Source organism: Cherax quadricarinatus, chromosome 8, assembly GCF_038502225.1.
Source record: "Cherax quadricarinatus isolate ZL_2023a chromosome 8, ASM3850222v1, whole genome shotgun sequence".
Lineage (NCBI taxonomy): Eukaryota > Metazoa > Arthropoda > Malacostraca > Decapoda > Parastacidae > Cherax > Cherax quadricarinatus.
In genome coordinates this window covers 20,132,190-20,276,368 of record NC_091299.1, presented here as the reverse complement: position 1 = coordinate 20,276,368, position 144,179 = coordinate 20,132,190, and the positions used below count along the sequence as shown (strand labels likewise).

General features: G+C 44.3%; 3 protein-coding genes across 6 annotated transcripts in view; all 3 read right to left on the bottom strand.

Annotated features, from left to right (window-relative positions):
- Positions 1-80,372: 80,372 nt before the first annotated feature.
- Positions 80,373-87,437, bottom strand: LOC128685458 (uncharacterized). 3 transcript variants are annotated; one of them, XM_053771991.1, is made up of 5 exons: positions 87,304-87,437; positions 83,722-83,823; positions 82,224-82,438; positions 81,450-81,611; positions 80,373-81,346 (listed from the first exon to the last, which is right to left on the bottom strand). In XM_053771991.1, exons 3-5 carry the CDS (start codon positions 82,407-82,409, stop codon positions 80,468-80,470), a joined length of 1,227 nt encoding a protein of 408 aa, XP_053627966.1. In that variant the 5' UTR covers positions 82,410-82,438; positions 83,722-83,823; positions 87,304-87,437; the 3' UTR covers positions 80,373-80,467. The 3 variants fall into 3 exon arrangements, with proteins under 3 accessions (XP_053627966.1, XP_053627967.1, XP_053627968.1); XM_053771992.1 differs by lacking the exon at positions 83,722-83,823 and having other exon boundaries at positions 87,304-87,433; XM_053771993.2 differs by lacking the exons at positions 83,722-83,823; positions 87,304-87,437 and adding an exon at positions 86,920-87,072.
- Positions 87,438-87,717: 280 nt separating this feature from the next.
- On the bottom strand, positions 87,718-127,923 carry LOC128705649 (galactoside alpha-(1,2)-fucosyltransferase 2-like). Of its 2 annotated transcripts, XM_070082919.1 has the most exons (7): positions 127,373-127,911; positions 125,201-125,391; positions 124,969-125,049; positions 119,453-119,556; positions 94,592-95,067; positions 92,505-92,590; positions 87,718-89,250 (listed from the first exon to the last, which is right to left on the bottom strand). In XM_070082919.1, exons 1-7 carry the CDS (start codon positions 127,387-127,389, stop codon positions 89,060-89,062), a joined length of 1,146 nt encoding a protein of 381 aa, XP_069939020.1. In that variant the 5' UTR covers positions 127,390-127,911; the 3' UTR covers positions 87,718-89,059. The 2 variants fall into 2 exon arrangements, with proteins under 2 accessions (XP_069939020.1, XP_069939021.1); XM_070082920.1 differs by lacking the exons at positions 87,718-89,250; positions 92,505-92,590 and adding an exon at positions 92,653-92,921 and having other exon boundaries at positions 127,373-127,923.
- A 6,175-nt stretch (positions 127,924-134,098) lies between these two features.
- The window catches only part of LOC128685241 (uncharacterized), a 13,410-nt gene continuing 3,329 nt past the window's right edge, over positions 134,099-144,179 (bottom strand). Inside the window, exon 4 of the mRNA XM_070082916.1 lies at positions 134,099-134,566. Within this exon, the coding sequence (XP_069939017.1) occupies positions 134,206-134,566 (361 nt within the window). The 3' untranslated portion in view covers positions 134,099-134,205. The remainder of the gene's footprint in view (positions 134,567-144,179) is intronic.

The following is a 144,179-nucleotide window of genomic DNA, read 5'->3' as shown; positions in this document are numbered from 1 at the left end:
TGAAGTTACTACAGACAACACAACCCTGAAGTTACCACAGATAACAGAACCCAGAAGTTACTACAGCCAACAGTACCCTGAAGTTACTACAGACAACAGTACCCTGAAGTTACTAAAGACAACAGTACCCTGAAGTTACCACAGACAACAATACTCTGAAGTTAATACAGACAATACAACGCTGAGGTTACCACAGTCAACAGTATCCTGAAGTTACTACAAAGAACAGTACGCTGAATTTACCACAGACAACAGTACCCTGAAGTTACCACAGACAACAGTACCCTGAAGTTACTACAGACAACACAACCCTGAAGTTATCACAGATAACAGAACCCAGAAGCTAGTACAGACAACAGTACCCTGAAGTTACTACAGACAACAGTACCCTGCAGTGATTAAAGACAACAGTCCCCTGAAGTTACTACAGACAGCAGTACCCTGAAGTGACTAAAGACAACAGTACCCTGAAGTTACTACAGACAACATTACCCTGAAGTTATTATCCATAGCATTACCCTGAAGTTACCACAGACAATTGTACACTGATGTTACTACAGCCATCAGTACCCTGAAGATTGAGACACTTATGCAACATATGGGAATCTTTATTGAGGAAACGTTTCGCCACACAGTGGCTTCATCAGTCTAATACAAAGCAGAAGGTATAAGGAGAGGAGGAATTTGAGGTAATCAGTCCCTCAGCCTGGAGTCGATGTGTTCAGTCCATCAATCTTGTAGAATGTACAGTATAGGGCCGTAGACGTGGCTTATATACTGTAGCCAGGTGAGGCGAAGCAGGAGGAGGCTGGGTCATAGTGGTACCATCCACTAGTCGAAGTAGGTCTTGTCCAAAGGTTGGACAAGGTTGAAGAATTAATTTGTATCTAGATCCCATGATGATGCAGTGTCTGACAGTTATATTAGCCAAGTCTACGGCCCTATGCTACACATTCTACAAGATTGATGGGTTGAACACGTCGACTCCAGGCTGAGGGACTGATTATCTCAACTCCTCCTCTCCTTTCACCTTTCTCTTTTGTATTGGACTGATGAAGCCACTATGTGGCGAAACGTTTCCTCAACAAAGATTCCCATATGTTGCATAAGTGTCTCAATCTTCAGCATGCCGGTTTTCAAAACCATTCATCACAACTGTCAGACACTGCATCATCATGGGATCTTGATACAAGGAATTCTTCAACACTTGTCCAACCTTTGGACGAAGACCTACTTCAACTAGTGGATGGTACCACTATGACCCCGCCTCCTCCTGCTTCCTCACCTGACTACGGCCCTATGCTGTACATTCTACAAGAATGATGGACTGAACACATCGACTCCAGGCTGAGGGACTGATTATCTCAACTCCTCCTCTCCTTTCACCTTTCTGTTTTGTATTGGACTGATGAAGCCACTGTGTGGTGAAACGTTTCATGAATAAAGATTCCCATATGTAGCATAAGTGTCTCAATTCTCCAACTTCTTGGTTTTTCTTAAACAATTTACCAAAACAGTACCGTAAAATTACCACAGACATCAGTACTCTGAAGTTACCACAGACAACAGTGGAGGTGGCCTGGTGGCTAAAGCTCCCGCTTCACACACGGAGGGCCCGGGTTCGATTCCCGGCGGGTGGAAACATTTCGACACGTTTCCTTACACCTGTTGTCCTGTTCACCTAGCAGCAAATAGGTACCTGGGTGTTAGTCGACTGGTGTGGGTCGCATCCTGGGGGACAAGATTAAGGACCCCAATGGAAATAAGTTAGACAGTCCTCGATGACGCACTGACTTTCTTGGGTTATCCTGGGTGGCTAACCCTCCGAGGTTAAAAATCCGAACGAAATCTTATCTTATCTTAACAGTACCCTGAAGCTACTATAGGCAGCAGTACCCTGAATTTATCAGAGACAACAGTACCCTGAACTTACTACAGACAAGAGTATCCTGAAGTTATTAAAGACAAGAGTACCGTGAAATTACTACAAGCAACAGTACCCTGAAGTTACCACAGATATCAGTACCCTGAAATTACTACAGACAACAGTACCCTGAAGTTATTACAGACAACAGTACCCTGAAGTTACCACAGATATCAGTACCCTGAAATTACTACAGACAACAGTACCCTGAAGTTATTACAGACAACAGTACCCTGAAGTTACCACAGATATCAGTACCCTGAAGTTACTACAGACAACAGTACCCTGAAGTTATTACAGACAACAGTACCCTGAAGTTATCACAGACAATAGTACCCTTAAGTTGCTACAGACAACAGAACCCTGAAGTTACCACAGATACTAGTCTCCTCAAGTTACTACAGACAAGAGTACCCTGAAGTTACCACAGACAACAGAACCCTGAAGTTACTACAGAAAAAAGTATCCTGAAGTTACTACAGACAGCAGTACCCTGAAGTTGCCAAGGACAACAGTACCCTGATGTTACTACAGACAAGAGTATCCTGAAGTTACTACTGACAACAGTACACTTAAGTTACCACAGACAACAGAACCCTGAAGTTATCACAGATAACAGTACCCTGAAGTTGCTACGGACAACAGTACCCTGAAGTTATCACAGACAACAGTACTCTGAAATTACCATAGACAACATTATCCTGAAGTTACCAAACACAACACTACCCTGAAGTTACCACACACAACAATACCCTGAAGTTGCTTCAGCCAACAATACCCTGAAGTTACCACAAGCAATAGTACCCCGAAGTTACCACAGACAACAGTACCCTGAAGTTGCTTCAGACAACAGTACACTGAAGTTATCACAGACAACAGTACTCTGAAGTTGCTTCAGAGTACAGTACACTGAAGTTGCTACGGACAACCTTACTCTGAAGTTGCTACAGACAACAGTATCCTGAAGTTACCACAGACAACAGTACATTGAAGTTATCACAGACACCAGTACCCTGAAGTTACCACAGACAAAAGTATCTTGAAGTTGCTACAGACAACAGTACCCTAAAGTTGCTACAGACAACAGAACCCTGAAGTTGCTACAGACAACAGTACCCTGAAGTTGGTGCAGACAACAGTACCCTGAAGTTGCTACAGATAACTGTACCTTGAAGTTGCTACAGACAACAGAACCCTGAAGTTGCTACAGACAACAGTACCTTGAGGTTGCTACAGACAACAGTACCCTGGAGCTACTACAGACAACAGTATCCTGGAGCTGCTACAGACAACAGTACCCTGAAGTTGCTACAGATAACTGTACCCTGAAGTTGCTACAGACAACAGAACCCTGAAGTTGCTACTGACAACAGTACCTTGAGGTTGCTACAGACAACAGTACCCTGAAGTTGCTACAGACAACAGTACCCTGGAGCTACTACAGACAACAGTATCCTGGAGCTGCTACAGACAACAGTACCCTGAAGTTTCTATAGACAACAGTACCCTGAAGTTGCTACAGAAAACAGTACCCTGAAGTTGCTACAGACAACAGTACCCTGAAGTTGCTACAGACAACAGTACCCTGAAGTTGCTACAGACAACAGTACCCTGAAGTTGCTACAGACAACAGTACCCTGAAGTTGCTACAGACAACAGTACCCTGAAGTTGCTACAGACAACAGTACCCTGGAGCTGCTACAGACAACAGTACCCTGAATTTATCCTCGTCTACTGCTCACTGCTTTAAGAAACCCCATTTTTTGTCATGAAGGACTAGCTTAGCGTAATTTCAGGGCCTCCAAGAGAAATTTTGCATGGATGAAAAAGACTCCTTTCGGGCCCCTGGGAGCAGGCTGAGACCCCTGGGGGCCGGCTGAGGCCCCTGGGGGTAGACTGAATCTTTTGGGAGCAGGCTGAGACCTTGGTGGACAGGCTGCGGTCCCCACTCTAAGTGAATAAATGAAAAAAAAATCAAAATAAAACGTCAGTGGCTATTGGGCCCCTTCAATGGCCGGACCAATGTACCGGCTGAACCTCTCCTCTCACAAGTCTTGCACAGTAAGCCTGTGTTCAGCTTCTCCTCGACAATAACGTCGGAAATATTTATAAACAACCACAATTTTTTCTTAACTTTCGTTATATGTTCTGGAAAACTCGGTTGATACTTCTCTACGGAATTTTTTGTACAAACAGACGTATCGACTGTTTCTTTCTCGATCCAAAACTTCTTATACACATTTCTTCTCTCGTCTCTGTTGAGAGAATTCAGGGCTACGGGGACCCCGAGACTAAGGGGATCCCCCGCGCAAGAGTGTAATCTACTCTCAACTTGTCAAGTGCACACAACACGAAGTAAAAAAAAGGGCATCTAGAGAAAGGAGTTTTTCCAAAGTGAAACTGATCATCAGTTCAGCCAGAACAGTTTGACAATTATGTTCATTGAATTTGAAATTAGCAGGAGTTTGAACTTCGACAAATTTTGTTTGTTACTTGTGGACTTACATGTATGTATTTTTATGACTGACGAAATCGCAATGACTCTTGAGACTCTCTGATCGCGGGTTCTATCCCCGTCCGTGGTATGGTATGTATTTTTATATTAAAATGTAGCTTACATCTGTTTTTTCTATCAACTCGCAGCATTTTTTAAGCGCACAGTTTGATTTCCATACATGTGGCCCACCATAATTGTTCCCAGTTGGGAACAATTTTAGTGTCCCAAACTGTCCCAGAGTCGACCTCCTAAGGTCGACTCTGGGACAGATGGTATTCCCTACTTGATATATTCCATTAATTGTTATTTCTTTATTTAATAAAATATTTCGCAAACAAACGCCAGTTTTTCTTCCCGCGAAAAAAAGGGGCGCCATTTTTTTCCCCACTTTAACGACGCTGTTTCCGACATTTTCCCGCCAACGGTTATTGCCATGAAATTCCCCCCCATCACCACCGGAAGTATGATTGGAGAAACATCTTACCGGGGCGGACATGACGCCATAAAAATCTCATTCTCGAATGTCTGCATAAAGTTTTCAGCCAAATTGACACTTCTCGTATAAATTTTTTCACTCTTCATATATATATATATATATATATATATATATATATATATATATATATATATATATATATATATATATATATATATATATATATATATATATATATATATATATATATATATATATATATATATATATATATATATATATATATATATATATATATATATATATATATATATATATATATATATATATATATATATATATATATATATATATATATATATATATATATATATATATATATATATATATATATATATATATATATATATATATATATATATATATACATACCAGCACAGGTTAATTTGTTCGTTTACAAGAATCATGAGCTGAGATTCGAACCCCAAGACCACATGTAGGTGAGCACAAGGTGTCTCCCCCCTCCCCCCACCCCCTCCAGCACCACCCTCCCACTCCCCCACAACCTCCCTCACCCCCTCACTCACTCATTTACTCACTCACCCACTCACTAAGTGACTCACTTGCTCACTCACGCACTCACTCACTCACTCACTCACTCACTCACTCACTCACTCACGCACTCACTCACTCACTCTCTCACCCACTCACTCACTCACTTACTCACTCACCCACTCACGCACTCACTAACTCACTCACCCACTCACTCACCCACTCACTCACTCACTCACTCAATCACTAACCCACTCACTCACTCACCCACTCACTCACTCACTCACTCACTCACTCACTCACTCACTCAAGCACTCAAGCACTCACTCACTCATTCACTCACTCACTCAAGCACTCAAGTACTCACTCACTCACTCACGCACTCACTCACCCACTCACTCACTCACTCACTCACCCACTCACTCACTCATTCACTCACTCACTCAAGCACTCAAGCACTCACTCATTCACGCACTCACTCACTCACTCACCCACTCACTCAAGCACTCACTCACTCATTCACTCACTCACTCAAGCACTCAAGCACTCACTCACTCACTCACTCACTCACTCACTCACTCACTCACTCACCAACTCACTCACTCACTCACTCACCCACTCACTCACTCACTCACTCACTCACTCACTCACTCACTCAACCACTCACTCACTCACCCATTCACTCACTCACTCACTCACTCACTCACTCACTCACCCACTCACTCACCCAATCACTCACTCACTAACTCACTCAAGCACTCACTCACTCACTCACTCACTCACCCACTCACTCACTCACTCACTCAATCACTCACTCACTCACTCACTCACTCACTCACTCACTCACTCACCCACTCACTCACTAACTCATTCACTCACTCAAGCACTCACTCACTCACTCACTCACTCACTCACTTACTCAAGCACTCACTCACTCACTCAAGCACTCACTCACTCACTCACTCACTCACTCACTCACTCACTCAAGCACTCACTCACCCACTCACTCACTCACTCACTCACTCATCCAAGCACTCACACACTCACTCACTCAAGCACTCACTCACTCACTCACTCACTCACTCAAGCACTCACTCACCCACTCACTCACTCAAGCACTCACTCACTCACTCACTCACTCACGCACCCACTCACTCAATCACTCACTCAAGCACTCACTCACTCTCCCACTCACTCACTCACTCACTCACTCACTCACTCACCCACTCACTCACTCACTCACTCAAGCACTCACTCACTTACCCACTCACTCACTTACTCACTCACTCACTCACTCACCCACTCACTCACCCACTCACTCACTCACTAACTCACTCAAGCACTCACTCACTTACTCACTCACTCACCCACTCACTCAAGCACTCACTCAAGCACTCACTCACTCACTCACCCACTCACTCACTCACTCACTCACTCACCCACTCACTCACTAATTCACTCACTCACTCAAGCACTCACTCACTCACTCACTCAAGCACTCGCTCACTCACTCACTCAAGCACTCACACACTCACTCACTCACTCACTCACTCACTCACTCACTCACTCAAACACTCACTCACCCACTCACTCACTCACTCACTCAAGTACTCACTCACTCACTCACTCCCTCACTCACTCACCCACTCATCCACTCACTCACTCAAGCACTCACTCACTCACTCACTCACTCACCCACCCACTCACTCACTCAAGCATTCACTCACTCAAGCACTCACTCTCTCACCCACTCACTCACTCACTCCCTCACTCACTCACTCACTCACTCACTCACCCACTCACTCACTCACTCACTCACTCACTCAAGCACTCACTCACTCACCCACTCACTCACTCAAGCACTCACTCACTCACCCACTCACTCACTCACTCACTCACCCAGTCACTAACTCACCCACTCACTCACTCATTCACTCACTCACACACTCACTCACTCACCCACTCACTCACTCACTCACTCACTCAAGCACTCACTCACTCACTCACTCACTCACTCACCCACTCACTCACTCACTCAAGCACTAACTCACTCAGCCACTCACTAACTCACTAGCTCACTCACCCACTCACTCACCCACTCACTCACTCACTAACTCACTCAAGCACTCACTCACTCACTCACTCACCCACTCACTCACTCACTCACTCACTCAAGCACTCACTCACTCACTCACTCACTCACTCACTCACCCACTCACTCACTCAACCACTCACTCACTCACCCACTCACTCACTCACTCACTCACTCAAGCACTCACTCACTCACTCACTCACTCACTCACTCACTCACCCACTCACTCACTCAACCACTCACTCACTCACATACTCACTCACTCACTCACAATATCATCATCCTCTGATTCTTAAAAACAAGGAATTTTATTTTGATTTTTAATTTTGAAAACGACCCGTGTTTGTTTGTGTTTCCACGTGTGGACAACTCTCCTTATACCTGACTGACTCTCCTTATACCTGACTGACTCTCCTTATACCTGACTGACTCTCCTTATACCTGACTGACTCTCCTTATACCTGGCTGACTCTCCTTATACCTGACTGACTCTCCTTATACCTGACTGACTCTCCTTATTCCTGACTGACTCTCCTTATACCTGACTGACTCTCCTTATACCTGGCTGACTCTCCTTATACCTGACTGACTCTCCTTATACCTGACTGACTCTCCTTATACCTGGTTGACTCTCCTTATACCTGGCTGACTCTCCTTATACCTGACTGACTCTCCTTATACCTGACTGACTCTCCTTATACCTGACTGACTCTCCTTATACCTGACTGACTCTCCTTATACCTGGCTGACTCTCCTTATACCTGACTGACTCTCCTTATACCTGACTGACTCTCCTTATACCTGGTTGACTCTCCTTATACCTGACTGATTCTCCTTATACCTGACTGATTCTCCTTATACCTGACTGACTCTCCTTATACCTGACTGACTCTCCTTATACCTGACTGACTCTCCTTATACCTGACTGACTCTCCTTATACCTGCTGACTCTCATTATACCTGATTGACTCTCCTTATACCTGACTGACTCTCCTTATGCCTGACTGACTCTCCTTATACCTGACTGACTCTCCTTATACCTGACTGACTCTCCTTATACCTGACTGACTCTCCTTAAACATGACTGACTCTCCTTATACCTGACTGACTCCTTACACTTGACTGACTCTCCTTATACCTGACTGACTCCCCTTATACCTGACTGACTCTCCTTATGCCTGACTGACTCTCTTATACCTGATTGACTCTCCTTATACCTGACTGACTCTTTTTATACCTGACTGACTCTCCTTATACCTGACTGACTCTCCTTATACATGACTGACTCTACTTATACCTGACTGACTCTCCTTGTACCTGACTGACTCTCCTTATACGTGGCTGACTCTCCTTATACCTGACTGACTCTCCTTATACCTGGCTGACTCTCCTTATACTTGACTGAATCTCCTTATACCTGACTGACTCTCCTTATACCTGACTGACTCTCCTTATACCTGACTGACTCTCCTTATACCTGACTGACTCTTCTTATACATGGCTGACTCTCCTTATACCTGACTGACTCTCCTTATACGTGACTGACTCTCCTTATACCTGGCTGACTCTCCTTATACCTGACTGACTCTTCTTATACCTGGCTGACTATCCTTATACCTGAATGACTCTCCTTATACCTGGCTGACTCTCCTTATACCTGACTGATTCTCCTAATACCCGACTGACTCACCTTATACCTGCTGACTCTCCTTATACCTGGCTGACTCTCCTAATACCTGACTGACTCTCTTTATACCTGGCTGACCCTCCTTATACCTGACTGACTCTTCTTATACCTGACTGACTCTCCTTATACCTGACTTACTCTCCTTATACCTGACTGACTCTCCTTATACCTTACTGACTCTCCTTATACCTGACTGACTCTCATTATACATGACTGACTCTCCTTATACCAGACTGACTCTCCTTATACCTGACTGAAACTCCTTATACCTGACTGACTCTCCTTATACCTGACTGACTCTCCTTATACCTGACTGACTCTCCTTGTACCTGACTGACTCTCTTTATACCTGGCTGACTCTCCTTATACCTGGCTGACTCTTCTTATACCTGACTGACTCTCCTTATACCTGGCTGACTCTCCTTATACCTGACTGACTCTCCTTATACCTGACTGACTCTCCTTATACCTGACTGACTCTCCTTATACCTGGCTGACTCTCCTTATACCTGACTGACTCTCCTTATACCTGCCTGACTCTCCTTATACCTGACTGACTCTCCTTATACCTGCCTGACTCTCCTTATACCTGACAGACCCTCCTTATACCTGACTGACTCTACTTATACCTGACTGACTCTTCTTATACCTGGCTGACTCTCCTTATACCTGACTGACTCTCCTTATACCTGGCTTACTCTCCTTATACCTAACTGACTATCCTTACACCTGACTGACCCTCCTTATACCTGACTGACTTTCCTTATACCTGACTGACTCTTCTTATACCTGGCTGACTCTCCTTATACCTGACTGACTCTCCTTATACCTGGCTGACTCTCCTTATACCTGGCTGACTCTCCTTATACCTGACTGACTCTCCTTATACCTAACTGACTATCCTTATACCTGGCTGACTCTTTTTATACCTGACTGACTCTCCTTATACCTGACTGACTCTTCTTATACCTGGCTGACCCTCCTTATACCTGACTGACTCTCCTTATACCTGACTGACTCTCCTTATACCTGACTGACTCTCCTTATACCTGACTGACTCTCCTTATACCTGACTGACTCTCCTCATACTTGACTGGCTCTCCTTAAACCTGACAGACTCTCCTTATACCTGACTGACTCTCCTCATACCTGACTGACTCTCCTTATACCTGACTGACTCTCCTTATACCTGCTGACTTTCCTTATACCTGGCTGACTCTCCTTATACCTGACTGGCTCTCCTTAAACCTGACTCTCCTTATACCTGCTGACTCTCCTTATACCTGACTGACTCTCCTTATACCTGACTGACTCTTTTTATACCTGACTGACTCTCCTTATACCTGACTGACTCTCCTTATACCTGGTTTACTCTCCTTATACCTGGCTGACTCTCCTTACACCTGACTGACCCTCCTTATACCTGACTGACTCTCCTTATACCTGACTGACTCTTCTTATACCTGGATGACTCTCCTTATACCTGACTGACTCTCCTTATACCTGGCTGACTCTCCTTATACCTGGCTGACTCTCCTTATACCTGACTGACTCTCCTTATACCTAACTGACTATCCTTATACCTTGGCTGACTCTTTTTATACCTGACTGACTCTCCTTATACCTGACTGACTCTTCTTATACCTGGCTGACCTTCCTTATACCTGACTGACTCTCCTTATACCTGACTGACTCTCCTTATACCTGACTGACTCTCCTTATACCTGACTGACTCTCCTTATACCTGACTGACTCTCCTCATACCTGACTGGCTCTCCTTAAACCTGACTGACTCTCCTTATACCTGACTGACTCTCCTCATACCTGACTGACTCTCCTTATACCTGACTGACTCTCCTTATACCTGCTGACTTTCCTTATACCTGGCTGACTCTCCTTATACCTGACTGGCTCTCCTTAAACCTGACTGACTCTCCTTATACCTGCTGACTCTCCTTAAACATGGCTGACTCTCCTTATACCTGACTGACTCTCCTTATACCTGACTGACTCTTTTTATACCTGACTGACTCTCCTTATACCTGACTGACTCTCCTTATATCTGCCTCACTCTCCTTATACCTGACTGACTCTCCTTATACCTGACTGACTCTCCTTATACCTGCTGACTCTCCTTATACCAGATTGACTCTCCTTATACCTGACTGACTCTCCTTATGCCTGACTGACTCTCCTTATACCTGACCGACTCTCCTTATACCTGACTGACTCTCCTTATACCTGACTGACTCTCCTTAAACCTGACTGACTCTCCTTATACCTGACTGACTCCTTACACTTGACTGACTCTCCTTATACCTGACTGACTCCCCTTATACCTGACTGACTCTCCTTATGCCTGACTGACTCTCTTATACCTGATTGACTCTCCTTATACCTGACTGACTCTTTTTATACCTGACTGACTCTCCTTATACCTGACTGACTCTCCTTATACATGACTGACTCTCCTTATACCTGACTGACTCTCCTTGTACCTGACTGACTCTCCTTATACGTGGCTGACTCTCCTTATACCTGGCTGACTCTCCTTATACCTGGCTGACTCTCCTTATACCTGACTGACTCTCCTTATACCTGACTGACTCTCCTTATACCTGGCTGACTCTCCTTATACCTGACTGACTCTTCTTATACCTGGCTGACTCTCCTTATACCTGACTGACTCTCCTTATACCTGGCTAACTATCCTTATACCTGACTGACTCTTTTTATACTTGACTGACTCTCCTTATACCTGACTGACTCTCCTCATACCTGGCTGACTCTCCTTATACCTGACTGACTCTCCTTATACCTGGCGGACTCTCCTTATACCTGACTGACTCTCCCTATACCTGACTGACTCTCCTTATACCTGACTGACTCTCCTTATACCTGACTGACTCTCCTTGTACCTGACTGACTCTCCTTATACATGGCTGACTCTCCTTATACCTGACTGACTCTCCTTATACCTGACTGACTCTCCTTATACCTGCTGACTCTCCTTTTACCTGGGTGACTCTCCTTATACCTGACTGACTCTCTTTATACCTGGCCGACCCTCCTTATACCTGACTGACTCTCCTTATACCTGACTGACTCTCCTCATACCTGACTGACTCTTCTTATTCCTGACTGATTCTCCTTATACCTGACTGACTCTCCTTATAACTGCTGACTCTCCTTATACCTGACTGACTCCTTACACTTGACTGACTCTCCTTATACCTGACTGACTCCCCTTATACCTGACTGACTCTCCTTATGCCTGACTGACTCTCTTATACCTGATTGACTCTCCTTATACCTGACTGACTCTTTTTATACCTGACTGACTCTCCTTATACCTGACTGACTCTCCTTATACATGACTGACTCTCCTTATACCTGACTGACTCTCCTTGTACCTGACTGTCTCTCTTTATACCTGGCTGACCCTCCTTATACCTGACTGACTCTCCTTATACCTGACTGACTCTCCTTATACCTGACTGACTCTCCTTATACCTGACTCACTCTCCTCATACCTGACTGACTCTTCTTATACCTTACTGACTCTCCTTATACCTGACTGACTCTCCTTATACCTGCTGACGCTCCTTATACCTGACTGACTCTCCTTATACCTGCTGACTCTTCTTATACCTGGCTGACTCTTCTTTTACCTGACTGACTCTCCTTATACCTGCTGACTCTCCTTATACCTGACTGACTCTCTTCATACCTGACTGACTCTCCTCGTACCTGACTGACTCTCCTTATACCTGACTGACTCTCCTTATACCTGACTGACTCTCCTTATACCTGACTGACTCTCCTTATACCTGACTGACTCTCCTTATTCCTGACTGACTCTCCTTATACCTGACTGACTCTCCTTATACATGGCTGACTCTCCTTATACCTGACTGACTCCCCTTATACCTGACTGACTCTCCTTATACCTGGCTGACTCTCCTTATACCTGACTGACTCTTCTTATACCTGGCTGACTCTCCTTATACCTGACTGACTCTCCTTATACCTGGCTGACTCTCCTTATACTTGACTGACTCTCCTTATACCTGACTGACTGTCCTTATACCTGCTGACTCTCCTTATACCTGGCTGACTCTCCTTATACCTGACTGACTCTCTTTATACCTGGCTGACCCTCCTTATACCTGACTGACTCTCCTTATACCTGACTGACTCTCCTTATACCTGACTCACTCTCCTTATACCTGACTCACTCTTCTAATACCTGACTGACTATTCTTATACCTGACTGACTCTCCTTATACCTGACTGACTCTCCTTGTACCTGCTGACTCTCCTTATACCTGGCTGACTCTCCTTATACCTGACTGACTCTCTTTATACCTGGCTGACCCTCCTTATACCTGACTGACTCTCCTTATACCTGACTGACTCTTCTTATATCTGACCGACACTTCTTATACCTGACTCACTCTCCTCATACCTGACTGACTCTTCTTATACCTGACTGACTCTCCTTATACCTGACTGACTCTCCTTATACCTGCTGACGCTCCTTATACCTGACTGACTCTCCTTATACCTGCTGACTCTTCTTATACCTGGTTGACTCTCCTTTTACCTGACTGACTCTCCTTATACCTGCTGACTCTCCTTATACCTGGCTGACTCTCCTTTTACCTGACTGACTCTCCTTATACCTGACTGACTCTCCTTATACCTGACTGACTCTCCTTATCCCTGACTGACTCTCCTTATACCTGACTGACTCTCCTTATACCTGACTCACTCTCCTTATACCTGACTCACTCTCCTCATACCTGACTGACTCTCCTTATACCTGACTGACTCCCCTTATTCCTGACTGACTCTCCTTATACCTGACTGACTCTCCTTATACCTGACTGACTCTCCTTATACCTGACTGACCCTCCTTATACCTGACTGACTCTCCTTATACATGGCTGACTCTCCTTATACCTGACTGACTCTCCTTATACCTGACTGACTCTCCTTATACCTGGCTGACTCTCCTTATACCTGACTGACTCTTATTATACCTGGCTGACTCTCCTTATACCTGACTGACTCTCCTTATACCTGGCTGACTCTCCTTATACCTGACTGACTCTCCTTATACCTGACTGACTCTCCTTATACCTGCTGACTCTCCTTATACCTGGCTGACTCTCCTTATACCTGACTGACTATGTATACCTGGCTGACCCTCCTTATACCTGACTGACTCTCCTTATACCTGACTGACTCTCCTTATACCTGACTGACTCTCCTTATACCTGACTGACTCTCTTCATACCTGACTGACTCTCCTTATACCTGACTGACTCTCCTTATACCTGACTGACTCTCCTTATACCTGCTGACTTTCCTTATACCTGGCTGACTCTCCTTATACCTGACGGGCTCTCCTTATACCTGACTGACTCTCCTTATACCTGCTGACTCTCCTTATACCTGGCTGACTCTCCTTATACCTGACTGACTCTCCTTATACCTGACTGACTCTCCTTATACCTGACCGACTCTCCTTATACCTGACTGACTCTCCTTATACCTGACTGACTCTCCTTATACATGACTGACTCTCCTTATACCTGACTGACTCTCCTTATACCAGGCTGTCTCTCCATAACCTGACTGACTCTCCTTATACCTGGCTGACTATCCTTATACCTGGATGACTATCCTTATACCTGGCTGACTCTCCATATACCTGACTGACTCTCCTTATACCTGACTGACTCTCCTTATACCTGGCTGACTATCCTTATACCTGGCTGACTCTTTTTATACCTGACTGACTCTCCTTATACCTGACTGACTCTCCTTATACCTGGCTGACTCTCCTTTTACCTGACTGACTCTCCTTATACCTGGCTGACTCTCCTTATACCTGACTGACTCTCTTCATACCTGGCTGACCCTCCTTATACCTGACTGACTCTCCTTATACCTGACTGACTCTTCTTATATCTGACCGACTCTTCTTATACCTGAGTCACTCTCCTCATACCTGACTGACTCTTCTTATACCTGACTGACTCAACTTATACCTGACTGACTCTCCTTATACCTGCTGACGCTCCTTATACCTGACTGACTCTCCTTATACCTGCTGACTCTTCTTATACCTGGTTGACTCTCCTTTTACCTGACTGACTCTCCTTATACCTGCTGACTCTCCTTATACCTGGCTGACTCTCCTTTTACCTGACTGACTCTCCTTATACCTGACTGACTCTCCTTATACCTGACTGACTCTCCTTATCCCTGACTGACTCTCCTTATACCTGACTGACTCTCCTTATACCTGACTCACTCTCCTTATACCTGACTCACTCTCCTCATACCTGACTGACTCTCCTTATACCTGAGTGACTCCCCTTATACCTGACTGACTCTCCTTATACCTGACTGACCCTCCTTATACCTGACTGACTCTCCTTATACATGGCTGACTCTCCTTATACCTGACTGACTCTCCTTATACCTGACTGACTCTTATTATACCTGGCTGACTCTCCTTATACCTGGCTGACTATCCTTATACCTGGCTGACTCTTTTTATACCTGACTGACTCTCCTTATACCTGACTGACTCTCCTTATACCTGGCTGACTCTCCTTTTACCTGACTGACTCTCCTTATACCTGGCTGACTATCCTTATACCTGGCTGACTATCCTTATACCTGGCTGACTATCCTTACACCTGACTGTCTCTCCGTATACCTGGCTGACTCTCCTTATACCTGACTGACTCTCCTTATACCTGCTGACTCTCCTTATACCTGGCTGACTCTCCTTATACCTGACTGACTATTTATACCTGGCTGACCCTCCTTATACCTGACTGACTCTCCTTATACCTGACTGACTATTTATACCTGTCTGACCCTCCTTATACCTGACTGACTCTCCTTATACCTGACTGCCTCTCCTTATCCCTGACTAACTCTCCTTATACCTGACTGACTCTCCTTATACCTGTCTCACTCTCCTTATACCTGACTCACTCTCCTCATACCTGACTGACTCTCCTTATACCTGACTGACTCCCCTTATACCTGACTGACTCTCCTTATACCTGACTGACTCTCCTTATACCTGACTGACTCTCCTTATACCTGACTGACCCTCCTTATACCTGACTGACTCTCCTAATACATGGCTGACTCTCCTTATACCTGACTGACTCTCCTTATACCTGACTGACTCTCCTTATACCTGGCTGACTCTCCTTATACCTGACTGACTCTTATTATACCTGGCTGACTCTCCTTATACCTGACTGACTCTCCTTATACCTGGCTGACTCTCCTTATACCTGACTGACTCTCCTTATACCTGACTGACTCTCCTTATACCTGCTGACTCTCCTTATACCTGGCTGACTCTCCTTATACCTGACTGACTATTTATACCTGGCTGACCCTCCTTATACCTGACTGACTCTCCTTATACCTGACTGACTCTCCTTATACCTGACTGACTCTCCTTATACCTGACTGACTCTCTTCATACCTGACTGACTCTCCTTATACCTGACTGACTCTCCTTATACCTGACTGACTCTCCTTATACCTGCTGGTTTTCCTTATACCTGGCTGACTCTCCTTATACCTGACGGGCTCTCCTTAAACCTGACTGACTCTCCTTATACCTGCTGACTCTCCTTATACCTGGCTGACTCTCCTTATACCTGACTGACTCTCCTTATACCTGACTGACTCTCCTTATACCTGACCGACTCTCCTTATACCTGACTGACTCTCCTTATACCTGACTGACTCTCCTTATACATGACTGACTCTCCTTATACATGACTGACTCTCCTTATACCTGACTGACTCTCCTTATACCATGCTGTCTCTCCATAACCTGACTGACTCTCCTTATACCTGGCTGACTATCCTTATACCTGGATGACTATCCTTATACCTGGCTGACTCTCCATATACCTGACTGACTCTCCTTATACCTGACTGACTCTCCTTATACCTGGCTGACTATCCTTATACCTGGCTGACTCTTTTTATACCTGACTGACTCTCCTTATACCTGACTGACTCTCCTTATACCTGGCTGACTCTCCTTTTACCTGACTGACTCTCCTTATACCTGGCTGACTCTCCTTATACCTGACTGACTCTCTTTATACCTGGCTGACCCTCCTTATACCTGACTGACTCTCCTTATACCTGACTGACTCTTCTTATATCTGACCGACTCTTCTTATACCTGAGTCACTCTCCTCATACCTGACTGACTCTTCTTATACCTGACTGACTCTCCTTATACCTGACTGACTCTCCTTATACCTGCTGACGCTCCTTATACCTGACTGACTCTCCTTATACCTGCTGACTCTTCTTATACCTGGTTGACTCTCCTTTTACCTGACTGACTCTCCTTATACCTGCTGACTCTCCTTATACCTGGCTGACTCTCCTTTTACCTGACTGACTCTCCTTATACCTGACTGACTCTCCTTATACCTGACTGACTCTCCTTATCCCTGACTGACTCTCCTTATACCTGACTCACTCTCCTTATACCTGACTCACTCTCCTTATACCTGACTCACTCTCCTCATACCTGACTGACTCTCCTTATACCTGACTGACTCCCCTTATACCTGACTGACTCTCCTTATACCTGACTGACTCTCCTTATACCTGACTGACTCTCCTTATACCTGACTGACCCTCCTTATACCTGACTGACTCTCCTTATACATGGCTGACTCTCCTTATACCTGACTGACTCTCCTTATACTTGACTGACTCTCCTTATACCTGGCTGACTCTCCTTATACCTGACTGACTCTTATTATACCTGGCTGACTCTCCTTATACCTGGCTGACTATCCTTATACCTGGCTGACTCTTTTTATACCTGACTGACTCTCCTTATACCTGACTGACTCTCCTTATACCTGGCTGACTCTCCTTTTACCTGACTGACTCTCCTTATACCTGGCTGACTATCCTTATACCTGGCTGACTATCCTTATTGCTGGCTGACTATCCTTACACCTGACTGTCTCTCCGTATACCTGGCTGACTCTCCTTATACCTGACTGACTCTCCTTATACCTGCTGACTCTCCTTATACCTGGCTGACTCTCCTTATACCTGACTGACTATTTATACCTGGCTGACCCTCCTTATACCTGACTGACTCTCCTTATACCTGACTGACTCTCCTTATACCTGACTGACTCTCTTCATACCTGACTGAGTCTCCTTATACCTGACTGACTCTCCTTATACCTGACTGACTCTCCTTATACCTGCTGACTTTCCTTATACCTGACTGACTCTCCTTATACCTGAGTGACTCTCCTTATACATGACTGACTCTCCTTATACATGACTGACTCTCCTTATACCTGACTGACTCTCCTTATACCAGGCTGTCTCTCCATAACCTGACTGACTCTCCTTATACCTGGCTGACTATCCTTATACCTGGATGACTATCCTTATACCTGGCTGACTCTCCATATACCTGACTGACTCTCCTTATACCTGACTGACTCTCCTTATACCTGGATGACTATCCTTATACCTGGCTGACTCTTTTTATACCTGACTGACTCTCCTTATACCTGACTGACTCTCCTTATACCTGGCTGACTCTCCTTTTACCTGACTGACTCTCCTTATACCTGGCTGACTATCCTTATACCTGGCTGACTATCCTTATACCTGGCTGACTATCCTTACACCTGACTGTCTCTCCGTATACCTGGTTGACTCTCCTTGTATCTGGCTGACTCTCCTTATACTTTGCTGGCTCTCCTTATACCTGGCTGTCTCTCCTTATACCTGACTTACTCTCTTTATACCTGGCTGACTCTCCTTATACCTGAATGACTCTCCTTATACCTGACTGACTCTCCTTGTACCTGCTGACCCTCCTTATGCCTGACTGACTCTCCTTATACCTGACTGATTCTCCTTATACCTGACTGACTCTCCTTATACCTGACTGACTCTCCTTATACCTGGCTGACTCTCCTTATACCTGACTGACTCTCATTGTACCTGACTGACTCTCTTTATACCTGACTAACTCTCCATATACCTGACTGACTCTCCTTTTACCTGACTGACTCTCCTTATACCTGACTGACTCTCCTTATACCTGACTGACTCTCCTTATACCTGAGTGACCCTCCTTATACCTGACTGACTCTCCTTATACATGGCTGACTCTCCTTATACCTGACTGACTCTTCTTATACCTGACTGACTCTCCTTATACCTTGCTGACTCTCCTTATACCTGACTGACTCTTATTATACCTGGCTGACTCTCCTTATACCTGACTAACTCTCCTTATACCTGACTGACTCTCTTTATACCTGCTGACTCTCCTTATACCTGGCTGACTCTCCTTATACCTGACTGACTCTTTATACCTGGCTGACCCTCCTTATACCTGACTGACTCTCTTTATACCTGACTGACTCTCCTTATACCTGACTGACTCTCCTTATACCTGACTCACTCTCCTCATACCTGACTGACTCTTCTTATACCTGACTGACTCTCCTTATACCTGACTGACTCTCCTTATACCTGCTGACTATCCTTATACCTGGCTGACTCTCCTTTTACGTGACTGACTCTCCTTATACCTGACTGACTCTCCTTATACCCGACTGACTCTCCTTATACCTGACTGACTCTCCTTATACCTGACTGACTCTCCTTATACCTGGCTGACTCTCCTTACACCTGACTGACTCACCTTATACCTGACTGACTTTCCTTATACATGACTGACTCTCTTTATACATGACTGACTCTCCTTATACTTGACTGACTCTCCTTATACCTGGATGACTCTCCATGACCTGACTGACTCTCCTTATACCTGGCTGACTATCCTTATACCTGGCTGACTATCCTTATATCTGGCTGACTATCCCTATACCTGGCTGACTCTTTTTATACCTGACTCTCCTTATACCTGACTGACTCTCCTTATACCTGGCTGACTCTCCTTTTACCTGACTGACTCTCCTTATACCTGGCTGACTATCCTTATACCTGGCTGACTATCCTTATACCTGGCTGACTATCCTTATACCTGACTGTCTCTCCTTATACCTGGTTGACTCTCCTTGTACCTGGCTGACTCTCCTTATACTTGGCTGGCTCTCCTTATACCTGGCTGTCTCTCCTTATACCTGACTGACTCTCTTTATACCTGGCTCACTCTCCTTATACCTGGCTGGCTATCCATATACCTGGCAGACTATCCTCATACCTGTCTGACTATCCTTATTCCTGGCTGACTATCTTTATACCTGACAAACTCTTTTTATACCTGACTGATTATCCTTATACCTGATAGACTCTCCTTATACCTTGCTGACTATCCTTATACATGACGGACTCTCCTTATACCTGGCTGACTCTCCTTATACCTTGCTGACTATAATTATACCTGGCTAACTATCCTTATACGTGGCTAACTCTCCTTATACCTGGCTTACTCTCCTTATATCTGGCTGACTCTCCTTATACCTGGCTGACTCTCCTTGTACCTGACTGAGTCTCCTTATTCCTGGTTGAATCTCCTTGTACCTGGCTGACTCTCCTTATACTTGACTGGCTCTCCTTATACCTGGCTGACTCTCCTTATACCTGACTGACTCTCCTTATACCTGGCTGACTCTCCTTATACCTGGTTGACTGCCCTTATACCTGGCAAACTATCCTTATACCTGGCTGACTATCCTTATAACTGGCTGACTATCCTTGTGCCTGACAGACTCTCCTTATACATAGGTGACTATCCTTATACCTGACTGACTCTCCTTATACCTGACTGACTCTCCTTATGCCTGGCTGACTATCCTTATACGTGGCTGACTCTCCTTATACCTGGTTTACTCTCCTTATACCTGGCTGACTCTCCTTATACCTGGCTTACTCTCCTTATACCTGACTGACTCTCCTTGTACCTGACTGACTTTCCTTGTACCTGGATGACTATCCTGATACCTGGCGGACTGTCCTTATACCTAGCTGACTATCCTTATACCTTACTGACTCTCCTTATACCTGGATTGACTCTCCTTGTGCCTGGCAGACTCTCCTTATACTTGGCTGGCTCTCCTTATACCTGGCTGACTCTCCTTGTACCTGACTGACTCTCCTTATACCTAGCTTACTCTCCTTATACCTGACTGACTCTCCTTGTACCTGACTGACTTTCCTTGTACCTGGCTGACTATCCTGATACCTGGCGGACTGTCCTTATACCTAGCTGACTATCCTTATACCTTACTGACTCTCCTTATACCTGGATTGACTCTCCTTGTACCTGGCTGACTCTCCTTATACTTGGCTGGCTGTCCTTATACCTGGCTGACTCTCCTTGTACCTGACTGACTCTCCTTATACTTGGCTGACTATCTTTATACCTGTCTGACTATCCTTATACCTAGCAGACTATCCTTATACCTGGCTGACTATCCTTATACCTGGCTGACTATCCTTATACCTGACAGACTCTCCTTATACCTGACTGACTCTCCTTTTACCTGGCTGACTATAATTATACCTGGCTGACTATCCATATACCTGACTGACTCTCCTTATACCTAGCTAACTATCCTTATACCTGTCTGATTCTCCTTATATTTGCCTGACTCTTCTTATACCTGACTCTCCTTATGCCTGGCTGACTATCCTTATACCTCGATGACTCTCCTTATACCCGGCTGATTCTCCTTATACCTGACTGACTCTCCTTATACCTGACTGACTATCCTTTATACATCGCTGACTCTCCTTATACCTGACTGACTCTTCTTTTACTTGACTGACTTTACTTATACCTGCTGACTATCCTAATACCTGACTGACTCCCTTTATACCTGACTGACTCCTTATATCTGGCTGACTCTATACCAGAATGACTCTCTTTATACCTGGCTGACTATCCTTATGCCTGAATGACTCTCTTTGTACCAGACTGACTCTCCTTATACCTGGTGTACTCTTCTGATACCTGGCTGACTCTCCTTTTACCTGGCTGACTATCCTTATACCTGGAAGACTTTCCTTATACCTGGCTGACTATCCTTATACCTGGATGACTTTCTTTATACCTGTCTGACTCTCTTTATACCTGACTGACTCCCCTTATACCTGTCTAACTATCCTTATACCTGGACGACTCTCCTGATACCTGGTTGACTCTTCTTATACCTGACTGACTCTCCTTATGCCTGACTGACTATCCTTATACCTGGCTGACTCTACTTATACCTGGCTGACTCTCCTTATACCTGGCTGACTCTCCTTGTACCATGCTGACTCTCCTTATACCTAACTGACTCTTCTTATACCTGGCTGGCTCCCCTTATACCTGTCTGACTCTCCTTATACATGATTCTTCTAATACCTGGCTGACTCTCCTTATACCTGTCTGACTCTCCTTATACTGTTGAGAGGGTTCGTGGAGATATGATGCTTGGAGTTAAACACACTTGTTGGTTGGAACACTTATATTAGCAGAGTGTGAAGAGGAAGAGCGCAACCTGCCATGTTGCCTGTTCTTAGACCTAAGCGTGGAGTGAGAGAGAGGCTGGGAGCCCAGCGCTCACATGCAGCATCACGTGACATCACACATGCTAGTCACTGAGCTTAGCAATTGGTCAGCTATGTAAAACATATGGATGGTACTATATACTCAGATATATACATAATACAACGGATCAGCAACTATGCTGACAGCTCAGTCGTGTTACGTATGTCGTCTCGATATACAATATTATGCTATAGGATGAACAGGCAGGAATGCAACACATCAGTATATGCACAATACTATGATAATTTTCTTGCAATAAGGTCTTGTGCTGACAAAAATTGGAAATAATTGTCTTGCTTCAAACAAAATAATGGCACTATTGTCTGTGGAGATAGAACAAATTAGACACCGGCTAAATAAAAAGAATTAGCACAAAAGAATGTTCAACACATAGTAAAATGGGAAAGAAATAATACAAAATCAGCAAGACTACACAAATGCTGGGAGAAAAAATAATAATCGAGACAACACTGAGTTGTGATGCAGAATATAAAATAACAGTTACTGAATTACTTTACTTCATAACTTACTGGGCAAGGAACACAGTACTGTGAACACACGATAATTGTGAAGTGTAAACAAAAGTTTATACTGCTTATATATTGTACACAGCAGGGAAAAACGAAAAGTACTTACTTCAAGTATATAAAAAAAATGAACACAACACAACAGACATAAAAAATAAAGCACGAAAATTTAAACATTGAAGAGAGAAAAAAAATATTACAACAGAATGTAATCAAAATTCACTGAATGTCACTAAGAAATCACTGAAAAGAAATGTCACTAAGAAATCACTAAGAACAAAAAAAAAGTCTCAACACTCGCAAATATCTGCGTAAAAAGCTTATTATCACTGGAGCATGTCAGAGAAGAATGAGGGTAGTGCAGTCTCGTGACTGTCGGTGTCCTCTACGACTCTCAACACGTCGATGTCTCGAAGAATTTGCACTTAAACTCGAGGAACTCACATAGCAAGGCTTTTCTCGTTGGTCCACATGTACCATGAAACAATCTTGTGTCTTGACCCGCTATGTGAGCCGTAAAATAAGGTGCTAGGACCCGATATAAGGATGAAAACAACAGTGGTGGGAAGGTGTGGGTGAGTGAGGCAGCACGCTGGGACACTGCATGGTGGCTAGGCCTACTGGACAAGCGCCGTAACCCACGTGCTCTGGGTACACCCACACTAGGCATGAAAATATTCTAAGCCAGGCTGGCTTAAAAACCCACAAAATACCACAACACCACAGGGATGGTATAAGCACTCAGAATGGCTAGAACTGGGAGCATGAAGCGATGGTGAAGGCTGGAACTCACGTGGCTTGCTTGAGTACAGGGTTAGTCACTTGGGTTAGTTGGCCTGCCGGCTGGCTGGCTTAACCCATCACACAGACTGGCTTGAGAACTTGTAACCATGAGCACAGTAGGAGTGGAAAGCTGGCTAGCAGGCAAGGCTGGTACTTAAGACAGGCTGGATGTTGTAGGGCTTGACTCCCCCCAAAAGACTAGTTTGGCGGCTTGGCTTAATTTGCAAACCCAGGTCAACCCCTCGGAAGTAATGCAAATAAGCAAATAAAACACTAAGACACAAAGACTGACCAGGAAGCAGGAAGCAAACAGGCTGGTAGATGCTTGCTTGGGGTAGCTGGGTCCTAGGCTCCCATGCGGTCGACACACAATGGCCGTTGTCAGCTGACAGAAGTTAATCTCTGTACATCTGCATAAATATCAAATTTACCCACTCACCACTGCCACCATTTGTTGAGAGAGTTTGTGGAGATATGATGGTTGGAGTTAAACACACTTGTTGGTTGGAACACTTATATTAGCAGAGTGTGAAGAGGAGGAGCCCAGCCTGCCGTGTTGCCTGTTCTTAGACCGGGAGCCCAGCACTCACATGTGGCATCACGTGACATCACACATGCTAGTTACTGAGCCTAGCAAGGGGTCAGCTATGTAAAACATAAGGATGGTAATATATACTCAGATAACATGTACATATACAAGGGATCAGCAACTATGCTGACATGATTCTATACAATAGCAAGGACATATGTAACTTAGAACTAATGGATGGGATCGTAATGGGTGGTATAATACATTACGAATTATAAGAACAAATCATAGTATAATAAAAGATGGAATTGATCGATCAATCTGTATTCATGCACTCTACGGATTCTGAGGAAGAATATATATTTACAAAGGTGAAAGTAATTAACAGCAAAAGCAGACCAGGCACGCTCAGGTCATACTGCTAAATTCTCAGAATTTGGAGGGAACGTGAACACAAAAAAAAAATCTGAAAGCTGATCAGCTAATAACAAAACACACAGTTAACAACTTCATTCAACTTGAACATCTAATTATACAGGCTATGTACATTTAAACCCAACTCTGCGAGGGTAAGATTTACATATGCAGAATGGCTATCATCTTTGGGACGATCGAATTCTTTTGCAATGGCTAACACATGCCTTGACTGAGGGAGATCTGAACAAGTATCTACAAAACATACTTGGGGGTTTCTCATTACTTGTCATGTATGCAAAGAATAATGACATTCAGGTTGATCATCTGACTGAGTATTGAAGGGGGAGGGTAGAGTCAGGAAGATTGTCAGCATCTTTCACAATAGTCTGGGTAGAAATATCCTCGACATCGCATTCTAACTTCATATGATCTAAATCCGATTCTTTCCACTGACCAGTACTAATTTCTCTAACCTTATACTTATTGCCACTGATATGTTCAATTACTCGATAAGGACCAACAAACTTTTGATCGAGCTTAGGCATTGTGAATGTTTAGTTGAAGTAGTCAACATTACTCTCGAACCCACTTTAACTTTGGTTGGCTTAGCATGGCTATTAGTTACTCTTGTAAATTCAGCTGTTGACTTATGAAGTGTCTCACGGATTCTTCTAAAAACACTTTGAGCTAAGCTAGTACGAGTTGCTATGAAATCATCAGGGTTGTAATTGGGTTTCAGTGCAGAATATAACAACTCATAAGGCAAACGCTTGTCTACACCATACAACGCATAATGTGGAGTGTCACCTATCGAAGCATTGTAAGCAGAATTTATGGCACATTGAACATCAGATATAACTTCATCCCAGGTTTCACTGTTGGGATTGATAGTGGCTCTCAAGACATCAACCACTTTCTTATTGGTTCATTCCACTAACCCATTGCTGGCAGGATGATGAAAAACAATGGTGGATTTAGAGATCTTGTACAAGATACACAAATTTTCAAGAATCTCATTACAGAATTCACCTCCATTATCTGTTACCAGAGACTTAGGGGTGGTATGCCTACAGATTATACGCTCCTTGAAAGCTTTTGCTACAGTCTCGGCAGTCTTATCTGCAATAGGAACTAACTCACAATATCTGGTGAAATGATCTACAATAACACACAGATGTTTGTTATCTTGGAGGGAACATTGGAAATTGGTTAACAGATCTATGGCAATTCTTTCCCGTGGTTCACTCATGGTGGGATACAACTGGATAGGATTTGGACAGTTGACATTTCCTTAATGTTGCATACAAACACTACATTTCTTAACATACTCAGAAATATCAGTTACCATACGTGGCCAAAAGTATTTCATTTTGGCTTTTTTACTGAATGATCCATACCAGGGCGTGCAACACCTGGTGCATCATGAACTAGCTGTGGAGCTACATTCACTAGTGACTGTGGAATTACTAATTGGTATATCCTTCTGCTTGGGGTGCCCAACTCGGTTGTTCGATACAGTAATTCTTGGCTCATTACAAAGTCACTAATGGGTGCTGTTGGCTTCACAGTCAGAAGAAGATCTTCCTGGAGCAGGAATCTGATCACACCAAACCACAAGGGATCATTCGTGGAGATGTGATGGTTGTGAGTAAACACACCTGTTGGATGGGAACACTTATAATAGCAGAGTGTGAAGAGGAGGAGCCCAGCCTGCCGTGTTGCCTGTTCTTAGACCTAAGCGTGGAGTGAGAGAGAGGCTGGGAGCTCAGCACTCACATGCAGCATCACGTGACGTCACACATGCTAGTCACTGAGCCTAGCAAGGGGTCAGCTATGTAAAACATATGGATGGTACTATATACTCAGATAACATATACATATACAGGGGATCAGCAACTATGCTGACAATACCTGGCTGACTCTCCTTATACCTGACTGACTATCATTATACCTGACTCACTCTCCTTATTCCTGGTTGAATCTCCTTATACATGACTGACTCTTCTTATACATGGCTAACTCTCCTTATACCTGGTTGACTCTCCTTATACCTGACTGACTCTTCTTATACCTGGCTGACTCTTATACCTGAATGGCTCTCCTTATTCCTGGCTGACACTCCTTATACCTGGCTGACTCTCCTTATACCTGACTGACTCTCCTTATACCTGGCTGACTCTCCTTATACCTAGCTGACTCTTCTCATACCTGGCTGACTCTCCTTAAACCTGTCTATCCTTATACCTGACCGACTCTCCTTATACCTGACTGACTCTCCTTATACCTGGCTGACTCTCCTTATACCTAGCTGACTCTTCTCATACCTGGCTGACTCTCCTTAAACCTGTCTATCCTTATACCTGACTGACTCTCCTTATACCTGACTGACTCCTTATGCCTGGCTGACTCTCCTTTCACTTAGCTGACTATCCTTATACCTGGCTGACTCTCCTTATACCTGACTGACTCTCCTTATACATGACTGACTCCTTATATCTGGCTGACTGACTCTCCTTGTACCTGACTGACTGAATCTTCTTATACCTGGCTGACTGTCTTTATACCTGTCTGACTCTCCTTATACCTGACTGACTCACCTTATACCTGGCTGACTGTCCTTACAGCTGGCTGACTTTCCTTATACCTGACTGACTCTCCTCATACCTGGCTGACTCTCCTTATACCTGGCTGACTCTCTTTATACCTGACTGACTCCTTATACCTGGCTGACTCTCCTTACACCTGGCTGACTATCCTTATACCTGAATGACTCTCCTTATACCTGGCTGACTCTCCTTATACCTGACTGACTCTCCTTATACCTGACTGACTCCTTATACCTGGCTGACTCCCCTTACACCTGGCTGACTATCCTTATACCTGACTGACTCTCCTTATACCTGGCTGACTCTCCTTATACCTGACTGACTCTCCTTATACCTGGCTCACTCTCCTTACACCTGGCTGACTATCCTTATACCTGACTGACTCTCCTTATACCTGACTTACTTTCTTTATACCTGACTGGCTCTCTTTATACCTGGCTGACTCTCCTTATACATGGTTGACTCTATACCACAATGACTCTCCTTATACCTGGTTGACTCTCCTTATACCTGTCTGACTATCCATATACATGACTGACTCTCGTTATACCTGGTTGACTCTCCTCATGCCTGACTGACTCTCCTTATACCTGTCTGGCTATCCTTATACCTGGCTGACTGTCTTTATACATGGCTGACTCTCCTTATACCTGACTGACTCTCCTTATACCTGGTTGACTCTCCTTATACCTGGCTGGCTCAATTTATACCTGGCTAACTCTCCATATACCTGGCTGACTCTGCTTATACCTGGCTGACTATCCTTATACCTGACTGACTTTCCTTATACCTGGCTAACTCTCCTTATAACTTTCTGTCTCCTTATACCTGGATGACTTTCCTTATACCTGGCTGACTCTCCTTATATCTGACTGACTCCGTTTACCTGGTTGACTCTCCTTATACCTGACTGACTCTCCTCATACCTGACTGACTCTCCTTATATCTGGCTGACTATCCTTATACCTGGCTGACTATTTTTATACCTGGCTGACTCTCCTTATACCTGACTGACTCTCCTCATACTTGGTTGACTCTCCTTATACCTGGCTGACTCTCTTTATACCTGGCTGACTCTCTTTATGCCTGGCTGACTATCCTTATACCTGGCTGTTTTTATACCTGGCTGACTCTCCTTATACCTGGCTGACTATTTTTATACCTGGCTGACTCTCCTTCTACCTGACTGACTCTCCTCATACTTGGTTGACTCTCCTTATACCTGGATGACTCTCTTTATACCTGGCTGACTCCCCTTATACCTGTCTGACTATCCTCATACCTGGCTGACTCTCCTTATACCTGTTTGACTCTCCTTATACCTGTCTGACTATCCTTATACGTGACTGACTTTCCTTAAACCTGGCTGACTGTCCTTATACGTTTCTGTCTCTCCTTATACCTGGCTGACTCTCCTTATACCTGGTTGACTCTCATTATATCTGACTGACTCTTCTTGTACCTGACTGACTCTCCTTATACCTAGCTGACTCTCCTTATACCTGACTGACTCTCCTTATACCTGGCTGAATCTCCTTCCACCTAGCTAACTCTACATATAACTGGGTGACTCTTATTATATGGTGTGGGAGTCGTATTGACATCCATAAGCATTACGTGCACAGTACCACTTGAAACATGAGCATAAAGTGCACAGTATCACTTGAAACATGAGCATAAAGTGCACTGTACCACCTGAAACATGAGCATAATGCACAATACCACTTGAAACATGAGCATAAAGTGCACAGTACCACTTGAAACATGAGCATAAAGTGCACAGTACCACTTGAAACATGAGCATAAAGTGCACAGTACCACTTGAAACATAAGCATAAAGCGCACAGTACCACTTGAAACATGAGCATAAAGTGCACAGAAGCACTTGAAAAATGAGCATAAAGTGCACGGTTCCACTTGAAACATGAGCATAAAGTGCACAGTACCACTTCAAACATGAGCATAAAGTGCACAGTACCACTTCAAACATGAGCATAAAGTGCATAGTACCACTTCAAACAAGTGGTACACAGTACTACTTGCAGAATGCGCATGAAGTGCACAGTATCACTTGAAACATGAGCATAAAGTGCACAGAAGCACTTGAAACATGAGCATAAAATGCACAGTACCACTTGAAACATGAGCATAAAGTGCACAGAAGCACTTGAAACATGAGCATAAAGTGCACAGTACCACTTGAAACATGAGCATAAAGTGCACAGTACCACTTGAAACATGAGCATAAAGTGCACAGTACCACTTGAAACATGAGCATAAAGTGCACAGTACCACTTGAAACAAGTGGTACACAGTACCACTTGCAGAATGCGCATGAAGTGCACAGTACCACTTGAAACATGAGCATAAAGTGCACAGTACCACTTGAAACATGAGCATAAAGTGCACGGTACCACTTGAAACATGAGCATAAAGTGCACAGTACCACTTGAAACATGAGCATAAAGTGCACAGTACCACTTGAAACATGAGCATAAAGTGCACAGTACCACTTGAAACATGAGCATAAAGTGCACAGAAGCACTTGAAACATGAGCATAAAATGCACAGTACCACTTGAAACATGAGCATAAAGTGCACAGTACCACTTAAAACATGAGCATAAAGTGCACAGTACCACTTGAAACAAGTGGTACACAGTACCACTTGCAGAATGTGCATGAAGTACACAGTACCTCTTGCAGCATGAATTGCACAGTACCTCTTGCAGCATGAAGTGCACAGTATCTCTTGCAGCATGAATTGCACAGTACCTCTTGCAGCATGAAGTGCACAGTATCTCTTGCAGCATGAATTGCACAGTACCTCTTGCAGCATGAAGTACACAATACGCCTTGCAGCATGAAGTGCACATTACCTCTTGCAGCATGAAGTGCACAGTACCTGTTGCAGAATAAACTGCACAGTACCATTTGCAGCATGAACATGAAGTGCACAGTACTACTTGCAGCATGAACATTAAGTGATTATTGCCACTTGCAGCATGAGGTGCACATTACATCTTTCAGCATTAATTGCACAGTACCTCTTGCAGCATGAAGTGCACAGTACCTCTTGCAGCATGAATTGCACAGTACCTCTTGCAGCATGAAGTGCACAGTACCTCTTGCAGCATGAAGTGCACAGTACCTCTTGCATCATGAAGTGCACAGTACTTCTTGCATCATGAATTGCACAGTACCACTTGCAGGATGCCCATGAAGTGCACAGTACTACTTGCAACATGAGCATTAAGTGATTCGTGCCACATGCAGCACGAAGTGCATAGTACCTCTTGCAGGATGAAGTGCACAGTATCACTTGCAACATAAAGTGACACAGTACTACTTGCAACATGAAGTGCACAGTACCACTTGCAGCATAAAGTGCACAGTACCTCCTGCAGCTTGAAGTGCACAGTACCTCTTGCAGGATGAAGTGCACAGTACCACTTGCAACATGAAGTGCACAGTACCACTTGCAACATGAAGTGCACAGTACCACTTGCAGCACGAAGTGCACAGTACCTCTTGCGGGATGAAGTGCACAGTATCATTTGCAACATGAATTGCACAGTACTACTTGCAACATGAAGTGAACAGTACCACTTGCAGCATAAATTGCACAGTACCTCTTGCAGCATGAGGTGCACAGCACGTCTTGCAGTTTGAAGTGCACAGTACCTCTTGCAGCATGAAGTGCACAGTACGTTGCAGCATGAAGTACACAGTACCTCTTGCAGCATGAAGTGCACAGTACGTCTTGCAGCACGAAGTGCACAGTACCACATGCAACATGAAGTGCACAGTACCTCTTGCAACATGAAGTGCACAGTACCACATGCAACATGAAGTGCACAGTACGTCTTGCAACATGAAGTGCACAGTACCATTTGCAGCATGGAACGTACAGTACCTCTTTCAACATAAAGTGCACAGTACTACTTGCAACATGAAGTGAACAGTACCACTTGCAGCATAAATTGCACAGTACCTCTTGCAGCATGAGGTGCACAGCACGTCTTGCAGTTTGAAGTGCACAGTACCTCTTGCAGCATGAAGTGCACAGTACGTTGCAGCATGAAGTACACAGTACCTCTTGCAGCATGAAGTGCACAGTACGTCTTGCAGCACGAAGTGCACAGTACCACATGCAACATGAAGTGCACAGTACCTCTTGCAACATGAAGTGCACAGTACCACATGCAACATGAAGTGCACAGTACGTCTTGCAACATGAAGTGCACAGTACCATTTGCAGCATGGAACGTACAGTACCTCTTTCAACATAAAGTGCACAGTACCACTTGCAACATGAAGTGCACAGTGCCTCTTGCAACATGAAGTGCACAGTACCACATGCAACATGAAGTGCACAGTACGTCTTGCAACATGAAGTGCACAGTACCATTTGCAGCATGAAACCCACAGTAACTCTTGCAACATAAAGTGCACAGTACCACTTGCAACATAAATGGCACAGTACCACTTGCTACATGAATGGTACAGTACCACTTGCAGGATGAATGGCACAGTACCACTTGCAACATGAAGTGCACGGTAACACTTGCAACAAGAAGTGCACAGTACCACTTGCAACACTAATGGCACATTACCACTTACAACATGAAGTACACAGTGCCACTTGCAACTTGAATGGCACAGCACCACTTGCAACATGAATGGCACAATACCATTTGCAACATGAATGGCACAGTACCACTTGCAACATGGAGTCCACAGTACCACTTGCAACATGAAGTGCACAGTACCTCTTGCAGGATGAAGTGCACAGTACCACTTGGAGCACGACGTGCACAGTACCTCTTGCAGGATGAAGTGCACAGTATTACTTGCAACGTGAAATGCACAGTACTACTTGCAATATGAAGTGCACAGTACCACTTGCAGCATGAAGTGCACAGTACCTCTTGCAGCATCAAGTGCACAGTACGTCTTGCAGGATGAAGTACACAGTACCTCTTGCAGAATGGACTCCACAGTACCTCTTGCAACATGAAGTACACAGTACCTCTTGCAACAAGAAGTGCACAGTACTACTTGCAATATGAAGTGCACAGTACTACTCGCAGCATGAAGTGCACAGTACCTCTTGCAGCATGAAGTGCACAGTACCTCTTGCAGCATGAAGTGCACAGCATCTCTTGCAGCATGAAGTGCACAGTACCTCTTGCAACATGAAGTGCACAGTACGTCTTGGAGCATGAAGTACACAGTACCTCTTCCAGCATGAAGTGCACAGTACCTCTTGCAACATGAAGTACACAGTACCACTTGCAGCACGAAGTGCACAGTACCTTTTGCAGGATGAAGTGCACAGAATCACATGCAACATGAAGTGCACAGTACTACTTGCAACATGAATGGCACAGTACCACTTGCAGCATGAAGTGCACAGTACCTCTTGCAGCATGAAGTGCACAGTACCTCTTGCAACATAAAGTGCACAGTACGTCTTGCAGCATGAAATACACAGTACCTCTTGCAGAATGAACTGCACTGTACCTCTTGCATCATGAAGTACACAGTACCTCTTGCAACAAGAAGTGCACAGTACTACTTGCAACATGCAGTGCACAGTACTACTTGCAACACGAATGGCACAGTACCACTTGCAACATGAAGTGCACAGTGCCTCTTGCAGCATGAAGTGCACAGTACCTCTTGCAACATGAAGTGCACAGTACAACTTGCAACATGAAGTGCACAGTACGTCTTGTAGCATGAAGTGCACAGTACCTCTTGCAGCGTGAAGTGCACAGTGCCACTTGCAACATGAAGTGCACAGTACCACTTGCAACATGAAGTGCACGGTACCACTTGCAACATAAAATGCACAGTACCACTTGCCACATGAAGTGCACAGTACCACTTGCAACATGAATGGCACAGTACCACTTGCTACATGAATGGTACAGTACCACTTGCAACATGAAGAGCACAGTACCACTTGTAACATGAAGTGCACAGTACCACTTGCAACATGAAGTGCACAGTACGTCTTGCAGCATGAAGTACACAGTACCTCTTGCAGAATGAACTGCACTGTACCTCTTGCAACATGAAGTACACAGTATCTCTTGCAACAAGAAGTGCACAATACCACTTGCAACATGAAGTGCACAGTACCACTTGCAGCACGAAGTGAACAGTACCTCTTGCAGTATGAAGTGCACAGTATCACTTGCAACATGAAGTACACAGTACTACTTGCAACATGAAATGCACAGTACCTCTTCCAGCATGAAGTGCACAGTACCTCTTGCAACATGAAGTACACAGTACCTCTTGCAGCATGAAGTGGACAGTACCTCTTGCAACATGAAGTACACAGTACCACTTGCAGCATGAAGTGCACAGTACCTCTTGCAGCGTGAAGTGCACAGTACCATTTGCAACATGAAGTTCACAGTACCATTTGCTACATGAATGGTACAGTACCACTTGCAACATGAAGTGCACAGTACCACTTGCAACATGACGTGCACAGTACCACTTGGAACATGAGTGGCACAGTACCACTTGCAACATGAAGTGCACAGTACCACTTGCAACATGAAGTGCACATGGCCACTTGCAGAATGAAGTGCACAGTACCACGTTACAACATGAAGTGCACAGTACGTCTTGCAACATGAAGTGCACATTACCACTTGCAACATGAAGTGCACAATATCACTTGCAACATGAATGGCACAGTACCACCTGCAAGATGAAGGGCACAGTGTCACTTGCAACGTGAAGTGCACAGTACGTCTTGCTGCATGAAGTACACAGTACCTCTTGCAATATGAACTGCACTGTACCTCTTGCAACATGAAGTACACAGTCCCTCTTGCAACAAGAAGTGCACAATACCACTTGCAACATGAAGTGCACAGTACCACTTGCAGCATGAAGTGCACATTACCACTTGCAGCACGAAGTGCACAGTACCTCTTGCAGGATGAAGTGCACAGTATCACTTGCAACATGAAGTGCACAGTACTATTTGCAACATGAAGTGCACAGTACCACTTGCATCATGAAGTGCACTGTACCTCTTCCAGCATGAAGTGCACAGTACCTCTTGCAACATGAAGTACACAGTACCTCTTGCAACAAGAAGTGCACAGTACTACTTGCAAAATGAAGTGCACAGTATTACTCGCAGCATGAAGTGCACAATACCTCTTGCAGCATGAAGTGCACAGTACCTCTTGCAGCATGAAGTGCACAGTATCACATGCAACATGAAGTGCACAGTACTACTTGCAACACGAATGGCACAGTACCACTTGCAGCATGAAGTGCACAGTACCTCTTGCAGCATGAAGTGCACAGTACGTCTTGTAGCATGAAGTGCACAGTACCTCTTGCAGCGTGAAGTGCACAGTACCACTTGCAGCATAAAGTGCCCAGTACCTCTTGCAACATGAAGTGCGCAGTACCTCTTGCAGCATGAAGTGCACAGTACATCTTTCAACATGAAGTGCACAGTACCTCTTGCACCATGAAGTGCTCAATACCACTTGCAACATGAAGTACACAGTACCACTTGCAGCATGAAGTGCACAGTACCACTTGCAACATGAAGTGCACAGTACTACTTGCAGCATGAAGTGCACAGTACCACTTGCAACATGAAGTGCACGATACCACTTGCAACATGAAATGCACAGTACCACTTGCCGCATGAAGTGCACAGTACCACTTGCAACATGAATGGCACAGTACCACTTGCTATATGAATGGTACAGTACCACTTGCAACATGAAGTGCACAGTACCACTTGCAACATGAAGTGCACAGTACGTCTTGCAACATGAATGGCACAGGACCACTTACAACATGAAGTGCACAGTACCACTTGCAACATGAAGTACACAGTATCTCTTGCAACATGAAGTGCACAGTACCACTTGCAACATGAAGTGCACAGTACCACTTGCAGCATGAAGTGCACAGTACCACGTTACAACATGAAGTGCACATTACGTCTTGCAACATGAAGTGCACATTACCACTTGCAACATGAAGTGCACAGTATCACTTGCAACATGAATGGCACAGTACCACCTCCAATATGAAGTGCACAGTATCACTTGCAACATAAATGGCACATTACGACCTGCAACATGAAGTGCACAGTACGTCTTGCAGCATGAAGTACACAGTACCTCTTGTAGAATGAACTGCACTGTACCTCTTGCAACATGAAGTACACAGTACCTCTTGCAACAAGAAGTGCACAATACCACTTGCAACATGAAGTGAACAGTACCACTTGCAGCATGAAGTGCACAGTACCACTTGCAGCTCGAAGTGCACAGTACCTCTTGCAGCATGAAGTGCACAGTATCACTTGCAACATGAAGTGCACAGTACTACTGCAACATGAAGTGCGCAGTTTCACTTGTAGCATGAAGTGCACAGTACCTCTTCCAGCATGAAGTGCACAGTACCTCTTGCAACATGAAGTACACAATACCTCTTGCAACATGAAGTGCACAGTACGTCTTGCAACATGAAGTGCACAGTACCACTTGCACCATGAAGTACACAATACCTCTTGCAGCATGAAGTGCACAGTACCTCTTGCAACATGAAGTGCACAGTACCACTTGCAACATGAAGTGCACAGTACCTCTTGCAGCATGAAGTGCACAGTACCTCTTGCAACATGAAGTGCACAGTACCACTTGCAACATGAATGGCACAGTACCACTTGCAACATGAAGTGCACAGTACCACTTGCAACATGAAGTGCACAGTACCACTTGCAACATGAAGTGCACAGTACCTCTTGCAGAATGAAGTACACAGTACCTCTTGCAACATGAAGTGCATATTACCACTTGCAACATGAAGTGCACAGTATCACTTGCAACATGAATGGCACAGTACCACCTGCAACATGAAGTGCACAGTATCACTTGCAACATGAAGTGCACAGTACGTATTACTGCATGAAGTACACAGTACCTATTGCAGAATGAACTGCACTGTACCTCTTGCAACATGAAGTACACAGTGCCTCTTGCAACAAGAAGTGCACAATACCACTTGCAACATGAAGTGCACAGTATCACTTGCAACATGAAGTGCACAGTATCACTTGCAACATGAAGTGCACAGTATCACTTGCAACATGAAGTGCACAGTATCACTTGCAACATGAAGTGCACAGTATCACTTGCAACATGAAGTGCACAGTATCACTTGCAACATGAAGTGCACAGTATCACTTGCAACATGAAGTGCACAGTATCACTTGCAACATGAAGTGCACAGTATCACTTGCAACATGAAGTGCACAGTATCACTTGCAACATGAAGTGCACAGTATCACTTGCAACATGAAGTGCACAGTATCACTTGCAACATGAAGTGCACAGTATCACTTGCAACATGAAGTGCACAGTATCACTTGCAACATGAAGTGCACAGTATCACTTGCAACATGAAGTGCACAGTATCACTTGCAACATGAAGTGCACAGTACTACTGCAGCATGAAGTACACAGTACCTCTTGCAGCATGAAGTGCACAGTACCTCTTGCAACATGAAGTGCACAGTATCACTTGCAACATGAATGGCACAGTATCACTTGCAACATGAAGTGCACAGTACGTATTACTGCATGAAGTACACAGTACCTATTGCAGAATGAACTGCACTGTACCTCTTGCAACATGAAGTACACAGTACTACTGCAACATGAAGTGCGCACTTTCACTTGCAGCATGAAGTACACAGTACCTCTTGCAGCATGAAGTGCACAGTACCTCTTGCAACATGAAGTGCACAGTACCACTTGCAACATGAAGTGCACAGTATCTCTTGCAGCATGAAGTGCACAGTACCACTTTCAACATGAATGGCACAGTACCACTTGCAACATGAAGTGCACAGTACCACTTGCAACATGAAGTGCACAGTACCTCTTGCAACATGAAGTGCACAGTACCACTTGCAACATGAATGGCACAGTACCACTTGCAACATGAAGTGCACAGTACCTCTTGCAGCATGAAGTACACAGTACCTCTTGCAACATGAAGTGCACAGTACCTCTTGCAGCATGAAGTACACAGTACCTCTTGCAACATGAAGTGCACAGTACCACTTGCAACATGAAGTGTACAGTACCACTTGCAGCATGAAGTGCACAGTACGTCTTGCAACATGAAGTGCACATTACCACTTGCAACATGAAGTGCACAGTATCACTTGCAACACGAATGGCACAGTACCACCTGCAACATGAAGTGCACAGTATCACTTGCAACATGAAGTGCACAGTATCACTTGCAACATGAAGTGCACAGTATCACTTGCAACATGAAGTGCACAGTATCACTTGCAACATGAAGTGCACAGCACCACTTGCAACATGAAGTGCACAGTATCACTTGCAACATGAAGTGCACAGTATCACTTGCAACATGAAGTGCACAGTATCACTTGCAACATGAAGTGCACAGCACCACTTGCAACATGAAGTGCACAGTATCACTTGCAACATGAAGTGCACAGTATCACTTGCAACATGAAGTGCACAGTATCACTTGCAACATGAAGTGCACAGTATCACTTGCAACATGAAGTGCACAGTATCACTTGCAACATGAAGTGCACAGTATCACTTGCAACATGAAGTGCACAGTATCACTTGCAACATGAAGTGCACAGTATCACTTGCAACATGAAGTGCACATTACCACTTGCAACACGAAGTGCACAGCACCACTTGCAACATGAGCAACACACTACTGCTCAGGACGACATAATTAGAGCGGGACTGAGTGAAAGCTTTCATAGCGGCGATAATGACCCTTGTTTCACCCTTTCATTAAGGTTAGCTAAAATGTTTTGCTGCCAGTGGTGGATGGTGCCAGTGGTGGAGAGTGCCAGCGATGGATTGTGCCAGCGATGGATAGTGTCAGTGGTTGATAGCGACAGTGGTGGATAGTGCCAGTGGTGGATGGTGCCAGTGGTGGATAGTGCCAGAGATGGATTGTGCCAGTGATGGATAGTATCAGTGGTGGATAGCGACAGTGGTGGATAGTACCAGTGGTGGATGGTGCCAGTGGTGGATAGTGTAAGTGGTGGATGGTGCCAGTGGTGGATAGTGCCAGCGATGGATGGTGACAGTGTGGATAGTGACAGTGGTGGATAGTGCCAGTGTTGGATGGTGCCAGTGGTGGATAGTGCCAGCGATGGATTGTGCCAGTGATGGATAGTGTCAGTGGTGGATAGCGGTAGTGATGGATAGTGCCAGTGGTGGATGGTGCCAGTGGTGGATAGTGCCAGCGATGGATTGTGCCAGCGATGGATTGTGCCAGTGATGGATACTGTCAGTGGTGGATAGCGACAGTTGTGAATAGTGCCAGTGGCGGATGGTGCCTGTGGTGGATAGTGCCAGCGATGGATGGTGACAGTGTGGATAGTGACAGTGGTGGATAGTGCCAGTGTTGGATGGTGCCAGTGGTAGATAGTGCCAGCGATGGATTGTGCCAGTGATGGAGAGTGTCAGTGGTGGATGGCGACAGTGGTGGATAGTGACAGTGGTGAATAGCGTCGGTGGTGAATAGTGCCAGCGGTGGATAGTGCCAGTGGTGGATAATGCCAGCGGTGGATGGTGACAGTGGTGGATGGCGACAGCAGTAAATAGTGATAGTGGTGGACAGTGCCAGTGGTGGAGAGAGACAGTAGTGGATAGTGCCAGTAGTGCATTATGCCTGTGGTATATATTAACAGTAGACAGTGCCATTGATGGGCAGTGTCAGTGGTGAATAGTGCCAGTGGTGTGGATAGTGACAGTCATGGATAGTGACAGTGGTGGACAGTGCCAATGGTGAGTGGTGCTCCCTCACCATCACCAGCTTCCCCTCTCTCTCTGCCACCCCCATCCCCGTACTCACCCCCTCCCCTGCTCACCCCCTCCCCTGCTAACCCCCCCTGCTAACCCCTCCCCTGCTCACCCCCTCCCCTGCTCACCCCCCTCCCCTGCTAACCCCCTCCCACTGCTAACCCCCTCCCCTGCTCACTTCCCCCTCCCCGCGTACGTCTTCATCCCCAGATCTAAGTAAGTTTATTCAGGTATACACAAATACAGTTACATAGATTATCATACATAGCAGCATATGTGTAGAGAACCTGGGATAACCCAAAAAAGTCAGACAAAGTGACTTATTTCTGGTAGAATGTCTTCCTTTCGGCCCGTACTAGATACTTCGTCAGGAGCATCACGTCAGGTTACTGGAAGCTCTGGAAGAAGCAGCTGGACACGACTATATGCCAGTGGGAGAGACTATCAGAAAGTCATGTAAACGAGTCAGTAAGTTTATTTAGGCACAAGCACACATAAGTACAATTACCATACATAGTGTAAATTGTCTAGTGTGGAGAATTGCCTTCAATTTGGAAACGGGGGGGAAGAAATAATAACGCTCAGCCCCCTCAGCCCTCTGGGAAGGGGCTGGTGAACTCTTCCACTTCCTTGTTCTCATGACAGTTAGTAAACACATGCGTCAGAGCTGGGCTTCTCCTGCTGATGTCAGGGCGTCCTCCGCTCCTTACTAGAATCTCTGAGCAATTGTACATACGAGGTTAAGCCTGGGTCAATTGCTCTTTCCCTATGGCAGGAAAAATCCAAAAGAAAACACCTCTTAACTGATAACCAAGGTAGGGGTATTATGACTCTCAGACCACAGCTTGACCAAGACACAGCCCTCTTGTGTTACTCTGCTGCAAACGCTGGCAATAAATACCTATGAGCCTAGATCAGTAGTTAATGCCTGGAGGGGCTTGTGCGTAGCTGGGCACTGTCAGATTGTTTCAAGGAACGAGGGTGAACGTGTGTCATGGGACACCAAGACGTGGACAGTACCCGCCGCGTAACAAAGAAAGTGGCCACCAGTTCATAGACTCTTAATCAAGACAATCTCTAGAACACTGAGAAAGTCAATCTAGTGCAAAATACAAGTGACGTAATCCGCTGTAAATTCACGACAACGTGTGTTTAATGTGTTTTGCGGTGTGCACTTAAGTGTAATCGAACACTGGGGGAAACTTCTCCCTACCGTGGACAATACGAATGGTGGTAGTGAAAAGTGACTGTGCCAACGCTTTGCCAGTGATAGGACATTATTGTGACGTATCTGGAGACAGCAGCCTACTCAAGCCATCATTTTTGGGATCATGTTGGGTCAGTTACAATACCCAGGTAAGTCCAGTCAAACTCATGTTAGCTATTGTTAGCTGCAGCTAATAATATGGAATTTGACTGGGGTTACCAATAGTCCTCGTGATCTACGGGCGTTTCTCCCAACAAACGTGAGTAATTTATCACATTTCAAGGCAAATGTGAAATCCTTGACTTATATGTACGCTCTTTTGGGTCAAAGTTTACCTAGTTACTCCATCCACAACCCCTGTGGACAGAACTGCAGCAACCACGAAGGCGAATCCAGGGGGAGGCTGCTGGAATCCGTGCTGTTAAAAGATAAGTACTGCTCCTTGTTATGTTTTATACAAGAAAGTGTACTTATCTAACCACTTCCTCTAAACTAGGATAAACCCCCAAAGAAGTCTAAGTCCTTGATCATAATTACGCAGCCTAATCTGGCATCAGGAGAAACTCACACACCGGCTCCTTAGATTACCTTCCCCCTACTCAAAACTCGCAACAATAGTTTAAAATACAAAGAGGAAATACTATAGAACTGTTTTCATCATGACGTTCAACACCATCACTCAGAACCAAGACAGCTTCCTGAACCAGGTGTGCCACCACCAACAATCATCAACCACTATCACTACTACCACTACTACTAGAAGCACTGCTCAACACGGCACTTGGGTAACATTTCGGAATCTGTTCTGGAAACATTTCGCCACCCAATGACTTCTTCGGTTCAACACAGAGAAGAATGGTGGAAGATGTATTGGACTAAAGAAGCCACGGGCTGGCGAAACGTTTCCAGGATAAGGATTCCCAAATGTTGCCCAAATGTCTCAGTGATCAACTTGTCTCAGTGATCAACTTTTCTCAGTGATCAACTTGTCTCACTGATCAACTTGTCTCACTGATCAACTTGTCTCACTGATCAACTTGTCTCACTGATCAACTTGTCTCACTGATCAACTTGTCTCAGTGATCAACTTGCACCACAGTAGGTTCACTGGCTCATTAGCGTGATCCAGTGGACTTACTGCGGTGCATCTCAAATACTTGCTTATTGCCTCTGTTAACACCTGGCTAGATTTCCTCCCTCCTGCCTGTAAACTGTGCTACCGCCAGCTATCGTCTGCCACACTTGAGAAAGTCTGACTCGCAAAATCGTAATGACACGATTGCAAACAAACCATACCACGGCTTTGAGGGGATTTGGGCTACAGTTCGTCACGGCCATGCTAGCGGGAGATTCGTCTGTAAAAACTTGCATTTGTGGTCACAGTGGTGCCTATGCTAATCTTCCTATGGTGTAGAAATATACCTAGTTGGATGAATCTTTTTGAAGCTAGCTGGCCCAGTGGCTAACGCGACGGTCTAGAGTTTTGAGACTATCTGACCGCGGGTTCAAACCCCACCCGTGGTATGGTTTGAGAAAGTCTGTTGTGCAGGCGAGACGTTGTCTTGATAAAGTATCCAGATGTTGTGTGTCTTCGCCAACTACTGCAAGCACTCAGGTATCCTTGTTAGCCAATGTGAAGCCATGACAGCAGTGCTTAAATGTTCTTCAATAAGATACCCCTGGATCAGTATTGTCAGCAAATTTCAAATACTTGCTAGCCATGACGTTACACTCCCGTATGCCCGAGCATTCACTATTATTTCAGTATCAGGAAATACAAGGAACAGAGGTCGAAAAGTTATTTTACAGGTAAGGCCTCAGATTATACGCTCAGTTCACGTCTCCACAACAGCGATGGATATAAATACTCTGAAGAACATACAAGTTTAAAAAAATATACTCCATTTTATAAAGAACTTTACTGAGAGCCCTGAACCTGCATACTATTGAAAGACTTAAAACATTAGAAATGTGATAAGAAGGATTAGTTTATTTCAGCATGACACATGTTTGTACAGAGGGTATAACAACTGGGTATACATGATAAAAGTCCCTTTATATGCAGAGCATTTCGGGCAAACTTAATTAACCTAAGGTTAATAAGGCAATAACAGTGCAGTAACTTTGTACATATGGTCATTAGGTGAGTTTACAATGAATACAAGATAACTGAATATTCTATTAGTTCATGTTTACAATGAATACATGAGTTCATAGAGATTTTTGTGCCTAGTATTGTATCTCTGGGTCCCGTTGCAACTGTCAAGAAAGCGCTTCAGGTCGGGATTTATATTAAAATTGACTGTTCTGTAAATGTAGGTTGCACAGTAGTACGAGTGAATGTTTTGTATAGTGAGTAGGTTCAGGTCTTTGAAGTGGGTGTAGGGGAGGTGTTGTCTAGCAGTGAACTGTATGATCATTCGCACTGCAGCTTTCTGTTGGGTGATTTGTCGTTGTGGATCCCCAGGCACAAATAGCATAGGTGAGGTAGAGGTAGATCAGTGAATGATATAGTGTAAAGTAGTACTGTTTGTGGTACATAGTAACATCTTTGAGAGGATGCCAACTGTTTTAGATACTTTCTTTATGTGTTGGATATGGGTGTTGAATTTCAGGTTGCTGTCGAGGTGTAGACCCAGGAATTTTCCCTCATTATGTTTAGCAATAAGGATGTTACTATCATAATGTTTAGTTGAACCTCACTTGATCTATTCCCAAACATCATGTAGAAGGTTTTGTCTATATTAGTGTAAGTTGCTATTTCAGCTATTTTTGCTATTAAGAGTAAGGTTGCTATTTTTGCGAGTTCTTCATTAACAACAGTGTTGAGCGAGGCTAGCGTAGGATGGGAGATGACAAAAGTCGTGTCGTCAACAAGAATAGGCGTAACTTGTTGATTGACGTATAGGCAGAAAAAAACTATACGACAGCCTAGCATGGGCCAGGATGACTCTTACAGTGCTCCAACTGTTCTTGTGACATTTGTCATCAGCAAATGTATAGTAAAAAATAATAGGGTAGGGGAAAGAAAGTGATTTTCACACACTGCCCAGAATTTCTCTGGTGTCGTAAATTCTCTTGCTCGTCTGTATTTTGCCATGTTAACAGTATGGCCATCCGCCAGACCGTAGGGTATAGAGCGGGGGGCTTATGAGGGATTTGGTGCTAGCCTATCTCAATGAAGAACACGAGGCACACCGCCCGCCGCCGTTCATTCTGCCAGCTTCGCAAACCGCGACGTCATAGGCAACATACACACGCAGCAACCAATCATATCGCTAGGACGCTTCCCGCGAAAACTTCCGCGTCACGCTACTGACTAGAAAGTAATGACGTCACGGACTTGAGCTCGAAGACTAAACTATAATTGGAGGGACAGCCATGACGTCACGGAGGGAGAAAGCAGACTGGCCCGTGATTGGTGGAGCGGTGATGGTGGCAGCAGGGAATCAATATCCGCCTACCACGCTTGCTCTGGCATGGTCCACGCTAACCTTCCCTGCTCTCCTCTCTTCTCCATTGTTCAATATGTGAACTTGGACAGACACGAGAGATTGAAAGATGGACAAAAATTAGAGAAAAAGGCACTGGGCCAAACATCTGAACGTCTTGTTTTAAGCTACGAGGAAGGTCAGCGATGGTCACTCTAACTATATTGGCTTGTCATAGCTTCATTTCTAGATAATTACCTATATAAAGCCATTGCAAAAGTTGAAACTTGTACATTAGGCCTTAATAAACACTAACTTAATAATTACTTATTTAATTAATTACTTATTTAATTACCTACCTAATCACTTATTTCTGTATTGTTCTAATTACTGTATTGTGCCTTATTGTCACTTATTAAATAATTTTACTTACTCTACTTAATGATTTACTAACTGACTCACTCACCTACACACTTACTGGGTTGTACTGTTGTAACTTTGTTGTAGCTGTGATCTTGTAGTTGTTGAACAAAACATTTAGCACTGTGGTCCTGATGTACCAGCGGGAGTGTCGAGGCACAGCTCTTGGTCCCTGCCTCAGCTGAAGAGGAAGGTCGGGGGCCCACAACAGTAAACATAAAACACACACACACACACACACACACACACACACACACACACACACACACACACACACACACACACACACACACACACACACACACACACACACACACACACACACACGCAAAGGTTTGCAACAAGACTAGTCCCAGAGCTAAGAGGTATGTCCTACGAGGAGAGGTTAAGGGAGATCAACCTGACGACACTGGAGGACAGGAGAGATAGGGGGGACATGATAACGACATACAAAATACTGAGAGGAATTGACAAGGTGGACAAAGACAGGATGTTCCAGAGATGGGACCATGCAACAAGGGGACAAAGTTGGAAGTTGAAGACACAGATGACTCACAGAGATGTTAGGAAGTATTTCTTCAGCCACAGAGTAGTCAGGAAATGGAATAGTTTGGGAAGCGATGTAGTGGAGGCAGGATCCATACATAGCTTTAAGCAGAGGTACGATAAAGCTCATGGTTCAGGGAGAGTGACCTAGTAGCGACCAGTGAAGAGGCGGGGCCAGGAGCTCGGACTCGACCCCTGCAACCTCAACTAGGTGATTGCAACTAGATGAGTACACACACACACACACACACACACACACACACACACACACACACACACACAGGTATGAGGAACTTCCTGCAGGAGGTTCAGTGGGACAGAGAATCGTCAGGAAAGTCAGTAAATGAAATGATGGAATACGTAACAACAAAATGCAGGGAGGCAGAGGAAAGGTTTGTTCACAAGGGCAATAAAAATAATGGGAAGACCAAAGTGAGTCCTTGGTTTACCCGAAGGTGTAGGGAGGCAAAAACTAAGTGCATAGGACCCAGGAAAATAGAGAGACTAGTCGAAGAGCCAAAAACGAGTATGCACAGATAAGGAGGGAGGCCCAGCGACAGTACGAAAATGACATATCATCGAAAGCCAAGTCTGACCCGAAACTGCTGTATAGCCACATTAGGGGGAAGACAACAGTCAAAGACCAGGTGATCAGGCTGAGGAAAGAAGGTGGGGAACTCACCGGAAGCGATCAAGAGGTATGTGAGGAGCTCAACAAGAGATTTAAGGAAGTAGTTACAGTGGAGACAGGAAGGCCTCTGGGTGGACAGAACAGAGGGGGACGCCAACAAGGAATATACCAACAAGTGTTGGATGACATACACACAACTGAGGAAGAGGTGAAGAAGCTGCTAAGGGACCTTGATACCTCAAAGGTAATGGGACCAGACAACATCTCCTCGTGGGCCCTTAGAGAGGGAGCAGAAATGCTGTGTGTGCCACTAAACACAATCTTCAACACATCCCTTGAGACCGGGCAACTACCTGACATATGGAAGATGGCAAATGTAGTACCCATATTTAAAAAAGGAGACAGAAAAGAGGCACTAAACTATAGACCAGTGTCACTGACGTGTATAGTATGCAAAGTCATGGAGAAGATTATCAGGAGGAGAGTGGTGGAGCACCTGGAACGGAGCAAGAATATAAACGCCAACCAGCACAGATTTATGGAAGGCAAATTCTGTGTCACAAACCTACTGGAGTTTTATGATAAAGTAACAGAAGCAAGACACGAGAGAGAGGGGCGGGTTGACTACATCTTCTTGGACTGCAAGAAGGCCTTCGACATAGCTCCTCACAGGAGACTGGTGCAGAAGCTAGAGGATCAGGCGCGTATAACAGGAAGGGAACTGCAATGGATCAGAGAATACCTGACAGGGAGGCAACAATGAGTCATGGTACGTGATGAGGTATCTCAGTGGGCACCTGTGACGAGCGGGGTCTCACAGGGGTCGGTCCTAGCACCAGTGCTATTTCTGGTATATGTGAATGACATGATGGAAGGGTTAGACTCAGAAATGTCCCTGTTCGCAGATGATGTGAAGTTATTGAGGAGAATTAAATCAGATGAAGATCAGGTAGGACTTCAAAGAGACCTGGACAGGCTGGGCACCTGGTCCAGCAACTGGCGTCTCGAATTTAATCCCGCCAAATGCAAAGTCATGAAGATCGGGGAAGAGCAAAGAAGACCGCAGACGGAGTATAGGCTAGGTGGCCAAAGACTGCAAACCTCGCTCAAGGAGAAAGATCTTGGGGTGAGTATAACACCAAGCACGTCTCCGGAAGCACACATCAACCAGATAACTGCTGCAGCATATGGGCGCATGGCAAACCTGAGAATAGCGTTCCGATACCTTAGTAAGGAATCGTTCAAGACACTGTACACCGTGTACGTCAGGCCCATACTGGAGTACGCAGCACCTGTTTTGAACCCACATTTGATCAAGCACGTCAAGAAATTAGAGAAAGTGCAAAGGTTTGCGACAAGGTTAGTTCCAGAGCTAAGGGGAATGTCCTACGAAGAAATGTACAGGAAAATCGGCCTGACGACACTGGAGGACAGGAGGGTTAGGGGAGACATGATAACGACATAAAAAATACTGCATGGAATAGACAAGGTAGACAGAGACAGGATGTTCCAGAGATGGGACACAGAAACAAGGGGTCACAATTGGAAGTTGAAGACTCAGATGAGTCAGAGGCCCAGAGTAGTCAGGAAGTGGAATAGCCTAGCAAGTGAGGGAGTGGAGGCAGGAACCATACATAGCTTTAAGATGAAGTATGATAAAGCTCATGGAGCAGGGAGAGAGACCTAGTAGCACTCAGTGAAGAGGCGGGGCCAGGAGCTGAGTCTCGATCCCTGCAAGCACAATTAGGTGAGTACACACACGAGTTGTACAAGTAAAGGAGGAAAGAATAAAATAAAGTCGGTGTTTGATAAATAGCAATTAATACCTGGTGGCTGTGTTATGGACCTCAGGAACAGCTTCTCATAACAACATTTCAGACACGTTAAAAGACTGCCGCAGCTGTCTGGGATAACTGTGTGGAAGACATGAATGAAGCTGCTCTCTACCCCTCCGTAGTTCTTTTTTTTTTTTTATTCGCCGGTATTCTCCCGGCCCGGGTCTTTTCCAAGAGTGGTGACCCGGCCTTGGTTCCCTACTTAGGGAGTGTCTCGAGACTCCGTAGTTCTGTTTGATGACTTAATCTTGCGTCTCTCCACTTCATGAAATGACCGTGAGAACTGTGATAAATCACACACACTTTACTGGATTTATCTTTGGTGCAAGTGTGCTTGTGCAGGCGGCATGAGTACACCGACAAGCAGCCTCGTAAAAGCCTGTTTGCAGAAACCCTTCTGGAAGTCACTAGTGATAAGATCTAGTTAGTGACTGCATCTGTGAATGCTTGTAGAATTCTGTCCTTTCTGGCAGGTCATTTACTAATATTAACGTTAGTAAAGTTCTTAGTATTGATCCTTAGAGAACTATACTTATTGATCTTTCCCATCCTGAAACGTCTTCCGTTATTTAAGTATTTCGTGTATCACTATAAATACTGTACTCTGTATCATGCATTCTTCTTTACTGAACTAATTTAATAATCGGTGTCCGGTGGGCTGCAGTGTAAAATACGATAAAATCTGCAGGGTTATCATTCGCAGCGCACTTTATGGCAGGCAACAAAGTGAAGCTCTCAGGCAAATGACGCTAAAATATTAGATATAAAAACGAAACACTGGCTAAATGAGAGCATAAAGTTCACAAAAGTTGCACTAATTTGATCAAACTTTTGTTAAACCTCTTTTTTATTATTTGCGACATTGTTCGGGCTATAAGCTGTATCCTACCTCCACTCAGTTTCAAGCAAAGTCCTACATTATAGTACTTTACTACTGACTGTTGCATTCGCGACAGTCAACTAACACCCTTCTTCTCTTCTTCAGGATACGTGCAGTTTGCTTCGAGGTTGCGTCTCCTTCCGAAAACTAACGCCCAGGTGCCTATTTATATTAGGTTAACAAGGAGAGCAAACGTAACAAAAGCAGCCCCGTGTCTCCTCCCACCTCACGACTGATGTTGGGTCCACCGGTCTGTGAGCCAGAGGCGCCACCACTGAGCGATGAGCCACTTGGATTTAATGTATCCCGTACCTAATGCAGTGACACAGTGACTAAATTGCTGCCGTGATGTAGGGTTTCAATACTGAGACAGCTGGCTTCCAGAGTGTAACTTGTGCGCTTACTCAGACGCTGCTTGTGACAGCAACACTATTTGTCAACGCAACACTGCTTTTTCAAACACTAGGTTAAGATTGAACATTAAAATGGTATAAAATACCGACAGATTGTTAGGTAAGACACATATGCAACAGTTAGGTATCTTTATTTCGAAACGTTTCGCCTACACAGTAGGCTTCTTCAGTCGAGTACAGAAAAGTTGATAGAAGCAGAAGATACTTGAAGACGATGTAATCAGTCCATCACCCTTAAAGTTTTGAGGTGGTCAGTCCCTCAGTCTGGAGAAGAGCATTGTTCCGTTGTCTGAAACAATATGAAGTTGAAGTGACAGGATGGAGCCTTTATATAGCGCCAGGAGGTGAGACGTAGGTTGCTTTGGGAGGGCAGGTCCCTCTCAAACCCAGCCGTTCTCACTAGTAGAGGTCGAAGTTGATGGTCTGTACCAAGATACCCTTGTGTTGCAGTGTCTGACAGAATGAACATTAAAATGGTATAAAATACCGACAGATTGTTAGGTAAGACACATATGCAACAGTTAGGTATCTTTATTTCGAAACGTTTCGCCTACACAGTAGGCTTCTTCAGTCGAGTACAGAAAAGTTGATAGAATTGAACATTAAAATGGTATAAAATACCGACAGGTTGTTAGGTAAGACACCTACGTCTCACCTCTTGGCGCTATAAAAAGCTCCATTCTGTCACTTCATCTCCATATTGTTTCATACTATGGAACAATGCTCTTCTCCAGACTGAGGGACTGACCACCTCAAAACTTTAAGGGTGATGGACTGATTACATCGTCTTCAAGTATCTTCTGCTTCTATCAACTTTTCTGTACTTGACTGAAGAAGCCTACTGTGTAGGCGAAACGTTTCACAATAAAGATACCTAACTGTTGCATATGTGTCTTACCTAACAACCTGTCGGTATTTTATACCATTTTAATGTTCAATCTGTCAGACACTGCAACACAAGGGTATCTTGGTACAGACCTGCAATCAACTTCGACAACTTCCACCAGTGAGAGAGGCTGGATTTGAGAGGGACCTGCCTTCTCAACATCTGAGTTCTTACCTCTCCTAGTGGCCTACGTCTCACCTCTTGGCGCTATAAAAAGCTCCATCCTGTCACTTCATCTCCATATTGTTTCATACTATGGAACAATGCTCTTCTCCAGACTGAGGGACTGACCACCTCAAAACTTTAAGGGTGATGGACTGATTACATCGTCTTCAAGTATCTTCTGCTTCTATCAACTTTTCTGTACTTGACTGAAGAAGCCTACTGTGTAGGCGAAACGTTTCACAATAAAGATACCTAACTGTTGCATATGTGTCTTACCTAACAACCTGTCGGTATTTTATACCATTTTAATGTTCAATCTGTCAGACACTGCAACACAAGGGTATCTTGGTACAGACCTGCAATCAACTTCGACAACTTCCACCAGTGAGAGAGGCTGGATTTGAGAGGGACCTGCCTTCTCAACATCTGAGTTCTTACCTCTCCTAGTGGCCTACGTCTCACCTCTTGGCGCTATAAAAAGCTCCATCCTGTCACTTCATCTCCATATTGTTTCATACTATGGAACAATGCTCTTCTCCAGACTGAGGGACTGACCACCTCAAAACTTTAAGGGTGATGGACTGATTACATCGTCTTCAAGTATCTTCTGCTTCTATCAACTTTTCTGTACTTGACTGAAGAAGCCTACTGTGTAGGCGAAACGTTTCACAATAAAGATACCTAACTGTTGCATATGTGTCTTACCTAACAACCTGTCGGTATTTTATACCATTTTAATGTTCAATCTGTCAGACACTGCAACACAAGGGTATCTTGGTACAGACCTGCAATCAACTTCGACAACTTCCACCAGTGAGAGAGGCTGGATTTGAGAGGGACCTGCCTTCTCAACATCTGAGTTCTTACCTCTCCTAGTGGCCTACGTCTCACCTCTTGGCGCTATAAAAAGCTCCATCCTGTCACTTCATCTCCATATTGTTTCATACTATGGAACAATGCTCTTCTCCAGACTGAGGGACTGACCACCTCAAAACTTTAAGGGTGATGGACTGATTACATCGTCTTCAAGTATCTTCTGCTTCTATCAACTTTTCTGTACTTGACTGAAGAAGCCTACTGTGTAGGCGAAACGTTTCACAATAAAGATACCTAACTGTTGCATATGTGTCTTACCTAACAACCTGTCGGTATTTTATACCATTTTAATGTTCAATCTGTCAGACACTGCAACACAAGGGTATCTTGGTACAGACCTGCAATCAACTTCGACAACTTCCACCAGTGAGAGAGGCTGGATTTGAGAGGGACCTGCCTTCTCAACATCTGAGTTCTTACCTCTCCTAGTGGCCTACGTCTCACCTCTTGGCGCTATAAAAAGCTCCATCCTGTCACTTCATCTCCATATTGTTTCATACTATGGAACAATGCTCTTCTCCAGACTGAGGGACTGACCACCTCAAAACTTTAAGGGTGATGGACTGATTACATCGTCTTCAAGTATCTTCTGCTTCTATCAACTTTTCTGTACTTGACTGAAGAAGCCTACTGTGTAGGCGAAACGTTTCACAATAAAGATACCTAACTGTTGCATATGTGTCTTACCTAACAACCTGTCGGTATTTTATACCATTTTAATGTTCAATCTGTCAGACACTGCAACACAAGGGTATCTTGGTACAGACCTGCAATCAACTTCGACAACTTCCACCAGTGAGAGAGGCTGGATTTGAGAGGGACCTGCCTTCTCAACATCTGAGTTCTTACCTCTCCTAGTGGCCTACGTCTCACCTCTTGGCGCTATAAAAAGCTCCATCCTGTCACTTCATCTCCATATTGTTTCATACTATGGAACAATGCTCTTCTCCAGACTGAGGGACTGACCACCTCAAAACTTTAAGGGTGATGGACTGATTACATCGTCTTCAAGTATCTTCTGCTTCTATCAACTTTTCTGTACTTGACTGAAGAAGCCTACTGTGTAGGCGAAACGTTTCACAATAAAGATACCTAACTGTTGCATATGTGTCTTACCTAACAACCTGTCGGTATTTTATACCATTTTAATGTTCAATCTGTCAGACACTGCAACACAAGGGTATCTTGGTACAGACCTGCAATCAACTTCGACAACTTCCACCAGTGAGAGAGGCTGGATTTGAGAGGGACCTGCCTTCTCAACATCTGAGTTCTTACCTCTCCTAGTGGCCTACGTCTCACCTCTTGGCGCTATAAAAAGCTCCATCCTGTCACTTCTTCTCCATATTGTTTCATACTATGGAACAATGCTCTTCTCCAGACTGAGGGACTGACCACCTCAAAACTTTAAGGGTGATGGACTGATTACATCGTCTTCAAGTATCTTCTGCTTCTATCAACTTTTCTGTACTTGACTGAAGAAGCCTACTGTGTAGGCGAAACGTTTCACAATAAAGATACCTAACTGTTGCATATGTGTCTTACCTAACAACCTGTCGGTATTTTATACCATTTTAATGTTCAATCTGTCAGACACTGCAACACAAGGGTATCTTGGTACAGACCTGCAATCAACTTCGACAACTTCCACCAGTGAGAGAGGCTGGATTTGAGAGGGACCTGCCTTCTCAACATCTGAGTTCTTACCTCTCCTAGTGGCCTACGTCTCACCTCTTGGCGCTATAAAAAGCTCCATCCTGTCACTTCTTCTCCATATTGTTTCATACTATGGAACAATGCTCTTCTCCAGACTGAGGGACTGACCACCTCAAAACTTTAAGGGTGATGGACTGATTACATCGTCTTCAAGTATCTTCTGCTTCTATCAACTTTTCTGTACTTGACTGAAGAAGCCTACTGTGTAGGCGAAACGTTTCACAATAAAGATACCTAACTGTTGCATATGTGTCTTACCTAACAGGGTTCAATCCCGGCCGGGGGTATGGTTTAATTTTATCCTCCTCGTTTGGTGTACTAGCCTCCATGGTTTAGAAAGACACGTAAGCAAACACTATAACATATTTATTAGAAAACGTTTCGGTCCTGGGACCTTGATCACTTCTAACATACAGAGGTAGAAAGACATTATATATATAGGCGGAGAGTGAGATGTGACGCACGTGACCTGAGGAATGTCATAAGAACATAAGAATGGAGGAACACTGTAGAAGGCCTACTGGCCCATGCGAGGCAGGTCCTTATCAAAACAACCTCTGCCTATGATGAGGACGGGTAGACGATGAAATCATGTGACTCCTGTGTTGTTGGGTTGGTGCTGCTTAAGTATCATGTATGCCAATGTTTTTGAAATTTTGTAGTTTCCAGTGTTGCGTTCTATAGTGTCGGTGACGGCGATTAGTGAGGCTTCTAGGCACCGTCGGCGTCTGAGGTCTGGTTCGGTGAGAACGAGTTGTGCCTCGAAATGCCTCTAACAGAGACGATGTAAGGTACGCCTGTGTCCTCCACAGAGACTCCACGGGGCATTTGATGAACTGGAACGTGGCACAACTCGTTCTCACCGAACCAGACCTCAGACGCCGACGGTGCCTAGAAGCCTCACTAATCGCCGTCACCGACACTATAGAACGCAACACTGGAAACTACAAAATTTCAAAAACATTGGCATACATGATACTTAAGCAGCACCAACCCAACAACACAGGAGTCACATGATTTCATCGAGGTTGTTTTGATAAGGACCTGCCTCGCATGGGCCAGTAGGCCTTCTACAGTGTTCCTCCATTCTTATGTTCTTATGACATTCCTCAGGTCACGTGCGTCACATCTCACTCTCCGCCTATATATATAATGTCTTTCTACCTCTGTATGTTAGAAGTGATCAAGGTCCCAGGACCGAAACGTTTTCTAATAAATATGTTATAGTGTTTGCTTACGTGTCTTTCTAAACCAACTTGTCGGTATTTATTACCAAGGTTTATACCACTAGCCTCCATGAGCAGTATATACAGTATTGTACCCACGATTAAATACCACTTGTTCGTGGTTACAATACTATACATGTATATACTGCTCGTGGAGGCTAGTACACCAAACGGGGAGGTGGATGAAATTAACTCTGAAGCACCCACACCATCGTATGTGAACATTAAAATGGATCACGGTACAACACCTAACTCTGCTGGGTGCATGATTCTTGTAGGATTGTATGGTCCCATGGGTTAGAGCATCATGGAATTTTCACTCACCATGAGGTGGGCTAAAACAGCATGGGTTCGAGTCCTCGGCTACATTATATATATATATATATATATATATATATATATATATATATATATATATATATATATATATATATATATATCGTGCCGAATAGGCAGAACTTGCGATCTTGGCTTAAATAGCAACGTTCATCTTGCCATATAGGACAAGTAAAAATTTGTGAATGCAATAATTTTGCCAAAATCATTCTGAACCTAACGAAAAAAAATATATTTCACTGTGCTTGTTTAGTATTAAATTATTGTAAACAAATCTAAATTATATTTAGTTGGGTTAGGCTAAAATAAATTGTTCTTATTATAATAAGGTTAGGTAAGTTTTCTAAGTTCCTTTTGGTGCAAAATTGTAAATTTTTACATCGACATTAATGAAAAAAATATATCTTTAAACGTATAAGAGAAAATTTTAGAAAAGACTTAATTTTAAATGAGTTCTTGCTAATTGACTAGTTTTACATATTCGGCACGACATATATATATATATATATATATATATATATATATATATATATATATATATATATATATATATATATATATATATATATGTAAAATATATATATATATATATGTAAATATATATATATATATATATATATATATATATATATATATATATATATATATATATATATATATATATATATATATATATATATATATATATATATATATATATATATATATATCCACAAACGAGTGGTTTTAAGCAAATAATACTTCGATTAGTCAGGTATTGAACTCTCGATATTTTAGCATACCTCCCGAGAAGCCCGCCAAAATTCTGAGACGCCTTTATTGCATTTGGCCATCAATGCTTCAAACATTACGTGCCTAGTACCACTGGACATGTTACCCCTGATGCCTGCACATACGTAGTCATGGAAGCTACATGAGTAAGGGGAATGAAATTATCGTGTAGTCGATAGCCTTTGAACCCAATTAATTAATGGACACAAAAATCTTTAGTTAATGCTACGTAATGTACTATTAATGTTTCCCATCACTTCTGTGTACCTTCAAAACCACTGGATAAAACAAGATAAGTTACGTACACATACTCAAATATTCACAGCCGGGAGAGTCCAGATTCGAACAGCGAGTAGGTGAAAAGTATGTGCGAGTTAGCTTACAACCACTACCCTTATTCACCTAGCAGTAAATAGGTACATGAAAGTTATTCGGTTCACTCCGAAGGAAATTTTATCTTAGTAAATTTATTCGGTTACAGGTATACATAAATAGAGTTACGTAAATTATCATACACATCAGCATCGTGTAGATACCCAGAATAACCCAAGAAAGTCAGACAAAGTGACTTATTTCCATTGGGGTCCTTGTAATATTTTACTGTTTTAAGCAAGTAAGTAAGTAAGTAAGTTTATTCAGGTATACACAAATACAGTTACATAGAATTATCATACATAACAGCATATGTGTAGAGAACCTGGGATAACCCATAAAAGTCAGAGTGAGATGGCAGACCAGAGGCCTAGCTTCTCCCTACGAGCCCTGTGAGGGCGGGGACTGTTGCTAGGCCTGGGGACACTTGGTCCCAAAGGTGAGGGGGTACTTGTACCTCCTCCCATGGGAGGCTTAGGTCTCGAGATACTCCCCAGATAGGGAGCCAAGGCCGGGTCACCACTACTTGGAAAAGACCCGGCGAGATTAGATTTTAGATTTTGCCACCGAAGTGGCTAGTTTATTGTGCACCCCATATCCATCCTGTGGACGGTAGCGCGAGAGCATATGGATACACAAAAGGCCTAGGAACTAGGCCCCAAAGGGTTAACAGGAATACATATGGATTTATATCTACATATCTATAGTTCACTTATCTGTTACAAGCAAATTTAGGAAATTTGCTTAGTATATCTGGTATCTTATTTTCATTAATAAGATATCTTGACATGTCACATAGGTTATTATACTGTCTGTCTCTGTATTCCTCAATAAGTGGACAATTAAGCACATAGTGTTCAAGAGAGTGACCATATGCCTGATCACATAATTTACATTTAGTTTGATCATCATCTGTGTGTCTCCCAAACTGCCAGAAGTACTTGTAACCAAGCCTAAGCCTGGCCACTACAACATCAGTCAGTCTGTTCACATTGCAAGTTGCTCCATAAACATACTTATCTACGTTCATGTTATCATAGTGGGTTATAGATCTACTCAGGCTTCTAACTGCATTCCTATAACAATCATTTTCATTATTTACTTCTCTCCTAATATTATTCCTAATGCTAGACACAGTTATACCAAAGTTATATTCTACATTCTCCTTCTCGATACTCTTCTTGGCTAACATATCAACTTTATCATGAAGGAGTAATCCAATGTGTGATGGGATCCATAGCAATTGTACATTAATTCCTTTGTCCCTAATTTTTGAGTATCTATACCTGGCTTCCCCAATGAGCATGTTGTTGGAGTCATTATATGAGCCAAGAGCCTTCAATGATGACATAGAATCAGTAATGATGATAGAGTCAAGCTCAGTGTCATAGGTTAGCTTTAGCGCCATTAGGATTGCAAACAATTCAGTTTGCAGTGTAGACGCCCAGTTGTTAATTCTTATGCCTAACTCAACAAATTTATTATCGTTCTTAACTAGGGAGGTGGCAACAAGAGCAGATGCAGCCCTGCCAGAAGACTCCTGTTTAGATCCATCAGTGTATATAACTTGTGATAACTTGTTACTACCAGCTAGGTGAGAAATTTCTTCTTGAGCAGTTGCTCTAACAAGAGATTTAAGGAAGGGATTACTAGCAATGAGCTTCTTGGGAGGGACTTGTAGGTATGTGATATTAAATGAACACATCTTCCATGGAGGGGTGAAATGCTCTTGTTGCCTACAGTGATACAGTTCATGCAGGTTATAAAACTTAATGCAATTGCACGTTTTCACAATCCATTTAGATCTGTGTGTATTTACCTCTAGACACTTGGTAAGATTCACTGTGACAGTGTCTGGTTCGTTTCTCAACATTCTAATACCGAGTACAGTGTTAATTTCAACAATCCTATCACTGATACTAGAAATACCAAGCTCCTTCCTCATGTTAAGAACTTTTGTAGATCTGGGACAGCCAAGAATAATCCTGAGAGCTTCATTTTGCATTAACTCCAAGGGTCGGAGAGAACTTTCTCTAGCTAATATCAACATGGGAGCAGCATAATCAATTAAGGACCTAACATAGGCTATGTACATCATTCTCACGATTCTCACATTTGCACCATAGTTGGGATTGTAGCCAGCAACAGCTTTGAGAGCATTTAGCCTAGCTTTACATTTCTTGTTTAGTTGTGGTATAGTGGATTTGTTAAAGGGTACATCTACACCAAGATATCTGTAAGTTTTAACGTAGCTAATGATTTCACCCTGCAAATAGATGGGTGGGGGATGTCGTTTGCTTGTTAATATCTTAGTTTTAGAGGAAGATATTATGAGGCCTAGTCGATTACAAATTGCTTGAACTTCATTAAGAATGGTATTCATCTTCTTATGCCCTGTTGTATGGATCATGATATCATCAGCATAGCTTATAGCTATATGTTTAGGTGAGGCAGGTAGAGCATTTAGGAGAGCATTAATCAGAATATTAAATAGCATGGGACTAAGAACTCCTCCCTGCGGTGTACCTAAAGACATTTCTTTAGAATCACTTCTGAAGCCTTGGTAAAGGACAGAGGATACTCTATTTGACAGGTATCCTATTATCCAGCAGAGTAAGCTACCACCAATATTCATTTTGGCTAGTTCATGTAGTATAACGGTTCTGTTTGCAATATCAAATGCAGATTTTAGATCAAGAAAAGTGGTAAAACTAGTAGAGGTGTGTGCAGTGAGAAAGGTGGAAATACAGTTCTGCACACTTTTACCTTTCATGAACCCATAGAGGTAGGGGGAAAGTTGATCTCTGATTCTGTAGTACAGTCTGTTAAGCATCATTCTTTCAAAAGTTTTACAAAGACAACTAGTTAAGGAGATCGGCCTAAATGTATCAGGCTGTTGGGGCTTAGGGATAGGCACAATGAGACTATTGGTCCAGGAAGTAGGAAGAACGCCCTCAATGTAACTGAGATTATACAGTGCCAACAAAGGGTTATCAGGCACGTGCCTTAGAGTTCTGAGAATATCATAGGTTATACCATCCTCTCCAGGAGCAGTTGATCGACCTTTGGTTAATGCATTATCTAATTCATACTCGGTAAAGAGGCAATCACTCTCATCAATATTTTGGCTCATAAAATTAATCAGTTTCAACATTTCTTCAGAAGTACTCTCTAAATTTTTTCTAATATGAGATGGAAGGCTTTCATGCCTGGATGTTTTGGACCAGTCATTTATGAGGTCATTTGCTTTTTCAAGAGGAAAGGGATGAGCAACATTGCCAGTCTTTTTCCTGGTTATTTTATTTATACCTTTCCAAGCCAAACTCAAAGGGGTGGACCTATTTAATCCACTAACAAACTGTTCCCATTCCTGTTGCCTAAGTTCTTCCTTTCTATTCCTTGCATTTGTTAGTGCAGCTTGGAACGTTCTGAGCAGGTCTGGGGTTCTACATTCACGGTATGCTTTACCAATCCTCCTAGCTGCATGTGTTAGATTGCGCAGCTGTGGATCATTATAGTATTTACATTGGTTTTTATTGTTATTTATAGTGGAGGGTTTTTGTTTCCTATTCCTGCCCACTTGATCTGTGAGAACACTCTCAATAGTGGTAATTAAATCATCATTAAATTTTTGTGTGCCAATGGGCTCGTAATTCTTATACCATTCATCCAAGTGGTTAATAAAGTTGTCTCTGTGTTCTGGTTTGAGAATAAGTTTCCTCCTTCTGTATTTAGCTCCTTGATTGCTGGAGATGTGATCAAGATTGACAGTTGTTAGTCTTGGGAAGTGATCAGATAGAAGATCATCAACTATGACAGAGTCATGCATCGTATATGATGTATTAAATCCAAGACACAGATCTAGTATGCCACCATATATGTGAGTAGGCTCAGTAGTGCCCACAATTCGAACATTATCATGCTCATTTAGCAATCTCACTAGTTTAGTTCCATTGGTGTTTGTTATAGACCCACCAATATTCTTATGTCTGGCATTAAAATCTCCAAGAATGATGGTAGGTTCACTATTGATGCGATCTGGTAAAGCATCAGGTCGAAGCTGGTTCGCTGGGGCATAGAGATTAAAAATGTTTATGGAAAAATCGCCTGCATATACTTTGACACCATGATACTGCATGTTAACTCGACTCTGCAAGGAAAGGAGTGAATGTGGCAAGTTCTTTCTGACATACATCACACAACAGTTGGTTGACCTTAGGTTATAAGCTGCATATCCAGGCAAGTTTGGTGGAGGTGCTCCATCTTTCAATCTACATTCCTGCAAACAGATGACATCAATATTCTTGGTTGCACTAATATGATGTAAGTCAGGCAACCGCTTCCTGATGGAAGCAATGTTCCATGAAAAGATTTGTAATGTATCCATTGTAGTGAGTTATTACAATCTCTTGCTCATAAGATGGTAAAACTATTATGCTTTGACTACAGTGTGCAGGCACTTAAGAGCAAATAGCATAGTTTGTACGTCTTTATCTTCAGGACCTTTATTTTTAAGCATTTTTCGGCATTTTGGCAGCCAGTGATAAGGCAATTTTTGAAGGCAAGAGTTATGGGCTTCTTTCTCACAAATTGCTGGAAGCTGAACGGGGATTGCTGCACTTTTGACATCATCACCATGCTCAAGATCATCATCCTGATTACATATATTTATTAAACTTGTCAGGATCTGTTCAAGATGCTCAATTTTTTTCTGGAAAGTTGTTATAATATGAGGAAGGTCAGGCGAATCCAATGCCTCTCCGGAGGATGGCACTTCTGGGTTAGTGCTTTCTTTAACACCTATCACCTTAACAGGTACCATGGTTACATTAGTGTTCTCTGTTTCATCATTCATTGCAGGTAGGTCCTGTGCATCTGACTCATCTCCAATTTCCAGGGAGCTTCAGGTCACTTGTTCTATCTAGGCTGGAATATTGCTGCACTCTAACAGCACCTTTCAAGGCAGGTGAAATTGCCGACCTAGAAAATGTACAGAGAACTTTCACGGCGCGCATAACGGAGATAAAACACCTCAATTACTGGGAGCGCTTGAGGTTTCTAAACCTGTATTCCCTGGAACGCAGGAGGGAGAGATACATGATTATATACACCTGGAAAATCCTAGAGGGACTAGTACCGAACTTGCACACGAAAATCACTCACTACGAAAGCAGAAGACTTGGCAGACGATGCACCATCCCCCCAATGAAAAGCAGGGGTGTCACTAGCACGTTAAGAGACCATACAATAAGTGTCAGGGGCCCGAGACTGTTCAACTGCCTCCCAGCACACATAAGGGGGATTACCAACAGACCCCTGGCAGTCTTCAAGCTGGCACTGGACAAGCACCTAAAGTCAGTTCCTGATCAGCCGGGCTGTGGCTCGTACGTTGGTTTGCGTGCAGCCAGCAGCAACAGCCTGGTTGATCAGGCGCTGATCCACCAGGAGGCCTGGTCACAGACCGGGCCGCGGGGGCGTTGACCCCCGAAACTCTCTCCAGGTAAACTCCAGGTAAACAATACGAGGGTCGTTAAGACTATCTACAATACGAGGGTCGTTAAGACTATCTACAATACGAGGGTCGTTAAGACTATCTACAATACGAGGGTCGTTAAGACTATCTACAATACGAGGGTCGTTAAGACTATCTACAATACGAGGGTCGTTAAGACTATCTACAATACGAGGGTCGTTAAGACTATCTACAATACGAGGGTCGTTAAGACTATCTACAATACGAGGGTCGTTAAGACTATCTACAATACGAGAGTCGTTAAGACTATCTACAATACGAGGGTCGTTAAGACTATCTACAATACGAGGGTCGTTAAGACTATCTACAATACGAGGGTCGTTAAGACTATCTACAATACGAGGGTCGTTAAGACTATCTACAATACGAGGGTCGTTAAGACTATCTACAATACGAGGGTCGTTAAGACTATCTACAATACGAGGGTCGTTAAGATTATCTACAATACGAGGGTCGTTAAGACTATCTACAATACGAGGGTCGTTAAGACTATCTACAATACGAGGGTCGTTAAGACTATCTACAATACGAGGGTCGTTAAGACTATCTACAATACGAGGGTCGTTAAGACTATCTACAATACGAGGGTCGTTAAGACTATCTACAATACGAGGGTCATCACTAGGAATAAGGTAAAATTTACACGTATGTTAGCTAAAAAATAGAAAATCATTCCCCTCCCTTTCTGTAGCTACTTCTTGAACTGGTTCATGCTATGACTGGCTTTGACATGTGCGGGCAGTCTGTTCCATTCCTTTATTGCATAGTAAATAAGTAAGTTTATTTAGGTACAAGTGCACATAAGTACAGTTATCATACAGTCTTAGGGGAATGGGAGGTAATTATGCTTGATCCAAGGAAGAGGATGGATAACTCCGATTCCATGGATTAAGTGCCTTTCACCAGTGTCAAACCACCCCACTGAAGGGATTTAATTAATAAATAAAGTAGATCATAGTCTCGCCCAGAATAACATTTTCACTATTATTTTTTTAACAGAAAATGGTTCTTCACTTTAAAAATTTAAGGGTAACTTGTCTAAAGTGTGCAACCATCAGATATGATTTTGTTTTGTCTTTCTGATTATGCCTACCACCCCTTCTTCCTCTTTCCTAGGATGTGACCCACACTTTGTTTCCTAGGACGTGACTCACACCCTTTTTCTTAGGATGCTACTCATACCTTGCTTCCTAGGATGTGACCCACTGTTTGTTCCTAGGATGTGATCCACTCCTTGCTTCCTAGGATGTGACCCAATGTTTGTTTCTAGGATGTGACCCACTGTTTGTTCCTAGGATGTGACTCACTCCTTGCTTCCTATGATGTGACCCACTCCTTACTTCCTAGGTTTTGACCCACACCTTGTTTAACAGGATGTGGCTCACACCTTCCTTCCAAGGATGTGACCCACATCTTTCATCCTAGGATGGGATCCACACCTTCATTCTTAAGATGTGACCCAGCTTTTTCATCCTGGAATGTGACCCACACCTTCCTTCCAAGGATGTGACCCATAACAGTCGACTAAATCCTATATGAAATATTGCATGTACAGGGAAAATTGTCAATATGCTTCAATTCGCCCAGGGATCAAACATGGGCACTTTCGGTTGTAAGCCCAACACTGACCTGTACTGCGAGTCTCTGCGTTGCGTATTCCACTTAAACAGATGTAGAGATTGGCTACAAAATCTGGCAACATATGCATTTTTTTTTTTTGGCAACCCTACACCTTCTAATCTCCAAGTTCCGAATTCTCTGCATAATATTAACACCTCACATCGCCCTCGAACACAATATCTCCACTGTCTCCAACCTCCTTCTCGCTTCAACATTTAAAACTCATATTTTACACTCATATAACTTTAGCTCACGATTATGACACTGATACTACTACTACTACTACTACTACTACTACTACTACTACTACTACTACTACTACTACTACTACTACTACTACTACTACTACTACTACTACTACTACTACTACTACTACTACTACTACTACTACTACTACTACTACTACTACTACTACTACTACTAATACTACTACTACTACTACTACTACTACTACTACTAATAATAATAATAATAATAATAATAATAATAATAATAATAATAATAATACACTCATATAACAGTATTGGTATGAATAAACTCTGGTATATTTCCCCCATATTTTTGGCCCTATATGGATAAGGTTCTTGATCTCCACAAATACCTTAATGCATCATCCACCTTTTTTCCCCTCATCTGTTCTGTGGTTCACCTCGTCTTTCAAACATCCATTCTCCTACAAGTCCAATCCTAAATGGAGACATATAGCGCATAGCTGATAAGTGGTGAAAAAGACAACTGCTGGGAGGAACTTTATTGAGACATTTCGATATAGAGGAATGTACAAGAAGCAAATTTGTACAAGTGTAGTTAGGCGAATGGTCAGGTCAGTGAAGTAACTATGTGAGGTGCGAGATGGAAGCACTACAGGAGGTCTACTGGTCCGTCCACTGACCTGTTGGCTAAGCTGAAAGCTCATTGATTCTGTTGGATTATATTTTGTTTGAATTAGTGCAGCTTCCAGACACCCGTGTCGTGTTTTGTCCATTTCTTTTATGACCAGTCGGGCGTCCCTCCAAGACATGAAAAAAGAGGAATCATTGCAGCAGCTTACTGGTCATGATAATCAGGTTAACTTCACACTCACCCTCACTCACCCATGCTCCTGTCTAACCTATTTTTAAAACCTCTCAATATTCTCTCCTCTATAATGCTACCAGGGAGCTGTTCCACTTATTCACAGCTCTATTACCAGACCAGTGGTTTCCCATATTCTTACTCAACCTAATTTTTTTCACACAGGAATCCACTGAAGAGAGTCCTGTCTTGGTTCAGCGGGCAGCGTGAGAGGATCAGGGAGGAAGCTCATGAGTGTTGTTCGTGCCGATGACACCAAGAACTCCTCGTTGGCAGGTACCAATTTTCTCTGCACGTGGGCCTGTTTGAGAAGTCTTCTAAGTGTAGTGTCTAGTGTCCACTGGGCTCCCATACTTTTATGGAGTCTGGCTGTGTGGTATAGTATTGTGTACTTTGATCCTTTGATGCAGAATGCGCAGGTTCGAGTCCATATATATGTGTGTGAGTTTATGAGTGAGTGAGTGAGAGTGAAAATTATTTTGCAGCTCGGCTTGGACACAGTGTGGGTTGCGAGAGCAGAAAAAACATCGAAACCGGCCACAGGTATATCACAGTTCACAAGTATGTCACAGGTAAGAGTATAAACAGAACAAATACTCTTTACTCCTGCCACTGGGACATTTATAGCCCCCAGACGTCCCCGAGCGTCGGTTTGCACTACAAAAGCGATTCAGATCCCCAATAAAAGACGAGGAAGAAGCTTTTGGTGGATGCAGGAGACTCGGAATGATCGATATGGCAAGATCTTGACGGGTGTGTGTGTGTGTGTGTGTGTGTACTCACCTATTTGTACTCACCTATTTGTGGTTGCAGGGGTCGAGTCACAGCTCCTGGCCCCGCCTCTTCGCTGATTGCTACTAGGTCCTCTCTCTCCCTGCCCCATGAGCTCTATCATACCTCGCCTTAAAACTATGTATGGTTCCTGCCTCCACTACATCACTTTCTAGGCTATTCCAAGGTCTGACTACTCTATGACTGAAGAAATACTTCCTCAACTTCGTCAACAGAGTAAAGTCCGAGGCAGCTACGGTGAAAAGCTCTGTTCCACAAGGCACAGTACTAGCTCCCATCTTGTTCCTCATCCTCATATCCGACATAGACAAGGATGTCAGCCACAGCACCGTGTCTTCCTTTGCAGATGACACCCGAATCTGCATGACAGTGTCTTCCATTGCAGACACTGCAAGGCTCCAGGCGGACATCAACCAAATCTTTCAGTGGGCTGCAGAAAACAATATGAAGTTCAACGATGAGAAATTTCAATTACTCAGATATGGTAAACATGAGGAAATTAAATCTTCATCAGAGTACAAAACAAATTCTGGCCACAAAATAGAGCGAAACACCAACGTCAAAGACCTGGGAGTGATTATGTCGGAGGATCTCACCTTCAAGGACCATAACATTGTATCAATCGCATCTGCTAGAAAAATGACAGGATGGATAATGAGAACCTTCAAAACTAGGGAGGCCAAGCCCATGATGACACTCTTCAGGTCACTTGTTCTATCTAGGCTGGAATATTGCTGCACTCTAACAGCACCTTTCAAGGCAGGTGAAATTGCCGACCTAGAAAATGTACAGAGAACTTTCACGGCGCGCATAACGGAGATAAAACACCTCAATTACTGGGAGCGCTTGAGGTTTCTAAACCTGTATTCCCTGGAACGCAGGAGGGAGAGATACATGATTATATACACCTGGAAAATCCTAGAGGGACTAGTACCGAACTTGCACACGAAAATCACTCACTACGAAAGCAAAAGACTTGGCAGACGATGCACCATCCCCCCAATGAAAAGCAGGGGTGTCACTAGCACGTTAAGAGACCATACAATAAGTGTCAGGGGCCCGAGACTGTTCAACTGCCTCCCAGCACACATAAGGGGGATTACCAACAGACCCCTGGCAGTCTTCAAGCTGGCACTGGACAAGCACCTAAAGTCAGTTCCTGATCAGCCGGGCTGTGGCTCGTACGTTGGTTTGCGTGCAGCCAGCAGCAACAGCCTGGTTGATCAGGCGCTGATCCACCAGGAGGCCTGGTCACAGACCGGGCCGCGGGGGCGTTGACCCCCGAAACTCTCTCCAGGTAAACTCCAGGTAACATCCCTTTGATTCATCTGAGTCTTCAACTTCCAATTGTGACCTCTTGTGTCTGTGTCCCATCTCTGGAACATCCCGTCTTTGTCCACCTCATCTATTCCGTGCAGTATTTTATATGTCGTTATCATGTCTCCCCTGACCCTCCTGTCCTCCAGTGTCGTCAGGCCGATTTCCCTCAACCTTTCTTCATAGGACAATCCCCGTAGCTCTGGGACTAGTCTTGTTGCAAACCTTTGCACTTTCTCTAATTTCTTGACGTGCTTGACTAGGTGTGGATTCCAAACTGGTGCTGCATACTCCAGTATGGGCCTGACGTAGATGGTATACAGAGTCTTAAACGAATCCTTACTGAGGTATCGGAACGCTATCCGTAGGTTTGCCAAGCGCCCGTATGCTGCCAGGCGCCCGTGTGTGTGTGTACTCACCTATTTGTACTCACCTATTTGTGGTTGCAGGGGTCGAGTCTTAGCTCCTGGCCCCGCCTCTTCACCGGTTGCTACTGGGCCCTCTCTCTCCCCGCTCCATGAGCTTTATCAAACCTCGTCTTAAAACTGTGTATGGTTCCTGCCTCCACTACGTCATTTTCTAAGCTATTCCACTGCCTTACAACTCTATGACTGAAGAAATACTTCCTAATATCTCTCTGACTCATTTGTGTCTTCAACTTCCAATTGTGGCCTCTTGTTTCTGTGTCCCCTCCCTGTGTGTGTGTACTCACCTATTTGTACTCACCTATTTGTGGTTGCAGGGGTCGAGTCCTAGCTCCTGGCCCCGCCTCTTCACCGGTTGCTACTAGGCCCTCTCTCTCCCCGCTCCATGAGCTTTATCAAACCTCGTCTTAAAACTGTGTATGGTTCCTGCCTCCACTACGTCATTTTCTAGGCTATTCCACTGCCTTACAACTCTATGACTGAAGAAATACTTCCTACTATCTCTCTGACTCATTTGTGTCTTCAACTTCCAATTGTGGCCTCTTGTTTCTGTGTCCCCTCCCTGGAACATCCTGTCCTTGTCCACCTTGTCTATTCCACGCAGTATTTTATATGTCGTTATCATGTCTCCCCTGACCCTCCTGTCCTCCAGTGTCGTCAGGCCGATTTCCCTTAATCTTTCTTCATAGGACATTCCCCTTAGCTCTGGAACTAACCTTGTTGCAAACCTTTGTACTTTCTCTAGTTTCTTGACGTGCTTTATCAAGTGCGGGTTCCAAACAGGTGCTGCATACTCCAGTATGGGCCTGACATACACGGTGTACAGTGTCTTGAATGATTCCTTACTAAGGTATCGGAATGCTGTTCTCAGGTTTGCCAGGCGCCCATATGCTGCAGCAGTTATCTGATTGATGTGTGCTTCCGGAGACATGCTCGGTGTTATACTCACCCCAAGATCTTTCTCCTTGAGTGAGGTTTGCAGTCTTTGGCCACCTAGCCTATACTCTGTCTGTGGTCTTCTGTGCCCTTCCCCTATCTTCATGACTTTGCATTTGGCAGGATTAAATTCGAGAAGCCATTTGCTGGACCAGGTGTCCAGTCTGTCCAGGTCTCTTTGAAGTCCTGCCTGGTCCTCATCAGATTTAATTCTCCTCATTAACTTCACATCATCTGCAAACAGGGACACTTCTGAGTCTAACCCTTCCGTCATGTCGTTTACATATGTGTGTGTGTGTGTGTGTGTGTGTGTGTGTGTGTGTGTGTGTGTGTGTGTGTGTGTGTGTGTGGGATGAGAGGAATGTAATGGAGAGGCTGGGAGACGTGACAAGTCTGTAGGGAAGATACGGACGAAGTGTGAGGGAACTGTGAAGAATCTATAGACAAAGGAGAGACAAAGAGGGAATGATGCAATGGAGTGTTGAGCTGAAGTGTGGTAGTGAAAAAAGGTGAAGTGAGAGGAATGCATATAAGAAAAGGAGGTGAGATAAGGAATGTTTAATGAGAGGATGTGATGGAGAATGACAGGAAAACTGTCCTGTGTGATGGAATATTAAAGGAAAAACCATCCTGTATGATGGAGTATGACAAGACAACCATCCTGTATGATGGAGTATGACAAGACAACCATCCTGTATGATGGAGTATGACAAGACAACCATCCTGTATGATGGAGTATGACAAGACAACCATCCTGTATGATGGAGTATGACAAGACAACCATCCTGTATGATGGAGTATGACAAGACAACCATCCTGTATGATGGAGTATGACAAGACAACCATCCTGTATGATGGAGTATGACAAGACAACCATCCTGTATGATGGAGTATGACAAGAAAGCTATCTTGTATTATGAAACACGAAAGGAAAACTCCCACCTCAGGTTAAGTAAGGTTTGTCAGGACACAGGACAGGTGTTTCCTGACGCGGATCTTAGTTATATGATGTCCCGCAGCTGTAGCTTTTGGTCATCTGACCGAGACCTTCCACTGGCTTACCGGTCCAACCCTTTTAAAAAATATGGTTATGATTATAACCATTAGATCTAACACTAACTGCCACTTCTTACTATAGGTTGTATTAAACTTAAAAAAATCTATTTAAAACATACACACTGTAGGCTAAAAAAAATCCTTTTTTATAAGAAAAAGTGAAGAGATGTAATAAAATAAATAAAAATAGTTAACATTAAAGCTTCTAACTTATTTTACACTATTTCTTTCTCATTCTCACGCGGTTTCTGTTTACACTGTTGGTTCTGCATCCTCTGACAGTGTCGGGTTTGTAGCAGTGTTCCTGGACAGTGTTGTCAGAGGTTATTTGTTAGACACAGCCAGCATTTTCACAGCTGAACTGTATGCAATTCTCAGAAGTATTGTATGTACTGCGTCCAGTACTACCTCAACATTCGTCGCAGTTTTAGACTCCTTTAGTGTTTTGCAAACTGTCAAAAATTTTAATTCACATCATTCCCTAGTTCTTCTTATACGACTTGGGTTGCGCCGCATTTCCGGCAGAAACAAAGAAATCGTTTCCTGTTGGTCCCTGATCATGTTGATTCAGGGCCACGAGGAGGCGGACTGTTGGGCCCTGATCATGTTGATTCAGGGCCACGAGGAGGCGGACTGTTGGGCCCTGATCATGTTGATTCAGGGCCACGAGCAGGCGGACTCTGCGCGCTCACCGGTACATGACCGTCCTCTTTCATTTAGATACTCCATTCTCAAACTATTTTGCTGTAATCTTTAGCCTTCGTAACCGATGGCAACAACGATGGTTTGAGTTGATTCTTCTTCTTCTTCTTCTTCTTCTTCTTCTTCTTCTTCTTCTTATTATTATTATTATTATTATTATTATTATTATTATTATTATTATTATTATTATTATTATCAATATTATTATTATTATTATTATTATTATTATTATTATTATTATTATCAAAACCAAGCGCTAAACTTACTAGGGTCATACAGCGCTGCAGGACAGGGTGCGCTTACTTGATTAGAGACTATTAAGGGTGGAGAGGATAACAGAGGTAGAGTTAGAAAGGGTTGTGAGAAGAGCTAAAGAAAGTACCATCAAAGTTTGTGAAACAAATCTGTTGCTGTCAAAAAGTCAAAGAGGAAGTCTGTGTCAAAGGTGGGTCTGTCAGCCAGGAGGGAAGTGCATATACAAGGTATAAACGCCTAGCTGACATCAGTGACATATTACTATATAAAACCCCTTGTTATGCAAAGCATTTCGGGCAAATTAGGTCAAACCACGACATGGGTGGGGATTGAACTCGTGGCTAGTGAGTCGTAAATCTCTAGACAGGCACCTTAGCCACTGGGTTTGTTTGCAATCGTGTCATTATAATTTCGTGAGTGAAATTGCGTCAATTTTTGTCCCAGGCTGCACCCAACACCAGTCGACTAACACCCAGGTACCCATTTTACTGATGGGTGAGCAGGGACAATAGGTGTAAGGAAACACGCCCAATGTTTTCACCCTTGCCGGGAATGGAACCACGGACCCTCAGCATGTGAAGAGACAGCTTTGCCTACCAGGCCACGGGCCACCATAAACAGGACAGTCCAGTAGAATATGGCAAACTAAAATTGGAACCAGACAATTCTCACAGAGTGGAACTTGGCGCCTCTCCATGAGATACCCAGGAGTGAGACATGTGTGCCCATTGCAAAGATGGGAAAGTGTAGTCTCCCAACCACGACATCGATGATAAAAAGACCAGAAGCCTAAACTCGGCTTGATAGAATGTAACTTATGTATCAAATCAGACCAACGTTGTTGTCAACGGTTGTGAAGGTGGCTAGAGATTACAACATAATAGTCTAAGACTGGAATACCCCTATATATGAAACTCAAAGGTCAAGTACAGTTGACCACACAGCTGAGTCTGCTTTCTCATTACCTCTGAACATCAACATGACCAGAGACCCAGCAGAAAACGATTTCTTTGTTTCTGCTAGAGATGCAGCACAACCAAAGTTGGATACAAAGAACTAGGGGATAAGACGAATTAAATTTTTTGATGGCCTGCAAAGCACTAACGGAATTTGAAACTACTACAAATGCTGAGGTAGACATTGATGCAATACGGATAATCACAGTAAGAATTACATATAGTTCAGCTGTAAAAATGCTAGCTGGGTCTAATAAATGACCATGCACAACACTGTCCAGGAGCACTGCTACAAACCCGACACCGTCAGAGGATTTTGAACTATCACTGCAAACTGCGACGGTATGAGAATGAGATTGGAAGTGGTTAAGAAAAAGGGAGCGAGAAGCCACTGTAGGTATTTGAACTTTCGTGCACGGCAGTGGGGAAGAATAGACTTGAACTCTCAGAACCTCTCAAGGGAGAAGAGAAATGATAGATTCCAGACGAACATATAAAGGGGGCAATTGAAGAGAAGCCAAGAGAGAGTAAATATGAAGAGAAAAGTGGTAGAATAAACAAGGTCGGTGATCACATAAGGGACCTCTACTAACGTCTGTTACCATCCTGTATGTAGAAGGATCGTAAAAGTCATGAGAACGGACAAAATGTCGGAGACAATGGGCATCACGCCAATCATGCAAAAACGAACATTCGCCTCCACATATAGACTCTCGACAGGGAAGGAGCGAAAGCACCTAGACACAAACGTAATCCCTGATGATGAACAGGATCCATTTCAGAAAGAACTGCGGGAGAGGCTGCAGAATATATCTGGTTTCCACAGTCTAGTTTCGACAACATTAGGGCAGAATGAAGCCTAGAAGAGTTCGTCGATCCGCCCACAAGAAAAATGAGTGAGGGTTTTAAGGAGGTTCAGCCGGCTATAGCAAGTGGCTTTCAGGAAGGTAGTGTAAGGTTTCCAGGACAGCCGGCGATCAAACAGAAGGTCGAGAAATCTAAGCATAACACATTCAGGAATACGGGAACCATACAGGTACAATGGAGTATCACAGGCAACAGAACGTCTGATGAAAGTAATATGGTGCGTTTTGGCACCAGAAAATTTAAACCCATGAGTAGTGGCCCAATGAGAAACATGGTTGACAGTTTTTGGAGTGAGGCTGCTACTAGGTAGCAGTCAGAGGTCAGATCATTTATAGCAAGTAGAAAAAGAGTGGTGCTAAGGACACATCCTTGAGGGATACCCTCACCTTGGACAAAGTCTGGAGAAAACAAATTATTAACCCAAATACGGAAATATCACTCAAACAAGGAGTTTTTAAGGAAAAGTGACAGATTGTCTCTGAGGTCTAACGAAGGAGCTTGTACCAAGATGTTATATCTAAGTAGTGTCATTATGTCTTTTCAAGATAAAAAAAAAGACTGCAATAACTGAGTGGTTTTTAGCAAAGGCAAATTACGAATGGTAATTTGGCTTTCGTCTCTAAATACTACACCAAACGTCTATTTACTAGATGTTCCAACAACTTGTGAACTGCACTGATAAAAACAATGGGATGATAGTGTGAGGCATCATGGCTCTTAGTACCCAGTTTATGGAAAGGCAGAACAACGGTAGTTTTCCACAGCAAACAAGATTAAAAAAACGTATGAGGACCACGAGGGCTGACGGATGTAAACGCTGAGGCATACGAATATGAATGCCATCAGGTCCAGCTGCTCAAGGCATTAACTCTCTGGCAGACTTGGAGGAAAGAAATGAGGGGCATAGATGAAGCCCCAGACAACACATTTCCAGTTTCAGTGGCAACTTCAAGGGGGCTTGCAGTGCTGACATCGGTGACCCTAAGAATGGGTGCCAGATCAGGAGAGTACCTGGCACTCAATTTCCGTACTTTTTTCCAAACTGCACTCATAGAGGAAGCCGAAGTGACTGTAGAAACAATCCCACCAAATGCATTTAGCTTCAGGGATGACAGGTCAGGCAACTACCCTCGCTCGCTTAATATCAAGGAGTCGCTCTGTGGTCCTATTGTAATGATATCAGCCCCATGCAGAACGTTTCATATACACTGCACGAGCACAAGTACAGACCACCAAGGAACACATTTCTGAGGGTGTCTGAGGTTTGAAGGATTGTGTTGAAAGCCGAGGTTAAATCCGAGGACAAAAATAGTTGTAATAGCTCAGGAGTTGAGGACAAAGGAGAAGGTTCTTCATTAAAAAAGTTTGACACGAGTAAAGGGCCCAACTCGCCCACTCAAACTGCCAGTGTGGGCTATGAGGAAGTCAAACATATGTATAAGAAGTAGGATAGGGAAATGATCGCTGTCATGTAAATCAGGAAGAACAGATCAGATAAAGTCGAGTGTAGTTGGAGGAGGAGAAAATTGAGAGATCTATGCAAGAGAGAGTATGAACATCAAAATGGTATACAATACCGACAGGTTGTTAGGTAAGACACATATGCAACAGTTAGACAACTTTATTCCGAAACGTTTCGCCTACACAGTAGGCTTCTTCAGTCGAATACAGAAAGTAGGCAGGAACAGTAGAGATGTGAAGACGATGTAATCAGTCCATCACCCTTAAAGTCGTAGAATTTGAGGTTGTCAGTCCCTCGGCCTGGAGAAGTTCAGTTCCATAGTCAGGAACTATCTGAAGATCAAGCAAGCAAGCAAGCAAACAAGTTTAGGTAAGATCCCAATGGGATGAGCGTGGAAGATGGGACAGATGAAGAATAGCTCTGGAGAGGAGTGTTCTTAGTAAGAGAAATAGAGCCAGGGCTTAACCCAGCAGCTAAGGCGATCGTGGGGCAGACTTGAGAACAGGAATAGCAGGGACTGTTGCATTGAACTTGTGGTAGTTGAAGTCTTGAATCTTGAGTAGCTGGCAGCAGGCTAGGTCACATCAGAGGGTAGAACACATATGGGAGTTATAGGAGTAACTGAGGAGGCAGGTTAGCAATGGAGCCATTTTCGAACTTTTTGAAGCTGCTTCTAGATAGGTGGTATAATTTAGCCTTGTTGCTGAAGGTGAAACGTAGAGGCTTGATGAACTCAAGAACTTGGGTGAGTGTGAAGTGAAGCGGTGATTCACATGCATACTTGACTGTTCCAGCACCAAGGCTTTTGTAGAGTTCAGTACAGGTCATGGTGTCAGTATTTGAAGGAGAAGTGTAAAAGGTAAGGTTTTCCCATGAGGGTTTACTGGAGTCGTCGTTATCTTCCTCTTGAGGAGTGAATTCACTGGGAGAATCTACAATGGTCGTAGCAGGTGACTGAGGGTCGACAGGAGCAGCTGTGAGGTGTAATGGTTGTGTAACAGCAGGCTGGGAGAGGTGGGAGACGGTGGCTGAGGCAACTTGATCAACGTTGTCAGCGGTGGAAGTGGTTATAGAAGTTACAGGAGCAGTTGCTTGGGCAGGAGACAGGTCTGCAGGTGCAGTAAAGTTCATGATGTTGGGAAGGATCTTGAGGATGTCTTCTGAAGGTGTGGAGTCCGGAAAATTGAAGGCAGGCATGTTGTTCAGACGGAATAGTTCGTTAATAGTGGTGTTGAAAGTGCCGGGGTTTGCTGCGTTTGCAAGGTGTGCATACACCATGCAGTACAGCACCTTGGAAGGAGCACCGTCGGGGAGTGGAGAGACGGAGTTGCTGGGCGATGGTGCCTGTAGATTAGCGTGTAGAGTCTTGATGGTGTCGGTTTGTGGTTTGGTTATTGCAGCATATGTCGGTGAATTGGAGGTCTTCTTCAGAACTTTAGTTTTCTTCAATATGATTTCTTTCCTGAGTGGGCACTTAGCTGCAAGGGTATGATGATTACCCTTGCAGTTAAGACATGTAGGTGCTGTAGTAATGGTGCAGGATCTGAAATCGTGTCCATCATTCCCACATTTTGAACAAAACTTCTTATTCTTGATGGGGCAGTCCTTGGTGGTGTGATTATAGGAGTAGCAGGTCCAGCAGTGGGAGATGTATGTGAAACGTTCTTGTTCTATAAACCCCGGCACTTTCAACACCACTATTAACGAACTATTCCGTCTGAACAACATGCCTGCCTTCAATTTTCCGGACTCCACACCTTCAGAAGACATCCTCAAGATCCTTCCCAACATCATGAACTTTACTGCACCTGCAGACCTGTCTCCTGCCCAAGCAACTGCTCCTGTAACTTCTATAACCACTTCCACCGCTGACAACGTTGATCAAGTTGCCTCAGCCACCGTCTCCCACCTCTCCCAGCCTGCTGTTACACAACCATTACACCTCACAGCTGCTCCTGTCGACCCTCAGTCACCTGCTACGACCATTGTAGATTCTCCCAGTGAATTCACTCCTCAAGAGGAAGATAACGACGACTCCAGTAAACCCTCATGGGAAAACCTTACCTTTTACACTTCTCCTTCAAATACTGACACCATGACCTGTACTGAACTCTACAAAAGCCTTGGTGCTGGAACAGTCAAGTATGCATGTGAATTACCGCTTCACTTCACACTCACCCAAGTTCTTGAGTTCATCAAGCCTCTACGTTTCACCTTCAGCAACAAGGCTAAATTATACCACCTATCTAGAAGCAGCTTCAAAAAGTTCGAAAATGGCTCCATTGCTAACCTGCCTCCTCAGTTACTCCTATAACTCCCACATGTGTTCTACCCTCTGATGTGACCTAGCCTGCTGCCAGCTACTCAAGATTCAAGACTTCAACTACCACAAGTTCAATGCAACAGTCCCTGCTATTCCTGTTCTCAAGTCTGCCCCACGATCGCCTTAGCTGCTGGGTTAAGCCCTGGCTCTATTTCTCTTACTAAGAACACTCCTCTCCAGAGCTATTCTTCATCTGTCCCATCTTCCACGCTCATCCCATTGGGATCTTACCTAAACTTGTTTGCTTGCTTGCTTGCTTGATCTTCAGATAGTTCCTGACTATGGAACTGAACTTCTCCAGGCCGAGGGACTGACAACCTCAAATTCTACGACTTTAAGGGTGATGGACTGATTACATCGTCTTCACATCTCTACTGTTCCTGCCTACTTTCTGTATTCGACTGAAAAAGCCTACTGTGTAGGCGAAACGTTTCGGAATAAAGTTGTCTAACTGTTGCATATGTGTCTTACCTAACAAGAGAGAGTATGTAGAGAAGCCAGGATCATAGTCAAAGCCGTGTGAACGTCAGAAGTGTCTAAAGGGTTGGTCGGGACAGCGGTACCAGAGGAGAGTAACGAAACATTACCCGGAGAAGGTATTGGGTTGGGAGAGGTCCGAAGGCATGCCAGGGTCCATGGGGAGTGCCGGAGGAAAGGGTTCGGGGGAGAAGGCAGATCATAGGCATGGGTCTACCCTTTATTTAAAAAAAAAGGAGAAAAAAAGGGGGGGGGAAATGTGGAGAGATTGGTCTCCTAGGAGGAATGAAAGGGATCGTATATCCCCCTCCTTGCCCAAGAGGGCAATCAGTGCAGCCAGCAGTGCAGATGCGTCGTGAAACCCATGTCATACCCTACCATTCATGCCCGTAAACCAGCAATCCAGGATAGCAACCTCATATCCACTGAACCACCTCAGCAGACAAAAGAGGGCTGCCGGAAACCCATCACAAGGCATACCTCCTTCGGCCATCACCTACCGGAACTGACAGGCAGCCTCCAGGGATACACTTGTCACCCGAAAGACACCCTAAACCACCCCCCGGAAATCCGGAGGGAGGATTGGGACATCTCTAGATGATCTATATTCCACATCAAACCACCACCACTACCAAGGACCTCAAAGGAATGGGACGGACAACAACACCCTTTCCCCAACCTGGAGGTTATTCCTGGAGGTTATTCCGGGGATCAACGCCCCCGCGGCCCGGTCCATGACCAGGCTTCCCGATGGATCAGGGCCTGATCAACTAGGCTGTTACTGCTGGCCGCACGCAGTCCAACGTACGAGCCACAGCCCGGCTGATCCGGCACTGACTTTAGGTATCTGTCCAGCTCTCTCTTGAAGGCAGCCAGGGGTTTATTGGCAATTCCCCTAATGCTTGATGGGAGGCTGTTAAACAGTTTTGGGCCCCGGACACTTATGGTGTTTTCCCTTAGTGTACCAATGGCGCCCCTACTTTTTATTGGGGGCATTTTGCATCGCCTGCACAGTCTTTTACTTTCGTAGGGAGTGATTTCTGTGTGCAGATTTGGGACCATTCCTTCCAAGATTTTCCAAGTGTAGATTATAAGAACATAAGAACATAAGAACGAAGGAACACTGCAGAAGGCCTACTGGCCCATGCGAGGTAGGTCCAAGTCTCCTACTGGCTTAAGCCAATGCACCCAACCTAGTCAGGTCAGGTCACATTGACTTAAGGGAGGAACACGGCAACCGACCTGGTAGCACAAGCTATCAGGTCTAACTCACACCCACCCACATCTACTCTTATTATGATATATCTCTCCCTCCTGCGTTCCAACGAGTACAAGTCAAGTGCTTCCAAGCGTTCCCAGTAGTTAAGGTGCTTGACAGAACTTATACGTGCAGTAAAGGATCTCTGTACACTCTCTAGATCTGCGATTTCACCTGCTTTGAATGGAGATGTTAATGTACAGCAGTATTCTAGCCTAGAGAGAACAAGTGATTTGAAAAGGATCATCATGGGCTTGGCATCTCTCGTTTTGAAAGTTCTCATTATCCATCCTATCATTTTCTTTGCACGTGCGATCGTGGCACTGTTGTGATCCTTGAAAGTGAGATCCTCAGACATTACTACTCCCAGGTCCCTTACATTATTTTTCCGCTCTATTGTATGGCCGGAGTCAGTAGTATACTCTGTTCTAGTTATTATCTCCTCCAGTTTTCCATAACGGAGTAGTTGGAATTTGTCCTCATTGAGCCTCATATTGTTGACCGTTGCCCACTGGAAAACTTTGTTTATATCTTCTTGGAGGTTAACCGCGTCCTCAGCAGATGACAGCCTCATGCAGATCCTAGTATCATCCGCAAAGGATGATACGGTGCTGTGGTGTATATCTCTGTTTATGTCTGATATGAGGATAAGGAATAAGATGGGGGCGAGTACTGTGCCTTGTGGAACAGAGCTCTTCACTATGGCAGCCTCCGATTTAACTGTGTTGACCACTACTCTTTGTGTTCGATTTGTTAGGAAGTTGAAGATCCATCTCCCCACTTTCCCAGTTATTCCTTTAGCACGTATTTTATGGGCTATTACGCCATGATCGCATTTGTCAAATGCTTTTGCAAAGTCTGTGTATATTACATCTGCATTCTGATTTTCTTCCAGTGAATCCAAGGCCATGTCATAGTGATCCAGTAGTTGTGAGAGGCAGGAGCGACCTGCCCTGAACCCATGTTGCCCTGGATTGTGCAGATTATGGGAATCATAGGAGCTAGAATTTCAGAGAAAGACTCTAAAGGCCAAAACCAGGAAAGAGAGGAGAGGGAAAGGATGGGGAAATGACAGGGATGGGAAATGAGGGGCGGGACGGATAGGGTAGGGAAGGAAGGAGTGGGGGTATTTAGGTTCGGTCGGAGGAAGAATAATTCCTCAGACTAAAAGCCTCATCACCTTATCAAGGAGCTCCCCAAATTACACTCTCAAGCCATGTTTAGGATTCTGGTCTTATCATCGATGTAGCAGTTGGGAGACTACGCTTTCCCGTCTTCGCATCAGGCACACGTTAGATTAATGCATATAATAAAAACCAAACATATTTCATGCGAGTGAAAGCTAAACCCGTAGTGGATTTAATACCCCACCTTTGGGGTAGCGGATGCAGTCAGATTCGAATCATTCGATCCAAAATAAGAAGTAACTTTTCGCTAGATCAATAACCCTTCACCGGCGTCAAGGCACCTCCATGGAAGGTTTAGTCTTTCCCATAGGATGGGGTATGTGTACGTGTGTGATATCTGTAATATATACCATGTAAGAAGGATGGGGAGGGTGAAATTCTTTTGATCTGAGCCCTTACGGGCTTAGCGCTTCTCCATAGACATGGTAGCATCTTTAATGTCGAGAGTCGTCTCAGTCACTATATAGTAAGGAGGAAGATGGCTGCCAGACAAATTGAGGGAAGCGAACACGAACATATTCGCTTAATTAAGACGACCATTTACCTTAGACACTGTTCTTTGTGGCGTGTAGTGTTCACCGGCTGCAGCACGTACTAAGGACACTGATGATTTGTAGCCCGAAAGTTCATCAAGGCAGGAGTCTACTGGATGAAGTTACGCGCTAAACCCACAAGGGTGTCACAGTTCTGCCCAGCATAATATGAACAGAAACAAGTTGCTAAACAAACACTTTTGGGACATTTAACTGTGCGTAGTGTTAGAAAGTTGTAACGTTGTAAAGCTCTACACAACGATCATTATATCAGTACAAGCTTGTTAGGTTTTAGTACTGATGCTTAATTTAAAAATAATATTAGAAGTTCATCTGTTCATTCGCACTGTGTGAGTCAGTGTTTTCGCGTTTGTTCAAACATGTATACCTGGAGATACCTGGAGAGGGTGCAAACAGCCCGGTCTGAGACCAGGCTGTTTGCACTGGGACGTATATCCTTAAATATCTAACGAAGGCACTTGTCATGCACTGTTGAAAGGTATCCAGTGGCTCGGTTGGTATTGCATTCTCCTCATACAGCAGTGTCCGTGGTTCGATCTCCGGCACGGAGATCGAACCACGGAGTTAATCGACAAGTATGGGTGGTATCCCAGGAGGTGGTATGAGCCGAGATAAATCTTAGTCTGTAAAATTCATTGTAACAAAAAAAAAAAGTGCCTGAAACTATTTTATTCCTTACGTGGTGGTTTGCATATCAGGATTTGCAATATATTACACAGATATACAGTATATAAGTTTTTTTTTAACAACTAAGAAAACAAAATTGAATATAAAAGATAAATACGAAAGATAGCCTAGTGTCAGGTGAAGGGCGTCAGGTACCGACTACTTGCTACTCTGAACCCATGTAAATTATCTAGAAAATATGTAAACAGGAGACCACTGTTTCCAAGTGAATAGTGTAACTAAATGATTATTAAGCTGTAGTCAGAGCTAATGTGTAACTACGAAGGTCTTAAATCTAACCTCTTTTGTTTTTGTTACGTGTTTAAAATATTTGCACCTTGTGTATAATCTTCATCCTCCAGTGTAGCCACGAGGCTACCACCAGTGTAGCCACGAGGCTACCACCAGTGTAGCCACGAGGCTACCACCAGTGTAGCCACGAGGCTACCACCAGTGTAGCCACGAGGCTACCACCAGTGTAATCACGAGGCTACCACCAGTGTAGCCACGAGGCTACCACCAGTGTAGCCACGAGGCTACCACCAGTGTAGCCACGAGGCTACCACCAGTGTAGCCACGAGGCTACCACCAGTGTAGCCACGAGGCTACCACCAGTGTAGCCACGAGGCTACCACCACTGTAGCCATGAGGCTACCACCACTGTAGCCATGAGGCTACCACCACTGTAGCCATGAGGCTACCACCACTGTAGCCATGAGGCTACCACCACTGTAGCCACGAGGCTACCACCACTGTAGCCACGAGGCTACCACCACTGTAGCCACGAGGCTACCACCACTGTAGCCATGAGGCTATCACCACTGTAGCCATGAGGCTACCACCACTGTAGCCATGAGGCTATCACCACTGTAGCCATGAGGCTACCACCACTGTAGCCATGAGGCTACCACCACTGTAGCAATGAGGCTATCACCACTGTAGCAATGAGGCTATCACCACTGTAGCAATGAGGCTACCACCACTGTAGCCATGAGGCTACCACCACTGTAGCCATGAGGCTACCACCACTGTAGCCACGAGGTTATACTCGGATGCAACTTTACAGAGGCTATTATTATACGTACTACAATCAAAACTAAGTGTTACACCCACAAGGGGGTTACAGCGCTGCGGGACAGGATGCGCTGAACATGAAATATGCGAAAAATCAGACCATTATTATAATCAAGGGGGAAGCGCTAAACCCGTAGGATTATACAGCATCTGTGGGGAGATGTGGAAGGTATTCAGGCTTAATTTGGGGAACAAACACAGATCCAGTTCCCCTAGAGCCCCTCAGCAGCGCCAAGGAACCTCCCTTGAGGGGGGGGGGGATCACACTAGCGAGGTTTAGGAGTATACAAGAGACGGAGTGAAAAGAGAAGACCTGGGCCGGGACACCACCGGCCAACCTACAAGGGAAGGTTCCTCTGACACTCCTTTATATCCACATTCTAAACAGCTTCTAAAAATATTAGTAGATCAAAAATTAGTTAGAATAAGTGAACTAATTATTCGTGTGTAACTAATTTTCATACGTAATTAAATATCTTCTGTGGGATACAGTGACTGATAAATACGGTTTAGTTTTCATTACTTGCTATATATATAAATATATTTTTTTGTTCACCTAATAGGATTAATTAAAAACGAACCTTAATTTATATGTATTTGTACATTTACATTAAATATATATAATACAGTAGTCAGTATTTATTGAAAAAATAATGGTGGATATATCACAGCAAACTCAAAAGACTCTGGGAATCATACGATAGGGAACTTCCTTGCAGTACTTGTCCCAAGCTGAGCCGTACTTGGCTCGACACTTTTCTTCGTCTCTGAAGACTCTGTGAACAAGGAGCACAGTAAGGAAGATCACGTACAAAAAAGGCCACACACCATACCCGAGCCCTGGCAGGCACCAGGCTAAGGAGAGTAACAACTCTAGAGTGTAGTTCAGATGTCTGGCCACGCCCCAAGACCCGGAGGTAAGCAATTTAGAGTACTTATGGCCAGTAGCACTCTTGTACTGCGCTTCTATGTAAGTAACTGGTCGTCCCCAGAGGGAACACTTGCCATCATGAGCGCGGAAGTGTTCTTTCTCCCAGTCAATGCGATAGTTCAACAGTATCGCGCACACGCCTAGTATGAAGAAGAGCGTGGCAGTGCTCGCAGATACCTGAGGAGGGTGAGCCACGAGATAGTAGGAAGAGTACGTGTATAGGGAGGGTACAAACACAAGACACCCCCAGCAGATGTAGTAACCCGCACGGTCCAGGATAATGTCTAATGTATTGAAGTAACCCGTCTCCCACCAGAAAAACTTGCCCAGGTATATGGTCTGGAGCGTGGCACACACCAGGTGCCCCATACTGAAGCCATTCTTCTCCCAGCCAGCCAAGAAGAAAGAGACCACCAGCAGTTCCCAGGCGAGAAGACCGAACCTGCAGTTGGTAAGTTGCTTGACGTCTACCCCAAGCAGTCTTGGATGCAACTCCATCCCACGGTAGAACTCGTACAACAGCGGTTTGGACTCAATCGCCTCCGTCGATTCTGGCCATTTCTTCCCTTTCACGAGCAGGTATATGCACAGCACGAAAGCCAAGATGTTGCACGATGCAAGTATCTGAAACAAGCACCAGTAAAGTCTGGTTGAATAAAATGGAATTAGTTTTGACATAGTTTATAACCACTGGTAATAATAAAAGTTACTAATTCCGCTTTTTTACATTTTGGAAGTTATGAAATATGTCACGGGAGACATAAGGGTAGCAGGTGACTAGCAGGAAGAAGGCAGCCAAAGAAACCAAGAAGAACTGGAAGCCGTTAGCCTTGTAGACGGGTGTGTAGCCGAAGTGAGTTTGGGGGCCGCTGAATACCTTGCCAGGGACCTGAAATACAAAAGTACCGTTTCATTCTCTTCTATGTACTAACCAGCTCTCCTTAAGGAACACCTATCTTAAAAAAATCTGCTAATCTCTGCGCTGTCCAAAATAACTGGCTAATGGATTATGTAAAGAAAAAGGTAAAAACTTGCATTCTTACAATTAAGCATTTTTTTACATTATACAATACCACTTCACAGACACCATAATTATTTTTTTAAACATTCAGTTTACATCTACACGATATTTACACTTGCATATCGGTACAACATTTCCGGGTAAACAGAAAGCTGCCAAGATTGGATTCACAGCTGACAAAGGTTTGAGAGTAATCCATGAAATATTTGAAGACTAGTATTAATACCTCTAAGCATACACGTCCAATTTACTCATATTCCGTCAGTTTAAAATATCAGTTTAATACATGGATAATTATGAAAGGCTGATTTTGTATACGTGGAAACAAAAGGCTTATTTTACAGAGGGAACTAAAGAAAAGGCTTAGTTTAAGTGTTGGGACTTAAGCCTACAATAATGCTTACTTGTAGCTCCTCTGCTACACCAGACAGAATGCTTAACATGCGAGATTTACTGAAAGATGACACCAGCTGAACATACCCAAAGTGAGAGCAGCGCCCACAGTAGAGTAAAGAGGACCACCGTCCAGGAGTGGGCGTCCCCTAGCATGCTCCAGCTGTTAGTACCATCACCGCCCACCTGAGCCAGGTACTGCACGCCCACGCACGTCGTCACCACCATCACGGGCGGCCCCACATAGTACCGCAACACGCTGTACACCGCCATGTGTGCACGTGAAACAACTGCCTCCACACCTGTAATATTAAATTGCCGCTATAAGCAGCATTATTTAGATAACGTTTCGTCTCAATATAGTTTGAAAGGGGAGGTTATGTTAGGCGGGTCAGTCTGGGGGAGAGAGGGAAAAAAATTAACCCTCAGTTTGTTTTTACTGGGTAAATACCTTTGATATACCTTTGAAGAGTTTCGAGACTTTATCTACTCTCTGAGCCCGGCCATGGGCCAGGCTCGTCTGGTGCTTGCCTGGTCAACCAGGCTGTTGCTGCTGGAGGCCCGCTGCCCCACATATCCATCACAGCCTGGTTGATCTGGCACCTGGTGAAGATACTTGTCCAGTTTCCTCTTGAAGGCTTCAACACTTGTTCCAGCAGTGTTTCTGATATCTTCTGGTAAGATGTTGAAAAGTCTGGGACCCCGGATGTTGATACAGTGTTCTCTTATTGTCCCCACCGCACCCCTGCTCCTCACTGGGTTTATTTTACACTTCCTACCATATCTCTCACTCCAGTATGTTATGGCAGTGTGCAGATTTGGGACCAAGCCCTCGAGTACCTTCCAGGTATATATTATCATGTACCTCTCTCTCCTCCGCTCCAATTAATACATGTTCAAGACTTGCAGGCGTTCCCAGTAGTTTAGGTGCTTTACTGGCTCAGTGTGAGCCGTAAACGATATCTGTATTTGTTCCAGCTCCGGTATTTTCGCCCAATATCTCTTACTAGCTGCTTGTGTAAAACATTTAAGAGAATGATTCTTAATAGTCTCATGTACAGAATCAAAATTTTTGTCTCCCCGGTTACATGGTTTCATGCATGGAAGGAGCATGCATCATTGCATAGCCACCTTTCTCACCCTGCACACTGACAGCTCATACACTACCTTCCTTGACTTTAAATCCGCTTTCGATGTAGCCAACCGACATGTAATCATTAGTGAACTTGCCAGAATGGATGTTGGAGGATGGCTTCTCCGCTGGATTATAGGCTACCTGTCCAACAGAAAATCGTCTGTGTTGTTCCAGGGACATAGAAGTGTAACTAAAGACTTTGAATTAGGAACCCCACAGGGAGGTGTGCTCAGTCCCACACTGTTCAATATTCTAATTAATGAATTACTTAATGCTATGCCTAGTCAGCCCCATCATTATATGATTAGTTTTGCTGATGATATAATGATTCACACCACCGGATTCTCCAACACTCAAAACATTCTTAATCATGTACTAGCCTCGTGTCAGGACCTGGGGTTGATAATCTCTACTGATAAAACAAAGATACTCAATAGGATTGCAAATCACCTGGATTCCCAAAATCTGCACAATCCAGGGCAACATGGGTTCAGGGCAGGTCGCTCCTGCCTCTCACAACTACTGGATCACTATGACATGGCCTTGGATGCACTGGAAGAAAATCAGAATGCAGATATAATATACACAGACTTTGCAAAAGCATTTGACAAATGCGATCATGGCGTAATAGCCCATAAAATACGTGCTAAAGGAATAACTGGGAAAGTGGGGAGATGGATCTTCAACTTCCTAACAAATCGAACACAAAGAGTAGTGGTCAACACAGTTAAATCGGAGGCTGCCATAGTGAAGAGCTCTGTTCCACAAGGCACAGTACTCGCCCCCATCTTATTCCTTATCCTCATATCAGACATAAACAGAGATATACACCACAGCACCGTATCATCCTTTGCGGATGATACTAGGATCTGCATGAGGCTGTCATCTGCTGAGGACGCGGTTAACCTCCAAGAAGATATAAACAAAGTTTTCCAGTGGGCAACGGTAAACAATATGATGTTCAATGAGGACAAATTCCAACTACTCCGTTATGGAAAACTGGAGGAGATAATAACTAGAACATAGTATACTACCGACTCCGGCCATACAATAGAGCGGAAAAATAATGTAAGGGACCTGGGAATAGTAATGTCTGAGGATCTCACTTTCAAGGATCACAACAGTGCCACGATCGCACGTGCAAAGAAAATGATAGGATGGATAATGAGAACTTTCAAAACGAGAGATGCCAAGCCCATGATGATCCTTTTCAAATCACTTGTTCTCTCTAGGCTGGAATACTGCTGTACATTAACATCCCCATTCAAAGCAGGTGAAATCTCAGATCTAGAGAGTGTACAGAGATTCTTTACTGCACGTATAAGTTCTGTCAAGCACCTTAACTACTGAGAACGCTTGGAAGCACTTGACTTGTACTCGTTGGAACGCAGGAGGGAGAGACATCATAATCTACACTTGGAAAATCTTGGAAGGAATGGTCCCAAATCTGCACACAGAAATCACTCCCTACGAAAGTAAAAGACTGGGCAGGCGATGCAAAATGCCCCCAATAAAAAGTAGGGGCGCCATTGGTACACTAAGAGAAAACACCATAAGTGTCCGGGGCCCAAAACTGTTCAACAGCCTCCCATCAAGCATTAGGGGAATTGCCAATAAACCCCTGGCTGCCTTCAAGAGAGAGCTGGACAGATACCTAAAGTCAGTGCCGGATCAGCCGGGCTGTGGCTCGTACGTTGGACTGCGTGCGGCCAGCAGTAACAGCCTAGTTGATCAGGCCCTGATCCATCGGGAAGCCTGGTCATGGACCGGGCCGCGGGGGCGTTGATCCCCGGAATAACCTCCAGGTAACCTCCAGGTAAGGTAACCTCCAGGTAACCTCCTCGACAGAGAGGCACAGTTCGTCAGATCCAATTGCATGATGGGTCTCTTCTAGAATATGTAAGCAGATACAGGTATCTAGGCTTTGAGGTTCCACTACTTGGACCTGTTGTAACAAGACTTTGTCGCCAATACAAAGAAAGACTAAGAGCACTTAGAGTTGTGGCTGGGTTTCACCCCAGGTATGGTGCTAATGTTAAAATTGTAAAAATTATGTATCTTGCATATATTAGATTATTGGTTGATTATGCTGCTCCACTACTTGCTTTTGTGTCTGACTGCATGCGTTAATGTGTTCATTGAGGCGTGTTTCGAGGTTCCTTCCTGTTTCACCTATATATATATATCCTGTCACAGCCTCCACAAGGCATAAACTCCTGCATTGACTGGTTCATGGTGGTTCGATTTTGTTCCTTATGGAAGTGCTGGATGTGATGGCGACTCTAGTGTTAATTTGTGCCAGTACCTTGGAAACGTTCAATGCAACGTGGCTCTCGGGATTGATTAACTTTGTTAGAAGTAGTGTTGGTGCGTCGAGAACTGATGATCTGAAGAACTCTTTTCTTGCATACAACCTAATTAGGTGTTGAAAAATAATTTTTTTTTTGTATTTATCCTAGGGTATTAAATAGAGGGGGACGGAGGTGTAAGCCAGTGGAAAACCTCTGTCAGATGACCGAGAGCTCCAGTGGCGGTTCATCATGTGACTAGGACCTGCGTTAGGAAACTTGTCCTGTTTCCTGACGGAGCTTATCTTAAAATACAGTTCCAAAGCATTATGTATATTCCCCCTCCCCTATTTGTTACACCAGTTTTACAGGTTTAAGAGGAGTTATCCTACCTTGGCTCATTTCAAAGCTCAGTCCTATCTATGGTATACTACCACCACCCCAGGATGCCACTCACATCAGACAACTAACACCCAGATATCTACTTACTGCTAGGTGAACAGGGACAGCAGGGGTAAACACTCCTAATGTTTCCACCCGTACTGGGGATCGAACCAGAACACTGAACCGAGTGCACTACCAACCGTTCTTTGTAATCTAGTTGTCCTTGTATATCCCAAGTCATTTAACGGCACAAGTTATTTTTAATGGAGCATTACTACTCTATCCGTGTGTGCGTGCTGGGTGGGTGGGTGGGGGGAAGGGGGTTCGTGCGGGGTAGGTGTGCATGCGAGAACTATATCAGAGAGGACTGTATGACCTCCTGGTCCCAACACTGAAAACCTCAAACTTCCTTCGTAATCACCAGGCTGCCTCGCTCTAGTGTAATTGCTGTCTTTCAGGAACCTTGAAAACAACAAAAATGTTTGGGATGAGTAGAGATGATCTTATCAGATCATGTTGCCGGATGTGTGTGAGATGGATCCAGCAGCACGTCTGTGGTGCTGCAAACTTGACGACTGCCCAAACTGCCACGTTTCTTCCACTGCACACTTTAAGACCAACTTCACTATGCACGAAACGTTAGCCGTTTTAGAAAGCGTGGCAGTGACAGCAAGGCTGACAGAGGGCAGTGACCGAGCGCCGTCAACAAACTTTGAATTTCACTTTCGTTTCAGGTCAGTGACTGCGAGGCTGAGATTGTTGCTCCGAGCCACATCACACTTACCAGTGACTGCGAGGCTGAGATTGTTGCTCCGAGCCACATCACACTTACCAGTGACTGCGAGGCTGAGATTGTTGCTCCGAGCCACATCACACTTACCAGTGACTGCGAAGCTGAGATTGTTGCTCCGAGCCACATCACACTTACCAGTGACTGCGAGGCTGAGATTGTTGCCCCGAGCCACATCACACTTACCACAGCTACATTTTAGCGTAATTCACTGGTGATTATCTGAAGTTTTCACTAAATCCACTGAGAGGCAGTCGTTCTAATGAATAACAGATCTGTATGTCAGGTCAGCACCTTAACACATGTCAATGGATCAAAGTTTGTATTTTACTAATAAAACATTTGCGATGTGTCAGCTGTGCAAACACACATACATACACAAAGTTCTTTAATATAAATAACAACCTCATTATACGCTTAAAACACTTGTATGTAATACGTTTAAAAGATAATTAAAATGCTGGTTACCAAAATGTAACATGGAACACAGAGACAATTGTTACTAGGAAGCTAGTGTGACCTGTACACTCTAACACTGTCATAATATAGAGAAAAACAAACAAAACTAACGAAATTGGCACAGAGATTTCCAAGTAACGAGCGAGTGGTGCCGTTCCCTGGTGTCAACTGTGTTTACACTGCTGGCACCACCAACACAGTCCAACACTGTTAGTGAGCCACCTCCACCACCAGCACAACACTGCAGGTGCCAACTAGCGCTTAAAGTCGCTACCCCACTCCCTGTGATTCACTCGTAAATAATTTTCTCAAAAGTGTATACCAAACTAAGAAAGTACATAATTCCGAATTATATTTTATTTTAACAGATAAAAGAAGGTTTGAAAGAGCCAGCGACTGATATACAAGGTTTACTTCATGTCACCGGCTCTCACCTGTGTATATTCAATCAGTACCTTGATTGGTGTGTAGTGTATATATGGAACCGGGTTGGCAGACCCTACACAGGGTATTCAAACTCAAGTGTGCATCTCTAAGCCTTTATTTTAAAGACAATGTTTGGTTCATACAGGCGGCTGTTATCAAGTCAATATATGGCCATGTTACATATTACATCAGAAAATACGAGTATCCTAAAAAAAGGTGAGGCGAAGGTGATAGTAGGAATAGCAACAGTAGTAGTTGTGATATTTACAGAGCAGTGAGGTGAAGGCAGACTGAAATATTTATCTTCCTAGTTGTCAAGTGACTGTGTCAGGACGTAACAGGTGCTCCTGAAATAATAACCTCTACATCCAACAAAGGAAGGCTCTCACAGCGCATACATGCTCAGTGTTTACTCAATTCCTATTTCAGGGATTAAAGTACTCTTGACTGGTGGTGTGCAAGTGATGTGCAACCTCAGTGACCTGGCAGTTGACTGGCTTTAACACTAATAAACCAGCAAACTGAGAATTAATTTTATTAATTTAAATATCCTGGATTTTTGTGTCTAAGTGGAATGTATTCTAAATAGGCTATATGTAGTCGATAGGCTTTCAAACTAATATGTTCCAGGTGGATGGTAACTTTTTTATTCGCCGCCATGACAGTGGCAGGGGCGGACGTGTACTTGGAGCTCCCAACACCTTCACCTGTGTAATTGGTCTGTGTGTGCCATGGCAGAGGATCTGTAGAGGCTTGTTACAGTGGGCATAGAGCTACTGAAGGGGCCATAACACCCAGTGTGTTGTTACCAGCCATCATCAAGAACACATATGGGACTGACCACGAGGAGCTTTATGGTGTAGCACTAAATGGGGCCACCAGCTTGTTTGCGAAGTTCCTGTCAACCCAGATGCATGAGAAGATCGTCGACAAATATCAAGATATAGTAATGGAGGTTAATGACGACGCCAGTGTGCCTAACTGACGTATCGAAGCGATAGTACACTACACGTGGGTCAAACTACGCAATGTGCCTTTTGAGGCACATTGCGTAGTTTGACCCAATGGGTCCTGTACACCCCTGGCTATTTTCTGCTCCAGCCACACCCCCTGCCCTGCAGCGCTGTTATTATTATTATTATTATTGGAAAAACGCCAAAAAGTCCTACAGAGCCATAGGAAATGAGTGATAATCAGGTTTGATACGAGGAAAGGTAGGGGTTGCTCCCATACCTTGACTCGAGAATCTTTCTCCAGCATCGAGGGAACCCCCCTCCTTCCCTCTTGAAGGATATTAATCTCAAATGATCGTCTGGTTGCTGCCAGGTAACCTATTAATCTCTGAATAGTGTCAAATTACTAATCTCTTAGAATTTGCTAACTAATGACAATAGATTCTTAATCTCTTGAGGTCAGCTGCTGGTTGATGTCAGACACATTCTCAGTCTCTCGGGATGGGCTGGTAGATGGTCGAGTTGATGCAGCGGAAGAAAGGCCAGCTGTTTTCAGACTCAGGGTAGACTATGGTTCCCCTGCCGAGGAAGGCACCTACGAAACCGTAGGTGCCGTAGGTGATGACGTGGTGGTCTCCCAGGGTCAGGAGAGCCAGGTCAACCACAGAATCGTTAGATCCTGCAGGCAGAAGGAGGAGTGGTTTCAAGTTCTCCGCTCAAAGAAGCGAGATTAGCTTTTTACCTGCTAGTGGTGTGGGCGTTGATGCTGCTCCTATTACTGTTGATACCAGCCATGTACCCACTGCCGCTATTTCTGCTACTGCTATTGCTGTTACTACTGCTGCTACTGCTAATGCTGCTATCAGCAGCTATTGATATCAGTCTTAAAATTTCTACTGCTTCTACTTCTACTGATGATACTGCTACTACTGATGATACTGCTTCTACTGATGATACTGCTACTACTGATGATACTGCTTCTACTGATGATACTGCTACTACTGATGATACTGCTACTACTGATGATACTGCTACTACTGATGATACTGCTACTACTGATGATACTGCTACTACTGATGATACTGCTTCTACTGATGATACTGCTACTACTGATGATACTGCTACTACTGATGCTACAATGGCTGCTGTTACTACTACTGATACTATGGCTGTTACTAGTACTGAAGTTACTATAGTTGCTGCTAGTACTACTGATGCTACTAGTGTTGCTGCTAGTACTACTGATGCCACTAGTGTTGCTGCTAGTACTACTGATGCTACTAGTGTTGCTGCTAGTACTACTGATGCTACCAGTGTTGATGCTAGTACTGATGCTACTAGCGTTGCTGCTAGTACTGATGCTACTAGTGTTGCTGCTAGCACTGATGCTACTAGTGTTGCTGCTAGCACTGATGCTACTAGTGTTGCTGCTAGTACTACTGATGCTACTAGTGCTGCTGCTAGTATTACTGATGCTACTAGTGTTGCTGCTAGTACTACTGATGCTACTAGTGTTGCTGCTAGTACTACTGATGCTACCAGTGTTGATGCTAGTACTGATGCTACTAGCGTTGCTGCTAGTACTGATGATACTAGTGTTGCTGCTAGCACTGATGCTACTAGTGTTGCTGCTAGTACTACTGATGCTACTAGTGCTGCTGCTAGTATTACTGATGCTACTAGTGTTACTACTGCTGATGCTCGTAGTGTTGCTGCTAGTACTACTGATGCTACTAGTGTTGCTGCTAGTACTGATGCTACTAGTGTTGCTGCTAGTTCTACTGATGCTGCTAGTGTTGCTGCTAGTATTACTGATGCTACTAGTGTTGCTAGTACTGCTGATGCTACTAGTGTTGCTGCTAGTACTACTGATGCTACTAGTGTTGCTGCTAGTACTACTGATGCAACTAGTGTTGCTAGTACTACTGATGCTACTAGTGTTGCTGCTAGTATTACTGATGCTACTAGTGTTGCTACTACTACTGATGCTTCTAGTGTTGCTGCTAGTACTACTGATGCTACTAGTGTTGCTAGTATTACTGATGCTACTAGTGCTGCTGCTAGTATTACTGATGTCACTAGTGTTGCTGCTAGTATTACTGATGCTACTAGTGTTGCTGGTATTACTGATGCTAATAGTGTTGCTGCTAGTACTACTGATGCTACTAGTGTTGCTAGTATTACTGATGCTACTAGTGTTGCTGCTAGTACTACTGATGCTTCTAGTGTTGCTGCTAGTACTGATGCTAGTGTTGCTGCTAGTACTGATGCTACTAGTGTTGCTGATAGTACTACTGATGCTACTAGTTGCTGCTAGTACTACTGATGCTACTAGTGTTGCTGCTAGTACTACTGATGCTACTAGTGTTGCTGCTAATACTGATGCTACTAGTGTTGCTGCTAGTACTACTGTTGCTGCTAGTATTACTGATGCTACTAGTGTTGCTGCTAGTACTGATGCTACTAGTGTTGCTGCTAGTACTACTGATGCTACTAGTGTTGCAGCTAGTACTACTGATGCTACTAGTGTTGCTGCTAGTACTGATGCTACTAGTGTTGCTGCTAGTTCTACTGATGCTGCTAGTATTACTGATGCTACTAGTGCTGCTAGTACTACTGATGCTACTAGTGTTGCTGCTAGTACTACTGATGCTACTAGTGTTGCTGCTAGTACTACTGATGCAACTAGTGTTGCTAGTACTACTGATGCTACTAGTGTTGCTGTTAGTACTACTGATGCTACTAGTGTTGCTGCTAGTATTACTGATGCTACTAGTGCTGCTACTACTACTGATGTTTCTAGTGTTGCTGCTAGTACTACTGATGCTACTAGTGTTGCTGCTAGTACTGATGCTACTAGTGTTGCTGATAGTACTACTGATGCTTCTAGTGTTTCTGCTAGTACTCATGCTACTAGTGTTGCTGCTAGTACTGATGCTACTAGTGTTGCTAGTACTACTGATGCTACTAGTTGCTGCTAGTATTACTGATGCTACTAGTGTTGCTGCTAGTACTGATGCTACTAGTGTTGCTAGTTCTACTGATGCTACTAGTGTTGCTGCTAGTACTGCTGATGCTACTAGTGTTGCTGCTAGTACTACTGTTGCTGCTAGTACTACTGATGCTACTAGTGTTGCTGCTAGTACTACTGATGCTACTAGTGTTGCTAGTACTACTGATGCTACTAGTGTTGCTGCTAGTACCACTGATGCTACTAGTGTTGTTGCTAGTACTACTGATGCTACTAGTGTTGCTGCTACTACTACTGATGCTACTAGTGTTGCTGCTAGTACTGCTGATGCTACTAGTGTTGCTGCTAGTACTACTGATGCTACTAGTGTTGCTGCTACTACTACTGATGCTACTAGTGTTGCTGCTAGTACTGCTGATGCTACTAGTGTTGCTGCTACTACTACTGATGCTACTAGTGTTGCTGCTAGTACTGCTGATGCTACTAGTGTTGCTGCTAGTACTACTGATGCTACTAGTGTTGTTGCTAGTACTACTGATGCTACTAGTGTTGCTGCTACTACTACTGATGCTACTAGTGTTGCTGCTAGTACTGCTGATGCTACTAGTGTTGCTGCTAGTACTACTGATGCTACAAGTGTTGCTGCTACTACTACTGATACTACCAGTGTTCCTGCTACTACTATTAGCGTTGTTGCTACTGCTTATGCTACTAGTATTGCTGCTACCATTACTGCTACTACTTCTACTGTTGTTGCTGCTGCTGCTGCTGCTACTACTACTACTACCACTACTACTACTGTTGCTAATACTGTTGTTATTGTTGTCACTTACAATATTATTTCTGTTTATTCTGCTGATCCTAGTACTACAGCTACTTCGACTACCACTACTTATACTACAACAACAGTAGCTGTTACTGATATTGTTACTACTGGTGCTACAAGGTTAGGTTTAACTCACCGACGTGGATAACATCTGGTTGTATAAGATTTTCTCTGCACCACCGAGGTTCATCACTAGTCACCAGAAACACGGGCTCAGGGACTCTGTAACACATTAAGATCACAACTCAAAGTACCACTTACGGTAGGTTCATCACTAGTCACCAGAAACACGGGCTCAGGGACTCTGTAACACATTAAGAAGATCACAACTCAAAGTACCACTTACGGTAGGTTCATCACTAGTCACCAGAAACACGGGCTCAGGGACTCTGTAACACATTAAGATCACAACTCAAAGCACCACTTACGGTAGGTTCATCACTAGTCACCAGAAACACGGGCTCAGGGACTCTCTAACACATTAAGATCACAACTCAAAGCACCACTTACGGTAGGTTCATCACTAGTCACCAGAAACACGGGCTCAGGGACTCTCTTAAGAGACTAGGATGATTATGTTTCTTATATGCACTAACATGCTTTTAAATGTGCGTGTTTTTATCTGCGTATGTTCCCATATTATTCCTGGGATGTTTCTCTATACGAACTGGTGCGAGTGAGATGAGTTATCCCCAAACATGAAACTAGTGCGAGTGAGGTGAGGTATCCCCAAACATGAAACTAGTGCGAGTGAGATGAGGTATCCCCAAACATGAAACTAGTGCGAGTGAGGTGAGGTATCCCCAAACATGAAACTAGTGCGAGTGAGACGAGGTATCCCCAAACATGAAACTAGTGCGAGTGAGATGAGGTATCCCCAAACATGAAACTAGTGCGAGTGAGATGAGGTATCCCCAGACATGAAACTAGTGCGAGATGAGGTATCCCCAAACATGAAACTAGTGTGAGTGAGATGAGGTATCCCCAGACATGAAACTAGTGCGAGTGAGATGAGGTATCCCCAAACATGAAACTAGTGCGAGATGAGGTATCCCCAAACATGAAACTAGTGCGAGTGAGGTGAGGCATTCCCAAACATGAAACTAGTGCGAGTGAGGTGAGGTATCCCCAAACATGAAACTAGTGCGAGTGAGATGAGGTATCCCCAAACATGAAACTAGTGCGAGTGAGATGAGGTATCCCCAAACATGAAACTAGTGCGAGTGAGATGAGGTATCCCCAAACATGAAACTAGTGCGAGTGAGGTGAGGTATCCCCAAACATGAAACTAGTGCGAGTGAGATGAGGTATCCCCAAACATGAAACTAGTGCGAGTGAGGTGAGGTATCCCCAGACATGAAACTAGTGCGAGTGAGATGAGGCATCCCCAAACATGAAACTAGTGCGAGTGAGATGAGGTATCCCCAAACATGAAACTAGTGCGAGTGAGGTGAGGTATCCCCAAACATGAAACTAGTGCGAGTGAGGTGAGGTATCCCCAAACATGAAACTAGTGCGAGTGAGATGAGGTATCCCCAAACATGAAACTAGTGCGAGTGAGATGAGGTATCCCCAAACATGAAACTAGTGCGAGTGAGATGAGGTATCCCCAAACATGAAACTAGTGCGAGTGAGATGAGGTATCCCCAGACATGAAACTAGTGCGAGATGAGGTATCCCCAAACATGAAACTAGTGTGAGTGAGATGAGGTATCCCCAGACATGAAACTAGTGCGAGTGAGATGAGGTATCCCCAAACATGAAACTAGTGCGAGTGAGATGAGGTATCCCCAGACATGAAACTAGTGCGAGTGAGATGAGGTATCCCCAAACATGAAACTAGTGCGAGTGAGATGAGGTATCCCCAAACATGAAACTAGTGCGAGTGAGATGAGGTATCCCCAGACATGAAACTAGTGCGAGTGAGATGAGGTATCCCCAAACATGAAACTAGTGCGAGTGAGATGAGGTATCCCCAAACATGAAACTAGTGCGAGTGAGATGAGGCATCCCCAGACATGAAACTAGTGCGAGTGAGATGAGGTATCCCCAGACATGAAACTAGTGCCTCTTCCTTTATTTCAGCGCTGCCCAACCTTTATTATACAAAAATGTTTGTGTCTAGAATTTATACATATTCTTGAATTACCTCAATGACTCAAAATTCCTTTGAATGAAATAATGAAATTTAAAATTAAATATCAAACGGTTATTTGCACGTACCTTTGCCTGAAGAAATCAAACGCTCTTTCAAAATAAGATTTTTCCACTGGTTCTAGATTAAACCTCTCCTTGAGAAATTTAATGTAATCTTTACGGCGAACATGAACCGTGATTTTGGTCAAATTTTTGTCGGCCAGATGACTCTGCATGCGGATAGCTTCGTCAATGTGTTTTCTAGCCTTATCAACGATATCTTCTCTGAAGGTAAACTCTTGGCGAAATTGACCTCTGAATGGAAGCAGTACGTCCGGGGGGCAAGGGTTGTTATAGATGTAAATAGATTGATTGATAGGGTAGGGATACGGTGCATCAGGCGGTGGTCCATTGTTGTTGACCCTGGTAACAAGTGTCTTGTAGATATCATCGTAGTGTAGTTTGATGGTGTAGTTGTGGGAGCGGTGGCTGTCTTGCACGGGCAGGGTCAACCTGTGGAAGAACTGACCTATGTACTTCTCCATCTCCCCGTGGATCGACGCCTGCAAGCAAGATGCAAGAGTGTATCCATTTCATAATGCACTCTACGAATTAACAGATATAACATATTAACAGATATGACACAATATATTAACATACGCTCACTGGCTACTTTATTAAGTACACCCTTCTAGTTCTGGCTGCACATATACTGTAAATCTTCTGTTCAGCCACATCCCAAAGGATTAAGTCAAATTCTGACCATACCATCTGCACATCGCAACAGAAATCGTGATTTGTCAGACCAGGTGATGTTTTTCCAATCTTTAACTGTCCAGTTTTGGTGAGCCAGTGCCCACTGTAGCCTCAGTTTACTAGTCTTGGCTGAGAGGAGCGGTACCCGGTGTTTGCTACTGTATAATCCACTCATTTCAAGGTTCGACGTGTACAGAGATGCTTTTCCGCATACCGTTGTTGTAACACGTGGTTACTTGAGAGGCTGTCGTCTTCCTGTCACCTTGAACCAGCCTGGCCATTCTCCTCTGACTTCTCTCATTAACAAGGCGTTTTCGCTAACAGAATTGCCGCTCACTGGATGTGTTGTGCTTTCCAACCATTCTCTGTAAACTCGAGACATTGTTGTGCGTCAAGATCCCAGGAGATGAGCAGTTTCTAAGATACTCAAGGAAGAAGAAAAGGCATGTGGCATGCGAGCCACTGTGCAGGTGCACAGTACTTTTTTTTTCGTCCGATTTCGTTTATTTTTGTTTGTTTGAATAAGCGTACATGGCTTCTCTTCATATAAAAGATTCATTAAGATCAGCCAAAAGTGATATATATATATATATATATATATATATATATATATATATATATATATATATATATATATATATATATATATATATATATATATGCAAAACAACCACTGTGAAAGAATAGAGAAGTTCCAAGCGATTTCGTGACTACTCACATTATCAAGGAACAATGAAAGTAAAGCATCAAAGTCAGGTATATAAAGGGGTAGCCCACATCTCACTATCAAATCCCACAACAACGAAACACCTGACGCGAGACAGCAGGCCCGCCGGCCGAACTAGACAGGTCCTTCATACAACCCACCAACAAACTATTCTACCTAAGAAATAAGAATTTTAAAAAATTATTATTTGTCCAATGTATTATTAAATTCTTCCCAAATTCTACTAATTATAAATGGATCTAATTTATATAAATCAAAGGAAATATTCATATTATTATTCATATTTTATAAAACTGCTTTTCATAAAAAGCAGTTTTGACATTAATATGAATATTTCCTTTGATTTATATAAATTAGATACATTTATAATTAGTAGAATTTGGGAAGAATTTAATAATACATTGGACAAATAATAATTTTTTGAAATTCTTATTTCTTGGGTAGAATAGTTTGTTGGTGGGTTGTATGAAGGACCTGTCTAGTTCGGCCGGCGGGCCTGCTGTCTCGCGTCAGGTGTTTCGTTGTTGTGGGATTTGATAGTGAGATGTGGGCTACCCCTTTATATACCTTCCTTTGATGCTTTACTTTCATTGTTCCTTGATAATGTGAGTAGTCACGAAAGCGCTTGGAACTTCTCTATTCTTTCACAGTGGTTGTTTTGCATATTCTGAAATCACCTATTTACTGTGATCTTATTGCATATATATATCTATATATATATATATATATATATATATATATATATATATATATATATATATATATATATATATATATATATATATATATACTGAAAATTGGATTTGGCAGCAAGCCGGCACGTACTTGCACTGCCAAAAGTGTTTTGGACACTCGGTACTGATAAAACAATGCTAAACCAATTTAATCATGATGGGAAATATTTATTTATTTATTTATTTATTAACAATTTGAGCACACATACAGAGGTACAAAAAAATACAGATAGGAGCAGCATGCCAAAGCCACTTATATGCATAGCATTACGGGCTGGCTTAAAATTAACTTAAGATTAACTAAGCAATGATGAAATCAGTGATAAAACATTAATGTAAACAGATTACTATAAAGCACAAGTGAGTATTACAAAGACAGGTCATATGGTTGCATGCATTGCTGTACATTCAGTCATATGGAGTATTCTGTTAGGTAGTGTATTTAAAAAATAATAAAGTTAGATTGGGTTTTAGGTTTAACATTTATGTGATATAATTGTGAGAAACATTTAAGATATACAATTTATAAGGTTCAGTTATTCAGTATTTATTTGGTTTTGGGTGAGTAAGTGATATTTGAGAAGAGACTTGAATTTATAAACAGGTAGTGTTTCTTTTATATTTACAGGTAATGAATTCCAGATTTTAGGGCCTTTTATGTGCATTGAGTTTTTGCATAGTGTGAGATGGACACGAGGAACATCAAAGAGTGATCTGTGCCTTGTGTTATGGTCATGTGTTCTGTTGAGGTTGGCAAGGAGATGTTTGAGGGGAGGGTTAATATCAGAGTTAAGTGTTCTATGTATGTAATAGGTGCAGTAATAAGTATGGATGTTTTGTATGGTGAGTAGGTTGAGTGTTTTGAATATTGATGGAGTGTGCTGCCTGTAGTAAGAATTTGTTATCATTCTAACTGCAGCCTTTTGTTGGGTAATTAGTGGTCTGAGATGGTTAATTGTTGTTGAGCCCCATGCACAAATTCCATAGGTGAGATAGGGGTAAATAAGAGAGTGATATAGGGCCAGGAGGGCTGACTGTGGAACATAGTACAGTATCTTCGATAGTATGCCTACAGTCTTGGAAATTTTCTTAGAAATTTGTTGTATATGTGTATGAAATTTGAGTCTATTATCAAGGTGGATTTCTAAGAATTTTCCCTCTGTTAGCTTTGTGATAGGTGATCCGTTTATCGTTATGTTAAGAGGTACATCTGTAGCTCTGTTACCAAACTGAATGAAGTAGGTTTTGTCAATGTTTAGTGTAAGTTTGTTAGTCCTCATCCAGGTAGATATTTTCTGTAATTCGGTGTTTACAGTATTGGCTAGCGTGACTGGGCTCGGGTGAGAGAAGACGTAAGTAAGTAAGTAAGTAAGTAAATTTATTCAGGTATACACAATACAGTTACATAGAATTATCATACATAGCAGCATATGTGTAGAGAACCTAGGATAACCCAAAAAAGTCAGACAGAGTGACTTATTTCCATTAGTGTCATCTGCAAAAAGTGTGGGTTTGAGTAATTGCGAAGCATTTGGTAGGTCATTTATGTATAGGAGAAAGAGAAGAGGGCCAAGGACCCCTGTAATACACCTTATTTTCGTCTCCCCCCCTCCCCCCCAAAAAAAAAGTGTATATGTTATTAACATTTAGGAAAATATCTTCCCTTTTCACCCGTTTCTGCCTTGTATGACCCTTATGGGTTTAGTGCTTAGTTATGATTACTGTAATAATTATAATAATAATTTTCACCAGCTTGTAAAAAATTCATAGTTGAATGCTTCTTGTGAAAATCCTCTTAATCCGTTTATTATTAATTAATGGAGCTTTTTCATTAAATAGGTCCATAACTTCCGAGATATTGAGGAAAATGCATCCGAACATATTACTTTAAAACCATTTTTTTTTTTTCGAGAGAGAGAGAATCGCGCTATTAATTTATAAGCCTGCATATAAAAAAAAATGTTCTTCTACAGTTACCCCAGTAATATACACATCTTCTCTAATGTTAGTGGACCAGAGAGAGCGGAAAATTATAATTTTATGCTATACTGCTGTAGCGATCGGCCTCCGACCTTCCTCATTAAGTGAGTAAGTTTATTCAGGTATACACAAACACAGTTACATAGATTATCATAGCATATGTGTAGAGAACCTGGGATAACCCAAAAAAGTCAGACAGAGTGACTTATTTGCATTGGGGTCCTTTATATTTTCATTATTATTATAATTATAACTAAACACTGAACCCACAAGAATCATACAACGCTGCTCGACCATCCTCAGAATATGTCAGTTTTTATTCATTTTGGGCATCTGTTATGTTTGTATGCCTGGAATATACCTGGAGAGGGTTTCGGGGGTCAACGCCCCCTCTCCCGGTCTGTGACCAGGCCTCGCTGTGTATCAGGGTCTGATTAACCAGGCTGTTGCTGCTGGCCTATGTTATTCATCGAACGTCTAATATAATTTTGAAAGACCTATGATAACTAATTTAATGAAAATGTCAACAGTAGCATATTTTAAATTTATAACTCCATGAGCGACATCCATTAAGTAACTTTTTATTCAGGTACACATAAATACAGTTACACAGATTATCATACATAGCAGAAGATGTGTAGATTACCCAATATAACCACTCCCCCCCCCCCAAAAAAAAAAAAAAAACTCTGACGAAGTGATTTATTTCCAATGGAGTCCTTATAATAAGTATTATTTATATGTAAAAGTTAAAAACAGGTATCTCATCTAGTTGAAAAGTAGTTACAATGAAAGGAGATATACCAGGGGTAAGGTAGAATCAGTTATTTACATTAACATTAAATACAGTATGAGATCACTGTACATGTATGTTAGTTGTACAAGAAATCACTCTCCTCCCTTTCAGTAGCCATATTTATTAGGTACATTTTGGCTCTCTTTTTGAACTGGCTCATGCTATGAGAGGCTTTGACATGTGTAGGTAGTCTATTCCATTCCTTTATTGCTGTACAATAAAATGTGTTTGAAGCCTGGCCACTGACTCTAGGTACTGCATAGTTGTTCTCCCTCCCCCTAGCACTGTAATTACTTTGGTTCCCAGCCTTTAACAAAATTGGCAGCCAGTTATTCTGGAGACTGGTTGTGAGCAATTTTATAAACGTAATTTAACTTTAGTTGTATTACTCTGTCTCCAACATTTAGCATGTACGGTTGTTGTAATTCATCCTGGCATACATGCACTCTTGAACTCAGGTCCAGGGTGAATCTCACCATTTTGTTCTAGGTGATTTGTAGCTTATCTTTCAGTTTTTTTAAGGCAGAGTGTCATGAAGAGGAAGAGTAATGTATAATACATTATAGTCACACTATAATGTCTTATAGTCTTACTCGCATTATCTCTAATTTCCCCTAATTTACACTTACACTCACCCAAATGATTGTAAATATAAAATTCCTAATATATAGCAATTGCCTATTAAATATGAAGTTAGTCCTAAGTTTGCCTAAGAAACTCTTCCATTATGTGAGCTTTAATAGAAACAGTGTGTCACACCAAGACAAATTCAATCCCATTACTAAATTTACCATTTGCAATGTTATGTGATAGGCACTACGTCCTTATTATAAATCTAATTATGCATGTACCTAATTGGGTATGTATCAAATTATGTATGTATCTAACAATGTATGTTCAAATGTACTGCTCCATAACCTATATCAGTACAGAGTAAGGATCAGTATTAGATATTGTAGATATCGTAGTAGATATTGTAGTAAATTGTAGTAGTCTGCCCGAAATGCCAAGGTATGGTAGCTGCCTTCTTCGTAATTAATAATTTATAACATGTTGACCACACATTTTAAGCTTTACAAGGAAATAAACATTTTTATTTTTATTTTTGATCAATACATTGTATGAGACCTAGACAGAGGGTCCTACTAACCTCAGTAGGTAGACACTGTGCCTGTCTATCTAGGAACTTTAGTCTGGCATTTGCTTTCTTTACTACACTGTTGTTCCCTTTTAGTTCTCATGACATGCTTGGGTCAAAGGGAATTCCCAAATATTTCAATGAATTTACTGAAATAATGGGTTCCCCATTACACTGGACATTAAAAAATATTTACCCTTTTCAATATATGCTTCGTGCCAAAGAGTATGGCTTCCGTTTTACCGAGGTGCAATAATAATTTTTGTCTACTGACCACTTGCTACAGGACTCTAGTTCTAGTGATAGTACATTAGCAATGTGTTGTGGGTCTTTACCTGATACTAACAGAGCATTATCATCTGCGTACAGCAGTAGCTTACATTTGACATTGATAGGCATGTCATTCAGGTAACACATGAAGAGTAAAGGACCCAGAATACTACCTTGGGGAATCTCATATGTTACTGGCAGGGGTTCTGATTCTGTGTTGTTGATCTTAAGATAAGATAAGATAAGATTTCGTTCGGATTTTTAACCCCGGAGGGTTAGCCACCCAGGATAACCCAAGAAAGTCAGTGCGTCATCGAGGACTGTCTAACTTATTTCCATTGGGGTCCTTAATCTTGTCCCCCAGGATGCGACCCACACCAGTCGACTAACACCCAGGTACCTATTTGCTGCTAGGTGAACAGGACAATAGGTGTAAGGAAACGTGTCGGAATTTCCACCCGCCGGGAATCGAACCCGGGCCCTCCGTGTGTGAAGCGGGAGCTTTAGCCACCAGACCACCGGGCCATAAATCTTGATCATTTGTTTCCTGTTGCTCAGGTAGGACTTAAACCATTCTACAGATCCTATGCCGATAGCTTGTAGTTTCTTACATAATATATTGTGGTTGACCTTATCGAAGGCTTTTTGCAAGTCTAAAGTTACCATACCTATGAAATTCCCTAGCAACATTTCAGTTCTCAGGTAGTCCATCAAATTAATGAGGGAGGTGTCGGTTGTATAAGATCTAAAACATTACTGGTAACTATGGAGAATATTTTTGTCACTAAGATACTTAAATACTTGACAGTATAACGCCTTCTCTAGAATTTTGGATATCACACTGAGTATACTGACAGGCTTATAGTTGCTGACTTCAGACCTACTATTTGTGAAGATAGGAGTAACCTTGGCTTCCCTGAATCTCTCCGGAACAGTTTACCTGGAGTTTACCTGGAGAGAGTTCCGGGGGTCAACGCCCCCGCGGCCCGGTCTGTGACCAAGCCTCATGGTGAATCAGGGCCTGATCAACCAGGCTGTTACTGCTGGCTGCACGCAGTCCAACGTACGAACCACAGCCCGGCTGGTCAGGTACCGACTTTAGGTGCTTGTCCGGTGCCTGCTCGAAGACTGCCAGGAGTTTATTGGTAATCCCCCTTATGTATGCTGGGAGGCAGTTGAACAATCTTGGGCCCCTGACACTTATTGTGTTGTCTCTTAACGTGCTAGTGACACCCCTGCTTTTCATTGGGGGGATGTTGCATCGTCTACCGAGTCTTTTGCTTTCGTAGGGAGTGATTTTCGTGTGCAAGTTCGGTACTAGTCCCTCTAGGATATTCCAGGTGTATATAATCATGTATCTCTCCCGCCTGCGTTCCAGGGAGTACAGGTTCAGGAACCTCAAGCGCTCCCAGTAATTAGTGATAGTACATTAGCAATGTGTTGTGGGTCTTTACCTGATACTAACAGAGCATTATCATCTGCGTACAGCAGTAGCTTACATTTGACATTGATAGGCATGTCATTCAGGTAACACATGAAGAGTAAAGGACCCAGAATACTACCTTGGGGAATCTCATATGTTACTGGCAGGGGTTCTGATTCTGTGTTGTTGATCTTAAGATAAGATAAGATAAGATTTCGTTCGGATTTTTAACCCCGGAGGGTTAGCCACCCAGGATAACCCAAGAAAGTCAGTGCGTCATCGAGGACTGTCTAACTTATTTCCATTGGGGTCCTTAATCTTGTCCCCCAGGATGCGACCCACACCAGTCGACTAACACCCAGGTACCTATTTGCTGCTAGGTGAACAGGACAATAGGTGTAAGGAAACGTGTCGGAATTTCCACCCGCCGGGAATCGAACCCGGGCCCTCCGTGTGTGAAGCGGGAGCTTTAGCCACCAGACCACCGGGCCATAAATCTTGATCATTTGTTTCCTGTTGCTCAGGTAGGACTTAAACCATTCTACAGATCCTATGCCGATAGCTTGTAGTTTCTTACATAATATATTGTGGTTGACCTTATCGAAGGCTTTTTGCAAGTCTAAAGTTACCATACCTATGAAATTCCCTAGCAACATTTCAGTTCTCAGGTAGTCCATCAAATTAATGAGGGAGGTGTCGGTTGTATAAGATCTAAAACATTACTGGTAACTATGGAGAATATTTTTGTCACTAAGATACTTAAATACTTGACAGTATAACGCCTTCTCTAGAATTTTGGATATCACACTGAGTATACTGACAGGCTTATAGTTGCTGACTTCAGACCTACTATTTGTGAAGATAGGAGTAACCTTGGCTTCCCTGAATCTCTCCGGAACAGTTTACCTGGAGTTTACCTGGAGAGAGTTCCGGGGGTCAACGCCCCCGCGGCCCGGTCTGTGACCAAGCCTCATGGTGAATCAGGGCCTGATCAACCAGGCTGTTACTGCTGGCTGCACGCAGTCCAACGTACGAACCACAGCCCGGCTGGTCAGGTACCGACTTTAGGTGCTTGTCCGGTGCCTGCTCGAAGACTGCCAGGAGTTTATTGGTAATCCCCCTTATGTATGCTGGGAGGCAGTTGAACAATCTTGGGCCCCTGACACTTATTGTGTTGTCTCTTAACGTGCTAGTGACACCCCTGCTTTTCATTGGGGGGATGTTGCATCGTCTACCGAGTCTTTTGCTTTCGTAGGGAGTGATTTTCGTGTGCAAGTTCGGTACTAGTCCCTCTAGGATATTCCAGGTGTATATAATCATGTATCTCTCCCGCCTGCGTTCCAGGGAGTACAGGTTCAGGAACCTCAAGCGCTCCCAGTAATTGAGGTGTTTTATCTCAGTTATGCGCGCCGTGAAGGTTCTCTGTACATTTTCTAGGTCAGCAATTTCACCTGCCTTGAAAGGTGCTGTTAGTGTGCAGCAATATTCCAGCCTAGATAGAACAAGTGACCTGAAGAGTGTCATCATGGGCTTGGCATCCCTAGTTTTGAAGGTTCTCATTATCCATCCTGTCATTTTTCTAGCAGATGCGATCGATACAATGTTATGGTCCTTGAAGGTGAGATCCTCCGACATGATCACTCCCAGGTCTTTGACGTTGGTGTTTCGCTCTATTTTGTGGCCAGAATTTGTTTTGTACTCTGATGAAGATTTAATTTCCTCATGTTTACCATATCTGAGTAATTGAAATTTCTCATCGTTGAACTTCATATTGTTTTCTGCAGCCCACTGAAAGATTTGGTTGATGTCCGCCTGGAGCCTTGCAGTGTCTGCAATGGAAGACAGTCATGCAGATTCGGGTGTCATCTGCAAAGGAAGACACAGTGCTGCGGCTGACATCCTTGTCTATGTCAGATATGAGGATGAGGAACAAGATAGGAGCGAGTACTGTGCCTTGCGGAACAGAGCTTTTCACCGTAGCCGAGGATTGGCAATTCAGACGCACTATCTTTTAGGAACTTAGCCGGGATGTTATCGGACCAGTGCTCTTAGTTAGGCTTAATTTACTTATTTTTTTTTCGTACGAAGTCATAAGATACACCTACTAGTTGGCAACTGTTCGGGGTGACGCCCTTATTAGTGTAGTACGTCTTAAAGTTGTCAGAGTCTGTGTTGATGGTATATGATGCAACCGGTAGTTTACTTACTAGCGTTGATGAGATGTGTAATTTGGATTAAAATAATTTGCAACTTTAGTTTTTTCATGGCATACCTCATTATCAATATTTAGCACTGTGCTAGATCTGTCTACTGGCTTATGGCTATACCTCAACTGTTTTAGTTGTTGCCAGAACTTGCTAGGGTTATTCTTGTGCTCTTCAAATTTTGAGCAATAGTTCCTTGCCTGTGTTACTTTTATAAACCTCTGCACTCTGTTCCTCACCCTTTGGAATTTAGAGCTGCAGTATCCTGTCTGTTTGCCTTAAATCTTTTTAGCAACTGGTCCCTGAATTTCGTATTATCTAATATCTTAACGGTCATCCAAGGTTCAGTTCTTCGTTTAATCCTAACCTCTTTAACTGGTACAATATTATCAAGGATGGTAGTGAACATTGTTTTGAATTTTTCCCAGGCATCGTTTACTTGTTGTCTCTGTCCAGTCACAATTGTGTAGCCTATTTACCAGTGTTTCTTTACTGTAGTTTCTAGTTCTCCTCACTTTATTGTCCTGTGTAGGCCTGTCCGTTCCCTGATGATTTTCCTGGTGCAATAAATGATGAAATGATCACTAAGACCTGACTGATTAATGTTATCAGAGCGGTTACAAAGTATATGGTCAATTAAGGTGGCTGAGAACTGTGATTAATTAATTGAGTGTAACTATTTAATCCCAGAATTTGCTTATATCTGTTACATAGCCCGTTATTTTGTTGTTGAAAACAGATATTGAAGTCTCCCAGTATTACTCTCTCGGAACTGCTATCAATTCCGGACAAGACTCTCGAAAAATCTCTAAGAACTGATAAAGGGGAAGGGGGGGGAGGGTCGGTAACTAGTTCCTACTAGGATTGGTTTAGTCTTGGGCAGCAACACTTCAATCCATAGAATCTCCAGTTTACTGTCATTCAGATCAGGTCTTGGGTTGAAGGATAGGTCATTTCTTATATAGGCACATACCCCACCGCCTTTTCTATTTCTATCTTGTATAAATGCCGGTAGAATTACCGACAATATGTAAAGTAAAAGGACACAAGTGCAACTAATGTGACATTTTATTGCGGCAACATTTCGCTCTTCAGGAACTTTGTCAAGCCGTTCATAATGGACATTTCATGCAGACGTTATTTGGACACCCTTCGTTTCATCGGCTTGACAACGCTCATGGAGAGCGAAACGTTTGCCACAATAAAATATCACATTAGTTGCACTTCTGTCCTTTTACTTTACATATTTCTATCTTGGTGCTTTACATTGTAACCTTCTATTTTGACCTCGTTGTCAGTCACGTGACATCCAATCAGAATTCAGAGAAGGATATAACTGTCGCCAAAGTTCTGTTAGCTAGAATCCTAATCTCTGATATTTTGGGTAAAAGTGACCTCACGTTGACATGAATAAAGTGAAGGTTTGTTTTCTTGCAACAGCCATAATCACCAATATACGGCAAGGGGTCATTTGTACTAAGAAGGTTAATTAAATTAATGTCAGCTCTACTAAACTGACATTTAGTGCCATTAACATAACCTAACACATCCACAGTGCATCCATCTCCCACATTTCACTTTTTTTTTTTTTTTGCTGTTCTTCCGTACCATAGCACATTGGTGGTGTTTGAGATAACAGAACTGGGTCTTTGGGCTCACGTTGTGCTATGCATACATTGCAGATAAAGTTAAGTTTAGCATTCCTAGCTACTAGACCGTCATAATCACCATCACTAATTTTATCAGTGCACCTTATGTGCACCCAAACATCACTGGTTATCGCTCGAGTGCGGCTTCTGACACCTATCTGCCTGTTTTGCACCTGTACATTAGTTTGAGGTCCTGAATTACTTTAAATGTCACCACATAAGAGCGCCACAATAAGAGCTCTGCGCCACTAGTTTGTTTTTTCGGGGGGGGGGGGGGGGGTAAGCGGTGTTGCCATACCTTGCAACGATAGTGACTACGTTTCTGGTAGGATAGCAACTGTGGGGCTTTTACTATCCAGGGTGCCATTACTCCAGTCCCCTTTTCCAGTCCCCATTACTGACTTCCTTCTTTTAGCAAATTTCAGAAGGAATATAAATATTAACTATGGCATCCTGTACCCCACTAATGCCTGCCATCTTCACTCCCTTTACCACACCACAACAAAAACGTTTCTCCTCTTTCTCAAACTACTGATCGCTATACATTATACATCATGGTGTCTCCAGTCCTACTGAGACTTTCCCTGTATCTCCTCGTCCCTCATAGCTCCTCCCACTTTATAATGATGCTAATATATGGAAAAATGCAAACAAAAATATACAAAAGAAAAGCCAAAAATTCACTTGAGGCACAGGGATATACTAACTGTTGCATCATCACAGCGCTGTATGACCCTAGTGGGTTTAGCGCTTACTTTTCGTTATAATAATGTGGCGTCATCATAAAAAATGTTGTAGTGACTATAATTCGTTACAGAAACTTGGTACGAAAATGCGACTTACACCAGAATGTTGAAGTATTTTTAATTTTTTCGATTTTTTTCCCTGCTGATCTGCGTATTTACATAATCATCAAACTACCCCAACTAGTACCAGCAATCGTTCCAAGGTCAAAGTCGCTTAGATCACATTTCTTTCGCATTCAGATGTTAGTCTGAACAACAGGTGAACCTCCTCACCTTGTCTTCTTTATTTTAGGTATTGAGGTGCTGCCACGTGATTACCTGATTAGATATTTGAATTAATAATCAGGTGTACAATTGTACCTAATAAAGTGGCAACGGAGTGTATATGACACGCAGATAAAGCTAATATTAACAAATATAACAGATTAATAAATATTACGCATATTATATATATATATATATATATATATATATATATATATATATATATATATATATATATATATATATATATATATATATATATATATATATATATATATATTATATATATATATATATATATATATATATATATATATATATATATAAATATTATATATATATATATATATATATATATATATATATATATATATATATATATATATATATATATATATATATTATTTCTTATATATTATTTCTTCTATTGTCCATGGGGAAGTGGAAAAGAATCTTCCCTCCGTAAGCCATGCGTGTCGTATGAGGCGACTAAAATGCCGGGAGCAATGGGCTAGTAACCCCTTCTCCTGTAGACACTTACTAAAAAAGAGAAGAAGAAAAACTTTATAAAACTGGGATGCTTAAATGTGCGTGGATGTAGTGCGGATGACAAGAAACAGATGATTGCTGATGTTATGAATGAAAAGAAGTTGGATGTCCTGGCCCTAAGCGAAACAAAGCTGAAGGGGGTAGGAGAGTTTCAGTGGGGGGAAATAAATGGGATTAAATCTGGAGTATCTGAGAGAGTTAGAGCAAAGGAAGGGGTAGCAGTAATGTTAAATGATCAGTTATGGAAGGAGAAAAGAGAATATGAATGTGTAAATTCAAGAATTATGTGGATTAAAGTAAAGGTTGGATGCGAGAAGTGGGTCATAATAAGCGTGTATGCACCTGGAGAAGAGAGGAATGCAGAGTAGAGAGAGAGATTTTGGGAGATGTTAAGTGAATGTATGGGAGCCTTTGAACCAAGTGAGAGAGTAATTGTGGTAGGGGACCTGAATGCTAAAGTAGGAGAAACTTTTAGAGAGGGTGTGGTAGGTAAGTTTGGGGTGCCAGGTGTAAATGATAATGGGAGCCCTTTGATTGAACTTTGTATAGAAAGGGGTTTAGTTATAGGTAATACATATTTTAAGAAAAAGAGGATAAATAAGTATACAAGATATGATGTAGGGCGAAATGACAGTAGTTTGTTGGATTATGTATTGGTAGATAAAAGACTGTTGAGTAGACTTCAGGATGTACATGTTTATAGAGGGGCCACAGATATAGCAGATCACTTTCTAGTTGTAGCTACACTGAGAGTAAAAGGTAGATGGGATACAAGGAGAATAGAAGCATCAGGGAAGAGAGAGGTGAAGGTTTATAAACTAAAAGAGGAGGCAGTTAGGGTAAGATATAAACAGCTATTGGAGGATAGATGGGCTAATGAGAGCATAGGCAATGGGGTCGAAGAGGTATGGGGTAGGTTTAAAAATGTAGTGTTAGAGTGTTCAGCAGAAGTTTGTGGTTACAGGAAAGTGGGTGCAGGAGGGAAGAGGAGCGATTGGTGGAATGATGATGTAAAGAGAGTAGTAAGGGAGAAAAAGTTAGCATATGAGAAGTTTTTACAAAGTAGAAGTGATGCAAGGAGGGAAGAGTATATGGAGAAAAAGAGAGAGGTTAAGAGAGTGGTGAAGCAATGTAAAAAGAGAGCAAATGAGAGAGTGGGTGAGATGTTATCAACAAATTTTGTTGAAAATAAGAAAAAGTTTTGGAGTGAGATTAACAAGTTAAGGAAGCCTAGAGAACAAATGGATTTGTCAGTTAAAAATAGGAGAGGAGAGTTATTACATGGAGAGTTAGAGGTATTGGGAAGATGGAGGGAATATTTTGAGGAATTGTTAAATGTTGATGAAGATAGGGAAGCTGTAATTTCGTGTATAGGGCAAGGAGTAATAACATCTTGTAGGAGTGAGGAAGAGCCAATTGTGAGTGTGGGGGAAGTTCGCGAGGCAGTAGGTAAAATGAAAGGGGGTAAGGCAGCCGGGATTGATGGGATAAAGATAGAAATGTTAAAAGCAGGTGGGGATATAGTTTTGGAGTGGTTGGTGCAATTATTTAATAAATGTATGGAAGAGGGTAAGGTACCTAGGGATTGGCAGAGAACATGCATAGTTCCTTTGTATAAAGGCAAAGGGGATAAAAGAGAGTGCAAAAATTATAGGGGGATAAGTCTGTTGAGTATACCTGGTAAAGTGTATGGTAGAGTTATAATTGAAAGAATTAAGAGTAAGATGGAGAATAGGATAGCAGATGAACAAGGAGGCTTTAGGAAAGGTAGGGGGTGTGTGGACCAGGTGTTTACAGTGAAACATATAAGTGAACAGTATTTAGATAAGGCTAAAGAGGTCTTTGTGGCATTTATGGATTTGGAAAAGGCGTATGACAGGGTGGATAGGGGGGCAATGTGGCAGATGTTGCAAGTGTATGGTGTAGGAGGTAGGTTACTGAAAGCAGTGAAGAGCTTTTACGAGGATAGTGAGGCTCAAGTTAGAGTATGTAGGAAAGAGGGAAATTTTTTCCCAGTAAAAGTAGGCCTTAGACAAGGATGTGTGATGTCACCGTGGTTGTTTAATATATTTATAGATGGGGTTGTAAGAGAAGTAAATGCGAGGGTCTTGGCAAGAGGCGTGGAGTTAAAAGATAAAGAATCACACACAAAGTGGGAGTTGTCACAGCTGCTCTTTGCTGATGACACTGTGCTCTTGGGAGATTCTGAAGAGAAGTTGCAGAGATTGGTGGATGAATTTGGTAGGGTGTGCAAAAGAAGAAAATTAAAGGTGAATACAGGAAAGAGTAAGGTTATGAGGATAACAAAAAGATTAGGTGATGAAAGATTGAATATCAGATTGGAGGGAGAGAGTATGGAGGAGGTGAACGTATTCAGATATTTGGGAGTGGACGTGTCAGCGGATGGGTCTATGAAAGATGAGGTGAATCATAGAATTGATGAGGGAAAAAGAGTGAGTGGTGCACTTAGGAGTCTGTGGAGACAAAGAACTTTGTCCTTGGAGGCAAAGAGGGGAATGTATGAGAGTATAGTTTTACCAACGCTCTTATATGGGTGTGAAGCGTGGGTGATGAATGTTGCAGCGAGGAGAAGGCTGGAGGCAGTGGAGATGTCATGTCTGAGGGCAATGTGTGGTGTGAATATAATGCAGAGAATTCGTAGTTTGGAAGTTAGGAGGAGGTGCGGGATTACCAAAACTGTTGTCCAGAGGGCTGAGGAAGGGTTGTTGAGGTGGTTCGGACATGCAGAGAGAATGGAGCGAAACAGAATGACTTCAAGAGTGTATCAGTCTGTAGTGGAAGGAAGGCGGGGTAGGGGTCGGCCTAGGAAAGGTTGGAGAGAGGGGGTAAAGGAGGTTTTGTGTGCGAGGGGCTTGGACTTCCAGCAGGCATGCGTGAGCGTGTTTGATAGGAGTGAATGGAGACAAATGGTTTTTAATACTTGACGTGCTGTTGGAGTGTGAGCAAAGTAACATTTATGAAGGGATTCAGGGAAACCGGCAGGCCGGACTTGAGTCCTGGAGATGGGAAGTACAGTGCCTGCACTCTGAAGGAGGGGTGTTAATGTTGCAGTTTAAAAACTGTAGTGTAAAGCACCCTTCTGGCAAGACAGTGATGGAGTGAATGATGGTGAAAGTTTTTCTTTTTCGGGCCACCCTGCCTTGGTGGGAATCGGCCAGTGTGATAATAAAAAAAAAATAAAATATATATTATATATATATTATTATTATATAATATATATATATTATATATAGGGAGGTACCACCTCTAGAACTATTCTAGGGACCCTAATCCTCAGAGAAAAGAATAAACTTGCTTCAGGGAGAACTCAAGGTTCTCCCTGAAGCTGTTTGAGAATTTTCTCCTACCACTCCCTATATTTAATTAATATTTTATTTTATTATCACTCTGGCCGATTCCCACCAAGGCAGGGTGGCCCGAAAAAGAAAAACTTTCACCATCATTCACTCCATCACTGTCTTGCCAGAAGGGTGCTTTACACTACAGTTTTTAAACTGCAACATTAACACCCTTCCTTCAGAGTGCAGGCATTGTACTTCCCATCTCCAGGACTCAAGTCCGGCCTGCCGGTTTCCCTGAACCCCTTCATAAATGTTACTTTGCTCACACTCCAACAGCACGTCAAGTAATAAAAACCATTTGTCTCCATTCACTCCTATCAAACACGCTCACGCATGCCTGCTGGAAGTCCAAGCCCCTCGCACACAAAACCTCCTTTACCCCCTCCCTCCAACCTTTCCTAGGCCGACCCCTACCCCGCCTTCCTTCCACTACAGACTGATACACTCTTGAAGTCACTCTGTTTCGCTCCATTCTCTCTACATGTCCGAACCACCTCAACAACCCTTCCTCAGCCCTCTGAACAACAGTTTTGGTAATCCTGCACCTCCTCCTAACTTCCAAACTACGAATTCTCTGCATTATATTCACACCACACATTGCCCTCAGACATGACATCTCCACTGCCTCCAGCCTTCTCCTCGCTGCAACATTCATCACCCATGCTTCACACCCATATAAGAGCGTTGGTAAAACTATACTCTCATTCATTCCCCTCTTTGCCTCCAAGGACAAAGTTCTTTGTCTCCACAGACTCCTAAGTGCACCACTCACCCTTTTTCCCTCATCAGTTCTATGATTCACCTCATCTTTCATAGACCCATCCGCTGACACGTCCACTGGAGTTTACCTGGAGAGTTTACCTGGAGAGAGTTCCGGGGGTCAACGCCCCCGCGGCCCGGTCTATGACCAGGCCTCCTGGTTGATCAGAGCCTGATCAACCAGGCTGTTACTGCTGGCTGCACGCAAACCAACGTACGAGCCACAGCCCGGCTGGTCAGGAACCGACTTTAGGTGCTTGTTCAGTGCCAGCTTGAAGACTGCCAGGGGTCTGTTGGTAATCCCCCTTATGTATGCTGGGAGGCAGTTGAACAGTCTCGGGCCCCTGACACTTATTGTATGGTCTCTTAACGTGCTAGTGACACCCCTGCTTTTCATTGGGGGGATGTTGCATCGTCTGCCAAGTCTTTTGCTATCGTAGTGAGTGATTTTCGTGTGCAAGTTCGGTACTAATCCCTCTAGGATTTTCCAGGTGTATATAATCATGTATCTCTCCCACCTGCGTTCCGGGAATACAGGTTTAGGAACCTCAAGCGCTCCCAGTAATTGAGGCGTTTTATCTCTGTTATGCGCGCCGTGAAGGTTCTCTGTACATTTTCTAGGTCAGCAATTTCACCTGCTTTGAAAGGTGCTGTTAGTGCACAGCAATATTCCAGCCTAGATAGAACAAGTGACCTGAAGAGTGTCATCATGGGCTTAGCCTCACTAGTTTTGAAGGTTCTCATTATCCACCCTGTCATTTTTCTAGCAGATGCGATTGATACAATGTTATGGTCCTTGAAGGTGAGATCCTCCGACATGATCACTCCCAGGTCTTTGACGTTGGTGTTTCGCTCTATTTTGTGGCCAGAATTTGTTTTGTACTCTGATGAAGATTTAATTTCCTCGTGTTTACCATATCTGAGTAATTGAAATTTCTCATCGTTGAACTTCATATTGTTTTCTGCAGCCCACTGGTTGATGTCCGCCTGGAGCCTTGCAGTGTCTGCAATGGAAGACACTGTCATGCAGATTCGGGTGTCATCTGCAAAGGAAGACACGGTGCTGTGGCTGACATCCTTGTCTATGTCAGATATGAGGATGAGGAACAAGATGGGAGCGAGTACTGTGCCTTGTGGAACAGAGCTTTTCACCGTAGCTGCCTCGGACTTTACTCTGTTGACTACTACTCTCTGTGTTCTGTTAGTGAGGAAATTATAGATCCATCGACCGACTTTTCCTGTTATTCCTTTAGCACGCATTTTGTGCGCTATTACGCCATGGTCACACTTGTCGAAGGCTTTTGCCAAGTCTGTATATATTACATCTGCATTCTTTTTGTCTTCTAGTGCATCTAGGACCTTGTCGTAGTGATCCAATAGTTGAGACAGACAGGAGCGACCTGTTCTAAACCCATTTTGCCCTGGGTTGTGTAACTGATGGGTTTCTAGATGAGTGGTGATCTTGCTTCTTAGGACCCTTTCAAAGATTTTTATGATATGGGATGTTAGTGCTATCGGTCTGTAGTTCTTTGCTGTTGCTTTACTGCCCCCTTTGTGGAGTGGGGCTATGTCTGTTGTTTTTAGTAACTGTGGGACGACCCCCATATCCATGCTCCCTCTCCATAGGATGGTAAAGGCTCGTGATAGGGGCTTCTTGCAGTTCTTGATGAGCACGGAGTTCCATGAGTCTGGCCCTGGGGCAGAGTGCATGGGCATGTCATTTATCGCCTGTTCGAAGTCATTTGGCGTCAGGATAACATCGGAGAGGCTTGTGTTAACCAAATTCTGTGGCTCTCTCATAAAAAATTCATTTTGATCTTCGACTCTCTGCCTGGTTAGCGGCTTGCTAAAAACTGAGTCATATTGGGACTTGAGTAGCTCACTCATTTCCTTGCTGTCATCTGTGTAGAACCCATCTTGTTTAAGTAGGGGCCCAATACTGGACGTGGTTCTCGACTTTGATTTGGCATAGGAGTAGAAATACTTTGGGTTTCTTTCGATTTCATTTATGGCTTTTAGTTCTTCCCGCGATTCCTGACTCCTATAAGATTCCAAATATCTGAATACATTCGCCTCCTCCATACTCTCTCCCTCCAATCTGATATCCAATCTTTCATCACCTCATCTTTTTGTTATCCTCATAACCTTACTCTTTCCTGTATTCACTTTTAATTTTCTTCTTTTGCACACCCTACCAAATTCATCCACCAATCTCTGCAACTTCTCTTCAGAATCTCCCAAGAGCACCGTGTCATCAGCAAAGAGCAACTGTGACAACTCCCACTTTATGTGTGATTCTTTATCTTTTAACTCCACGCCTCTTGCCAAGACCCTCGCATTTACTTCTCTTACAACCCCATCTATAAATATATTAAACAACCACGGTGACATCACACATCCTTGTCTAAGGCCTACTTTTACTGGGAAATAATTTCCCTCTTTCCTACATACTCTAACTTGAGCCTCACTATCCTCGTAAAAACTCTTCACTGCTTTCAGTAACCTACCTCCTACACCATACACTTGCAACATCTGCCACATTGCCCCCCTATCCACCCTGTCATACGCCTTTTCCAAATCCATAAATGCCACAAAGACCTCTTTAGCCTTATCTAAATACTGTTCACTTATATGTTTCACTGTAAACACCTGGTCCACACACCCCCTACCTTTCCTAAAGTCTCCTTGTTCATCTGCTATCCTATTCTCCGTCTTACTCTTAATTCTTTCAATAATAACTCTACCATACACTTTACCAGGTATACTCAGCAGACTTATCCCCCTATAATTTTTGCACTCTCTTTTATCCCCTTTGCCTTTATACAAAGGAACTATGCATGCTCTCTGCCAATCCCTAGGTACCTTACCCTCTTCCATACATTTATTAAATAATTGCACCAACCACTCCAAAACTATATCCCCACCTGCTTTTAACATTTCTATCTTTATCCCATCAATCCCGGCTGCCTTACCCCCTTTCATTTTACCTACTGCCTCACGAACTTCCCCCACACTCACAACTGGCTCTTCCTCACTCCTACAAGATGTTATTCCTCCTTGCCCTATACACGAAATCACAGCTTCCCTATCTTCATCAACATTTAACAATTCCTCAAAATATTCCCTCCATCTTCCCAATACCTCTAACTCTCCATTTAATAACTCTCCTCTCCTATTTTTAACTGACAAATCCATTTGTTCTCTAGGCTTTCTTAACTTGTTAATCTCACTCCAAAACTTTTTCTTATTTTCAACAAAATTTGTTGATAACATCTCACCCACTCTCTCATTTGCTCTCTTTTTACATTGCTTCACCACTCTCTTAACCTCTCTCTTTTTCTCCATATACTCTTCCCTCCTTGCATCACTTCTACTTTGTAAAAACTTCTCATATGCTAACTTTTTCTCCCTTACTACTCTCTTTACATCATCATTCCACCAATCGCTCCTCTTCCCTCCCGCACCCACTTTCCTGTAACCACAAACTTCTGCTGAACACTCTAACACTACATTTTTAAACCTACCCCATACCTCTTCGACCCCATTGCCTATGCTCTCATTAGCCCATCTATCCTCCAATAGCTGTTTATATCTTACCCTAACTGCCTCCTCTTTTAGTTTATAAACCTTCACCTCTCTCTTCCCTGATGCTTCTATTCTCCTTGTATCCCATCTACCTTTTACTCTCAGTGTAGCTACAACTAGAAAGTGATCTGATATATCTGTGGCCCCTCTATAAACATGTACATCCTGAAGTCTACTCAACAGTCTTTTATCTACCAATACATAATCCAACAAACTACTGTCATTTCGCCCTACATCATATCTTGTATACTTATTTATCCTCTTTTTCTTAAAATATGTATTACCTATAACTAAACCCCTTTCTATACAAAGTTCAATCAAAGGGCTCCCATTATCATTTACACCTGGCACCCCAAACTTACCTACCACACCCTCTCTAAAAGTTTCTCCTACTTTAGCATTCAGGTCCCCTACCACAATTACTCTCTCACTTGGTTCAAAGGCTCCTATACATTCACTTAACATCTCCCAAGATCTCTCTCTCTCCTCTGCATTCCTCTCTTCTCCAGGTGCATACACGCTTATTATGACCCACTTCTCGCATCCACCCTTTACTTTAATCCACATAATTCTTGCATTTACACATTCATATTCTCTTTTCTCCTTCCATACCTGATCATTTAACATTACTGCTACCCCTTCCTTTGCTCTAACTCTCTCAGATACTCCAGATTTAATCCCATTTATTTCCCCCCACTGAAACTCTCCTACCCCCTTCAGCTTTGTTTCGCTTAGGGCCAGGACATCCAACTTCTTTTCATTCATAACATCAGCAATCATCTGTTTCTTGTCATCCGCACTACATCCACGCACATTTAAGCATCCCAGTTTTATAAAGTTTTTCTTCTTCTCTTTTTTAGTAAGTGTCTACAGGAGAAGGGGTTACTAGCCCATTGCTCCCGGCATTTTAGTCGCCTCATACGACACGCATGGCTTACGGAGGAAAGATTCTTTTCCAATTCCCCATGGACAATAGAAGAAATAAAGAAGAACAAGAGCTATTTAGAAAAAGGAGAAAAACCTAGATGTATGTATATATATATGCATGTGCGTGTCTGTGAAGTGTGACCAAAGTGTAAGTAGGAGTAGCAAGATATCCCAGTTATCTAGCGTGTTTATGAGACAGAAAAAGAAACCAGCAATCCTACCATCATGCAAAACAGTTACAGGTTTCTGTTTCACAGTCATCTGGCAGGACGGTAGTACTCCCCTGGGTGGTTGCTGTCTACCAACCTACTACCTATACCATATATATAAATATATATATATATATGTATATTATATATATTATGTATATATATATATATACATATATATATATATATATATATATATATATATATATATATATATATATATATATATATATATATATATATATATATATATATATATACTGCACTGGCCACGCTTCGAACCCTCGAGCTTTAACACGCCACCTGGGCAGCTTGTTAAAACTCAAGACGCCCTAATCGACTTGACCACCAATCTCACATATAACAGGCGTCTAGGAACACTAGATGTCGTCACTCCTGTTGTATGTCACCTCCCTTGTTTCGTGGTTTCATTACTATATAAACTGCTTGTGGAAACTGGTATTCACATGGGAGGTGATTGAAATTAGCCTTGAGCTTACCACTACCACGAGTGTCCTCGGATCATGAACAACACCTAGCTCTGCTGGGTGCGTGATTTTTATAGGATCACTGGGTAAGGCGATGTGAACATTGTTCCGTCTCATGAGGCGGGAGAATGTGTCGCAGGATTAAATCCTGGCTGGCCGCATTTTGGTATATGGTTCAATACCACTTGTTTCATGGTTATATATATACATATATATATATATATATATATATATATATATATATATATATATATATATATATATATATATATATATATATGTGTGTGTGTGTGTGTGTGTGTGTGTAGGTGTAGGTGTGTATATGTATATGTATGTATATTAGATATTAACAGATAGTAGCATATATTAATAAACATTAACATATACTGAGAGATATAAAAACAGATACATCAGACATTAACTTATATTAACAGATATACAATACTGGTATTATTGTTATGGATTTTTTAAAAATTCCATATTTTACTGCTAATGGATCTATTTTCATACACCAGTACAAGTCAGCTATTTTACTTTGACTAATATTTAGTCTGACCAGCCCTAGTATTCATAAATGCTGGAACACGTGTAGTATTGCCAACCATCAAAGTTGTGCATGATTCCTTGATTCTGGCAGAATGAAACCAAACCTTAATAAGACGTTCTACAAGTTGCCCTTTGGTCGTAATGGGAACTTGGTGTCTTTCATCCTTCGACACACACCATAAACTCTATGGAGTTCATGTCAGGGGAATTCCCAGCCTATGGGAGCAACTCAGCGCCATTTTGTGCAAACCACGTCTTCTCTGATTTTGCTTAGTAACACGGGGCTAAGTGTTGCTGGAATATCCAACGTCCATCACCATATCAGTCCCTTAGCTGAGGCAGTAACTTGCGTTGTAGTACTTCTATATACTTAACCTAGTTCATGATATCCTTAACAATGTGCAAACGACTAGTTCCATGAAGAGAAATGGCTCCCCACACCACGATTTTCTCATGAAATTTGACCGTCTTCTTCAGAGATTAAGGCATAAATTCCTCACCTGACCGTCTTCTTACATCCATCACTGCAATGGTTGATTCGTCAGACAACACCACCTACAACACCACCTGCAACACCACCTACACCACCACCTGCAACACCACCTACAACACCTATAACACCACCTGTAACACCACCTGCAACACCACCTGCAACACCACCTACAACACCTGCAACACCTACACCACCTGCAACACCACCTACAACACCTGCAACACCTACACCACCTGCAACACCACCTACAACACCTGCAACACCTACACCACCTGCAACACCACCTACAACACCTGCAACACCTACACCACCTGCAACACCACCTACAACAACAGAAGAGACAACAGAAGTGGAACAACCAGATAAGCTTAATAATAATCTTATTTTTTTTTCAAATAGAATCGTCACTTTACTAATAATTAATGTTCTTTTATGATCAACAAAATGAAATGAAAAGCTAAATATAATTCTTATCTACTACCATTGTTCCGAAGTCCACTCAATGTGATTCTTAGCCCAGGCTAAACGTTTCCGTATCATAGGTTCAGTAAATCGCGGCTTCTGTCTGGGACGATATACTTTCAATCCATTCTCCAAAAGTTTCTCATTAACTGTCCTTCGGGCGAGGCTAACACTTGTTGCTGCTTCGTCAGAGGAAATCTGCCTACAAGATACTCTTCTGTTGTTAAGAGCCATTCGTATTATTTTTCTGTATAATCGCGTTGTTGTTCTCCACTTTCTACCACATCTGCTCGCCCTTTTTGACTTAAAATCAGTTTCTTTTTAATTTTACTGTGTTGAAACAACAAATTTTATTGCTATTTCTTTCTGTTTCAATGTTCTATTAATCATTAAAATGCTTATCTGTTCCACTTTGCGAAGACTCTAGTTTGTATTTTTACTGACTTTCTAACCATTAAACTGCAAGGAAAAAACAAAAGGCACATTTAGCAGCAAGCACAGGTGCAGAAAATACACACTGATGGAATTATCACAGTTAAAAAGAAACGGAATACATCCTTTGCACACCAAACCAGGCCAGCAACTGAGACTAATCTTTGGAAAACCACTAAGCGGTCTGTAATTCAGTCTTGCCAATCATTGTTCCATCAGAGTTCCAGAACAAAAAGTAACAATACTCTTAGACTCTTTTTAAGTTAATTTTAAATAGTTGCCCTGCATCAAAAGAAATCCATTAGCAATCAATGAAATTGGCTTAATTTACTTTTTGGTACAAAAACACTGAATTTAAAAAAAAAATCCATAATAATACTGCCAGTACTGCAAGACATCCCAGAGATACAGGTAAACTCCAGGTAAACAGTAGTGATGTGTTTACTCACCCTAACACCAAACATCTTCCTGAGTACAGCCAAGGACATGTACTGACAGATCTCGTTACCTATTCTGCCTCCCCTGTTGATTGTGATGTAGGGCAGACTGCGATCTGCAAGCAGCAGTACATGCCGATAACAAGGAGTACGTGGGAATAACAGATAACAGAGAACATTAGTCAGTCAGGCGTCATTACCACAGGCCTTAGTGATCATTTCATCATTTACTGCACTAGGAAAATCACTAGGGATAGGATAGGCCTAAACAGGACAATAAAAATGAGGTCAACTAGAAACTACAGTAAAGAAACACTGGTAAATAGGCTACACAATTGTGACTGGACAGTGATAACAAATTGCACGGACGTAAATGATGCCTGGGAAAAATTCAAAACAATGTTCACTACCATCCTTGATAATATTGCACCAGTTAAAGAGGTTAGGATTAAACGAAGAACTGAACCCTGGATGACTACTGAGATATTAGTTAATATGAAATTCAGAGACCAGCTGCTAAAAAGATTTAAAGCAAGCAGACAGGATATTGCAGCACTAAATGAATTCCAAAGGGTGAGGAACAGAGTGCAGAGACTTATAAAAGGAGCAAAGGCAAAGCACTATTGCTCAAAAATTTAAGAGTATAAGCATAACCCCAGAAAGCTCTGGCAACAACTAAAACAGTTGGGGTATAGCCATAAACCAGTAGATAGGTCTAGCTTAGTACTCACTATCGATAATGAGGTATGCCACGAAACATCTAAGGTAGCAAATTGTTTTAATTCCTTCTACATATCTGTTGCATCAACACTAGTAAGTAAACTACCAGCTGCATCAAATACCTTTAACACAGATTCTGATAAGTTTCAAACATACTATACCAATAAAGGGGTAATCCCAAACAGTTGTCAACTAGTAAGTGTATCTCATGATTTTATTCAAAAAGAACTAAGCAGGTTAAACCCAACTAAGAGCACTGGCCCTGATAACATCCCGTCTAAGTTCCTAAAAGATGGTGCTTCTGAACTGTCAATCCCTATTGCTCACATAATAAATCTATCAATCACCACTAATACCGTACCGGATGGGTTCAAGGAGGCCAGAGTTACTTCTATCTTCAAGAAAAATAGTAGGTCTGATGTAAGCAACTATAGGCCTGTTAGTATACTCAGTATAATATCCAAAATTCTAGAGAGGGCGGTGTACTCTCAAGTAGTTAAGTACCTTAATGGCAACAACATTCTCCATAGCTATCAGTCGGGCTTTAGAAGATCTTACTCAACCGACACCTCCCTAATTAATCTGATGGATTACCTGAGAACTGAAATGTCAAAGGGGAACCTCATAAGTATGGTAACCTTAGACCTGCAGAAGGCCTTCGATACTGTCAACCACAATATATTATGTAAGAAACTTCAAGCTATCGGTATAGGTTCTGTAGACTGGTTTAAGTCCTACCTTAGCAACAGGAGACAAATTGTCAAAATCAACAAAACGGAATCAGAACCCTTGCCGATAGCATGTGGAGTTCCCCAAGGTAGTATTCTGGGTCCCTTATTATTCTTATGTTATGTCAATGACATGCCTATTGGTGTCAAGTGCAAACTCCTACTGTATGCTGATGACAGTGCTCTGGTAGTATCAGGTAAGGACCCACAAGATATAGCTAATGTTTTAACACTGGAACTGGAGTCCTGCAGCAAATGGTTAGTAGACAACAAACTATCATTACACCTCGGGAAAACTGAAGCCATTCTCTTTGGCACGAAACAAACTGAGAAGGGTAAATAATTTTAATGTCCATTGTAATGGGGAGCCCATCACTTTGGTTTCATCAGTAAAGTATCTGGGAATCCCCTTTGACCCATGCATGTCAGGAGAATTGACAGGGAACAGTGTAAGAACATAAGAATGGAGGAACACTGCAGAAGGCCTACTGGCCCATGCAAGGCAGGTCCTTACACCTAGAATTAGTTTTTCTTGACCCTCTACAAACTACCCAAACAGATTCTGTTACTGTTCCATCTATTTTATACCTGTTTTTATGCAACAATTAATATTTTCTCGAACATATAATGCAACTCCTTCCCCCTTCCCATTACATCTATCCACATGGAACAACTTAAACCCTTGAATATTACATTCAGCAATCATATCCCGACTCTTTAAATCATACCAAGTTTCAGTTAATGCAATGATATCAAAGTTCCCAGCACATGCTAACTAACGTAGTTCATTAATTTAAACAGGCACAGTGTCTACCTACTGAGGCTCGCAGGACCCTATGTCTAGCCCTTATACAATGCCATATGGATTACGCTTTCTCTTCATGGCACTCTGCCTTGACAAAAAAACTGAAAGATAGACTGCAAATCACCCAGAACAAAATCGTAAGATTCATCCTGGGGCTGGGACCAAGAGAGCATGTAGGCCAGGATGAATTACAGCAGTTGGATATGCTGAATGTTGAAGACAGAGTAAAACAACTGAAGCTAAATCATGTTTATAAAATTGCTCACGAACAGTGTCCAGAATATCTTGCTGTCAATTTTGTCAAGGTTGGGAACCGCAGCAGTCATAGTACTAGGGGGAGAGAGCACAACTTTGTAGTACCCACAGTCATTGGCCAGGCTTCAAACACCTTTTATTGTACAGCAATAAAGGAATGGAACAGACTGCCCGCACATGTCAAAGCCAGTCATAGCATGAACCAGTTCAAGAAGAGTGCCAAAAGGTGTTTGATGAATGTAGCTACAGAAAGGGTGGGGAATGATTTTCTATTTTTTAGCTAACATACGTGTAAATTTTACCTTATTCCTAGTAATGACTCTCGTATTGTAGAAAGTCTTAACGACCCTCGTATTGTAGATAGTCTTAATGACCCTCGTGTAGTAGATAGTCTTAACGACCCTCGTATTGTAGATAGTCTTAATGACCCTCGTGTAGTAGATAGCCTTTTTAGTATGACAATAAGATGTTATCTTCATTATAGAATAATAAGAAAATATTATAACCTTTATATTATAATAATAAGGTAAAAGGATCCCAATGGAAGTCACTCTGTCTGACTTTTTTGGGTTATCCTAGGTTCTATACACATATGCTGCTATGTATGATAATTCTATGTAACTGTATTTGTGTATACCTGAATAAACTTACTTACGGACTAGATTTTACGGTTTATTCGAGATCATCTGAGAAAAAGAGAGAATACGAGGCTTGGACATCAAATGAACGACCTGAAAGTGACATAGTGTTTAGTAAAGTGAGAGAGTTACCATTCATCTGACAGCCAGTGTCAAAATAATACTAATCAATCTTCATATTGTATATGTACCTCCTTTAAAAAAAATACAAAAAAAGACAGTTCTGTATCAATTATGAAGGTAGGTATAATATTTATCAGGAAACAGGACAAATGTTTCCTGACACGGGTTTTAGTCATATGACCTACAGTTGGTATTTTTGGTCATCTGACTGAGGCCTTTCCCTGGCTTCCACCTCTTTAATAATCATGGTTATGATTATAACCATTTATTAGTCACTTTTGAAACGTGTGGAAAATTTTGAATTTTCCCAAATTCCACATGAGTAAGTTTGGGAAAGTGGGGAAGACGCCATTTGTAACTTGCGAGTTGTCATAGAAAATTCAGCTAATCCGGCGTCTTCAAGGCCAAATTGGGGTGTTTCGGCCTAAATTTGTAATGCGAACCTGAGTTAGTATCTCCTGCTGAAGAATTGGGAACCTCAAGAATTACAAACAGATGGTGGAAGATAAAGAATACAGTATCACTCACACAGGGAAGTGCACCATTAGTCCTTTCACATAGATCTTTAGCTGGCCAGTGTAGGGTCTATGTGTCAGGCAGGTGTTGTGGTGTAATCCATCTACAGTAATTAAATGGTTAGTAGTAATACGAATTTCTTTTCTAATAACACCATTATAATTTATGTATAACAGTTACATTCTGTGTACCCAGTTAGCCTAATTATACAGTCCACAGTATTTTATAATTTACTAATATTGGAATTAATGTTTAATATTGTAATTATTAATCTAATATTATGTCAAGCTTTTTGTGAGAGTGGTGATAAAGTGGGCATCGAGGAAGTTACAGTCCTGTGACCTACTGTGACTAAGTTTCACTTATGTCACCCAAATTACTTGCACATAATAATTCAGGTAATACCCTGTAAACTTCATGTAGGTAATTTCTCAAATAATAATTCAAAAAATGTATCTATAAAATCTTGATTCTTAATGTATTTTACAGTAATGGTATAAGTTAATATATGTTGAAAACAATTGTTTTAAAAAAATACTAGTCATTTAAAATGTGCAGTTCAAATACAAATTTAAATTACTGGTTAAATCATATAGAATGAAAAAAAGAATATCTTCGCTGCTCATAATTTAGCAGCAAAAAAACAACCACCGTAACTAATGCGGCCAAAAAAAACAGCAGCAACAGTAATATAGTCGACATTAACAGCAGTCAGCATGTGACTGTTACTAAGACAGTCAAACAGATGACTGCTCACTGAGCCATAGTGATTATCCGAGTTTTTTCTTATGTGTTTATGTCACTGTTTACGCTTCAAAAATTTTATCTCCTGTATTTTTCGTTTACTGGTTTTGTGATATGTTATAATTGGCATTTTTTTATTATTTATACTCGACAATCTTACCTAACTAAATCTAACCTAGCCTAAACAACGTAAATCGAGAAAATCGCTGCAAACAACATGTGAGCGATCGATACAAGAAACTTAAACAGCAACACAAGCAAGATTTTAGTACGGTAATGGCTTCATCGGTCCAGTAAAGAACGATGAAAGATGGGGAGGAGGAGTTTGAGGTAATTAATCCGTCCCTCAGCCTGAAGATGATGTGCTCAATCCATCAATCTTGAAAACAAATAACAAAAAAAAGGCACAATACAAAAATAACCCGCACATAGAAGAGAGGAGCTTACGACGACGTTTCGGTCCGACTTGGACCATTTACAAAGTCACACTAACAAAAAGGAAAGCAGGATGGGTATATATAGGCAGGAGGTGGTAGTAGCAGTAGTAGTGGATGGAAGGAAGTAGTAGTGAGGAGGTAGTCAGAGTAGGAGGGGCCAGTCAAATACTAAGAAAGAGGAGCACTGCATCAATCTTGATAAAAGTACGACATACGTACTGTCTCCAGTGTATGAGCTCCTCCCTTCATATATTGAACCTTTATCAAAGCTGATGGACTGAACACATCTTCTCCGGGCTGAGGGACTGATTACTTCAAACTCCTCAATTTTCACCGTTTTTCTCTGAATTGGACTGATGAAACCACTAGCAGGCGAGACGTTTCCACAATAAAGATTCTTAAGTGTTGCACAAGTGTCTCATTTGTCTACAACCAAAGTTGTATATACTTACAGACTAAGATGAACTCATTCCCTGGTAGCTTGCTTGATTACGTTTAAAATATATCAACTACACGAGGGCAAATAAGGAGTGTGAGACAAGTGAGCAAGTCTTGGACTCACCTTGCTGGTTGTCTTGAGGCAGAGGCAGATAGCGAGGCTGTGGCAGACATCTCCCAGCAGACACTACACTTGAATTAATGCCTGGAAAGTGAGAGGTAAACTGGAGGCAATGTCAAGTAGTTAAACACACACACATACGCTCACAAACGTACTTAAAACTGCAGTCCTCCTTACCAATAGCATTCCATACCTGGAGAAGTCTAGTGTAAAGCGTTAGCTTATCAACGCTCACCTTTTATCTCTGTTTCATTGTAGAAAAAAGACGGGTATTGACAGACAGAAGGATGTTGAAGGATGGACATCAGTTGATGCAGTTGAGCCAGAGTGTGCAGGAAGAACTGGTAGCAACTAGGAAGGACCAGGAGGATTCCTCCTGCACACACCACCAGCACCAGCACACAGCCTCGTCCTCCACACACGCCCCTGCAAACAAAGTTAATTTCGTGTTCACTAAACAGAAGTCTTGAGATGCCTGTGTAACACGACTGGATAAATGGGGAAAGGAAAATGTCGGCGAACAGCCCAGAGTACATCCCTCTGCTGACGTTAATGAGAAAAGGACACAGATGCAACAAGCATTTAGCCTGTCAGTTTTGATCTGTGTACACTTATGTCGAAACGCTCTACACAGAGCGAAATGTTGTTGTGCACTTGTCTTCATCACTCCTACTCGTGCACACACCTGTCTCATTACCTCATCCAGTATCCCAGTTTCTTCTTTGTAGTCTTTCTGCCCATCGTGGTGGCTGTCTTGATACTGCTGAAGAGCTTTCTAGTCAATTCCTTGGATAAAAAGCCTTCTCTTTCCTCGAATCAGACCTGATGACCTCCCGCTCCCCAGACACTGATTGATCAATAATAATAATATTTAATAATAATAACTTTTAACCAAATCAGCTAAGTAGGTCAAACACGACAAAATGCTCTAAAAATGCACTGTTTTCACAAAGCTAACTCGCCTTTACTGAGAACCAAATTAATCTTATATTGTTTTACATACAAATCTGTTGGCTTGTTGGAGTTATAGATCCATTAAGCCCATATTTCTGACAGTATCCCTGGTTCTTACAGAGTTTTGAGTGTTTCTGAAAGTTAGGTTTCGACTATTACGCTCAGAAATGAACTATCAGAAAGTGGCTTCTTCTTCTTTTGTAGGTTTTGAACTTGGCGTCTTGACGGAGAGAAGGACAAGAGGAAACATGATTATGAAATACAAAATTTAACGAGGGAATTGATAGAGCAGACAGGGACAGACTGAATTTAGAGAACCAGGATCAAAGGGACGCAAATAGGATGAACTCATGCAAACACTGATTAGCTCTCCGGTATAGTAAACACTACTAGAAATATTGCAGCACAAGGGCATGTAAAACAAGTGTATATGACCTTGAACTGCACACATAGATAATGCACGAAAGTCACTTAATCTAGATAGAAGTAAATAGTTCTCCTCAGCAGTCAGCCTCGGTGTGGGTTTACAGTTCTCTGTTATCTGTATTTCCCATGTATCCTCTTATATACATACACTCTGTGTAAATACATTCATTTTAATCCTTGTTGATTGGTGCTAACAAGTGACATGCAGCCTTATTGGCGCTTCTTATAGTCAGTAGACTTTAAGCCTAATAAACTAACTAGAAAAAATTTGCAATGGAAGGAAAAACATGATAATTTTCTCATATTTTTTTATCAAGAAAATTCCTAAAACCGATTGGATCATAACAATGAAATTTTGACAAATGGGGAAATGTCTTCATTATTTAAATCAAAGACAATGCTTGGCTCCTGGCCCATAAATTATGCTTGGGACACAGTAGTCCCACAGACACAATCTATTACAACGTTTCGCTCAATGAGAGCGTTAACTTGATAAGTGTCGCACTGCCTCTTCTAGCAGCATACAAAGGACCTTAAAAACTTGGTCCTCAAGTTCATTTACACACATAAATTGTTGTTAAATTAGACACATGTACAACTCTTGGGTATCTTTATTGAGGAAACGTTTCGCCACACAGTGGCTTCATCAGTCCATACGTAGGAGAAACTTGAAGAACAGGAGGAGAATGAGGTAATCAGTCCCTCAACCTTGAGTCGATGTAGTCAGTCCATCAAGGTTGAGGGACTGATTACCTCATTCTCCTCCTGTTCTTCAAGTTTCTCCTACGTATGGACTGATGAAGCCACTGTGTGGCGAAACGTTTCCTCAATAAAGATACCCAAGAGTTGCACATGTGTCTAATTTAACAACATGTCGGTTCTTTGAACCATTCATCCACATAAATTGTTGATATAATTTAAGAGATCTTCTGCCTATTGCTTCTCTGAGGATTTCCCAAATTTGTCCTTCAAAGTCGTGCTTGTTTCTTGCCATGAAGTGCTAAAATACTGAAGGATTATTACTCACCGTCTAGATCTCATCATGACCAATGAACTCCGTGTGGAGGTCCCGTACTAGGTAATATGTCCAGTCCGTGTGGAGGTCCAAACCGAGAGGAGGTTCAGTAATGGGTGTCCGTCCAGCCCATGTGAAGGTTCAGTACTGGGTGTACGTACAGTCCTTGGGGAGATGCAATAGTAGGTGTACTTTCATGGGCGTCTACCCTCAGTGCAGGTCACGTCATTTCAGTCTCCTTGGATATAAACAAACACTATTGTGTTTGTAAATGCTTTTAGACGATTCTTGGAGCTATTCCGTTGTAAAATGTTACTCTCGAAAATTGACGCTGATATGTGGCACCAAGTGTGTTTGTGTGTGTATGTGCAGCAGGAAGATGTTTGAGAGAGTGATGAACCGCACTACAGCTTCCCCAATTGGGCTCTCACAGGCGACTGGTGAGAACTACAGCAGCTTGAGACTGATACAGCCGTCACCTGTATCAAGCGGGACACAGTGCAACTTAAAACACCTTCTTTCTCGGCTTCCAACTTGCGTCAGTTCCTTCTTCAGTGAATTGATTATTATAGAAATGAGAGAAGAGATTTAGCTCGGAATCACTATTAGCTCAACACTGTTTCCAGCAACTTAGAAAAACGTTTTAGTCTCTCGATTCGAAGAATAATTCATTTTGATTTAATTACGTCCTAATCAGGTGCTGGTGTTGAGTAATCATTTCAGGAAGACCGGGCAATGCTTGGTGCACTTCTTATAATCTTTCAGCGTCATCCTGGGGTGAGTACATGTCGCCACCACTTGTGTTCCAACTGTCGTCCCGGGGGTGAGTGCGTGTCAGCACCACCTGTGCTCCAGCGTCATCCTGGGGTGAGTACATGTCGCCACCACTTGTGTTCCAACTGTCGTCCCGGGGGTGAGTGCGTGTCAGCACCACCTGTGCTCCAGCGTCATCCTGGGGTGAGTACATGTCGCCACCACTTGTGTTCCAACTGTCGTCCCGGGGGTGAGTGCGTGTCAGCACCACCTGTGCTCCAGCGTCATCCTGGGGTGAGTACATGTCGCCACCACTTGTGTTCCAACTGTCGTCCCGGGGGTGAGTGCGTGTCAGCACCACCTGTGCTCCAGCGTCATCCTGGGGTGAGTACATGTCGCCACCACTTGTGTTCCAACTGTCGTCCCGGGGGTGAGTGCGTGTCAGCACCACCTGTGCTCCAGCGTCATCCTGGGGTGAGTACATGTCGCCACCACTTGTGTTCCAACTGTCGTCCCGGGGGTGAGTGCGTGTCAGCACCACCTGTGCTCCAGCGTCATCCTGGGGTGAGTACATGTCGCCACCACTTGTGTTCCAACTGTCGTCCCGGGGGTGAGTGCGTGTCAGCACCACCTGTGCTCCAGCGTCATCCTGGGGTGAGTACATGTCGCCACCACTTGTGTTCCAACTGTCGTCCCGGGGGTAAGTGCGTGTCAGCACCACCTGTGCTCCAGCGTCATCCTGGGGTGAGTACATGTCGCCACCACTTGTATTCCAACTGTCGTCCCGGGGGTGAGTGCGTGTCAGCACCACCTGTGCTCCAGCGTCATCCTGGGGTGAGTACATGTCGCCACCACTTGTGTTCCAACTGTCGTCCCGGGGGTGAGTGCGTGTCAGCACCACCTGTGCTCCAGCGTCATCCTGGGGTGAGTACATGTCGCCACCACTTGTGTTCCAACTGTCGTCCCGGGGGTAAGTGCGTGTCAGCACCACCTGTGCTCCAGCGTCATCCTGGGGTGAGTACATGTCGCCACCACTTGTATTCCAACTGTCGTCCCGGGGGTGAGTGCGTGTCAGCACCACCTGTGCTCCAGCGTCATCCTGGGGTGAGTACATGTCGCCACCACTTGTATTCCAACTGTCGTCCCGGGGGTGAGTGCGTGTCAGCACCACCTGTGCTCCAGCGTCATCCTGGGGTGAGTACATGTCGCCACCACTTGTATTCCAACTGTCGTCCCGGGGGTGAGTGCGTGTCAGCACCACCTGTGCTCCAGCGTCATCCTGGGGTGAGTACATGTCGCCACCACTTGTATTCCAACTGTCGTCCCGGGGGTGAGTGCGTGTCAGCACCACCTGTGCTCCAGCGTCATCCTGGGGTGAGTACATGTCGCCACCACTTGTATTCCAACTGTCGTCCCGGGGGTGAGTGCGTGTCAGCACCACCTGTGCTCCAGCGTCATCCTGGGGTGAGTACATGTCGCCACCACTTGTATTCCAACTGTCGTCCCGGGGGTGAGTGCGTGTCAGCACCACCTGTGCTCCAGCGTCATCCTGGGGTGAGTACATGTCGCCACCACTTGTATTCCAACTGTCGTCCCGGGGGTGAGTGCGTGTCAGCACCACCTGTGCTCCAGCGTCATCCTGGGGTGAGTACATGTCGCCACCACTTGTATTCCAACTGTCGTCCCGGGGGTGAGTGCGTGTCAGCACCACCTGTGCTCCAGCGTCATCCTGGGGTGAGTACATGTCGCCACCACTTGTGTTCCAACTGTCGTCCCGGGGGTGAGTGCGTGTCAGCACCATCTGTGCTCCAGCGTCATCCTGGGGTGAGTACATGTCGCCACCACTTGTGTTCCAACTGTCGTCCCGGGGGTGAGTGCGTGTCAGCACCACCTGTGCTCCAGCGTCATCTTGGGGTGAGTACATGTCGCCACCACTTGTGTTCCAACTGTCGTCCCGGGGGTGAGTGCGTGTCAGCACCACCTGTGCTCCAGCGTCATCCTGGGGTGAGTACATGTCGCCACCACTTGTGTTCCAACTGTCGTCCCGGGGGTGAGTGCGTGTCAGCACCACCTGTGCTCCAGCGTCATCCTGGGGTGAGTACATGTCGCCACCACTTGTATTCCAACTGTCGTCCCGGGGGTGAGTGCGTGTCAGCACCACCTGTGCTCCAGCGTCATCTTGGGGTGAGTACATGTCGCCACCACTTGTGTTCCAACTGTCGTCCCGGGGGTGATTGCGTGTCAGCACCACCTGTGCTCCAGCGTCATCCTGGGGTGAGTACATGTCGCCACAACTTGTATTCCAACTGTCGTCCCGGGGGTGAGTGCGTGTCAGCACCACCTGTGCTCCAGCGTCATCCTGGGGTGAGTACATGTCGCCACAACTAGTATTCCAACTGTCGTCCCGGGGGTGAGTGTGTGTCAGCACCACCTGTGCTCCAGCGTCATCCTGGGGAGAGTACATGTCGCCACCACTTGTAGTCCAACTGTCGTCCCGGGGGTGAGTGCGTGTCAGCACCACCTGTGCTCCAGCGTCATCTTGGGGTGAGTACATGTCGCCACCACTTGTGTTCCAACTGTCGTCCCGGGGGTGAGTGCGTGTCAGCACCACCTGTGCTCCAGCGTCATCTTGGGGTGAGTACATGTCGCCACCACTTGTGTTCCAACTGTCGTCCCGGGGGTGAGTGCATGTCAGCACCACCTGTGCTCCAGCGTCATCCTGGGGTGAGTACATGTCGCCACCACTTGTATTCCAACTGTCGTCCCGGGGGTGAGTGCGTGTCAGCACCACCTGTGCTCCAGCGTCATCTTGGGGTGAGTACATGTCGCCACCACTTGTGTTCCAACTGTCGTCCCGGGGGTGAGTGCGTGTCAGCACCACCTGTGCTCCAGCGTCATCTTGGGGTGAGTACATGTCGCCACCACTTGTGTTCCAACTGTCGTCCCGGGGGTGAGTGCGTGTCAGCACCACCTGTGCTCCAGCGTCATCTTGGGGTGAGTACATGTCGCCACCACTTGTGTTCCAACTGTCGTCCCGGGGGTGAGTGCGTGTCAGCACCACCTGTGCTCCAGCGTCATCTTGGGGTGAGTACATGTCGCCACCACTTGTGTTCCAACTGTCGTCCCGGGGGTGAGTGCGTGTCAGCACCACCTGTGCTCCAGCGTCATCTTGGGGTGAGTACATGTCGCCACCACTTGTGTTCCAACTGTCGTCCCGGGGGTGAGTGCGTGTCAGCACCACCTGTGCTCCAGCGTCATCTTGGGGTGAGTACATGTCGCCACCACTTGTGTTCCAACTGTCGTCCCGGGGGTGAGTGCGTGTCAGCACCACCTGTGCTCCAGCGTCATCTTGGGGTGAGTACATGTCGCCACCACTTGTGTTCCAACTGTCGTCCCGGGGGTGAGTGCGTGTCAGCACCACCTGTGCTCCAGCGTCATCTTGGGGTGAGTACATGTCGCCACCACTTGTGTTCCAACTGTCGTCCCGGGGGTGAGTGCGTGTCAGCACCACCTGTGCTCCAGCGTCATCTTGGGGTGAGTACATGTCGCCACCACTTGTGTTCCAACTGTCGTCCCGGGGGTGAGTGCGTGTCAGCACCACCTGTGCTCCAGCGTCATCCTGGGGTGAGTACATGTCGCCACCACTTGTATTCCAACTGTCGTCCCGGGGGTGAGTGCGTGTCAGCACCACCTGTGCTCCAGCGTCATCCTGGGGTGAGTACATGTCGCCACCATTTGTACTCCAACTGTCGTCCCGGGGGTGAGTGCGTGTCAGCACCACCTGTGCTCCAGCGTCATCTTGGGGTGAGTACATGTCGCCACCACTTGTATTCCAACTGTCGTCCCGGGGGTGAGTGCGTGTCAGCACCACCTGTGCTCCAGCGTCATCTTGGGGTGAGTACATGTCGCCACCACTTGTGTTCCAACTGTCGTCCCGGGGGTGAGTGCGTGTCAGCACCACCTGTGCTCCAGCGTCATCTTGGGGTGAGTACATGTCAGCACCACTTGTATTCCAACTGTCGTCCCGGGGGTGAGTGCGTGTCAGCACCACCTGTGCTCCAGCGTCATCTTGGGGTGAGTACATGTCAGCACCACCTGTGCATCAGTTGTCGTAGCTTCAAGTGTCCTCCTGGTAGCCCGGGGCATCGCTTGATCTTCTGCTGACTTCTGGCCCAGGAGAGCACGGGTCACTTCATTTTCCATTTCATCATCTCCAGATGCGAGTGGAAGAGCTCAATACGGCTTGCGCAGTGGTGGTTTTTAATTATTTACAACACTTTCCATGTCTCGCCTAAGAAGGGAAGATGACTCCAAAAATTTGAGTGTCGTTCCTGATTTTCCTCTGTGAAAAGTGCGCAAAACTCTTGAATATTGCCTCCACCTGCTCTGCTGCCCATCTTGTTTGAGGCTGGACCTTGGCTGTCCTTCTTTCCCAGATGGTAATATTTTGGGGAGGATTAAGTAGTAATTAGAAAAAAGCTTTAGAGCCGCCCTGGTAGTCATCCAGGAGGTGGGAGATGGCGGGGCTTCCATAGCCGAAGAGCTGCTGAGCTGCTGCCTTCACTCAAAATGGAAATCCGCACCCCTCTCCATGCTATTGATTTAGTGTCATCTAAGTGAAACCGCGACAGATTAGAGGAAGACGTTAATCAAGAAACTAAGCTTATGAAGACAACAGAAGCCTTCCATCCTACTACCTCGTCAACAACTTTCCCAGTTGCAGCCGCAGCCATATCGATGCTGGAACTTAGAAACATCCCAACCACTTGACTCCTCTACAATGTCATCATGTACCTCTGGAAACACCGTGTTAATCATCTGCACAGTGGGCGGATCTTGTGCCTTTACTCGCCCCAGGGAACTCCTGGAAGCTATATAAACCTCAATCTTAAGACAGTTCTGCTTAGAAGGGGAAGTCATTCTTCTCTGCCGTGGAGCTGCAGTTCGTATGGCAGTCAACACATAGCTCTAGAAACAACAATATCAGGAATCTTCTACTATTACACGCTTGAAAAATTGGCAGGTGGAGCAACTCAGTCCATAATTACAGTAAGTTAAACCCAATCTCTGTTGAATATTCTGATGCAGACGTCATGTAAGAATTGCGTCGATGGCAACACCGAAATTCAAACTCTGTTGAGGCTTCTAGCCTTCCCCCTCCAGCATGCAACACTTCTTCGCTGCTCCAGTATTATGACGGGCCCTTCCTGGAAGTGTAGTTCTTGGTCGCGCTGTATACTGAGATTTTCTTACATCTTTATATTTCTTAGGTGTGTTTATAACTGCTGTCAATATGCGCATGCTCATTCGTCATATCGTAACAAATTACGTTGCGCAAATTGTAGTGGATTTTACCTATACTAAACAGAGGGACATATATGCTGTTATTTTTGTATTGGGTCACACACACACTAATATCAAGATCTTGTCCAGTTTATAAGAAAGCTTCTCGCACTGCTGAACCCGCAACAAATACATCTTCCTCCAGGAAGTCATATAATGCCCAGCTACAAGCTCTTAATCCCACTGGTAGAGTCACAGACTCTGCAGCCTCTGCTCCTGCTACTAGAATATCTTCACTTTGGAATCAACGATCTCCATACCGTCAGGTTGTGCCAGAGACAAGTTATGCAGCACTGACCAATAGCCATTCAGCTCTTCAGGACTTTAACAGAGGAACCTACACCTTTTCACCAATATACAACATCTGTACATCCACTTCTAAAGCAATAGTGTTGATGCATCACTCACGATCACTCCTGGAACAGGGAGGAGGTAGACCTCTGCTGCAGTTCTTTTTTTTTATCTTCCTATCCTTATATGCAAGGTGACGCACACGCTACTTCAAGAGAACGCTTGTGAACAGCTCAATGCTCAATGTTAGGGTGGGATTCGAACCCACTGAATGTGCCAAACAGCCGCCTTACCTACTGAACCATGAAGGCTAACACTTAAAAATAAAAATATCTATATTATTTTGTCTTTATTGAACATTAACATTATTACAGGTAACATTTATTTTACAGAGAAATGATTACTGAATTCGTTAGTCTTTTCTTTGTCAGGGTGGATAAGAGAGTTGTGGAAGTGTATTATGGAGAGTTGATGGAGGGATGGAACTGATGAATAAAGTAATTGTGACCTGGGGAGAGGGACCTAGGAGGCAGTGGCCTGGGAGGTAGTGACCTGAGAGGCAGTGACCTGAGAGGCAGTGGCCTGGGAGGTAGTGACCTGAGAGGCAGTGACCTGGTAGGTAGTGAACTGGGAGACGTTGCTCTGCGAGACAGCGATGTGGAACTGGGAGACAGCGAAGGTGACCTGGAAGACAGTGACGCTGACCTAGGAGACAGCGGTGACACAGCTAGCGTGGGTGCGTGCGGGCGCGGAGTCTGGCGGGCGCGTACATGATGCGCTGTCCACATGTGTCGGGTGAGAGCGTCCGAGCGAGTGTACCTGCAACAACAAGTACATAAAACAACAGCAAGAACCAGTAAATACACAGTATACACCCACAACAATAACCACGGAACAAAAGACACAAGAACTATCGAGACATCATTGCTAAGTTTCGCCCTCCAGGACCTTTATTAAGCCAATGCGAATACAATAACACAGTATATAAACGGAACATAATGACTATAATAGTCAGGAATAAGTCAGATAAAAACATAACACTAGAGGAGCACTGCCATAGGCTTACAGGCCTGTGATAGTAGTAGTAGTAGTAGTAGTAGTAGTAGTAGTAGTAGTAGTAGTAGTAGTAGTAGTAGTAATTGTGGTAGTAGTAAATGTCACTCCTTGTTGTATGTCTAACGTGGTTTGGAAAGTTTAAGATAAGAAAAGTTTCTTTCCCATTTTTTAAACCCCAAAATTAAACCCGGATGGAAAAGAATCAGTGCGTTGGGGACTTTCAACTTTTTTCCTTTGGGGGTCCTTAACCCTTGCCCCCCAAGATGGGCCCACGCAGTGGGCCAAACCCCCAGGTACCTATTTGCTGGGGGTGAACGGGCCCAATGGGTGTAAAGAAAGTCGGAAATTTCCCCGGGGGGAACCCAGCCCCCGGCGGGTTGGTCCTACTACTACTCTAGGGCCCTCTAAAAATAGTGGTTGGAAATTTGCGGGTTCTGCTGTTGCGGGTGCTGGTGCTGCTGTGCTGCTGTTGCTCCCCGCTCCCTTTTGCTGCTTGGCTGCCTGTTGCTGTTCTGCTTGGCGGGTGGTGCTGCTGCTGGTGTGCTGCTGCTGCTGGTGGTCTCTGCCAATTGCTGCGGGTTTGCTAGTACGCCGTTGTTGCTGCTGCTGCGGGTTGCTGCTTTGCGCGCTGCTGCTGTTTCTGCTGCTGCTGCTGCTTCCTGCGGTGCTGTTGCTGCTGCTGCTGGTGCTGTTTTTTTAAGTCTTTTCCCGGGGTCTTGCTGCTGTTTTGGTTTGGCAACCAAAAATTGTTGCTGCTGCTGCTGGCGCTGGTGCTGGTGCTGCGGGTAAGCTGCTGCTGCTGCGGGTTTGGCGCCGCTGCCCCTTGCTGCTGGGGGCGCGCGCCAACGGGCGCGCCCCTTTGCGGTCCCCGCTGCTGCGGTCGGTGCTGCTGAGGGCCCCTTTGCTGGTGCCGCTGTTGCTGGGGCCTTGGCTGCTTTTTGGCTGTTTCGCCTTTGCTGCTGCTGCTGGTGCTCTCCCGCGGGTGCTGGTCTGCTGGGGGCTGCTGGGGGATGCTGTTGTTGCTGCTGCTGCTGCTGGACCTTGCTGGTCTGGGGGGCTGTTTAACGCGCGCTTCGCTTAGGGTTTTGGCTGCTGCTGCTGGTGCTGCTGCTGGTCTGCTCCCCTGGTTTGGTGCTGCTTCTTGGGGTTGCTGCTGGAAACCTTTGCTGCTGCTGCTGGTCAGTCTGGTGCTGGGTACCTAATTTCCTGCTCCCTGCTGGTTCTGCTAGTTTTAACCTGCTGCTGGAAACGTGCTGCGGGTGCTGCGGGTCTGCTGCTGCTTGCTTTTGCTGCTGGTACTGGTTAAAATTTCCTCCCGGGTGCTTGGTTCTTTGCTGCTGCGGGTCCTGTTTGGTTGCTGCTGCTGCTGTTTTTGTTGCTGCTATTTGGTAATTCTAGTACTGCTATTTGACCCCTGATGCTGCTGTGCTGCTGGAAACTGCTGCTGCTGTAGTACTGTTTGCTGCTGCTGCTGCTGCGGGCCGTGCTGCTTCGGTGCTGCTGCTGCTATTTTAATTTGTTGCTGCTGGAAACTACTGTTGTCCCAGTTGCTGGGTTTGCTGCTGCTGCTGGTTGCTGCTGCTGCTGCTGTCTGCTGTTCTGCTGTAACCTGTTGCTCTGCTGCCTGCGGGTTTGCTGCTGCTGCGGGTTTGGCCGGCTGCTGCTGCGGGTTGGTGCTGGGTTTGCTCCCCTGGTGCTCCCGGCTGCTAAGTTCTGCTGCTGCTGGTGCTGGGCTGCTGGTGCTGCCCCTGCTGCTGGGCTGCGGGTTTCTCTGCTCCCTTTTGCTGCTCTGGTTGCTGCTGCCGCTCGGGTTTGCTCCCTTTTTGGTGCTGCTGCTGGTGCTGCTGCTCCCGCTGGTGCTGCTGCTGGTGCTGCTGCTCCCGGGGTTTGCTGCTGCTGCTGGTGTTTCCTGCTTTTTGGTGCTGCTGTTTGGGGCTGCTGGTGCTGCTGCTGCTGGTCCCGCCCCGGTGCTGCTGGTCCCTGCTGCTGCTCCCGCTGCTGCCTGCTGGTGCTGCTGGTGCTTTCTGCTGGTGCTGGTCCCCGTTTGCTGCTCTGGTCCCCCGGCTGCTGGTGCTGCTCCCGCTGGTGCTGCTGCTGCTGTTTGGTTTTCCCAAGCGGCTGGTTTTTTTTTTGCTGCTTTTTGCTGCTGTTGGCCTGTTGCTGTTTTGGTTTGCTCCCTGCTGCTGGTGCTGCTCTGCTCTGGTCCCTCTGCGGGGTTTTTGCTCTGGTTTTCTTTTGCTGCTTTTGCAAATGCGGGTTTTCCCTGCTGGTGCTGGTGCTGCTGCTCTGGTGCCGCCGCTGGGTGCTGCTGCGGGTTTGCTGCTCCTGGTTTGACTGCTGCAGGTGCTGCTGCTGCTGGTCCCACTGCTGTTCTGCTGCTCCCTGGTGCTCCCTGCGGGTTTTCTGCCAGGTCTGCTTTTTCTTTGCTGTTTTGCTGCTGGTGCTGTTTCTGCTCTGTTTTTGTCCCTGCTGCTGCGGGGTGCTGCCTTGCTCTGGTGCTCTGCTGCTGGTTCGGGTTTGGCTGTTTGGTGCTGGTGCTGCCTCTGCTTTTGCTGCTGGTGCTGCTTCTGGTGCTGCTGCTGCTGCCCGGCTGGTGCTGCGCCTGCTGGTGTCGGTGCTGCTGTTTATTGGTGTGCTGCTCTGCCTAGGGGGGCTCCCCTTTTCCCCGGCTGCCGATCGGTGTTTGGGTGCTGCTGCTGGGGGTTGCTGTGCCTGGTGCTGCTGCTGTTTATCGCGCTGCTGGTGCTGCTGCCCGGGGCTGCTGCTGCTGGTGCTGCTGCTGCTCCCGGCGAACGGCATTTCCCTGCTGCTGCCTTCCCCTCCCGGTGTTTCTGCTGTCGCGCTGCTGGTGCTGCTGTCTGGTGTTTGCTGCTGCTGCGGTTGCTGCTGCTGCTGCGGGTTTGCTGCTGCTGCTGCTGGGGGTTGCTCCCGGGCTGCTGCTGCTTTTTGCGGGTTGGTGCTGCTGCTGCGGGTTTGTTTGCGGGTTTGCTGCTGCTGCTGGGGTTGCTGCTAGTGCTGCTGCTGCTATTTGGGGAAACCTTGCTGCTGAGTCGTTGCTGCTGCGGGAAATTCTTGGTCGGGGTGCTGGTGCTTTCCGGTTCCCCAAATTGCTGTGTGGGGGGCCGCTTTGCCGTGCTGCGGGTTGCTGCGAATTTTGCAAAATTTAACTTGCCCCTGCTGGTGTTTCCTTCCCCTTGCTGGTACTGCTGTTGCTGCTCCCCTTTTTGCTGTTGCTGCTGCTTGTTTGGTGCTGCTGCCCCCTAGTGCTGCTGCTGCTAAAGTCTATCTGCTATTTTTCTGATTTTTGCTGCTGCTGTTTGGCGCTGCTGGTGCTGCCTGCTGGTGCTGCTGCTGTTTGGGTTTGCTTTGCTCCCTCCTGGTGCTCGGCTGCTGGTGGTGCTGCTGCGGGTCCCGGGCCTAGCTGGTGCTGCTGCTGGTGCCTTTTTGCTGCTGGTGCTCTGCTGCTCGGGTTTTGCTGCTGCTGGTGCTGCTGCCCCTGGTGCTGCTCTGGTGTTTGCTGCTGCGGGTTTGCTGCTGCTGCGGGTTTGGCCAGCGGGTGTTCCTGCTGCTGTACTTGCGGGTGCTGGGGGTGCTGGTGCTCCCCTTTCTCCCACTGCGCCCCCTCTGCTGCGGGTTTGCTGGGGGCTGCTGCTGCTGGTGCTGGTGCTGCTCGGGTTTCCTGCGGGTTTGCCCTGCTGGTGCTGCCTCCCTGGTCCCCGCACTGCGGGTTTGCTGCTGTTTGGTGCTGGTGCTGGGGGCGGCACTGCTGGGTGCTCTGCTGCTGCTGGTGCTGCTGCTCTGGTGCTCTGCTGCTGGTGCCCTGCTGCTGGTGCTCTCCCGCTGGTGCTGCTGCTGGTGCGGCTGCTCCCTGGTTTGTTTGCTGCTGCTGCTGGTGCGCTGCTGCTGGTGGTGCTGCTGCTGCTGCGGGTTTGCTGCTGTTTCCTGTTGTTTGGAAACCCAATTGCTGCTGCTCCCGGTTTAAGGTTTGCTGCTGCTGGTTTCGCGCAACTTGCCCCTGCTGGTTCTCCCTTTTTGCTGCGGGTTGCTCTGCTCTGGTGCTGCTGCGGGGTGCTGCTGCTGCTCTTTTCCCTGCTGCTGCGGGTTTGCTGCTGCTGTAGCGGGTTGCTGCTGCTGCTGCTGGTGTGCTGTTCATCTTGGTTTGCTTGCTGCTGGTGGTGTTCCGCTGTTCTAATTCGCGCGCGGCAAAAATTTGCTGTATGGGTTTGCTGCGGGTTTTGCTGCTGCTGCTGCGGTTTGCTGCTGCTATTGTCCTGCTCTGGTGCTGCTCCCGGGGCCCCTGCTCTGCTGCTTCCTGCTGGTGCTGCTGAACGGTTGCTGTTTGCCTTGGTGCTGCTGCTGCTGCGGGCGGGCCTGCTGCTGCTGTACTGCTGCTGGTGCTGCTGCTGCTTCCCCCTTGCGGGGGTGCTGCTGCGGTGCTGCTGCTGCTGGGTGCTGCTGCTGCTGGTGCTGCTGGTGCTGTCCCTGGTGCTGCTGGTGCTGTTTGCTGCTGCTGGTGCTGCTGGTGCTGCTGCTGCTATTTCCGCTGGTGCTGCTCTCCCTGGTGCTGGTGCTGCTGCTGCTTTGCTGCTGGTGCTGCTCCCCTGCTGCTGCTGCTGGTGCTGCTGCTGCTGCTCTGCTGCGGGGTTCCCCTGCTGCTGCGGGGGTTGCTGCGGGTTTGGTTTCACTGCTGCTCTGGTGCTGCTGCTGAAACCCGGTTGTTTTGCTCCTGCTCCTGGTGCTGCTGCCCCCCAGGCTGCTGCTGCTCCCGCCTGCCCGCTGCTGGTGCTGCTGCGGGTTTGCTGCTGCTGGTGCTGCTGCTGCTGCTTCCTTGGCTGCTGGGTGCTGCTGCTGCTGGTGCTGCTGCTGCGGGCGGGTGCTGCTGCTGGTGCTGCTGCTGCTGCTGCTGCGGGTTTGCTGCTGGTGCTCTGCCTGCTGCTCGGGTTTGCTGCTGGTGCTGCTGTTTGCTCTGCTGCTGGTGCTCTGCTGCTGGGTGTTCCCACTTTTTTGCTGCTGGTGCTGCTGGTGTGCTGCTGCTGCTGGTGCTGCTGGTGCTCTGTCTGCTGCTGCTGCTGGTGCTCCCTGGTCCTGCTCCCTGCTTTTGCTGCTGGTGCTGCTGCTGCTGGGGGTGCCACTGCTCTGGGTGCTGCTGGTGCTGCGGTGCTCTGCGGGTTTGCTGCTGCTCTGCTCTGTGCAAATGGGGGGCTATTTTCCAGTGCTGCTGGTGCTGCTGCTGGTGCTGCTGGTGCTGCTCCCGGTGCTCCCCTGCTGCTGCTGCTGGTGTTTGGTTCCCTCTGCTGCCTGGTGTTTGCTCTGGTCCCCTAGTTGTGCTGCTGGTTGCTGCTGCTCTGGTGCTCCCTGTTTGCCGGGTTGGTGCTCGGGTTTGCTCTGGTGCCCTGCTGCTGGTGCTGGGGGTGCTGCTGCTGCTAGGTGCTGTGCTCGGGGCCTGCACGGGTGCGGGTCCCCTGCCCCTCTGGTGCCCCGGTGCCCTGGTGCTCTGCTGCTGGGTGCTCTGCTCTGCTGCTCCCTGGTGCTGCTGGTGCTGCGGGGCCTGCTGCTGCTGCTGGTTGGTTTTGCCCCCTCTGGTGCTCTGCTGCTGCGGGGTTGCTGCTGCTGTTCTGCTGGTGCTCGGTCCCAACCTGCTCTGGTGCTGCTGCTGCTGGGTGCTGCTGCTGCTGGTGCTGCTGCTGCTGGTGCTGCGGGTTGCTGCTGCTGCTTTTGCTGCTGGTGCCCTTGGTGCTCTTTTGTTTGCTGCTGGTGGGGGCTGCGGGTGCTCTGCTGCTGGTGCTGCTGCCCGGGGAACTCTGGTGCTGCTCTGCGGGTTTGCTGCTGGTGCTGCTGCTGGGTGCTCCGGGTTTTCTGCTGCTCCTGGTGCTCTGCTGCTGCGGGTTTGCTGCTGGGTTGCTGCTGCGGGTTTGCTCTGGTGCTGGTGTTTCTGGTGCTCTGGTGCTGCTGGTGCTGGTGCTGCTGGTCTGCTGCCTCTGCGGGTTTGGTTTCTGCTGCTGGGCTGCTGCTGCTGCGGGGTGTCCTTCCCAACGGGTTGCTTCTGCTGGTGCTGCTGCTGTGGGTTGCTGCTGGTGCTCTGTTTTGCTCTGCTGGTGCTGTTTCCCTGGTGCTGCTGCTGCTGCTGGTGCTGCTGCCCGGTGCTGCTGCTGCCTGCTGGTGCTGTGCTGCTGGGGGCCTCTGCTGCTGGTGCTGCTGCTGCTGCTCTGGTGCTGCTGCTGCGGGTGCTGCTGGTGCTTTCTGGTGCTGCTGCTGGGTGCTGCTGCTGGTGCGGGTTTGCGGGTTGGTGCTCTGGTGCTGCGGGTTTGCTGCTGCGGTGGTGCTGCTAGGCTGCCTGCTGGTTGCTGCTGCTCTGCTGGGGGTGCTGCGCGGTGCTGCTTGGTTGCTGCTGCTGGTGCTCCCTGTTTGGGTGCTGTCTGCTGGTGCCTCGGGCCCTTGGTGCTGCTGGTGCTGCTGCTGCTGGTCTTGGTCCTGCTCTCTTTTTTTCTGCTCTCCCTTTTGCTGCTCTGGAAATTGCTGGGGGGTGCTGCCCTGGTGCTGCACCTAGGTCTCTTGGTCCCTCTTCTGGTCTCTTTTTCCTCTACTTTCATTTAATTTGGGGGCGGATGGGCCCCGGTGCTCTGCAAATTTTTTTTGGTTTCCCCAAAAACTAGTCCTTTATTAGCCCTTGTTTTTTATATGTTTTTGGTTGATAAATCTTCTGGGGGGGCAACAAGTGGCTCTATTTTTTCCCTAAATTGTTGCTCGGTGTTTGTGTTTTTTTTTATCTTATTGTCCAGTAAGTTTACCCAACATCTGAAAAACAACGTCTTCTCATTATTAATTTTTGGGTTTTCCTCCTCAAAAAATTTTTATCTGTCTTCGTCAAATGCCCCCCCCGGATTTTTCCCCTCATATAAACCATTTCCATTTTAAAAAAATTTTTCCCCCTATTTTTTTTCCCTAATAATGATTGGGGGTTTTGAATTTTTTCCTCCACCTGTTTACCTACTCACAAAATGGTGTTGTACTCCCCCAAAATTTGGGGTTTTTTGGGGGGTTGGGAGACTCTGCTCCCCCCCCAAAACCTTTTCCCCACGCCACTACGGGGCCCTCCCCTCTTTATTCCATGGGTTTTTACCCTTACACCCCGACTTTAAAACTGCTTAAAATTCCTGCCTCCCACTATTTTCCTTGCCAGACTATTTCCACCCCCTAACAACTTTTGGGGCCCGAAAAAAATATTTCCTAACACCCCTTTTGGGCTCATCTGAGTCTTAGTTTTAATTTGCCCCCCTTTTTTCCCTGTGCCCCAAACTCTGGGAACCCCTGTCTCTTCCCCCTTGTCTATTTAAAACATATTTTTTGTATGCCCCTGTCCCCCAGTGTCGTCAGACCTTTTTCCCCTTAACCTTTTTCTGGGACTTTCCCCCCTTGGCTCGGGGAACCAAAATTTCCCCCCTTTTAAACCTTTCTCCCTAATTTTTGGCTTTTGACCAGGTGGGGTTTTCCTAAGCGGGTTTGCTTCCCCTCCAGTATAGGCCACATTACACAGTGTATAAAGTCTTGAACATTCCCTTACTAAAATTGCCGGAACCCCTTTTCCCCGGGTTTTCCCAGGCACCCAAAAACCCGCAGCTTTTCCGGGGTTAATGTTTGCTTCCCGATTCTCAGAAATTATTCCTCCTAGATTTTTTTCCCCTTGGGGGGGGGGTTTTTCCAGTCTTTACCCCCCTAGCCTATACTGTCCCGGTCTTTTTTTTGCTCTTCTCCGATCTTTCATGATTTTGCATTAAAGGGTTTTAAATTCTGAAACCAGTTGCGGGGACCCCCACCCAGCCTGCCCCAGTTTTTTGTAGCCCTTTCCCCTGGTCCCCCATCGGGTTTAATTCTCCTCATTAACTTCACATCGTCTGCAAACGGGGACATTCCTGAGTCTATCCCTTAAATCATGTTCACAAAACAAAAATGGCACGGGTCCCGGGAACCCCAGCCACTGGGGGGACCCTGCTCGTCCCCCAGGCGCCCCCTGTTGATCCTCATCCCCCGGACCATAACTGCTGTTCCCCCCTTTAGGTATTCTCTGATGGTTGCATTCCCTTCCTGTTATATGTCCTGATCCTCTAGCCTGCCTAATCTTTATGGGGAACTGCTTCTTACTTCAGTTACCGTGTCATAAAAGTCTAGTAGGTTTGTGACACGGGATTTGCCTTCCATGAATCCGTGCTGGCTGTTTATAATCTTGTTCCACTCCAGGTGCTCCACCACTCTCCTCCTGATAATCTTCTCCATGACTTTGCATACTATACACGTCAGTGACACTGATCTATAATTTAGTGCTTCATTTCTGTCTCCCTTCTTAAAGATGGGGACTACATTTGCCTTCTTCCATACTTCAGGTAGTTGCCCAGTTTCAAGGGAAGTGTTGAAGATTTTGGTTAGTGGCACACATAGTGTTTCTGCTCACTCTCTAAGGACCCATGGAGAGATATTGGCCGGTCCCACCGCCTTTGAGGTATCAAGGTCACTTAAGAGCTTCTCCACCTCCTCCTCAGTTGTGTGTAATTCATTCAACATTTATTGGTATATACTTTGTTGGTGTACTCTACTGTTTTGTCTTCCCAGTGTCCCTTCAGCCTCCACTGTAAATACTTCTGAAATCTCATGTTGAGCTCCTCACATACTTCTTGGTCATTTCTTGTGAGCTCCCTACCTTCTTTCCTCAGCCTGATTACCTGGTCCTTGACAGTTGTCTTCCTCGTGATGTGGCTGTAAAGCAGTTTCGGGTCAGACTTGACTTTCGGTGCTATGTCATTTTCATATGGCACCTCCCTCCTTATCTGTGCATACTCTTTTCTGGCTCGTCGACTAATCTCTATTTTCTTGCGTCCTTTGCCTGTACTTTTTCCAGTCTCTAGAGCACTTAGTTTTTGCCTCCCTACACCTTCGGGTAACCCAAGGGCTCGTATTGTCCTTCCCATTATTTCTGTTACCCTTGGGAGCAAACCTTTCCTCTGCCTCCTTGCATTTTGTTGTTACGAAGTTCATCATTTCGTTTACTGACTTTCCTACCAACTCCCATTCCCACTGAACCTCCTGCAGGAAGGTCCTCATTCCTGTGTAGTCCCCCCTTTTATAGTTTGGCTTTTCCCTTTCTACTCCTGTTACCCTCTCCACTTTTAGCTCCACGATGTATTCAAAACTCAGAACCACGTGGTCACTAGCTCCAAGGGGCCTTTCATATGTGATGTGCTCAATGTCTGAGTTACTCAGGGTGAACACAGGGTCCAGTCTTGCTGGTTCATCCTCCCCTCTCTCTCTGGTAGTATCCCTAACATGTTGATGCATGAGGTTTGCCAGCACCACATCCATCATCTTGGCTCTCCATGTTTCGGGA

What these genes read in the sequence shown, in the direction of transcription:
- LOC128685458 (XM_053771991.1), bottom strand. Translation starts at nt 82,409, where the DNA reads ATGGCGGTGTACAGCGTGTTGCGGTACTATGTGGGGCCGCCCGTGATG. An exon ending in GGGCGCTGCTCTCACTTTGG is followed by an intron (nt 81,612 to 82,223) that starts GTATGTTCAGCT and finishes TTTGTATTTCAG; the next exon opens with GTCCCTGGCAAGGTATTCAG. An exon ending in TATTTCATAACTTCCAAAAT is followed by an intron (nt 81,347 to 81,449) that starts GTAAAAAAGCGG and finishes TGCTTGTTTCAG; the next exon opens with ATACTTGCATCGTGCAACAT.
- LOC128705649 (XM_070082919.1), bottom strand. An exon ending in CAATGAAACAGAGATAAAAG is followed by an intron (nt 125,050 to 125,200) that starts GTGAGCGTTGAT and finishes CTCACTTTCCAG; the next exon opens with GCATTAATTCAAGTGTAGTG. An exon ending in TTTGATTTCTTCAGGCAAAG is followed by an intron (nt 92,591 to 94,591) that starts GTACGTGCAAAT and finishes AATGTGTTACAG; the next exon opens with AGTCCCTGAGCCCGTGTTTC.